The sequence below is a fragment of the Pteropus medius genome, unplaced genomic scaffold (assembly GCF_902729225.1).
Source record: "Pteropus medius unplaced genomic scaffold, Ma_sr-lr_union100, whole genome shotgun sequence".
NCBI classification, from domain to species: domain Eukaryota; kingdom Metazoa; phylum Chordata; class Mammalia; order Chiroptera; family Pteropodidae; genus Pteropus; species Pteropus medius.
This window is the reverse complement of record NW_024354502.1, coordinates 30,930,711-31,050,044: the sequence shown is the minus strand read 5'-3', so window position 1 is coordinate 31,050,044 and position 119,334 is coordinate 30,930,711. Positions and strand designations below refer to the sequence as shown.

The window sequence follows — 119,334 nt, the reverse complement described above, 5'->3', positions numbered from 1 at the left end:
AGCCACCTGAGTGAGACTCTTTCCTCTTGAGTGAATCGGCCTCTTCCTCTAAAAATGCAAATATTCCTGGATAAGGTTAACTCCTGCATCTCTGGCATCTCTCTGGGGCCCAGACGAGCACCCTGGAGACTGCTGCCTGCCCCATGTCTGGGCTCTGATCGCAGTGGCAAAGTCTGCATGGAGTGGAGCACAGGCTGTCAGAAGGTGCGTGAGCTCCAGAGATAATGTTCTTTTACTTCCATTTCTACTTTTCCAGAAGGACTGATCTTTGAGCAAATATATAAATATATTTATTCATTTTCGGTAAGGTAATTTTTAAAATCAGTCCTCCCATCAGAATAAGCTGTAGAATTTTTAAAAATTATTTTTGAAATTTTAAGAGTTTATCTGAGCCAAACTGATGACATATGCCAGGGAGCAAGATATCAAATGCTCCCCTGTAGAATAAAAATTAAAAACTGTTCCATCATGTAGAGATCTATGGCATCAATGAGCTTATTCAATTACAGAGGCAGGAAAAAGGATGCTTTAAGAAGATTAAGCGGCTGTTATTGTTGAGTCCTCAGCATGAGGTTGTCTCGACTTACCTGAGAGAGACCAGGGAGCCCACTGCCTTAAAGTGCTCCTGAGGGAGCAATTCCTGGAGTCCCGGGCAACTGGGCTCAGATTTCAGCAACTTTCTTAACCCAATTAGCTCCAATTTCCTTGCATAGGGATAGTGAGACCATCACATGGCTGTAAGGAATTCTGGGGGACAGTGTAGTGAAAGGGACCACTCCAGGCCTGGCCCAGAATAGTGCTCCATAAACAGGTTTTCTTCCCTTGTGGATGAAGGGTTATTCACCTCACTTTTGATGGATGATTCCCCTTGGGAGGACTGCTTAAAGGAGAGCATTAAATTAGATGATGAAGAAAAACAGAATTTGGTGGGCGAAAAAAAGAGGTGGTTGGTAAGACCCGTAGACCTAAAGTCTCATAAAGAAGAAATATAGCCCTGTTCTTGGATTGTCACCCTCAAATATTTTTGTAGCATATCATCATCCTTTATTACTGAAAAGACAATGAAACAACCCTGAAGCGTATTCTGAGAAAAGGAAAATGTCACCTATACTCCATCATCCCATTATCATCCTTTATGAAACAATGGTCTTTGAAACATCTGGAGCTGGCCAGGCACTGGTGAACTCGGGCACAGAATGAGAAAAAGTTTAGGCTGCCAAATGATGACAGGGCCAGAGTAGGCCCCAGTTCCTGACCTTATCTCAGTCTCTTCCTGTTCAGTAGCTGTCAGACTGTGTCCACAATTGTACAAAGGAGGACTGTGCTGTGGGCCTAGGAGCAGGATTCAGAAAAGGAATATTGATAGGTGATTAAGAACTTGGGAAGGAAGCCTAGGAATAAAGGGTGAGTTTTATTCTGGTTTTATAAAGGAAACATGATAAATCTAATTTTAAAGTAAGGAATTTCAGACTCAACAAGGGTGGTCAAACTGTTTTCTCCGTCTCCACTGGCTGAGAACAAACCCCTAAACAGAACAAAATGGATTGGGGCCAGAGTAGAATGGAGAATTTCCTTGCCTTTCTCCAAAGCTTGACATTTAGAGCTTAAACCAAACACTGAACGTAGAGATTCCAAATTATGAGTAGGTAGGTGCTGGAGAAGGGAATGAGGAGGTCAAAAAGAAGGAGATAGACTGACCTCAAGAGCAGAAGGCAGGGAACCCACAGCCCGGCTATCATCTTCCCTTGGCAGCAACAACAGCGGCACCCAGTGGGGTCAAGTGTAATTGCAATTATGACCATCTTTCCAGAAACTTAAAATTGGAGCAGTGAAATCACCTCACAGAATGTTAATTATATCGTAATTCAGAGAGTTGCTAGAAATGCCAAAGATTATCTGTGCTTCTCTGATGACCACAGTGAACATTTAAGTGGAGGACAGAAGAAAAAAGAGAAATGAGTACTTGCTGAAGCAGAACCTCAATCCATATGCAGAAACCCTCACGACTCTGAAGCCCAACAGCAAACTTCCATTGGGTGCTTATCATGTGCCAAGTGCTGGACTGGCCACTGAAGGTAGGAAGACAAAAAGACAGGCCTCTAGGAATTCATAGGCAAGAGGGAGATGAGTAAACTAAATTGCTATAGTGTGATTGCTGCCACCATAAGGATGTTTACACAAAGTAGGAGGAGCCCTGGAGAGGGAGGGGCGATAAGTGGCTTTCCAGGTTATCAGGGAAGCTTTCACAGAAGGGGAGGAAATTTGGCTGAGACTCCAAGTGCGAAGTGGACAGTAAGAGCATTGGTTTAGGTTGGGAAATGGGGAGTCTTAGATGCCTGCGGCATATCCAGGAAGTCGTCTGACAGACAGTTGGCAGTAAAGATCTGCAGGTCGGGAGAGACTTTTTAGATGGAGGTAAGCTTTGGGAGTAATGAGCTTTAGGAGGTAGCTGCACAGGCAGACAACAGTGGTGGTGTTCAAAGACAGGGCGGAATAGGTATATGAGAATCACCAGGAAGACGTGTAGAAGCACATACTCCCCATACCACAAACTCAGGGTTTGGATATATTTCCTAAGTGGACAAGCCAAATCTCTGGGAAGAGGTAGGTGTTGGCTATGGCTTAAAAGTACACACACTATGAACCTGGACCCCATTCTTAAATGTCTCCATGTGATTAGACCACCTTTAGCATCATATTCTGCCTCTACCCTTTTAGTCCTTCCACCAGAAGACAGGAGTGCATCTGATTGGCACATCTGGGAAGAATGAATTGGGAGTGTTGGAGTCAGTTCCTCCCCTTCCTCTTGGGAGGGAGACTGACCTCAGAGCACAAGAATTCCTCTCTCCTCCACACCACCCAAGCTGGGCAGGAGAGGAGGCCTGCCCTGGCCCAACACTGCCATCACTCTCACCTTGAACAAGAGTGTGGAGACTTCAGTGGTACAGATGAAACTTTTGGCCTCTATCCACTGACACCTCCTGACAATGTGTTTAAAATCTAAGTGAGGTAGAATGGTGCTATTATCAACCACCCTTATTCTAAGAATGCCCGAGGCATATCAGAATCTCTAACGACAGGCAGATGTAATTTGAAAAACCTTCTTACATAAATGTATCGCCAGAGTTAGAGAAGGTTGAGAATAGGACCTGAATGTCAACATTTAACTGGAGGACAAAAAAAGAAAAAATGAAAACAAGCTGAGGAACTAAACAGAGAACATAAAACATGCACAGTCAGAGGCTGTGGTCTTGAAGGATGGTCATGTGCAGAGAACAGGAGTCTTCTTGCATCTGTGTGCTGTGTGGTGGCCCAGAAATGGCTTCAGCTCCTCCTGTCCAAGGTTCTAGAACCTGAGGCTTGGCCAAACTGGCAGCGAGCTTCCAAGGATGGACATTTAGTATCTTAATGAAACTTTGGGACCTTTATTGTCCCCCCAGCCCCTTGAGCAGTAATGACGGATTAGCAATATATCATGACGTCTTCCTGGTCTCTTACATTCATATTTAAAATATAACGCGTGAACTTTAATCTCTTATTACAAAATTTAATAAAAACCTCATACTTCTTAGTTTCTGATCACAAGCGACACCAGTACTTTGATCCATCTATTTGAGTAACTTTTCTAAGGGTGGCTAGTAGAAACCAGTGATGTTTCTTGCCTTGGCCAATGCCTGAGGACTCACTGCTCTCTTGGACTAGTGGGCACGTCATCTGCGGAGCCACAAACACACTCACCACCAATTAGACACGCTGCCTGCTGTGCTGCTACAAGAGGCACACTGCCTTTTTCAAACAGTAATATTAATGTTTTCCCTAATGACAGAAATATTCGCTTTAGGAAACAGAAAAATACGGTAAAGTATAAAATAAAATTATGACTCCACCTTCCTGAGATAATATTATTAACACTTTGGAGCATTTTCTCCAGTATTTGCATGTATTTAAAAAAAAAATAAAATCGAGATTAGTTTTTTGCTTTGCTTTTTCTACATTAACATTGTGAACAATCCTTGGGTTACTGCTCTTCAAAAACATGATTTTTAATGGTCAAATATTTCACTTAATGACTATACATACCATCATTATATTTCCCTATTTTTGCACATTTGGATGGCTATCAGTTTTTCTCTTTTAAGAAACCTGGTACATAAATCTCAGTGCAGCTGATTTCTTTAGGGCAAATCCCCAGGAGTGCAGTCACTGAATCACTGCATTCACTGACATTACACATATACTAAAATGTTAGTTCTCTGCTCCCAGGTTCAAAGCTCGCAGGCCGTAGTGAATGCCATATAGGTTATCTTGAGAGTAAGGCTCAAAGGGCAAGATTGAGGATCCGAGCAGTGTCCTAAATGAATCAATTTTAAAAATTAAATAAAATCAAATGAGTGGCCATAGGTGTTGTAAAACTAAATTGCGAAGAAATGGGAAGGGGAATAGGGAAGGAAAAAGATGGAGTGGGAGGGGAAGAGGTGCTTGCGTGCTTTTTATGGGGGAGAAGGGAGCTATTGAGAATTTCCATTATGAGAAACCACAAGGAACTGCTCCATCCTGGGATACTTTTCATGGCTTTCTTTCCTGGACGGCTAGACAGCAAGATGCTCAGTTATGGTTGTGAGTGTTAGATCATGTAAGATGACCAACAGAGTATCTGGTGCATAAGCTCAAGAAACGTGCTTTCCTTTCTGTTACAACTTAATGACTCCCACAAGGATGAGGGTACTTAGAGGACACAGCCTAGCCAGCCAGGATTCAATAAAACTACTGCATAAAGGCTCAATTCAAACTGCCTATGTTCATATGTGGATTACTGTATCAACACACAAAATTTGGCTCTGCAATAAATAATTTAAAAGGGATAATAGCACAAGACAGGAAAAGACCACAAACCTATAGAAATCTCCTTCCCATTTAATTCAGGCATAAATACAACTAACTTCATCAGATAACCAGCATGTTAATTAGAGGTACATCTCCTCAGAGCTTCCTTATGCTCCCTCCGCCCCCATCATTTTTAGCCCCTAGCCTTAACACCACTAGACTAAAGAGAAACACCTCACAACAACATTCCTCTAACACACAGCAGTTGGGCTTATTCCTCTGCTCCAGATGGTACAGATATCCTAAAGATATCCCCACGTGCAGCACTGGTCAGCCCACTCCAGCATCCCATCCACTCATGCTATATATAAAGTTCTTCAAGTAAAGATACAGAGTTACCTAGATGCAAGTGTCAACAGGACAGAATGAATTTGTTGCTTGCCCTCCTCACTCCTTTTTCCTTTCCTGTTATGTTTTATCTCCTGTAATGGTGGTTCAACCCACAAAAGGCAATGGGAAAATAAAATTATATCATGTGGTTGGTATCCCAGATATTTTCTGACAGAAGTGGTTGGAATTTGGGTTCTAGTAATAATTTTTCATGGTGTTGGGGGACATCCTTGCGGCACTGCAATTTTTCAAAAACTAACCGTGTCTACATGTTTTTAAGATGACTCATTTGAAAACCGAACAAGGAATTTGAACAAGCAAATCAGAGAATTATAAATTATAAGTAAACATAAGAAAATAGCTCCATCTTCCTGGCAATGAGGGAAATTCAAATTTAAACATGATACCATTTTTTTTTTTAACCTCTAAAACTGGTAAATATTTTAAAGTTTGATAACATTTAGTGTTACTGGGAAAGTTGGGGAAATAGGCACTCTTAACCAGCATTGGTAGAAATACAGACTGGTAGAAAATTTCTAAAAGGCAGTTCTGAAAGGCAATTTTGTACTATGTATCAAATGTAGATGCCCTGTGACTCAGCAGTCTCTCCTCTAGAAACCTATCCTGTAGAACTGCACTAATACAACAGCCACTAGCCACATGTGGCTATTTAAATTAATTAAAATGAAATAGAATTAAAAACTGAGTTCTTCATAGACCTAGTTACATTTCAAATGCTCAACAGCCACATGAGGCTAAGTGACTACATGGGACAGCGCAGACAAATCATGTTCATCATCACAAAGTTCTACTAGGCAGTGCTGCTACAGAAATATTCACAGAAGCGGACAAAAATAAATGCACAAAGATATTCAATGCAGCACTGTTTGCAAAGTAAAAAAATGAATATGGCAAAACAGAATAGTTAAATAATGTCACATTTATACTAAAGCATAAAATAAAAAATATGAGGCAGTTCTATATGAACAAACAGAAAAAAGACTCTTAAATTTAAAAGTATACTGCAAAACAAGATACACATTTTAACATTATATATAAAAATATATATTCATGCAATCTCTAAAGACACTGAAAAAAATATCTGCAAAGAATTATATCAAACTGTTAGTAGTAGAAGAAATAAGGTTTGGAGAAAGAAATGTCAATTTTCACTTTTATTTACGTCTAAACTGACTGAATTTGTTGCAACCAGCATATAGTCTATATTTAAAACATTTTTTTCCAAAGAGTTCTACTTTTAGGAAGAAAGGTGATTTCCCAGTAAGTCATGAAGATATCATAGTCTACTCATTTTTTTTTTTTTCTAAACTGGCATTTTCATCCTTTGGTTATTTTTCTAGACTCAGTAATCAAAAACCTTTTCCTGAGGCCTGAGGAGCCACAGATGTGCCATCCTCCAGCTCTGCCCCCTTCCTTCCGAAACCTCTCTTCCCTACAGTATTTCCCCCAATTATACTCTTTCCTTTGCCCGTCTTTTGCCCACTCACACCCTCACTCTTTCTCAGCAGCTTTACAAAAGTACTCTATCACACTGCAACAGGAAGCAGGTACCACGAGAGAGGTGCTTCTGCTCAGCAGAACAAAACTCAGTTTTACTCCTCGGCCCAACTGCAGAGCAGCAATAAGAGTGAGGTAAACTAAAGTGCAAAGGACAGGCAAGAGACAGCATAGATGTTTCAGACATACCACTTTAGGCATATACTCTCACCTATGAGAGTACTTTTCAAAGCAAATCACACCAAATATAAGAAAACCACTACTAGCAAGTAAGATGAGCAATTATGTTCAAATGTGATGGGTTTATTTTATTATACCCTGATGCAAAACCAAAGATTCCACTACAGCACACAGACCAATATATTAAACGGTCATGAAAAAGTGGTGTGGGACATGCAGGACGTGATGTACAAACTGGAGGATCGAGTCATTTCCTTTAACATGACACTACATTGTCGCCGAGGAACACATTTAAAATAATACTGCGGAACTGAAATGTGGCACAAACATAACAACTTCCAGGCATGCCTTTAAGGACCTCCCTTAGGGTGGACTTGCGATCTCTAGACTTCAGCGTGGGGAGGATTACAATTCTTTGGAAGAATAAAAAGTTCACACTTTTGAAATTTCAGAGAAGAATTTTAAGGCCAAAACATAGTGGATTCATTTCTCTTCACCTCCAGGAACAAATTTGATGCTTTATTCAAAACCACATTAAGCTTCTAGTTCGAATCCCAACCCAACCTTGTGACCTCCTGCATTGAAGTTCTTTCCATCGACTAAAGCTGACAGGGTCAGTTTGACTCCTAGAAGAAGAAAATATCACAATCACTTGTGACAAGTGTTACAATCAGACCTGCATTTTCTAGAAACAATGGATGGAATCAATGGCATGGATTACAGATGAGTGTAAGACTTACAAGCATACAACTATTACTAGCTTGACAGAGAGTTAACTATAATCATCCAATCTGTGATGAGTAAAGCATAATCATGGCAAACTTTACTTGGAGTTCAGGATTAAGAATAATGAGTGATCAACCAAATTCACAAGCCAGAGTGACCAAGCTATAGTTAGAAATACATATTTTTAAGCAAAAGTACTTGATGTGTTTTACTTTGTATGAAGAAATGAATGTTACAAAATGGTGTGAAGTAACCTACACTGATTACAGGTTGTTTCGTAGGTTATTTTCATTATTCCTCTATTACCTTCCAGCCCAATCTCTTTCTTATTAATTCCTTTACTTACCTGGTCGAAGGGTCTGAGTATAACCAAGTCCAATCAGGCTGGCATTATTTACTTTGGCCTAAGATTATGAGAGGAAATAGAAACAGTAAGAAAACAATCAATTTCATAATATGTAAGTCCAGTACAAGCACCACTTCATGCATCAGATTTCCAAAGCTAAGGCACCTTAGGGCCAATCTAGAATGACTGAAACTGAAAATTTAATTAATAAAAAGACAAATCTTTTAAGAAGTTAAGAGGACTCATAGGGACAGTAGGGACCTTGAGAATGCATGCTTAAAGGCCACAAGCGAATACTTTTAAAACACTGTGTAGTTGAATACTCATGTGTACTGAATTCTTTAAGATACCAGTTTACAATCTCTTACAGTGGTTAGAGCATGAACTCTGATGCGAGACAGATCTGGGTTCAAATCTTGGCACAGCCACTTTGTGTGACCTTGCGCAAGTTACCTGACCTCTCTAAGCCTCGGTTCCCTCATCTGTAAAACGAGGATGAGGATACTACTCACCACCTATAGTAGTTGTGAGGATTAAATGAGAAAATACACGTAAAGCCCTTAGCACAGTACCTGAAATTTAAGAGCTCAATTAGTGTTACTGTTAATAAGAATTACTAATACCAACAGGAAGAGTAATCAAATCCCATGAATTTATAGGTAAGAAAATTTTGAGGCCAAAGAGAGAAAATGACTTGAGAAGGTCAGACAACAGCCAAATACAGGAGGAATTAGGACTAGAACCCACATTTACTGATTTCAGGTGTAATACTCTTTTCACTACACAATGACTAGCTCATTATAGTTAATGAAGAACATGCAAACTACAACCATACCACAACATTAACAACTTAGATGAAACTCTAAGCGTAGACACAATCTGGCTGCACATTCTTACAGATAAAGAAGTTCTACAATCCAGCTTGTATTTAGCAGCGATGCCGAAACGGGTGTTGTTACTGCCAGCTGTCCAAGCGAGGTTTATTGATGTTTCAATCTTCTCATTAACCTTCTGGTAGATAGACCCTCCAAATTCAGTGCCATCATTCCTGTTTTCACCGTAAAAGAAAAAGTCATAAATATCTAGTTTTTACCACTGTTATGATATGGAAACAAATTCTAAAATTATCTAAATAAGGATCTCATTTTGCAACTACAGATTTCAGCAAACTTCTAGCATAAATTACCAAACAAGGAACTAAATCCAGTTATATAATTTGACCACCTAATTAAAACGTAGTTGAACACTTGATTTATTTACTTGGTTCCTCCACATGATATAAATTTCTTAGACACAAATTATGCACAAAGGCTGACACCTAGATAAATATGACCTACAGGTCTCTTTGAGATGTTCACACAATTTAGAAACTTAAAAGCTGAGTTCAATAAAGATTCCACAAAATGTATAAGTAGGGGAATAAAGCCAATTCTGATTTCATCTAAAACAAGAGTCCTAGACTTAGAAAGCACCCTCCCTACAACACCTAGGGTGCACTGCTCCAGAGGAGTTCCTAAATTATTGCTTTAAAGCATCCCAGAAGTCAGTCCCTGAGTTTTCATGGTTTTTCTAATAGTACTGTTTCCTCCATTTTAATGCCACTGTCTATACCACTGCTTGACTTTTAGTCATCATAAGTGGATTTGAATGTCTGGCAAAGAGTAATCTGCATCACTTCAAAATCACATAGCTCACCCTTTGCTTTCTCTTCCTGGTATAGTAGCAGTACCCAGTAGCCCAAGATATAAAATACAATTTAAAGTTCAAATTCATTTCACCAACAGGGTACAGTCTACAGAACTAAATCCAGAATTGTTTTAAGAATCTGTGAATGCAGTAGGGGTGGCTGGGTTCTTTCTAGGGGTATCTGAAAACCTCCAAAGAATTACTGGGGATGCTCCAGGGTGCTGAGATCAATTAGGTGATTGTCTTTCATGATCTAAACAGACCTGCTTCCAGATACTGCCAAGTTGAGCAGGGCACCAGAGGAAGCAGAAATATCTCCAAAGGATCCCTTATATCAAGAGGTGACGCATGCCCTTGGGCTCTATCCCAGTGCTCCTTGTACAGATTCTAGAGCTTTATCAAGTTTGGGGTACAAACTGAGGCCGGTAACTATCAGTAGCATAGCAGAATGTACCAAGTGCATGGATCTCTGGCAATATTTTGCTGACTATGAAAACAGTACAGCAAGGTATTAAATGCAAGTACCATCACTTCTAATCTTCTCAAAATGCTAATGGCTATCAACTTTTTGGGTGACTGCACTGGCAGTAAAGGAGGAATGAATTATAAACACTCACACGTGAGTGTGCAGCTGGAAATCTGCAGCCTTATAACCCAGGGCGAAATTATTCTGTGACAGTTTAGATTTGGCTGTGTCAAAACTCATCTGATAGCCAGCAAGCCAACCTTCAAGGGCTAACACAGCCCAGCCATAGATGGTTGGTCCAGAAAAATCTATATCAACATTACTGCCAAGACTGAAACAATCCCGTTTATAGGAGGCCTTCAATTTCCCACTCTTCTTCCTGTGAAAAACAAACAAAAACAATACAATGAAAACGACATGAGTTTCTATTACTGTCCAGGAATCTTAGAGTATTATCCTCTCTCTCCCTCAATATAAATATCATTTTGGTAGATGGCATACATGTAGTAAAAATGTTTCCAATGACTTAGCTCTAAAAATATAATTTTGTTAAAATTAAAAAAATATATAGTATGTTTACCTATTCCTCATTACAGATTCAAAAGATAGGGTATTTCATGATTAACTTCTTGAAGGCATGAACAAAAGTGTAAAAAAGAAAGTATTTCAGTACGAAATTAATAATATGAATACTTATGTATAAAGACTTATGAGAAGCCAAAATTCTTTAAATGATTCCAAATGCCCAAATGCTACAAAAAGTAACACACAGAAGTTAATACCAAACACTATGAATTTCTAAATTAACCTATCATGGAGAGAAGTGTACTTTCTTTTTTTCTCCCCTCTTTAATGACCACGCCCCCACCACTTCACCCCTGACCTATGGATGTTACTGTTTCCCCTTAAGAACTGGATCTCCGAAGGCGGGGTGTCTCCTCCCACACGATCACGGCGTGTACCCAGGGCCTGGCGTACCTAAGGGGCCTGTTGCATCCGGGGCCTGGCGAACCCAGAGTATGGTCCGTGGCTTTACCTGGGGCGCAAACCCAGGACCTCTGTGTATAAAGCAGATGTGCTAACCACTATACTATGGAGCCACCCCCATGTACTTTTTTTTTTTTAACGGGTACAGCCCTTGAGTAAGCATATTTATTTTCCTTAGGGTCATTGTTTTCTCCATGGACAATGACAGACGGATGGAAGAGAATGTGCATTTTTTCAGAATAAATTTAAAAGTAGTTCTTAATAATCCCTGTTCTATTCCAACAAGGCCTCTTATGAGAATATGTGTCCTGAAAATTACTAAAGTGCATGGCAAAAAGGCCACACCTATCGTTATAGCTGAGAAGTAGTGCCACTTTGTCTTTACTATCTTTGTCCTTCTGAGAGTCCTGGCTCATGATAGGCAGATAGGAAACAACACAATCCCCATTTTTTAGGTTAAGATATTGAAGCAGAGAAATGGGGAATTTATAAAGGCTAAGAAAGCAAGTCAATAGCATACTACTCATTATTGTTCTATAGTCAGGAAATTATAGTTTTCTTAAGAAATTAACTTCTCAGCAAAATACCACATCCATGAATCTTTAGAATAGCTTAAGAAATACCTAATCACAAACTCTTTTAGTGCCTAAACTTTTTCTACTATGTGTCTCTGTGGACTAGATTTATATTTTTGTTCATCTGTTCAATCTACAAATCGGAATTTTACCCTGCCTCCAGGGAGTCTGTCTTCCTTTCTCTGTGCTCCATATACAAGAGCTCTAGAATTCCTAACAGCAACCTCCTAAGATCTTCCTCCAGCCAAACTTTTCATTCCAACTCCCTACTCTACACCTCTGCCCTTACAGGCTACAAAAACATTTCAGAAAATGGGGTTTGGATAATTACCCTGTGTTCGGTACAAAGATGGTATCAAGAGTCAGTTTCAACCCTTCAGCCAACTGAAATATAAAGATTTAAAATTAGTAATTAGTAACTTTCGATTCTTATTTTGACTCAAGAAACCAATTCTAAACTTTCTTCTGACTTCCTCTCTAAGAAAAGGGCATCATTAAAGAAAGCCAAATATTAAATTATTTAATAAATTATCTCTTAAACCTCCCCAGTCCCTTTCTGACTCCTCTCCCCTCACTCCAGGCTTCATCATGATTATCTCGCCAAAAAAACAGGTTAAAATACAAAGGTCAAATCCTCTTCCAGCCAATAATGCAAATCACAGTACAAAAACAACAAAATCCCAATACAACAAAATAATCTTGATAATCTCTTGAAATTATTATAAGACAACCTGATATTTAACAAGCCAACTTAAGGAATTATTCAGCTATACAGATTACCTACATACAGCAATGTGCATATGGACATACCTCAAAAAATAATGCCCTATACATAGCAGGTGTTGACAACAGATTTTCTCTTTGAAAACATTATAGAATTTTAGAAACATTTTTCTGTGGAGCCAATTTTGAGATGACTACAAAAAATTAGATCTTTACAAATAGTTCAGTCTACCCAAGAGAGGCTCAGCTGTATAATAGAATAAGTAGAACAGTTCAGAACAAAGATGTAAAGTGATAATTATGTACTGACAAACCAAGCTTTACTTTCTAGAAACATAAAACATAACAAAGAAGGCCAAATGCAGAGGAAAATATGGCTACTGGATAGGTTGTAAGACCTCGTTCAGATTGTTTGTTCATGATTTTATCTGCAAGTTAAATTTAATAACCTACAAATAACTTGTACTGCTTTCTCTTACCTTATTCTCCCAAGAGATTTCTGTTCCAAGAGTATTGTCTGTGTTCCATTTTTGGGTGAAGGTAAGTCCATAGTTACAGACCTTATATTTGGTCTCTAGGTTGCCTGACGCTTTCCCTGTATCAGTGTACGCATGACCAGAAGTAGAAAATTCCTGATAAGCAATAAAAGATAATTACTTTAAAAGGAGCTCATCAAACAGAAAACATTCATTTAAGAAAGCAGTGTTCAATGCATCAGACACCAATACAATTAGCTTTTTACCACAGCCCTACTCTACAGAAACGTATTTCTTGCTTTCCTTCTTTCTTTCTAATCTCTAAATAGTCTAATCAGTTTTAGATCTACCCACTATTTCATCTCTTGATATTTCTTGTTCCATACACTCTTATACTAAATGGGAATCTTGAATTCTTTCTTAAAAGAGAAATATCTTAACTGAAAATAAATGCCTTTATTAAAAAAAAACAAAAATATAGAATATTAAACATTTTACTTTCACGGCCTGAAAAGATGATCGGTTCTCTATCATCTTGCAAACTATTAGTTAATTTCAAAGTTCTTAAAAATCTCCAAACAGTGGAAGCACTAGCCTCCCCCTCCCCTTTTAATAGGATCAGAACTTTATTGCATTTAAAAAACTTTTTTTACTTTTATTGTGCTAAAATACACTTAATGTAAAACTATTTTAACCACTTTTAAGTATATAGTTCAGTGGCATTAAATACATTCACGCTGTTAATAAAACTATTACTTTTGTCCACAAAACTGTAAAACTTTCAGTATAAATAATTTTAATATTTGAAAGGGTATATACATTTTTACAACCGAATGGAAGGTTATAATTTATCCCTCATTCTCCCTTCTCCCCATCTTCCTTTTAAAGTGCTTTCTATCAAATAGTTACTATGAGTGCCTTAAAATAGATCCTCCTTCCTGGTTAGGTGTCATTTCAGTCATATGACAACGAGCAATTAGAAACAGATCTCCTTCTGGGGGAAGCAAACAGTCAACACCTGTCACTGACAATCTATGAACTGTCAAGAAAAAAGCATTCTGATTGGCCCTGTTTTTAAAGAACATTTCTGAAATGCTGCCAACCCTGGCCAGTTATGTTTCACTGCTTGTAATATGAATCTTCCCTTTATCAAATACCCTCCTCCCTAACTCTGGTTCTACGGGCTGATGAAACAACTGGGAAAACTGTGATCTGTTTATCAACACCACACAGAAAGTTTTCAAAGAGAATATCATGCTTCACATTTAGGGCAAGGCCTTAGTAAAAAATGATAACATGCTAATCATGTTTAACAGTTCACACAGTTATTTAATTTGACCATCACTTTCTTTTAGTAGATCCAACTACCCAGTTTATTTTTTACATTGACGTTTCAAAAATTTGAAGCATAGCAAATACATACCTTAATTTTGGTGCACAAAATTAAGGTGAAAGAGTAGTCTATTTTTCTTCCTTGTTATCACCATCATTTCTTAGCTTAAACTCTGTCAAAAATCTAAAATATCAGAGCTACAAAACTCAAAGACTAGGATTTTTTTTCTTTTTGAGTTCCAGGCTCATAATCGTTTCAGTGTTTGTCAAATTTCATAATTAGATCAAACAGTGTAAAATAGATTTCTAACATGCATATAACATCTACAGCTCTACATTAAATGCTGGAAAGCAACAAAACAATCTTAAAAACGTTACTGTTAATTTGATGACACATGACAAAAATATCAATATACATCTAAGATTTGGAACAATGAATGTAATTTACCCTAAATCAGTATTAGAGAACAAAAGCAGCCATAAAAACAAGCACACAAATGTCTGTTTTTCTTACCATCTGAATGAATATTCCCACACCACAGCAGCATGAAAGGGAGATAAAATTTTAGTTGATGGTTTCTGCAACACAAACCTAACTGGAGCAAATTCTGAAACCCTACTAAAAATGAGTACAATTTTTCTATTTTAACAGAATTATAACAATATGTGTATCCTAGTAGGGTTGTTGCATATATATTTATTTACTACCAGAAAACCCAGAGAAATAATGACAGTGACAAACCAGAATTATACAGAATATGAGACAAAGTATCAAATCAGTAAGAATTCCACATGCCTGTTGCTCTTCTAATTAAATCATTATATCTCGGAAAAAAATCTTGCACTCCTTTGAATTGGTAAATGCCAAAAAAAGATGCAGCCAATAATGAGAAATCAGGCAATAAGGTAAATGTAAAGTTAATCTAGTTGCGAGACTTACTGAATAAAAGCTCTGGTTAATGATGCTTTGAAAATATGCCCACATATCCTTTACTGGATTCTTAACTTCCAGTAAAAAAGGCTTTATGAACATCAGTAAAAACTGTAAACTAACTTTCTACATGCATTTTATATCTACATTTGCTTCAACTAATCATAAAGGGGCAGAGACCAAAATTTATTTGTAAAAGGGCACTAAAAGTTGCACGAACCCAACGGAAGTAAAGTTTTTAGCGCCCATATACATATTCGTAAAAGTATAATGATATGGCATGGGTCAAAAAAATATAAATGTAATATATTCTCTATCTTCGAATAAGACTTAGAATAGACTTATTCTGACAAAAAGAAAGGGTCCTTCTAAAAATTCAACCTGATTGTCTATGGGCTTAAGTAGAGGATTCTTACTGAAATCTGAGTAGGGAAGAGAGCACAGTACCAAAAATGTGCTGTTTCACACAACTGAACATTGATTTTTAAACAGGTTCCTTTAAGGTAATTATGCTATATCTATTAAAAATATATTAGGTACTTACCACTCCACTACATGACTTGGTTCTCAGATCTATTTTTACCATGCCAAACCCTGAACACAGACACAAAAACACAGTATGTACAAAATGTGACATTCAAGCCTGTTTTTGCAACTTAGAAATTATAAAAATAGTCCACAGTACCTTCCATATGGAAAATAGTATTCTTGTTGAGAGTTCCACAAAAAACAATTATATAATTTTAAGCCCCTCAAAATAATCAAAATATATTTTAAAAATATAAGTTAAAGAACAAATGAAAAAAATATGTACTATTCTAAGGACCAAAATTATTACACAATGTATGTTTAGGATCAAAGAATATATGTTACTCCAAAGAAGTAAAAAGTTGTGATTTCACTCTCATAAAAACAATGCCATTATCTAGAGAAGGAAAAACCATACCCACTATTTTAAATATCCCCAGGGCTAGCCAGAGGCGGCATAATTATTACAGATTTACATTATTTGGTCTTACAAATAATATTAACTATGCATATGTGTGTATATATATGTGTATGTATATGTATACAATTGCTTTTAATGCCAGTGGGACTCTACAGCTAAAGAATGAAGTCCATAACCTGTTAATAGTTATCCCCTTAAATCTTGTGAGGTAGATTAATGTTGACTTAACATTTTACTAGCATAGTATTGAGGGCATTTAACACTAACCCTTCCTTACCCAAACTGGAAATTTATAATAGCATACTTACCATATCCTTTGTTGAAGACATCCTTGGCAGCCTTTCCTAGGTCACAGTAAGTCGGTGTGTTACACATATCTTATAAAGAAAAATGGGGACAATGGAATAAAAATAACCATTTAGTATTTATTCATCCATAGTCCTACTATTTTCTGCTGTGAGAAGAGATATATGGTCTTCCTTCCTTTGCTTCATTAATGCTTATATCCTAATACAAGGGAAGAAGGCATTCTGCTCCTTTAAAAAGAGCTTTCCAGAACACTGGAGAAAAGAGTTTTTTCATGAGATTCACAGAGGTCATCTTTCTGATTGCATTTCAAGGAAAATAAATTTCTCACAAGCTAAAAGAGAAATATGTTAATTTGACATTTTACTTAAAAGAAACTTTCACATTAGAAAAACATTTATTGGACTGTTATAAAGCCAAATAGCTGTATAAGGCTATAAGGTAAATTTGCAAAGGAACAGTAAAAATAGATGCATTAAAAATCTTCGACGTTAATATTTTGACACTCTGAAATTCAGCTCTTAAAAGTTACCATATTACCAAGTGAAATGTATTCATCCTGAATACGCCTATGCTCTCTCTCAAAGCTCTTCTTAACGTGCTATAATCTTACCCATTAAACAGAAATAGGATAAATTCTACCTGCAGTAACCTGCTTACTAAAAATTGGTGTACACTCTAAAGTTAAAGCCTTCAAAATTCCAAGGTGCCTCAACTTTTCATCTTGCCTATTTAGTATTTACCCAGCCTTTCTACTACCAATTTGACCCTCATGTGGAAATTCTCAGGTCTATCAATAATGTTGAACATACCATTCCCTTGCCCTCTTTGTATAACAGAAAATCTTTTCCTGCAGCAGTCTCAAAAACCATGTGTAACCTATTGTAAAACCACTTCAAGCAGCCCCATTAGCCCAATTACTATCCCAGAAAAATCCAGACCACCACCTAGCCCTTGCAATTACTATGCCTGAACTATCTACACATTCAAAATAATATTTATTTAGTGTAGCTCTTAATCTGGCTTTCTGTTAGGTTTCTGTCCATACTATCATACCTGAACATAACAGACATGTTATGATGCACTTAACTGTGAATTCACTTAAAATTTGCTCCTTAAAGCTAAACCTGTCAAATATGACAGACATTATATATTAAGAGAATGAAGTGTAGAATGAAAATAAATATAAAGAGAAAAGGGTATAGCAAACATGAAAGGGTCAGGATAAATGTACTGACTTATACCATAATAAAACTTTGTTCTAAGCCACAGGGTTTTGGAGTTCATTTCCAAAGCAATTAATTTACAATTCACTTCCCTGTATTCAAATGATCGATTCTATACTTTCTACACATTTCGAATTGTAATCTGATATTACCCTTTACGATCACAACTGATGCTGGTATCTGTTGAAATTTTGCCAGAAGTCTAAAACTTGGGGAGGTAAGTACAGAAAAGCAGGCAGTATATATTCAAATATAAATGCTAAGGCTTTACACTCTGGTTTTTCATCTACTGACAAAAGAAAAGGCACACTTAAATGTTTAGAAACATCTATCTAGGAACGCATTACAGTCTTTGAGCATTTTGCTTTCTTTTTCAAAACCACTGCCACTTTGCAAAATTAATGTAGCTGGTTTAGTTTACTAACTGATCTCAATTCTGCCTAGTTTAAGCTTACTTTTTCAGGCCCACGAGTCTTATGGGAAATGCACGGCTGGTATGATCAAGCAAAAATCGAGAAGACACAGAGACTTCATGTTACTCTAAAGATATCATCATATATTTTTATTAGCTCTACAAAATGCACTTGTTATTTGTAAATATTGACAATGTACCAAGGTTGCATGAGATGCAGACAGAAGTGGGAGGTGATACTGCTTTACACAATAACTAATTAGTCAGTAAATAACCCGTTTAGTTTCTCCTTTCTCCTTTTTAAGCTGCACAAACAGCATCCTCCCTTTGGCGGTAAGGAGTGGAAGGGCTTCCCTGATGCTCAACAACAATTCCAAGGAGGAAGCTGGGGGGCGGGGAGTGAGTTTGGGGTTCGAGGATCCAACTTCCCTAGAAACCAACCTCCCTTCTGGCTTGACACCTGGAAACAAAGTCTCGTGGGCACACTAGGCGGAGGGAGGGTCGCGGGTCGGCGCTCGGAGCGCCGCCTGTCCCCGCCGGCGCTGCAGCTCCATCACCTGAAGCGGTCAGGGGAGCAAGGTCCCCTCTGCCCTCCGCGGCCCGGCCCGCGCCCCGTTCGGCTGCTCTCCCTCCCGACTCCTCCGTTAGGCCTGCCTCCCGTGAGGTTCCTTGCTGAGTGGCGGCCCACCGCCCCCTCACCCGGCCTGCCGCCTCGGCTCGCCTCACCTCCACCCAAAGAGAGCCGGTCTCCGCTCCGCCAGGGCAACGCTGAAGGTCTTCTTCAACCAACGCCGTCCGCGCCTGCGCGGCCTCACTCCCCCCGCGGCGCCTGCGCGCCCCTGCCTCCCCCCGCGCCGCGTTTGCGCCGTGGTGTCACACCGGGGTCGCGCGACGCGGGGTTGCGTGCGGAGAGGAACAGCTGGGGCGTACCAACACCACCAACTGTCTGGCTCTGGATGCGCGCGTGCGCAGCTGGGCCCGGAGCGCAGGTGGCCAGGGCAGGGGTTGACGTGAAGCGGGAGAAGCCTGAGGGATGGCCCCTCTGTCCCAGAAGGGCTTCACTCTCGCGAGAACGCCTGGAGCAACTAGCGACTGTTGCCATGGGAGGGGCCGTGGAGAAGGCGGGCGGAAGGGATGTGTGACTCTTCTGCAGATGGAATCTGTGGGCTGGTGCTGTAGACCCGAGCCGTGTCATTCTCTGGCGAATTTCTTGCAGATATTTATGAGAAAGTCTCCGACTGACTAAAATTCAAGAATGTGACCCTCAGGTCATCTCATTTTAAAGATGAGAAAGCATGGGTCCCCAGGGGGTAAGTGATGTCACTTATTCCAGATCACGCAGGTAGCGGTAGATTGTCATTCAAAGGGAAAGAGGAGATGGAGGAGGGAAAAGCTCCTCTTTAGAGAAGAATACCAACTAATAAATGTAGAAGAAATTATAGAAATAGAAAATAACCACTCTGGAACCACCAGTAATTGAGTCAGGCAAAAATCGTCAGTGGATGCAGGACGATTGAGGATATTCATACGGTTTCAAAGTATCACCCCACAGATTATTTACTAAAGAGAAAAAAGAAATTAGACTGACATTACGTGCTCCTTAGTGTGATGCACAGAGGACACAATGATAATTATTCTTGAAGTTCTGCAAACAACTGCTCAGTCTCTCAAAAAATGCATATTTCATGAAAGATTAAGAAAAAGGCTAGTGACCTGTACTAGATTAAAGGAGATGAAAATATGATACTAAAGGTAATGTGATTCCTAATTGAAGCCTGGATCCAAAAAAAACCCCAGCTATTTAGAAACATTGGGACAATTCGGGAAATTTGAATGTAGACTATACTAGTATTGCAGCAATATAAAATTTCCTAAGAGTAATAATTGTATCTTGGTTATGCAGACAGGGCATTGTTTTTAGGAGATACATGCTAAAGTACTTAGGAGTGAAATAGCGTGTGTCTGCAAATAAAATGGTAAAGAAAAAAAGAGATAAACAAATGCACAAAATGTTAATAATTGGCAAATCTGAGTAGAAGATACATGTTTGTTGCATTATTCTTGAAACTTTCCTGTAAGTTTAAAATTTTCAAAATGAAAGGGAGAACCCTCACACACAAAGTCTATGATGTTCAGTCCATAACACCAGGTTAATGCTTGAATCAACAGGCAAATATCACTGTTTGCTTGCTGTGTGTAAGGCATTTCAGGCTAATAAGAGAGAACAGAAGTGCTCCCAAAGGATTCAATGCAGGACTTGGACAAATGCCTGCCAAATGAGGCAGAATATGATGAATGTCCTAAGCAAAGCTGTATAACTTAGTAGGCTAAATAAAATGAGCTTTGGAATTAAAAGAGGTGGGGTTTGTATCTCAGATCTGCCAACTCCGTGGTCTTAGGCAAACAACTTAACCTCTCTATGCCTCAGTTTCTACATCTGTGAAACAACTAAATAAGATTTACTTCAGGGGATTGTAGTGGATATTAAATGAAATAATGTATCCATAGCACATATCTACCTGGCATATGGAAAATGTTCACTACTTAATAACACAGGTGAAAATTAATATGAGTTTAAAAGCTATATAGGCAAAACATATTTATTCATATGTGTATGGATATTAGAGCCACAACTTCAGCTTGTACTTTGGCACAGACCTGACTTTTGTTGGTACAGCAGGCTATTAAAGGCTGTAAAGAGCACTTCACAGTGCTCTACAGAATCTGGCAACATTCCTTCTTTCAGCTTCTGTCATCCAAAGGTCTTTCTTGTGAAAGGACGTGACAACACCAGTCCCAGGGCATGCAGAGAGACTTCCTTTCTCTCTCTACACTTGATTTAGGAAGGTGAAAGAAACTGTTAAGGAAAACAGCTGCTACAGAGAGAATTCTTCCTCTGGTTCAACTTAGCTAGATCCAGGTTAATGCTCAGTGTCCATATCAAGACTCTGGCCTTGGCCACTTATGAACTATAGCCAGTTCTCATTTCCCCACCTACACTGGGATCTAAACTCTGGGAAGTGCAGACAGCACATTCTCAGTCTAAATCCTAATAATATGACATTCTTCTATAAAATCTCTAGAATCAGAATTTTAGAGCAAGGAAGGGACTTTAGACTCCTTCATTTGTGAGACATTTGCTAAGTGCTTATTATGTACAGGGCGCCGTGCTTGGAACCAGTGTATGAGGAAACGCCCCAATGTGTCAGTGCTGTGTGGGTCCAGAGGTCCATGAAGATGGCGTCACCTACTGAGCAAGTTCCCAGTACAGGTCACCTGCTATAGTCAAGATGACTTGCTGATCTGCCAATGTTGCTTTTTTGAGAGAAAAACTTAGATTATTATACTTTTACTCTCAAAAATGAAAAAGCAAGTGAAAACAGAAGGCCCACTGTGAAGAATTGGTAGTTCAGTTACCCTAGGTGTAAGAAGAATTAAGATCCTGAAGCCAGTGGCATTGATTCCTTATTTCTTTAAAAAAAAAAAAAAAGGCAGGGGAACACTTGCTTGTTTTTAAGGACTCCAAAAATTGACAGGTAAGGATCCTCTAGAAACTGAGTGGCTGAAGGCATCTTTTAAGAAGAGGAAGTATAAGCCATGTGCCTGTGCTTCTACAAGAAGGCAGCAGAGCACAGAGACCTAGCAGTAAAAGCACTCAACTGTGCTTGGGGAGAAGACCGAAGGCTTCTCCAAAACGTGATGTCTTGGAATGATTCAGGTGGACAAGAGGGGAATGGCTTCCAATGCAGAGGGACAGAGTGATTAAAGATTTAAGCGTAATACCCTGAAATTCCTTGTCTAAGTATACATCTCAAGGAAATAATCATAGACTTACACAAAGATTTATCTTGAATAACTTGAATGATTTAGAGTAGCAAAAAATTAAAAACAACCAACATGGCTAACATTCAGAGAATTCATTAAATAAACGATAATACACCCTTATTCTGGGTTATGGTATAGCCATGCGTTCTGATAGTATTTGATGATCTGGAGGAAAGGCTCAGTGGAAAAAATAAAAGGAGGAAACATAAGTAGAAGTACAATGTAATCCCGTGTGTGTGTGTGTGTGTGTGTGTATTGTAATTTTACTTAAGAAGAAGCAAAAGAATTATAACTAAACCTCAGTGTATACCTCTGATGGGGCAGCCGACAGGAGGATTGGGGAGAGGAGGTGCACATGGAGAGATGTTGGCAATAGTAATGGCTAGTTCTGGAGCTGGTGATAGTTATATTGTATATTAAACAAATAAATGCTGCATGTATATATATGGGTCTATGTACCTGCATAAAAAAGAATTAGGAAAATTTAACAAAATTTGACAGTTACTACCTCTGCCAAGAAGTGTATATTATTTTTATTTTGTTAACACTTTTCTATATTTTCCAATTTCTAAAAATTTGAGACCTGTATTTCTTTTATAATTAGAAAAACTAAGTTCACTTTCATTAGGTGGGGGAAGTACCTACAATTATGAGAAGGGGAATGCTGTTCCACGGGAAATTTCCACCAGAAATTGGGAAATGACTCTGGAATCCAGTGCCTGGAATTTACGAGCCTTCTGAGCGTTCACTTCACTCCTGACCACAAGGGGGCGCAAAGAAACAAGATAAAAGAAAAGCTAAACCTGCTGGTGGGTACTGGGCTTGTGATTCCGAGTCAGAGCTATGACCCCTGGTCTCACCTTGCTCCCCAGAGCCTCATCCAAGTTCTTCATAAGGTTACGAACACAGTTATGAATCCTGTAGGATTGGATGGTGAGTCTGGGAGCTTTTCTACCAAAGTCACTGTTTAAGTTGAATATCAAAAGGGCAAATATTTACAAGTTGTTTTGATGAGAAAACCAATTTTTGTCAATGTACCTTATGTAGATTAGGGTACAACCTGACTGACACAACCTGCAAATTATTTCACCTTAACCACTTGATAGTGAAGGACTATAATGATATTCACATAAAGGATAGATAATTTAAGAAAAAAGAAGGCGACATACTCCTACAATTGTATGTAATTCAAAAAGAGGCAAGAGGCAGTGTTCCCTGTGATTTTATTTCTTAGTGAATATATAACTATGTTTTAAGCAACTTGATATGTTTGGGAATGGACTTAAGTTAATGAGCTATATAGTATGGTATAGAGGAAAGAATAAACTTCGAAACCAGAAAACTTATGATCAGATCTAGGTTTGCAACTAATTTGCCCATGTGACCTTGGCAAATTACTCAAACTTTCTGAGTCTCAGTGTCTTCGTTTTTAAAATGGAGAGCTTCAGAACTAAACTCCTGGTCAGATGGGGCCCACCCAGAGTGCTCCAGCCACACATAGCTTGCTTTGGCCAAAGTTCTAAGGAAACTTGGACCACACCAAGGATACACCCAGAGTAGGAGCCTGGGACAGAGAAGGCCAGATCACACCCAGTAAGTCAGAAGCAACACCCAGGAAGATAGAGTAACCAGATGAAGAGTCACCCTGAAGGGGGAGTAGATAGGGCTGTGGTAGCTCTAATAGGAAGGGATACTAGAACTACGCGGGCCCTTCTGGAGAATACCCCAGGGAAATTGAAGGCAAGCAGCCATTCCCCTCCAACAGAGGATTCCAGAGCTCATGTATGCAGAGCTCATGGATAGCCATTCCCAGCTTAATTGATAAATAATTGACATATAATGTTTTGTAAGTTTAAGATGTGCAATGTGATGACTTGATATTTTTATGTATTGCAAAATGTTTACCAGGGTAAGGTTAGTTATCACATCCTTTACCTCACATAATTACCATTTTGTTGTTATGGTGAGAACATTAAAGCTCTACTCTCATAGCAACTTTCAAGTACAGAATACAGTATTGTTAACTATATGGTGGCCAATTCATTTTTTAAAATTGGTTTCTTCAGACTTGGGACACCAGGCAAAACTGGAGTCTCCTAATGCAATGGGATATACCCCCTACTCTTGAGGAAAAAGAATCAGACCTAGTTTGGTCTGCATCTTAGGGTCCAGATGGTGGAACTTGTTTTATCCTGGGGAAGAGGCTGAAGGCTAGTAGGATTCCCCTTTGTTTTCTCCATCCCTGAAACAGGCTTCCTGGATCACCCACTCATGTCCACCGAAGTCAGACACAGTGTTGCAGTGGAGTCTTATTTCCTCTCCCTCCACAACCCTTCCAGCCTCCCACTTACCAGATATACCACAGAAAGGCCCAGAAATGGTGTCCAGGAGACATTTCGGATAACAGACCTAGATGGTAGAGGTCACTGTCCAAATTCGATTGCTACCACAGGGTGACAGATGCAGACCATGAGCTTACCATGCCCTCGGGCTCTGAATGCCACCATGCCACCATTAAATTTGACAGGACATTTGGATTAAGGGAAAAGAGAGTAAGTGGAGTCAGTTATGGAGATAGAGAAAGAGAATGAAGAAAAATGAGGCAAAAGAGAAAGACTCAAATGGTGAAAAAGAATATGGGACCTAAAGGCGTAAAAGGAAGACAATGTATTTAATGGAAAAGAAGAATGGAGATTGGGCTCCACTCAATTTTATAGGTTCTTCCTTCCTTCTAATGCCCTCCACCTCCCTGCACTGTATTTACTATTAAATTACAGTCAGTTGAGAGAATAAAACAAACTAAACTCTACGAAAATACCTTTCTTTCCAAGTAGTGGCTTGGAATTTCATAGAACCAAAAGGCTGGGAGGGCCTCAAGGAGTCAGTTGTAAACTCTAGAAATGTAAATATAATTCAGTTTTTTAAAAAACACCAAAATTTTACATACATGATCAATAGAGTACTGCTGGTACACATGATGGAATCAATGAAAGGACATCGCAAAGGGCGACACTGACTCGAGTCCATTCAGACACACAAATGTCTGTTTATCAACTTACTAACTCGTCACCGACCAGTGAAGACATTGCTGTGTTTTCCAACTAATGAGTGTTGAGACATACCTTCCTTTTTATTTTTTCTTGTCTTTTTATAGCAGCATCATCACACTCTCCCAATCCCAGCCCCTGTGTAACATGAATATGTCAGTGATTGCTTGGATCAGAGGAAGAATATAACTATGGTATAAGTGTTTATGTCCTCCCCAAATTAATATGTTGAAACCTCCCCCCTAATGTGATGGTATTAGGGGATGGACCTTAGGTCATAAGGGTGGAGCCCTCAGGAATGGGATTAGTGTCCGTGCGGAAGAGACCCCAGAGAGCTCTGCTGCCCCTTCCACTGAGTCAGGAGACAGTGAGAAGACAGCAGTTATGAACTAGGAAGCAGGTCTTCACCAGACACAGCCTGACCGTGCAGGCACCATGATCTCAGACTTCAAGCTTCCAGGACTATGAGAAATACATTCTGTTGTTTATAAGCCACATGGTCTGGGGTATTTTTGTTACAGCAGCCTAAACATATTCAAAACAAGTATGGAGAGTGCCCAGAAATAGGGTAGGATGGTCAAGGCGTTTGGGATTTATGAAATCACACAAAATCATTTAAATGTTTAAACAAAAAGAAGGTAGAGCATATCCTTGAAGAAGGAAGTTTTAGGGATTGCTGGTGCCGTTCTGAGCTAGATGCCTGGTGCAGTCAGGAGAATCCTGGGGCTATTGCCACTAGCAAAAGGAGGTCCCCACCACCACCATGTGGCACCGCTCCACAGTGGGGGCCAGTCACAGAGACTGCCATCTGAATGGTGCCTCCTGGAGCTGCGCAGCCTGATGCCTGGCGGACCTCATCGTGACCTCCTAGAAAACTGGTCTGTAAGAGGCCTTCGAGATTGTGAGAGACCAACACTGAGAGGTGACGTGACCTAGCGAAGGCCACACAGTCCGTGAAAGAGGCTGGAACCCAGTTTCCCTGGCTCCCGCCCATGCAGCTTCCGGATTCGGCCCCCACGCTTCGTTGCAAGACATCTGGCAAACCCCTCCGCGGCCCTTGCGCACAGCTTGCTTTACCTTCTGACCTCAGGAAACGAAGTGGTAAGGTTTACATCAACTTTGTGATTATATCCTGCAGTCTTTTGTCTCCTCTCATCGACATGCCCCTTCTCATCTTTTATTTTACTGAATATTTCCTGTGAGATTCTGCCAAAGACCTGCTTGTTTCAGTTACTTTGATTTTTCTTTTAAGAAAAGCGCAATTTATGGAAATCAAACTGGTTTCAACACAGGAGCCATAACAAATAAAAATTTCCATTTCTAAGTAAATATAAATCATGGGTTCTGACACTCTGCCTTTAACTTGAACTATAGCAGCTGTCATTCGGGAGGATACAGGTGTCAGCTCTCACATACCAGCCTGCAATTTCTTCCCTGGGTCATGAATCACCCAGAGATGGGCATCAGATCTATAGTGCCGAACCTGGGGCCCTTGGTGGGGAGGATTTTCATTTCCCCTAAGCTCAGTCAAAATTGCTCAATGTTAGTGTTCCTTAGGCCCAGGTACTCACATGGAACTAAGAGGATCAGCTTGAGATTTTCAGTTAACCAAAAATCCCTTGCCAGGGGGCATCAAAATGGCAGCATCTGGGCCAAAACTGCATGTGAGGGCTTCCTTTGTTCTGTGTCTGACAGGGACAGCCACAGCCCACGGGGCTGCTTGAGGGGGCTTGTTGAGTGGGCTCTGAAGTACTTTGCTGCTGCAGTCTGCACTGTGAACTTTGGTACCCCGACCTAAGAGCAGAGATAATGCCTTTTAAGCAGAAACATTTTTAAAGACTTCCTCTCCCCCTTTACTTCCCTGTCATCCTCTTTCCACTTCCCCATCATCCCTAATCCCCAAATAATTGAGGTACAGCGTATGGTGGGCGATTAATGCTGCCACCCGGGGCATCGCATTTCAGTTGTTGGCATCCTAGCTGAGGAACGCTGTGATTACTATCAGGCAAGCAGCCTTGGCAGATTTGAAGATATACCCAAAGTCATTTTCCACATACTTACTTTCCTCAGAATTGCTCTGGCTTTTTAGAAGACACAGAAATAGCCTTATTGGAAAATGAGGCTTCTGATTAGGGAAATTTTTCTTTGACGAATTGGATTGACCAAATATGTACTGTTGAGAACCTGCAATGGAAGGGCCATGCATTATGCTAGGTAGTAAAGTTTACGTGATGATGGAAAGTTCTGGACTGGACAATGAGTGAGACACATTTATCAGAGTTTTATGAGTGCCAGTTTCTGCAGCAGCCCCTATACATGTATTTACACACTAAACCCTTGAAATATAGTTGTTATGGAGGTGGTAGTGTCAGCTTTATAAAAGAGATCATAGCCCAGAAAGGTGGAGTAACTTAACCAAGGTCACAAAGTTGCTATAAATCCATTTATTTGTGCATTTATCCATCGCATGGAAAAATTTATGGAGCTTCTATCATGTGCCAGCCAGTCAAAGCATGAAGATACGAAGATGAGTAAGCTCTGCCTCCACAAAGCTTATCATCTAGCTGTAGAGACAAATACATAGACGACTGCAGTAATTTTCTTTAAGAGAGATTCACAAGGTAGTAGGGGCATCAGAGTATATAGAAGTCAGCCTTGTGATCAAATCAGGTCAGCCTGACTCCAAAGCCCACACACTCTTTCATGCTGAGAGAGACAGAGACAGAGAAGTCTGCCTTTCAGTCTTCTTCAGTGCCCCGTTTGTAACCCTCCAGCTTCTGGCATCTGTATCCTCTCCTTCCCTCTGTCTATAGAAGGCAAAATGGAGAGCATCGCTCCCAGAAGACATGGTGCTTAACCTTCTCTCTGGTTATTAGATATCCAGCAAGGACTTGATGCTCTGGACAGCTTTTCTCATGGCCGATTGTCATCCTGCCTCCCCTTAACAAGCTTTCATCCTGATTTCTCCGTTTCTTTTGCCATCGTCATGCACCCAGCATAAAATTAGACATGTCAGAGTTAGCTCAGCGTCTTACTCACTCCCAACCCCAAACGATAGGGGTTCAGAATTCTGTCCTTTGCTTGGTTCTCGTCACTGTATTACTGACTTATATTCAACCTCCTCATCATCATCAGGGCAATCGCAGTTGAGGGTAAGTGATTCCCCAGCACCCTCTTTGCACACTACAGCCATAGCTCCACACTGCCAACAGCACTGCTTTCTTCAAAAGCAAATTAGGACATTTTCAAGCTGAAATATCTCCAATAATTTTCCATTGCATATAAAATAAAATCCAATTTTCTTTTTGTGGTATATCAGGTTCTTCACTGTCTAGCCTCGTCTCTTTCTCTGCCATCTGCCCCAGCCACGCAGAATCTCCCCCTAGAACCGAAGTGCACCTCCCTGCCCTTGCACATGCTTTGCCCTCTGAGCCTGGGGGAGACCACCCCCTGCTTCTCAACCTGGGATGCTGCTACTCATCCCACAAATCCCAGCTCAGCTATTACCTCCTCTTAGATGCGATTCTTTATTTATCCTTAAGGTCTGTCACACCCTCCTCTGTGATCCGCCAGCCCTGCATTTATACCTTTATCTTAGTGCTTGTCATAATATAATGAAATCATCCCTAACTATATATCTTATGACTGAACACTGGCTTTTCAGGGGCAAGGACTATGTTTTATCTTTCATTCCCAACATCTAACCACAGGTTCTGCTACATGCAAAGTGCGCAATGAATGTTTGTGCTGGGTTACAGGATTTTCCATCAGTCCTTTTGTCTGCATATATTCCCAGAGGCCTTTGGCGCCCTGGTAGTCTCTCTTCAGTTAGGTAACAGGAAGTGGAGAATCCCAGCAGAAAGGGAACCCCAGGGCTCTCTCTTTTATATAATTGTCCAACTTCAAAATAAATTCTGTTAGCATACCTAGTCACCAGGCATGTCGTACTATCAAAGTGTGTTAGACGTTGTCAATTAAGGTAGAAGTAGCCTGCATTGCACCATATGAGTGGCAGACAAGCAGCACCTTCACAAGGAGGAGGGCCAAGTCATGGAAGCCTGGGGTCACCTGCACCAGCTGCTGAATGGCACCAGACATTACTCAAGGCTGAGAATGTTCCCATGGCACAGAATGTCAAGATACATTTCAATAACTGATGTTAGGTTGTTTTGGAGAAAGACCCAGTAATACTAAGACTGCCATTTATGCTGTAGAAAAGATGCATCTTTAGATTTTAAACAGCACCTCTCACCCGAGGTGCGAGGATGAGTCTACACTGAGAACAATGAAAACAATGAAGGGAGGAAAAAAAAGGAATTATTTTTTACCCAAATCTAGATGTTTTACCCTTAAAGTTTTTAGACAGTGATAAGCACATGTCTAAATTACTTGACTTCTCTAACAGTCTGGTTGGGGGAAAAAATCAAAAAGGCTAAAGCAAAAGTTTTAAAAAATTGAAATTAGGAAAATTGAAAATGCATAAAATTCCATCTGAAATCTGCTAGAGACTTGGAGACCTGTTCTGTGTAAGTCAATTTAATATAATGCAATACAAATTAAATGCATTGCTCATAAAATGGATCTAAAGTTTCCTACTGAATTGAATAAATCTGTATAAAATGGACTTTCTGTGTCCCCATCATCAAAAAAAGGAGATTTTAAAAAATAAATCTCATTATTTTCCTAATAACTCTTACTTCAAACAGTTCAATTTTCATTTTAAGGAGAATTATTTCTCCATTGACATTTAGTCAGAACAGGTGCTATTATGTTTCCAGCTTTTAAGCTACCTTTTTTACATCTGGATGCCAGAGCTAATCAGAAGGCATTTTCTCTTTTCTGTCTTCACTATGTGAAGCACAGTTTAAAGCTTCTCAGTATATTTTGTAACTCTAGTTTTTGGCATCCTCTATAGCATATTGGCCAATATGATTCATTCTTTCTTTGAGCACAATTAACTGTGAAAACGGATCTTAGAACAGACTCCCTCCACCCCCAAAGGATTATTGAAGGTAGGAAATGCAGGTGATTATCAGAGTTTGCCTTTGATACAGACATCCTGCTCTCTGCTAGCCCTTTGAACTAACTTTGATATGCAATAATTAAGAGGGATTCAACCCCTGGAGGAGAAGCTGCTGTGGCCCTACCTCTCCTCTCCCTCTATTGAGTCCTTGTTTTGAACTATTGATCAAACAGTTTTGAAGGGATTTGTTGAAGCCTGTGTGGGGTAAGAAAGAAGGAAATGGAGGAAGGAGGAGGAGAGAAATGAGGGGGCATATCTGGTTATAAATAGTTTCAGAAAGAACCGCTGGTCTGACCCTGCTTGTATTTCGCACATCTTACTTATACACAGATTTGCTTCCCTTTTAAAGGAAGCGCTTACAGACGACTTGCTGTTTCCATCGTGGCAAAAGCTCACTTGTGGGTTTAGAGCAGCCCAGCTTCGGAGGAGAGTCCTGAAGAGGCCTAGGAGACTTGGAGATTGAAGGATGGTGGTGGTGGCCTTGCTGGGGCTTAGCTGGTTCTTTGCTCCCCTGGGGGCCCTGGTGCTGGACTTCAACAACATCAAGAGCTCTGCCGACCTGCAAGGGGCTCGGAAGGTAAAAGGCAGCTAGGGAGGAGGGGAAGCTGTGCACTCCCGGCTGGGGGAGCTGCATTTGGGTTTAAGTGAGTTCTTCAGATTTTATGTACGAAATATCTTATCTAGAAGGTCAATTGGATTAATTAAGGAGTTGAGAAGACACCCTGGTAGAATCCAGTGGTCTTAGGCATTAACATATTAAATAAGCAATATTTCAGGACACTTAGCTGTAAACATGCCTATAAATCGGGGAGGAAACTAACATTTAGAAATCTCTACCAAGTGCCAGACCTTTTACACATCTTATTTAACCTTCATCACAACTTGAGATAGGTATTTACAGATGATGAAAATGAGACTTAGAGATGATGAAAAATTTAACCAAGGCCACATAGCCGGGAAATATAGGCATAAGAATTTTCACACTGAGTGCCAAGGTGCATTGTTTTGTCACCGTCTCACTTCACAGAATTGTTTTAGGGGTTCTTTCATATATGTATATATGAAAAAACATCAACTGTGGATGAGGAAATTTGGTCTTTGGTATCTGTTTCTCTGTGTGAACAGCATCCTAAAAATGAGAGGACAGTTCACTTGGGTAAGGCTCACGGAGGTGCTGCTTGGCAAATGGATGCACTGATAGATGTGATTCACTAGAGTAAAAAATTGAATAGGAATGCCACAAACACCAACATTATATTTAGACTGTAGCATAGCTTGTGGAGTTAATAGATACATATCAAAAATCTCATAATCATCTGAAAACATTTTCTTCCTCATGGGAAAACATTATCTTTCATTTTCACAAAGAGCATAAGAAAATTAAATTTTGAGTTTTAAAAGTAGGACAATTTTTCAAACACATGTAATCTTTGCCGCACATTGGTGATTTGATCTCCCCTTTGTGGGAGAAAACCAATTACACTGAAAAGTTAAGATGCTGCCTAAGGTTTGTCACAGCATTCCAAGTGCCACTATGATTTGGCTTCTTCTACCTCCCGCCTTGAATAAAAAGTCATCTCACAGCTCGCTTCAGTCCTCTAGCCCTGTGACAACACTTTCTCTTCACAGGGTTCACAGTGCTTGTCTGACAATGACTGCAATACCAGAAAATTCTGTCTCAAGCCCCAAGATGAGAAGCCATTCTGTGCTACATGTCGTGGGGTACGGAGGAGGTGCCAACGTAATGCCATGTGCTGTCCAGGAACGCGCTGCATGAATGGTAAACTAACATAAACTCTTGCAGGACTACTTTGCCCCAATGAACAGTGATTTTTAAACTGGAGACAGTATCTGAATTTTATAGACCAGAATATTCCAAGATAGGTACTCTCTAAAGGTTTCTTGGATTCATGCTTGAAGTAAATTCATGCAGCTGCCTTTTCTTGATGAAATAAAACAGTTTTATTTCCTGGCAATAACTCTTGCCAGCAATTTGGAGATGATTTTAAAGGGAGAGTTCAAATTGGAATCTTTCAAATTCTTCTGTTTTCACTTGGATTCCATTAATTACTTAACTACCTTCTTTGCCATATGTGAACATGAAAATATTTACTGCACATGTCTCAGAAATCTAGAAAGTTATATATAAACTGAAGGCAGCGGTACTGCCAAACTATATAATACTATGACAATTAGCATGTCTGTTGTTCTAATCCTTGAAGTTAATAACTCTAACTACACCTGGTTGTCTCTCAGATGTTTGTACTACAATGGAAGATGCAACCCCAATATTGGAAAGGCAGATTGATGTCCATGATGACATAGATATAAAAGGAACAACAAAGCCTCCAATTCAGGAAAACAAACCCAAAAGGAAGCCAAATATTAAGAAGTCACAAGGCAGTAAGGGTAAGAGCAGCATTCTGAGGACTTTTTTTTTTTAAAGAAAAACATCTTCTTCTCCAAGGATAGGCTGAAACTGACTCTACTTCTCTCCACCGCAGAAACACATAGGGAGCATGTCCTCTTTCTAATCTCTTTCCATAAGCAGCTACAGAGATCAGGTAAGGGAGTAGCATAAGGTAGTCAGCAGGCCAGGAGGGCCTTGAATAGCCCTAATTATGGACTGGTTAGCAAGAAAACATTTCATTGTTTAATTAAATGTTATATACACTTCTTTTTACAGTCTATAATTTAATAAATGGCAGTTTCCCTTTTTAGATCCTCATGATACGAAACAGAGATGAATGTAGGTGCATTACCCTTCCATTCTCGGACAAAATACGAACTTCACTGAATGCTTTTTAACAAATTGTGGTCTCAAATTTCAATCTTTGACATAAAAGAGCTAGAAAGTTTGAAGGTGGTAAACTGGCCATTCTTGTTTGTGTTTTCAGATTAACTGGTCCCATTATTATAAATAATGGTCTTTCTTTGTGATAGGATAAATCCCATTTAAGAAAACGCTGATGAGTGATAATTTCTCAAGATTGAAAATCTTCTTTCTTTGATAAATATTTTAACTTTATAAAAAAGTTAATTGTTAGGTAGGGCTCAAATTTCCATTTCATTATTGCTTTTGGCATAAGACTGAGCCCCAGGAGATGTGCATGCAGTTTCTATTCTTTGTGGCCTTCTGTCCTCCATCCCACGCCTTTATCCCAGTAGCAGTACCCCCATGTGCCACTCTCCCCATTCACTGCTAAGGCCCATGTTCATCTTGTTACAGGACAAGAGGGAGAAAGCTGTCTTAGAACTTTTGACTGTGGACCTGGACTTTGTTGTGCTCGTCATTTCTGGACTAAAATTTGTAAACCAGTCCTATTGGAGGGACAGGTCTGCTCTAGGAGAGGGCATAAAGAAACTGCTCAAGCTCCAGAAATCTTCCAACGCTGTGACTGTGGTCCTGGACTCTTATGTCGAAGTCAAGTGACTGGCAATCGACAACACGCACGGTTAAGAGTGTGCCAAAAAATCTAAAAAACTGTAAATATTTTGAAATAAAGATGACTCATTATTGCATTCAAGCAGACATCACAGACATTAATTTTTAAATCTTTCCATATAAACATATCTTAAAATCAAAGCTTGTAGTAATTGAAATAGACTGGACCGGAGAAGTGTGAGATGCTGCCTTGTGATAGAAACTAGCTGACTTTTGTCTATTTCTGCAGAAAAGTGATTTGATTCTAAACAAAAATGATTAATTTTGACCTAGTGATTCAGTTAGTTCAAATAATTTTTAAGTAATTTCTGGTGAAGTTCTGGCAACTGACAGTAGCTTGGGGAAAAAAAAGTGATAGCCATCTGCAGTTCAATGAATTCTTATATTTTACCAGTAAAAATGATCACAGCAAATATTATTTTTCCTTAAAAATCCTATTGTTTGTTTTCTTTCATTTCTTGGAAGGAAAATAGTATTTCACTACAAAATAATTTTATGAATAAAAAAATAAGATTCAAAAGGTAATATTATCTTATGTTTGTATAGTACTTTGCAAGTTACAAAGCATTTTCACATATTTTGTTTGCAATAGCTTTACTTACCATTTGATGACTTTTTATATATTTATATAATTTTTATATTTCAAAGCTAGGGCTTCAATGAGTGTTTTTAGTTATATATTTTTACCATTTGAACTTAAAAGTTATCTTAGAGGAGAACTAGGGCAAAAAAGTACAATTTTTGTTTGTTTGAAGTTTAAGAAGCAATACTTTGTACATATGGGTATAATTAAAAGTGGTTTTGCTTAGGGAAGCCCTGATGGATTATAACCAGTTGCTTCAGATTTCAAGAGGTAAACCACACACTTGTTCTTCTATTTAAGTATATATTACAAAATTGAATATGGGCCAACCGAAAAAATATAAATTTATGAAGTTTACTAGTTTCTAAAAAAATATCAAACATTTTTCCAGAGGCTAGCCTCAGGGTGTACCTTAATTGACTAATTTGTAATCAGTAAATAGGAAGAAAGGTAGTAGGGTGATGTGGTTTATAGTATAAGGGTAGTAAATGAGAAAATAAAAATTCCCATTAAAGATTTGCTATCGTCTTACCTCTTAATTCTACTAAATCCCCACTAAAGTGTCATCATGAACATAAATATAAACACATTTGCTAATAAAATAAGAACAAGACCATCTGATAATCGTCCAAGAAGTTTTATTGACTACAGTGCAAGCTAAAGCATAAAGAAGAAACAATCATTTAAAAACACCAAAGACCCTTACATAGCAAAGGTTAAGAAATAAATTAAGACTCCTGTTGGGCTGTGCCTGGGAGGAAGGATAGGCATCATTCACTTCGATCCTTGGGTTCTCGGTATTTCCACTGGATATAGTCAAAGATGTCTTTCTCACTATCCACTGGCAGGGGTTCTCCGGCAACTCCTGCAAATAAATGGAGAAAAGAAACATATGAACCAGTTTTAAAATTCGGTTACAGATGGTTCAGGACTGAGAGTTGTACTGGACTCACTTGCAGAAGAAAAAGAAAATGGTAACCAAGCCACTGATAAAAAGATATTGGCTGCCCCCATCCTCCTACACGGGCTGGTGTTTGTCACATATATATGTGCCAGTGTTACAAAAGGAACCTGAAGTGGCCACTGAAGTGATCGTAATTCATTTTTCTTACTGCTGGATCTCCACTGTAGCTACCATGTATTATATGAAATATACTCTAGTTAGTTCCAAATAAAAATGTGGTCCTTGGACTAGCAGTACTGGTATCACCTGGCAACTCACTAGAAATGCAGAAATCTTGGGCCCTATTCCAAAGCCCACTGAATTAGAATCTGCATTTAATGAGGTCTCCACATGGTTTGTATGCACTCTGACATGTGTAAAGCACTGCTCTAGTCTACAAAGGATGAAAACCCCTATACTACGCTTATAGGACAAAAAGACAAACTTTTCATTTTCCTAGTAGAGAATAGTAAACCACAGAATATATTGTGTAATGTTAAGAAGATCCCTAAAGCAGAGATTAAGCAATTCTTGCTCTTTAAACTTGAAAAGCATGGGGCTGAAGCTACCAGGTTTGGCCTGGCACTAAAAGCAACGATACCTGGGTTCTTCATAAGTCTTAGAGATACGTTTAAAAAAACAAAAACACTTTAGGTCAGTAAGATTTTTTTTCACTGACCATCATAGGTAGAAAGAATTTAATCCATTCTGATAGGCCTACTAGAAATAGTTCTTGTCATCACAGGCCTTTAGCTGAGGGCCTGGGAGCATGTATGGACTGAAACCCCTTTGGTTGCCTGAGTGACTACAAAGAAATTACACTTAACTGCCATAGTTCAAAGCTTTTTAGAGAAATTAAAGTTGCTAGACCAAAGTATCTTTGAAAATAACTTCCTCTTCAGATGACTGGGATTATCTCTAATGGACACAAATACTCACCAGTGACTCCCAAGGGACGGATTGTGTATTCATTGATTGTGAAGCCCTTTTCTAGGGCATGCGCTCTCATATTCTTATTGAAAATATCACTGCCCGTGAAATAGAGAACACCACAATAATATTGATCCTTGGGTATCAATCTAAAAAAAAAAAAGATAAATCTTTTACATTTCAAATTTAGCAAAAATAGGACTTTTAAAATTGATAAGACACAAAAGACCTAAAATAAGTCTATGTGGCCTAATAACCTGAAGAGGAGACTATCATTAGGTAGACCATTCATATTATCCCAACCTTGCAGTTTAGGTTTTAGTAAACTCAGCTCTGCAAGAGGTATGGAGAAAAAGCAGTATTGCTCATTACAACTAACTTTCCTCACACAGGAAACTACTTTGAGCTGTGGAAAGCACTGTGATGAGATGCAAATCTGGAGAAAATAAATTAGATTCTGTAAACAGTCATTATTTATAGTTTCAGGCTAAACGCTGTCTGTAGCAGGAACATAGGACACTTCAGAATGAAAAGACATTCTAGACATTTATGTGAATTCCAAGGTATACGGAGGAAGCGGGAAAAGGAGAAAAAAAGGAGAAAAAATAGTTAACAGGTTAGCAACAAGTTTTGGGTAATACCTGATATCGATTCTCCTGTGTGGATACTCCTTTTCATCATTTTTATTGGGAAGCTGGCATACACCCTAAAATGGATATTTAAAAGAATGCTTAAAGATGTTCTTAAACTTAAGGCTTAATTTTAATCAAATGTTAATGTGAGGTTATTTTTGCATTAATGGAGGCAGTTTTTGAATTGGGAGCACTTTAATTTAGTGGATTTTCTAGGTACTATATATTATCACTACCTTCCTATATACTTTATGATTATTAAAGAACTACATAAAATAGCAGGCAGAGATTATAGTTATGAGGATTTGGTATTTGTGTGATTCTAAACAATAAGCTATTCAAGGAAAGTATCAAACATGAAAGACAGAGACCAAAACAAGCAGAAAAAAGTAATCTGAAGAAACAATTATTCAGGAAGAAAACAAACAAAAAAGCTATCAGTAATATTCTCAGATAAGATATTCCATCCATGAAATAAGAGCAGAATATTATGAAAGGTTTAAATCAAAATAAAAAATATGACAGCAAAAGTAGAAGAGTTTGAAATTGAGGAAATCTCCCAGAAATTAGAAGACAGATGAAAACTAAGAAAATTTTAAAAGACAAGAAAATTATGGGATCAGTTTCTTCCTTCTCTACAGGTGAGTTTTCATTATACTTCTATAGTTTTCAAACAGATATTATCAAAGTCTATTTTGTTACCTTTTCCTTTTCCAGAAAAATGGGCAATAATTCTGGACTAGTCAGCTACCCATTAATATATAAAAAGAGCTACAAATATTGCCAAATTTCAAAATAAAAGTTTCAAGTGCTATATTCTAAGAAAAATACACAGTGACAGGCTTCTGGTCCTAAAAAGTAGACTAGTTGATACACATGTCACTAAAAGTCACTGTTTTTTACTCAGCAACCTAGAAAAATTAAAATCTATAATCTAAAGTGGGTATTTTCTTTAGCTGTTCTTATGGCTGAAAGATTAATGATCCCTGTTTATCTTCAAAATATGAAAACTACCTTCTAAGGCATTAACATGTTCCAACACAACCTTCAGATGGATCAGAATTTACTTCTATCTGGAATTACCAAGAGGTATTACCTTGCGGATATGGCTGTTTGCATGCCACAGGCAATGATCTTGCTGTTTGTCACATCAGTAATAGGATTTCATCTAATGGCTTTGTTCTTTTCCTCAAGGCTCATTTTATTTCCTGCACTTTTTCTGAAGTGCTAATGTTAAAGAATTTCTCTGTATTATTGTAAATTCTTTATTAGACTGAGTGGATTAGTTTTGTTTGGCATTTCAGTTAGGTAGCTTCATGCTGTGTGTCTGAAATAAAGCCTCTCATTTCCTCAGGGTAGTCAAAGTATCTTCTATTGTCCCTTGAATCCTTACTATAGATAGTTCACAGAAAATCATCCAAGGCCAAACTTGCACAAAATGCTAAAATTTGAATGGTACTTCATCATATATAAAGCAAACTGTCATCTAAATGTAGAGAAAAATGTGTTTTTCTTCGAAATACTATTATATTCGCAGGAAAAATAGCTCAATTACCTAAAGACCATGATTTTATAAGAAGATTTGGATAACCCTGGCTTTCCTAAGGTTTGATTACTATTAAGGGAATTCATGTTTTGAAGATAACTTTAAAAACACACAAATGGTCATATCTTTTAAACTATTTAGTCAGTGGTTACAGCAACAAGAGGTTTTGAAATCAAGTAGATATGGAATGAGAATGGTTTATTCCACCTTATAAATTGAATTTATTTTGCAGCCAATTTCCTTTTAGGAACCTAGAGATCTTAATTTCTTTGGCTATCTCTGCTAATGTGCATGGACTTAGGGCCATTGCTCTGACTCTTGCCTATCTCTTCCCCTAGGTATCTGCTTGGCTGAATCCTTTACCTCAAGTCTCTCCCCAAGTCTCATCTCAATGAGGCTGCCTCTGACCATCTTATTTAATACTTTCTCTTGCATGCCCATCTCCCCATACCCTGTTCTCCATTTCTTTTTTAAAACCAGTACTTATTATATTAACCTAACATACCATATACTTTACCTATTTATTACATTCATAACTACCAGTCCCTTCCCATACTCCTTAAATATAAGTTCTACTTAAATTAACCAATATAGCCCAACTTCCTAGAACAGTGCCTAGAATGCTTAATACATATCTGAAATGACTGAGTACACCTTCTCGTCCTACTGACACCTATTCTCACTGTTTTGTTCTTTCATATCACATACAACAAGGTCTGGACCGACCTAGTCTGGAGCAGTCACTGGGATTTGGCTGCTTGTGCACTTCCTAGGCAAAGGTCTTCTCATTTTTGATTAAGCAGCTCCTAGGATAACCTAGTTTCACCACTGTCAGCAACTCCATGTTCACACATACTTGGCTACCCATCTTTCCTTTTCGGGTTACTCTGGGCCCAACAGCTTATTAATTTTTCCTTGTATTCTTGCTAGCTGGATTACTACAGCCTCTGTTGGCTTTTCCTCTGGATCTTCTTTGAGTACCAGCAAAATACTGTTCATAATGTAAAAAAACACCTTTGCTATTGTACTGTGTAAACACCTTCCTGGTTGCTAATTTTGAAAACAGTCGATGCACTTCCCCAGTATGGAATCCCAGTGCCTTTCACAAAGACAACTACTGGAGGAGAGTAAGGCCAGAAGGGGTACCCAGAATATGCTCAGGCATACAAGGACACTCTCCTCTTATGAAACAAACAAACAAACAAACAACTTGTCTAGCTCATATTATTTTTAGGATTTTATCTGATTGAATGTTTTTTAAATGTAAGATTTATACATACTCATTTTGAGAGAATTAAAAATCAATATAAATTTAAAAAGGGTGTCATGGGATATATAAACCCTATTTTAAATAAGATCTCATATGTGTATATACTTTTGGACATAGAATAAGAGCTCCAAATATGCCAGATTCAGGAGAATAGATCACAGATTTAATCCAAAGACTGACTAGAATTTTTATTTTTACATTTCCCAAAGTTCTTTTGAAAACACTGATGTTTGGCCAACTAAGGCTATACACTTCCATAGCCCATTATAATCACCAGGCTAAATTTAATGACATGATTTTTTTTTTTTGTATGATTAAATATACATAAAATTTACCATTTTAACCATTTTAAAATGTGCAGTTCTGAGGCACTAAGTATAGTCATACTGTTGTGCAACTATTACTAGTATCCATCTCCAGAAATTCTTCATCTTCCCCAAATGAAATCCTGTATCCAGTAAACACTAACTCCCCGCAAGCTCTGGCAACCACCATTCTACTCTCTGAATGACATGATATTTCAATTATTTCAACCACCTTCTTCTACTTTTGGTTAAAATTACTCTCAAATTTATGCATTGAGACTTGCTAATTCTAGCATGTCCACTCTTTAAAAACACATTTTAATCATATATCTTGGGAAAAGAGGGGGCACAGAGAAAAGGGGATCCAAATGATATATGTAGGTGAGCAGTAGAATAAAGGAAAGCAAAGCCTTTATTACCTTAGTTCTAGATTTCTATTTGCCTTCCTGTCGGTTTTTATACAGGGCCATTTATTAATATGTTCTTAATCCATTTGCCATTTGTCTTGAATCTTCAAATCTTAATTCCTAGGAAGACTACAGGATTTTGACAGTTCATCATGATGGGTTTCACTTTGAAAATCTCTGCAAGTGTCCCCCTCTATTAACTTCTCTACTTATCATTCCACATAATGTGTTTCTTCCCCCGTGCTTTCTATCACATACTTTGATTCCTTTTTTTCCTTTAGTGTTATAATATATTAATACACTTCAAACAATTCTAATCTCTTTTAAGAATTCAGAGTCACAGAATATAAAAACATTTGCTTTTTTTATGGAAAAGCTTATATGTCAAAGTCATTACGGATATTTTTAAAATAGCAGATTATGCCTAGTGATCTATTCTGTTGGCACAGATTATTTATAAGTGGGAAATTTAAAACGAAATTCTTTATTTTGAGATTAGCATCCTGCTAATTCTTCTCTAAGTTCTAAATGGATATTTATTGACTGTAATATTAAGCTACAGTGAGTCACACACTCAGAACGGTTACTAAATAGTCAGATGTGTAAACTCAAAGGAGTACTTACCATGAACTTTGTTTCACCTTTTGATAGAGTATCTGTAATAAAATGAACCTTTTGTAACTGCTCCACAACACGATGCAACAGCTTTGGCTGTAGAAACATAATTAGGGAAATAAAAAAAGAGCAATTACTTTGTTACAGCAAGAAAACATTTTTTATATGTTTTTTGATTATCTACGGAGAAATTGCCAAGTTTTCTTATGTTCTGAGTAAGTACTTTTTTCTTCTAATGGAAAATTCATCTTATCAAATGAAACTTATTTTTAGATACCACCGTCCTTCATCAATATAATGATACCCCCAAAAAACATCATTTGTGTTTATCTGTTTCCTTACATCAAAAAGTTAACTGCTTCATCTTTAAAAGGTATATATTCCAAAATCAAAAATATTTTGCTTTCGTGAGTTTTCTAATAGACTTAAAGTTTCTTAATATAATATTTTAATAGAAAAATTTATCTGTGATAGACAATAATTCTGGAAATATTTTACTAAATTTCATCTCTTTCAAACGTTAGACTATCCTTCCAATTCCTTGCAGAAAAACAACGTGCATCCCCTTTCACAACTTACTTTGCCTTTCACAGAATTCAATCAGCATGAAACACTTCAACTGACTTTCCAGACAGATTAAAACAAAAACTTATTCTGAAAATACTCAACTATCACTTAGAAAATGATATTCACTGCTAGGTACAACTGATCACATTGATTACAAATTCTGAGGAACCTGTTTAGTTGATTCAGAGGTAAAGCTTGGATGGGTCAGAAGAACATCCATGTCACCACTGGACTCTGCACCTATGACAACATAGAAAATGTATGGAATTCGTCATGTAAATTTATCTATTAGGCAAACATAGAACCAAGGTAATGATACACATAGAAGAGCCTTACTTATAGCCTAATTTTCTATTTCACTGTGCTTCATATTCACAATTAGTTAAAAGATTTCGATTTTCTGCCCAACTATTCAGGAAATTGAAGATGTCATCAGAATCTGGTATAAGAACAGTAATTGGCATTAGATATTGCACACGCTTGGTTAATTTAATGTATTAAAAATGTACGTAAGTATTCAACAGAGTAAAAACATTTAAAAATAGCTTTAAAATATATCTATAAATACTATATATCTAAAAATCTCAAATTAAACAGTATGTTCTAACTATATAAAGTTTAATCAGAAAACTCAATTCAATTCTTATGACTGAACTTATTTAATGAATATTGGTAAAAATTACTATCATGGTATCATGGATAACAGCGTAGCACATTATAATGGCTTAGGCTTTCATTTGATCTCCACTCTAAAACCACATAACTTCAGGCAGATTATATATACTTGTTTAAACCTTTCACTATAATACCATGAAATTTTGTCTCCATTTAGATGGATTTTTTTCCACTTCAAATGTCTTTTTTTTTTCAGCATTGCAAATAAGACTATATTCCACTAGACTTCAGTTTCCTTGTCTACAAACTACTAAATATTACTTTGTAGGCCATTGTGCAACTAAATAAGAACATATGTAAAAGCATCTAGAATAGTACCTGGCACACAGCTGGCATAAAATAATTGTTGCCTCTCTTTTCATTTTTATAGGTATAATATATGTAAAACATACCGTTAGTCATTGAAAACTCTGCAGTGTCTCTGGATCATCACCCTATACATCAATAATCTTTAACCAGATATTTAAACATAAAGAAGACTAGATCGAATGTATGCTGATCCCAGGACATTAATAGAAGTTATTTTAACAAAAAAATTTATTGTCTTTTCTTCTCATTTTTTCTCCTAAAAGTTTGAGTGTCTTCCACCATGTACCTACCACCAAAAATGTACTACTCTATCGATTTAAAAACAAATTACTTGAGCAAAAAATCAGGAAACAACATGAAAGTCCATTAATAGAGGACTAAACTATGGAACATTCACGTGATCAAATGTTATGTGACTATAAAAAAGAATAAGGAGCTTTCTATATACTGATGTGGAAAGATCTCCAGGATGTACTTTTAAGTTAAAAAGTAAGGTACAGTACTGTGTATATATTATATTACCTTTGTGAAAGAGAGAGAAAGGAGGAAGCCAAGGATATTTATTCACATTTAGTTATATTTACATGCAGATACATTGGAAGAATACACAAGAAAGTGGTAATTGATGGGACAGTGGTGGGAGAGAGGGAGGGAAGAGAGTAAATAGGGTCAGGGTAGAAGAGAGACTTCTTAGTGTATTTTTTTTTTTTTTTTTATTAAGCACATAACCATATAATCTATTCAATAATAAAAGTAAAAAAAAATATGTGTGTGTGTCTGTATCCAGAAAGGTTGTCATAATCAACTGCATGTGGCTTGCTGTGAATCAAAGTTCATGTTTTGAAAATATAGATTCCAAAGCCCCATCAAAGAAGATTCTCATTTAGTAAGTTTGTAGCAGGGTACAGCAATGTGTATATTTTTTAAAAACTTACAAGGTATTTCCCAGACTTAAACAATTGGTTAACTTTAATCCTCTCATTTTGCAAATATAGAATATAGGATGTGAAGAGACAGACCTACTTAAAATCATATAGTGATAGGTTTGGCTTGAGGTCAAAAAGACCCCAGGTCTTTTGGCCTCAATCCAATGTTCTTTCTACTTATCGGCAATTATGGATTTAGTCCTTTTCTCTCCCCAACTAGATTCTTATAGCAGCTATCCAGCGAATTTCTGACAGCCTATCATGTATTTCCTGAGCAAAACTCCAAAGGTGGCCAGAGGTTCAGTCGGATATCTATTCTAAAAATTTTAAATGACATTTTTCTATGTCAATTTTTAAAACTAATATTTTAAAACTTATAGCACCCTTCCGAAATTTTGAGCCAATAACAGACCATGATTGTGTGGTTCCCACTTTGCTCGTATTTACATAGTAAATGGAGATCTGCAGAATATGGTTGTCGTGAGAATTGGTTTTGAACTGGTGCTTCTGAGACATTACTCTTAGATCCATTATGGAAAACTTAGAAAATACAAAAAATAAAACAAACAAACGAAAAAACCTACCCACAGCTTCACAACCATCTAGCCAAACAACCACTATTAGGATTTTAACATACCTAAAATTATTTTGTAAATTTTCATTAAAATTAGTCATTAAAATATTATTCTATAATAAATTCAATACGAATTTCCTCTAATTTTTCACACATATTTACTTCCATCTATAAACAAATAAACTACAGGATCTTAGTAAGTCTACGAAGTAACACAAGTTATATCTTTTTAATCCATGTTTCTCATACAATTTTAACATCAAGGCATGAATGACCAAAGTTAGGAAGGAAGCATGTTACCTCGTCTGAAACTGCCACAGACTGTAGCAATGTATTCAGAATCCACTTTTTTAACTTCATTTAGTACAATATCCTAATAGAAGAAAAATTAAGTCAGTATTCTAAAAACAGCTTTCACCAAGTGACATTCTCAATTCTAATCAAATACAATTTAGCACACTCTTACTTGCATTTGTAACATCTCTTCACGAGGAATTCTTTTCTCAAAGTCTTCAAAATATCTATAAAGACAGAATAGGGAAAAGATTTTTGTGACATTTAAATTTTAAAAATTAAATTCCTGCCATATCAAGTGTCCTTTATACCATCAGTTCAAAAATCAAGATTAAAATTCATTAGGTGTCATCCTTTGTGATATTTCATATACTCCATCTAAACTTATTTATAAATAAACTTCTCATTCATATACCAAGAGTAAATAAATACATTTAAGTTAGTATATTTCCAAATTAGACTGCTTCCTATTGTCAAGTCAAGGGGATACAGTTTATTCTTAAATCTTGCAAAATTATTTTCTTTTAAAATGTTATCCTAGTACGGTCCTACAACATGGATGAACACTGACAACATTGTGCTAAGTGAAAGAAGCCATTCATAAAAGACCACCTATTGTATGATTTCATTTACATGAAATATCCAGAATAAGCCAATCTACAGGTTTTCCAGAGCTGGGGGATGGGGAAAAATGAGGAGTGACTGCCAATGGGTATGAGCTCTTTTGGGGGTAACAAAAATGCTCTAAAATTGATTGCAGTTATGGTTGTACAACTGAAGCCATTGAATTGTTGTACAATTGCAGTTATGGTTGCAGTTATGGTTGTACAACTGAAGCCACTGAAGCCACTGAATTGTTTACTGTAAACAGGTCAATTTTATGGTATATGACTCATACTTCAATAAGGTTGTTATAAAAATATTACCTCAGTATGAAATAACATCTAAGAATAAAGCACCTGTTCAAAACCAACTCTCACAACAACCAAGTTCTTTAGAAGATTCCTATTTACCATGTAAATACAAAGAAAGTGAGAACTATTACCGTCCTGGTCTCTTATTGGCTCAAAGTTTTGGATGGGAAGTATAAGTTTAAAAATATTATGGTAAGGCATCAGGTTCAGAATGTTATTAGGACTGAATTGCCAACAAAACTCTGTTGGAGATACATGCTTATGCATGTATATAGCTTATGCACATTTTTCTTCTTTATTTAAATTTAGTGTTTCGTGTTCATGACCTATCTTCTCAGATAGGCTCTAAACTTAAGAGCTACACTGTGCCTGTTTATATCCTTACCTCAGACCTAATGCAGTGCTTTGTACAATGTAAGCATGAAATAAATACCTGTTGACTGACATACTTAGTTCTATGTATTTTCAGAGGATATTTCCCTCCTAAAGTCAAGAGAATGAGGGAAACACTCAAAACAGGCAAACAAACTAGAAAGCAATAATAAAACATATGAATATAGGCATATTCTCTATAGGAGTCTGCCATAAATCTTAGCACATCTGAATAGAAAAATGATTGTGTTTAGCTAGTTTGAAGAACTATTATGATGTATGGAAGAATGGCTACACATTTTTACTTTTACATCTTAAGTGTCAAAAGAGAACTTGCTATCTTACTTCAGCCCAATTCTCTGATGATGGTTCAATTTATCTTCATTTTTTCTGAGATCTGTATAGAAGATTAAAAAAGTTGAAGTACCAATTTAAACATTTTTGGAAAAAAATGCTAAATTCAGTGATCCTTTTTACAAAGAACTACCTGGAAAATACATTGAAATGACTTTGAAAAAACAATGAAAAAATATGTTCAGCTATTCAAATTAATTCATGATTTTTACTTACTGAATCAAAATTTTAATTACAGTTACATGAAATAGTAGATAAAACATACCAAGATCACATCAAATTTCACTAACTATAGCAAAGAGCAGCTCTATAAGAACCTATATTGCTTAATTTATGGTTAATAGCAGCAGTAGTAACCATAACTTCTGAAGGTATTATGAGTAACTAAACTCATTCATATTGTTTGCTTGTTTATTCACTCCTTCGTTCAGTTAGTATTTGTTGAGTACCGATTTGTATAGAGACTGTGCTAAAAATCCTGTTGAAAGGAGAGGTATCATCACTTTTTTTAATTAAAAAACTGTCGTATCATAACATCATATGTTAAATCTAAAAGTGATTTAGTCCATTTGGATGTTCTTTTACTAGGCATGAGTACAGAAGTAAGCCTTGTTAAAGAAACAGCAAGGTAAGTATACTTCAGAAGTAATTCTTATAGTCACATCTCTCTGGAAATGTAAAATGGAGAAAAATAAGTATCTTTATGATATATGGAGCACTTAGTATTTCTCATAGTTGTGTGTACACAGAAAACACTAAAGTATACGAGTGAAAATGAAACAGGAATATTGAGTTTGTTATAAACAGATGTATCAACAGTTATTATATTACATATCTCCGAACTGTGAAATAATATAAAAACCATTACAGTAGATCCTTGACATTCCCAAGGGATGTAACTGAATACTTCTGAGAAACAAATTTTTGAACGCTTTATTCAATATTTCACTCAGATAAACTATATATGCCACAAGCAGAAAAGCACAAACCCTCTCTGAGATGCAGATGTAGCAGAGTTCATTCTCTAGCCATATGGCTCACATAAATTCTAATTAATCATGCCTCTTAAGAGTCAGTTACTATCTTTAAGTATTTACTAGATACTAACAACTCTGTTTAGTGCTTTACATACATTATTTCATTAAATCATGAGGCAGAAATGATTATGCCATTTTGTAGATAAAAACCAAGGCACCACAGTCATTCATTCTAATAAACGTGGTGGAGAATGGATTCAAACCCAGGTCAGTTTCTAAAACCTGTCCACGAACCATTCTGGGTTGCTTGCAAGTAGTTGAAACCACAAATATTAAATCCCAAATGCCACAGATGTACTTTAATGAGTCCATATGTATACCTTGAAATGTATGAAGAAATAAATTATATTTAAAGGATTGCTATATTAAGTTTAAGAGAAGGGTTTCATAATTACTTAGGCTCTATTTTTATCACTTCTTTGAAAGCAAAAATTCATTCAACAAGCATTGCAAGCCTCTTACAGAATCCTTCTCAATAAATATAATAGCTTTGCAGCTGAATGTGTAGGACTTTATTATTGTCTAAAATTTTGTTAAAGAAACAAAGGGAATTTAAATCATCTAAAAATCTGCAAGTGAAATCACTGCCTTAAAATCAAAAAAGAATTTCTTGTTCTTCTTGATTTTATTCTGAGTTACAAACCTAAATATGTTTAAGATGAAAATATAAACTACTCTTTATATCTACTCTCTACTGTAGAGTTAAAAAGAAACCTTACTGTTTGTATCTACTAATTGAGAAAGAGTTTTTCAAGTTCCAATTTGTTAGAGCATTAACAGTCCTTCAGAACCATATTTAATCTAAAATTAGTGACCTATTTTACATACTCACCTTCTAATGTTTTAATTCCTTCATCTACGAACTTCCTTGCAGCAGATGGACTAGAAAGAAAGCAAAGCATTATTTCAATATTAAGTGAAAGTCAGGATCCTTGTAACAAATAACCAGTAATGCCTTTTCTTGTCAAAAACATATAGAGTTACTATTGAGCTGAATAACACCTGCTAAAATTGCATGGTTATTTTGGTAATGTTCAGTTTTATTCGAAGAGAAGAATTCTTGAAATTTATCAAGGCATCCATGAACTTGGACATGAAAGAGATGTCTAAATAGCTAGGTGTTATAGTGCATAGTACTTTATTCATAAAACAGACATACAGGCATTTGAAAACTGTTCATTCATTTCATGAGATTTACTGAGGGCCTATTATGTGCCAGATACTCTTCTAGGTACTCAAAATACAACAGAAATAAGACAAATAAGGACCCTGGCCTTAACTATTTACAATCTACTAGGTAGAGAGAGAGAATAAATAGATACATGAACAAACAAGAAAAATATCAGGTAAATGAATTAAAACAGGGTAATATGACAAAGTAGTTGGGTCCTACTTTAGACTAGATGGTGAGGGATGACCCCTGAGATTACATTTAACAAAGAGATTTTGTACAGAAACAGTGTGGTACAGAAACTGATATTCATGTCAAGAAGGTAATACCGCATAGAAAAAATAGAACTGAAATGGGAGTCAGGAGATATGGCTCTGCCATAGTTATCACTTTCTGTATTGTTTTCTTGCCTGGAAAAAGAAGATAATATAACAGATGCTCTTTAAAACACCTTCTAACTAACTAACTAACATTGGGTCTCCAAGGAGTCAAGTTCATTTTCAGTATACTAGATTTAGGAATTTAATCTATTTTTGGAGTAACTTTCATCAAAATATTGCCATTTAAAGGATCATCATATACCTAAAAAAATTTCTCATTCCATGAAGATGAGTTAAGAAAAGCATTACAGCCTTAGTAGTTCAAGGCTCATCTTTACTTTGCCCAGTGCCAAAGTAGCCCCCTTTCATACTAGTTCAAATTTTAAGATAAAGATTCCTTCATTAAAAAATGCTTGAATGCTTGTTTCTAATTCATAAGGTACTATGCTTGGTGTTATGGAAAAAAGTTTAAATGCTTAAGATAAATATTACGCTCAGAGAAGCAAAAGAGGCGTAATCTGAAGGGAGTGACAAGATATACAGAGAGCAAGAGTTAGTGGAGTTTAGAGGAAGGAGAGATTATTTCTGGCTGGGGAATCAAACTGGTTTCATGAAGGAGGTAACATTTTCCTTGGATGGGCTTTCACAGTAGAAGCAGCATCTGGAGAACCAGTAAACTGCATGGGCAAAGACACAGAAGTAGAAAGGTATTGGTTTTGAAGGGAAATAGCATGCACTTTAGTTTGGCTGACATAAAAAAATTAAACCAACTCTACTATTGCATCTGTTTAAAAATAGTTCTTACCCAATGCCAGTAACTCGAGTCAGGAAATTGATGGATGAACTTGTATCATCCTGCCGAATCTTTAAGGGGAAAAAAAGGAGCATAACAATGATTTAGGAATGCTTTAAGGACTCAAATGATCTTATTGGAAATGTACCAGTCTGTAAAGGGACCAGAAGAGCCATTTACATTTGCTTGGATAACCCATACAGAAGTATTTATACATAATCTAGGCAGTTCTAGGTAAATAACAGAGCATCTGAAGATGTCTCATTTCTAATTTATCTAATACTTTTAAAAGACTTAGTCGTAAAAGACTAGAAGTGATATAATCGTGATCATCAAGGGTGAAATAGAACCTTACAAATGCTTGGGAGAGTTTAAACAGAATTTTAAAAGATAAAATCTTTTAGTCAAAGTTTATAATCTCCCTTCTGAACGGTACTGAAAACAGGAGGTAATTCTATCATATATGCTAACAGCCTCTTAAATGCCACATAAAACAAGTGAACATTTTATAGAAATAAATTCAAATTTTTAAAACAGAACACTTAAAGGCTGTAAACTCCCTTCTTCTCTTTTCCTTCTGAGTCTCACTAGAGTGACATCAATCACCTTACAATGGTGCTCCATGATAGTTGCCATAAAGGCAGACATTATAATGAAATAAGCAAACAAAGAAGTTACAATTTTACCTTTTCCAGTTTACGCAATTTTCCAGTTGCTAAAAACTCATCAATCTTTTCAGCAATTTTTGTTCCTACTCCAGGCTATATAGAAAATTTAAAATACAAAAGTCATATAAATATAATGTTTACTAAATGAATCACTAAAAAGTACAAAATGACAAATGAAAAACAAATGATCATCACATAACCAGTACTGAAACAAAGGACAGAAAATCAAGCCCCAGTAACAACATAGTCTCCCAAAGATAAAATATTTAAATGATCGACAAAAGCCTTATAAAGCCTTACAACAATTCTAAGTGACTCCTGCATTTTAAAATTAACTTTGGTTGTAGAAAAATTAGAAAATATAAGTTGCATAAAGAAAAATATTAAAATTCACTTGTTAATTTCATCACTCTGAAAATTAAACTATAACCTATTTAACATCTGCTATATATTGACTTATTTTCTGCTTACCTATAAAAGCAGAGTTACTACATATGTATATACATACTTTTTTTCTTTCAAAAGCAGAATCATACATCTTTGTAAAGCACTTTTTTTCAACTTAAAAATACATCCTGAAAAAAATTTCCACATCAATAAATAAATGCAACTATATTATCTTTAATGGCTGCATAGCATATCAGTGTATAAATGTAATTAAATACCCTACAGGTGAACATTTAGATGGTTTCCACTTTTTGATATTATAACAATGCTATCATGAATTTCATCTGGAACAGAGGTTCTCAAGCTTTTGCATACATCAGCATCACCTGGGGGATATGTTAAAACACAGAATGTCAAGTCTCACCTTAGAATTTCTGATTCAATAGATTGCATTTCTAACAAGTTCCCAGGTGATGCTGATGTGCTGGTCTAGGTATCACACTTGAAGCACCACTGTCCTAGAACTGCACAGTCCAACTGCACAGCAGTCAACCAGCTGTGACAATTTAAGTTTACATTAAAATTAAAAATTCATTTCCTCAGTCACATTAGCCACATTTCAAGAGCTCACTAGCCAAATGTGACTCATGGTTACTGAATTAGCACTGCTCTAGAAAATAAGCCCTAAGAGAGCAGAGGTTCTGTCTTTTTGCTGCTTTATTCCTAGCACCTGGGTGAATATCTGGTATATAAGTGCTCAAAAATTATGACCTAATGAATTCTTGTATACATATAGCTCTACTGGTTTCTTTAGGATAAGTTCCTCAAAGTGGAATTGCTGGGACAAAGGATATATACATTTTGCCAATGTTCTGCCACAAGATCCTTCAGAAAGGTTGTAAACAACTAACTCTTTGGATCAGCAGTAAATGAGTGTCTTTTTTTCCACATCTTTATCCATACAGCATATCATACTTGACAGTTTAACAAGCACTATGTAGCACCTTGCTTTAATTTGCAGCTCTGATTATTAGTGAAGTTGAACTTTTTTTTCATGCTTACAGTTAAATGTTCAACATGCATAACATGTGTGCCAGTTACTTCCTACTGTCTCCTAGCCTTAAGTTCATCTTTCTATATTCTTTTTGTTTGTTTTGGTCTTTTCTTTTTGTTTTTTTCTTTTTTTACCCTTTTATAGTCTTGTTTTATTTTATATTTAATGTGTCCCAAGAGTACTGAAAACATATTCAAGTTTTGAAAATAGCAAACACCAGATAGTAATAAATAAGATTTAGTAAGTAGACTAGGTTTGAAAAGGGAAACTGCTCAGGTTTCTCATATCCTATGGCAGAAGAGACATATTGATCTAAAGCAATTTAGGCCGAGGCTATTTTTCGTACCTAACATTAAGGAATAAAAGACAAAATACTTATTCTGGAAATTTCTAGAATTATTGAGAAGCACTCATATGCACTAGAAAGTAGGTCTGTTTTAAAAACAATAGTTAAAAAAAAAAGATGACATTTTCATATTAAGTCCAGTCTTACGCTAAAGGAATTCTGGGTACTTTTGTATTCTTTCTGGGATATATCTTAAACTCAGATTGGAGATGAAGTGTATCAGAGCTTGACAGAAGTTTGCCTCTGTTTGATAATAGCAATGAACAGGCTATTTGTGATTAACATATAAAAGGAAATTCAATGGTGATAAAAGGGGAAGAGAATGGAAGTATTTGTGGCTCCTGAGGTTAATACTGGGTAAGTTCACCAATACAGAAATTCGGAATTAAAGTCTAATGTATTTATAACTTGCTTGGCTAATCTGTTTGGGGAAGATATACTGATGTTGAGAACAATTTATGGCACAAAGGATTAAAACCTATACACCAGAGCATGATTTGTATTAATAAATTTAAGATAAAGATGTAGTACATGGCTAATGTGGATAATTTGTCATGTAATCGTAAGTAGTATAAGATTTATGGTAATGTTAAGACTCTGAAAGATGAAAATATAAAGACAGTTATAATTTATATTCTGAAGGCTCTCATGAGAAAATTAAGGACAATCAAATATTACTACCTAAATTCTAGAGGACTTTTGTGAAACACAAGTGGGTAAAGAACAACAGAAGATAATAACTATTGGGACCTGGACTAATCAAAGCCATGTCAGTTTGATATCTTTGAAGGAAAAAAAATATATATATGGTCGTTAGTTTTGAAGAACTTAGAATCTTTTAGTGGGATCTCAATGAGAGAATAATCTGATTATCAATAGGTAAACTTTCCCAGGATATTTTTAGCAATATTATTACAAATTACCAAGAGAGGAGACCCTTTAGAAATTGTGACACTACTAGCATACAGGACTTTATGGAATTTGCAGAGGATAGGGCTAAATGCCATAATACACAAATGGGTTTAATCATGTGCTTATTAGTGGGTAAGATCTCTTTGGGAACACTAACTCACATAAGGTTCTATACCTGGGGATCAGGAAAAAGTAGCAGGGGACCAGATATGCTAGTACCACTCTGTCACCATACTCTCCTTCAGTTCTACACTCAAGCTGAAAATGAGTGTGAGTACATTTATATATAAAGAAAGAAAATTGTAATTACATCTATTTAATTTTTAAAAATCTACCTGATCCTCCACTCAAAATATTCTGAGCTTGAAAAATTGTGCTTGAAACAGCATAAATATTATTCCAAGAAATCAGGAGCAGTGAAATCTGCTTGTGTTGGTGGTCAAGGCAACTTTAGAGAGGCAAATTTAGTTCTGTAGGAGTCCACCAAATTTGTACATGTGTGAATTCTTCGATCAACTTTCTCACTAAACTTACCAATTTCTTAGCTTCCGCTCCACTCTTTATTTTGTGTGGGTACTTTGCTATCACAGATGCTGCTTTTCTATAAGAGAAAAACAAAGGAAAACCAATTATAAATCCAGTAAGGTCTTAATTTTTCTTAAATTGGAAGGCACATACAAGCAAATATGCAACTTAAACTTTCACCAAGATAATTAATTTTCCATATTCGAATAAAACTTATAAAAAACTCACATGAGCTGGCAGACCACCTATGTCTTTAATTTTTAAAAGTATCTCTTGCAACATCCTCACATTTGAGGATAACTGTGTATTTAAAACCAGGGAGATAAAGGAAACAACTTGCCTTCCCTTTTTAGAATTAAGTGGGAAATATCATTGGGTCTTTTTTTTTTTTTAATAGCTAGTTTTTTGAAATTATTCATAACTCTCAGAAAAATGTGCCACCTAGTAGTATTCAGACCACTAGATACCCAATTGGCTCATGGAAAGCTATTTTTAAATTAATGGTTTAAACTGCTTTCTCCTATGCCCTTAATAACAGCTTTATTCCCCCCTCCCCCATTGCTCTCATTTCAGTTCCACATAAGGTAGTGATGTGTGATGCTTGCCCACCTCCACACATATCCAGCTCAGGAATCTGGTGACAGATTCAGTACACCCTGGAAGCTCACTGATGGTATCCTGTCTATAATTTCAATACTAAATGTGGTTTAGCATTGATGCTGATAAAAAGCCAGTAATACATCTAAGTCTAAAATATAAATATTGGATAATCTTTAGAATTCTTGTTTTTCATTCTATTCTAACACATATAAACATTTAGTCTTGGATTTCAACTTCATTAGCATAATACTGATGATCAGTCTGGAAAAGTAGGTTGAGGGCAGTTTGTGGAAGGAATTGTTTCAGTAAAGGCAAGTAGTTCCAGATAATTGGCACTATAGCTATGACAAAGCCTGAAAGGGAAGAATTAGATCATGAAAGGCCTTTTGTATGTTACAATATGTTTGAACTTTATAAAAGTTAAGAGGAAATATTTAATTATTTGATATGGAAGAATGGCAGGATCACATAGCTATTTTCAAAAGAATACTTTGGCCACAATCAAAAGAAATGTAGATGGGGGAAAGGAGGAACATGCAGGGTGCTACTGCTTTTCCAGACTCATTTCCAACTCAGACCATATCCCTTACGCAAACTGAATGAATGACTTCTCAGAAAATGTTATATCCCTTCATGTCTCAATGCCTTGGCATGTTTTGATTCCTTCTCTAGATTGTTCTTCCCCTCACTTATCCCCTGATGGGCTCCTTCAAGACTAAACTCCTCTCTGAAACCTACTGTGACTCAAATTATAGGGATGAATATCTCTCTGATTTCTAGATCATCAAATGTGCGGCTAATAATACAATTAGTTTACAAAGGAAGTCACAAGAGGTAGAGAGGAGGGAGTGTAATCATCTTCGAATTATGCTGACTGGGAAGGGAAGGAGGAAGTTTAGTTTCATTTTGAAAGGTAGAGATAAAGGGAATATAGGCCTATAAATCTGGAGAAAAGCCCAGTGAGATATAGACTTGGAGTCATGAACATAACCAGTATCCAAAGCTGCCAAGGATGGTAAGGTTGCCAGAAAAAGTATGAAAGTGAGAAAAGATGGCTAAGGGCAGACCTCTAGAAACTATCAACATGAAAAGGTCAGCTAGAAGAGGTGAAAGAACAGAGGATTGTGCCATCCCAGAAGTCAGGGGTAAGACTTGAATGGAATGAGCTAGTAGTGAATGTTACTGAGAGTCCAATATGATGAGTCCAATAACATTTTCAGAGGAATAGTAAAACATAAAGTATACTGCAATGAGATAAAGCATGACTAGAGATGTAGGAGTCCGGACAAGGAACACAGAGTATACAAGAAAGTTCACAGTAAAGTGGAGGAAAGACATATGGTAATTGCTAGCTAGTTGTTTTGTGCTTTTCATTGGGACATGTTTATAGGCTAAGGATCAGAAGCAAGTGGGTGTGAGAATAATGTATAGGATAAGGCCCTGGTTAGATGAACAAGGATGGGATCCAAAAAGGTGACAGGATCTGTCACAGACCAACCAGATGGAAAGAGCTGATTCCTTGAACTACATCTATTTCACAGCAGAGACCTCATCCACTGCCTTTCATTATGGCTTAAAATCAAACTGTATTTTCAGTAATTCGTGTGTGATGATGGGAAAAATATGTATCAGCCTATTTTCAGTCAAGAGTTGGGAGTCAGAATTGATCCTACAGAACTCTGCCCAAGTTCTCTCACAAATATTGCAGTAAAGTACCACCACGGAGTCAAACACTCTCAGTTCTTGCTTTTTTTCCCCCCTTGCAGATGTTCCAAATATCCACTGGACCCTCAGCCCTTTTAAATGCCACACATCCCAGAATGCTTGCTACCAGAGAATGCTGCACCGTCCCACCTGTAAGCATTGTACTTGTGGATAGCCTGGTTCACGTTCTTCTCAAAGTTTGCGAGTTCTGAAAAGGCAACAAAAGGCTCTGGTGAACAAGAACCACGAGTAAACAAATGAGAACTGAGTTTCCCGGAAGGGGACTTAACAGCCTTTTAAAAAACAATGACTTCCCACTTCTACAAGCTTTGACACAAGAGTTCCCAGCAGTACTGACAATCAGCCACCGCCCACCGGCGCGGAAGGACGATCGGCACAGAAAGACCGACTACCCGCTGCGAGGGGACGATCCCATTCACTGGGCTGCGGGGACGCGAGAGAAGGTGGGGAAGGCAATGGGGTGGGAGGAAAGGAGAAGCCAGCGGCCCCCGGCGCGCTGCTAACCTGTGAGCATATCGGTGATTCCCCCGTTGAGAGTCTCCTGTGGCGCCTTCCGTTTGCTCATGGTGGCCCGCACCCAAGAACCCCTGAGTGCTCAGAGCCGGGGACTGGCCCCCACTCCCAGCTTTAAGGAGGGGCAGGGACTTGGAGAGGCGGGTAGGACCAGCCCAGCCCCGGCACAGACAGCGTGAGCCGCTGAACAATGGCTGCCTCTGACAGGAGGCGCGGCGCGCGGCGCGCGTGGTGACGTCAGGGCTAGGGCCGGTGCCGGCGTCTGGGCTTGAGCGGCGGTGCGTCGGCGTGTGATAAAAGGGAACCAAGAGGGTAGAGGGGACCTGAAACTTGAATTTGGCAGTTGGAAAGTGGATACCTCCGAATTACATCCCAATGGGGTTCCTATGGGAAGACCTGGATTGCTAACCTAAGACATTGTGTGTTTTCCCAGTACGCTTCTCTGAAATCCTCTTCCTAGTAGAGGAGTCCAGTTTTGACTCGTCACAACCTCGGATGGTGCGTTATATAAGGTGGTGGGTGGAGTGAGAGAATACTGACAACTGCTCAATGCACGAATTATATGTGCACAATAATAGTTGCCGAATGCATGGCGTATTTTATGTGATATGAGGCAACACCTGCGTCATACTGTCAAAACTTTCTGTAAAAATACAGCGCAGTCCAAACTACAATGGCATTCTCCTCTACTAGGTGCAGCAGGAGCCTGGAATGAAATATGCCAATAAGAGGAAAGCCTCCCATACAAAACTTTTAAGCGCATATGCCAACCAATGTCAAAATATATTTTTTTATCCTCCTGCCTTTTCCGGTATGGACTAAAGTGAAAAAAACATTAGGGAGGGAGAAGTGCTTCACCTAATGAGCAATGAAACTATCATTACAGCATGATGACCTATATCTGAGAAATTTACAGTTCTGCTTGAGAAATGAAAGTGACATCAGCAGTATTTTCTTTCACAAGTGTAACTCCTGGAGTTTACACTAAGCTTCCAATTCCAGGCAATTGCTTTATGTGCAAATAAAATTATTACAAAATGATACCTAGTTGCTGTAGAAAAATCTGTAAAATGTATAAAAGGAGAAAATCGAAATCAATGATCGTCGAACCATCCAGTTTAACCAATGTTAATATTTTGGGACATATAGTTCCAGTCTTCTAATCCAGTCCTCTTTAAATTCCCATTATTTTTCAATAATGGAATAATGCTTTAGCTATAATTAGTTTAATTACGTTGTACCTGGTTGTATTTTTTTTTACAATATCAGTATACATTTTAAGTTATGGACATTTGTATTTCTGTGTGTGAATTTCCTATTTATATCCTTTGTTCATTTTCTAGTGTAGTCATTTGTTAGATTTTTAATATATTACTACTAATCCTTTTTACACAATTTGTATATTTTAAAAAATATTTGTATGTTCTCTTATCCCTTGCCTTTTAACTTTATTCCGCAGCTTAACACCTTGATTCCTACCTTCATTTAGATATGAGTCTTCTGACTTTTTTTGTTCTTTTTTTCCCATCCAATCTCTATTCCAGGCAAAATAAAATTTCATATTATTTTGTTCTGAAAAATAATCATCTCATTAAATAAAAAAGTTATTACTTCTGAATAATGAAAGTTACTCTAGGGAATTGTGAGATCACTTTTATATAGTATTACACCAATAAAAAAAAAAATTAGTGCCAGAAAATCCAAGGAAAATAATCAATTCTGTCATCTTCGATCGATCAATAACATGATTCACTTAACACTCTCTTCATGAAATAATGTTTTCAATTGGCTTCTAAGATAGAACATGCTCTGTTTCCCTTCTTCCTTACTAGCCACTCAAGTTTGTTGTTTTGTGAGTGGGCCAGTTCCCAGCTCTTCTACTCTCCAACCTCTATGGGAAAATGCCTCAGGCCTTGATCTTCTAACCAGCTTTTCCACTTTGTCCAGTTTCACCTTTTTAAATGTCATATCTAGTTTGAAGACTCCTAAATTTATATTTCTAGTCCTTATCTCCCTTGAGTTCTAGCCCCATATATCAAACTGCCCACTGGCTCATCTCTAGTTGTCCTTAATAGGCACCTCAAAGATAAAATATCCAATAGAACTCTTGCCCCACTAGCTTCTTAACTTTCCCCATTTTAGTTAATGATGCTTTAATCCACCCTGCCACCAGGCCAAAACCCTAGGAGTCATACTTAATTGCTCTTTTCACACTAGACATCCAATCTGTTTGCAAGTCTTGTCTAATCTGTCTCCAGAATATATATTTGAGCTGGATTACTTCTCACTACCTCTACCGCCACTACCTTGAATTTGTTTTGCATTCCTCCTTTATTTTATATAAAGGTGAAGTTTTGGGAAATGTCAAAAAAGCAGTGCTCGTGCTGTAGCAATGTTTGATCCAGGGACACTATTCTAGTTTATAAAATTTTCTATGAAGTTGGATTGTGGGACCTAGTATATGTATTTGATTCATGTTACGAGATACAGAAACTTTTAAATAAATCAATTTAATAATACTGCTAGATGATATGAGATGCAGGGACTCCCCATCCCATCGCAGCTACACACAGATGTGTCTGAGCAAGGACAGGGGGTGTGGGCACTGTGGTTGACAGATAACCTTTTCTTCTTCTCCATGACAACTCACTCTCAGGTAATCTTTGGAATCCAAAGGAATGGAGTTGCTCTTCCATGCTGGCTCTACTGAGTCACTCTGTGGCTCAAAGGACTACAGACAGGGGGAGCTTAGCATTTATCTACAACACTGCCCAAGGGAGGACAACTACCAAAGTGTAGGTAAAGGAAAATGTTAGCAGCAGTGAAACGAAAACAGGAAGAGAGGATGGGGCCAGATCAAGTCCATGATTTAAAAGTCTGTTTAAGAAAAGCTGAATCCAATAAAATTCTAGCTGTGAGGACAGGTGGATCAAGGCCTTTGGAGATCAGCGGGGGTCAGGAGAAGACAGGCTGGCACCAAGTGTGGATCCTACTTTGTCCTGAAAGATTCAGATTAGACATCTGTCCAATGGTCTGTGGGGCAACTGTATTTGAAGCACTTTTTTTCAGAGCAGAGAAAGTAGCTGCTGTGGCTTGGTCTCCCTAAAAGCTTGTGCCTGACATCCGCGCTTGCTGGGCCTCTGTGGTGGAGGATTTCCAGTGTGCAGACAAGTTGTTGGCGGTGCCCACGAGGGCCCTTGGTCCACAGTGAATATCTGGGTGCCAAAGACTGCTGGGATGTCATTATAGCAGTGGCCACTGTGGGAGAGCACCAGGCCAGGCAGCCCCATCAGGTGGTCCAGGCCACCCACTGTAGTCAGGAGGCCTGCTCCAGGCTATTCTGCTCCTCTTCTTCCATCTGTAACCAGCTCCAGTCTAGAGACTGAAAGTCAACAAGCAGGTTAAAAATACAATGGCCACCAATATACTTCGAGTTGTTTTTCATTTTCAGGAGGCAACCAGCACAATTTGGAAGGAAATTTAAATCCTCTCATTAATAATAGTTTTGTTATTGCAGGGTACCCTTGAGCTGAAGTAACATATTCAAAACCATACAGGATCTTTTCTTTGGACTAGCCTGGAGTCCCTAAGATTCTGTGACTATGGAAACTGGAAAGGCAATTTTAATATTACTTGTGCTCATGGCACTTATTTATGCTCACTGTGGGTAGGTGGTACCAAGAGTAAATCTCAGCTATTGATTTCCAGATGAAATAGCCTGATTAGACTTCCTTTTCCTCTGGCAGAAATGCAAATTAGCAATGAAAAGATAAAATATACAATGCCAGGAAGAGGAAGAGCAGCAATGAAACATATGCAAAGCCCCAAGTATTGGAGAAGACACTTGAATAAATAGGTGATTATAATTAGCAGTATCCCCTCTGAGTCTTCTGAAAACTGAGAAGCCCCACTAGCTTCTTAACTTTCCCCATCTTAGTTAATGACGCTTTAATCCACCCTTCTGCCATCAGGCCAAAACCCTAGGAGTCATACTTAATTGCTAGCAGGTGATTGTATCGGCAGAAAAAGGCCATTTAAAGAGCTGAGGGAATGACTTAAGATCCTCACACAATGTTAGCTTTGTGTTAACATACATGTAGTGTGATTAGTTTTTCTTCATGTTAGCTTCCCTATAACTAGTACTACCTACTGCTAAGGTCTGAGTCCCTGGGAAGCAGGGCCAAGACAGGTTCTTGTTTTATCTCTGAAGCCCAGCACAGCAACACCCCCCACTGACACACACACACATACAGATGCTCAGCAATGGTACAAAAGTTGCAGGGGCTGGGGGAAGGCAGAAGCCCTTAGAATAATGTTACCTTCTTCATAAGGATCGAGTGTATTAAGGATAAAATGAGATAGTACACATAAAGTACTTGTATCCATCCAATAATTGTTAGCATTATGATGGTGATGATGATGATGATGATGAATAAATATGTACAGTTGACCCTTGAATGACACGTTTTGAACTGCGCAGGTCCACTTACACGGGAATTTTTTTCCATAAATACAGTGAATGTATTTTCTCTTATGACTTTCTTAATAACATTTTTTTTCTTTAGCTTACTTTATTATAAGAATAACTGTATGTAGTATATATAACGTACAAAATTGACTGTTTATGTTATTGGTAAGGAAGGCTTCCTGTCAACAGTAGGTTATAAGCAGTTAAGTTTTGGGGGAGCCAAAAATTATATGTGGATTTTTGACTGTGTGGGGTGTCGGTGCCCCTAACCCTTGTCTTTTTCAAGGGTCAGCTGTACTAGAAAATCCTAAGTGTATGCTGAGGTCAAGGAAATGCTGGATTGCCTTTCCATTTTCTTTTTCTAGTCTGCTGTAGAAAGGATGGGACAGCTGAGATTCACAGAGGCCATTCATTACCCGTAAACTCTGGTCCTGTTCTTTCATGGTGTCTTGCATTGCATTTTCTAGCTGGGTGCAGAGAGTATGTGCTTCAGCCATCAACTCTTCACTAAAGAAAATGATCGAATTATTAGAAAGTGGTCAGTATTACTTTTTCAGAGATAAACCTACTGTTTAGCATATTTTTAAATAGCTTTGGCAAGATTCTAAGAATTAAATAATAATTATTTTGGTTCTGAGTGTCTTAAAACGCCACGTCATTGATTATTGACTTCATGCATCTAATTAAGCATTTTCAGAAGCCCAAATCCAGCCATGATTATTACTGGTCACAATGTGAAAAAGCAAACAGATCCCTGCTTAATAAAAAATTAAGAGTTCTTTCAGACTTAACTAGACAGCTGAATTTATTAATTCTCTCCAAACTACCAAAATCTAAAGAAATCTCTCAAATCACCTGTTTTTCAATTTTTGAAATGGAAAAAATATATACAAACCAAGCAATTTCCACAGTTCCTTGAGGTCTACAGAAAAGCAAGTTCTGGAAACTGATTTCATTAACCTGTGTTCTCTCTTTTCTATAATAAGAAATGCACGTGTCCTATCAAGAATAGGCCATGGTGAAATAGGGGAGAATATAATAAGTTATTCGTCCTTTTTTAACCTCAGTTCTATGATATGGAAAGACAACTGGCAACCTGTGCTCCCAGGATGACTTTTCTAAGGCTTTGAGGATATCATTAGAGGGAATGTGACAAATCCAGGAAGACAGTGTCTTGAAACTCCTCTCACCTTGCAAAGTGTGACACTCTGATGGTAGGCACAGAAGGCATCTTTTTCCTTAGCCTCTTCTATGGGGCTGCTAACCAGGTTAAAGGCTCAATGCCAGCTCCAGAGGGCAACGTAAGAGGAATAGGACCTGGTTACTATCCTTAAAGAACTCACAGTAGGTTGGAGAGAGAATTAAGAACCTAAGGCCATATATGATTAAATACCAAAACAGTATAGGCTATGAACTCCTCAAATACAGGAACAGGACTTTTTTAAAACAGCTTTATTGAGATAAATTTATATAACATAAAGTTCACCCATTTAAAGTATACAATTTGATAGTTTCAGTATATTTACAGAGTTATACAACCACCATGATAATCTAGTTTTAGAACATTTTCATCACCCAAAAAGAAATCTTGCACCCATATTAGCTACTTCCCATCCCCCTTCCCCACCTGCCATAGGCAATCATTAATCTATTTTCTATGTCTATAGATTTGCCTACAGAAACTGATTTTTTTTTTTTAGGCGCGGCAACCCTTGGTTGACCTCACAGATTTCAAGGACCTTGTCAGCTTACAATCCCTTATTATTATTATTTTTTAATGCCTACAGCACGTGGTCTTCCTAGGTGTTCTCCCATCCAAGTACTAACCAGGCCCTACCCTGCTTAGCTTCCGAGATCAGACGGGATTGGGCTTGTTCAGGGTGGCATGGCCGTAGACAGGAACTGATTTTAACTACCTTCACTGCCTAGGGCCTGGCACATAGAAGGTGTTGAATAAACAGGTATGGGACTGAATTAGAAACAAACGATCCCCACAGGTGATCCAAGAAGAGAGCAATCCCTGTGTGCATGTGCGCTCAGGGCTTCAGAGGAGACAGGAAGCAGATGTGCCCTCCAGATGGCAGGACTGCTCCAGGGAAGGGCATCTGCCAGAGAGTGGCTCTCAAACTTGAGTGTGCATCAGAATCTGCCAGGGCTAGTGAAACACGGGCTGCTGTGCCCCACCCCTGAGCTTCTGATTCAGAATCTACATTTCTAACAAGGTGCTGTTGATGCTGCTGGTCTGGACCAGACTTAAAGGTAAACTGAGCTAGAGCAAGAACTTGTGTGGGAACAGTGGGATCCTCTTGCACAGCCGCTGTGAGGTGCCCGTGAATGCCTTGAAAAGGCTCAGGCTGGATCTTCTAGGGAATGGGAAGCCATTGCTAGTTACTGACCAAGGAATAACTTCAAATGGTGTTTTGTAAAGACTAATTTGACCAAAGAGGGCTTGGAGGAAGTAAAGATATGAAGCAGGGAGGCAAAAAGGCTTGCCAGAAAGGGCTGAAGTGTTCTGTTCACCACCTCTGTATCAGTGTACAGGTGACAGGAGGGGAAGGAAGGGATGAATGAGAGGTGATGGGAGGCCGTGGGAGGAAAATGGGAAGTTGGTAATCCAAAGGGATGGAGGGTGAAAGGGAGGAAGAGAGAACTCAGGGGGGATGAATAGGGCCCTCCCTGCAGGGAAGCTGGTTTTGAAGAACAGGTAATGATTGATGGACTATATTACAGCATGTGACTGACTAGCACTTTCAATATTCTTATTGAGCAATTAGTAACCCAACCCTAAGACAAGGAAACTTTAGTTAGCAAGTTACAAGGGACTATGAGACATTTGTCCCCACAGTGCCTAGCATATGTAACAAACACAAAGGAAAAACACGCACAAGATCATCGGACAGACAAAATGGTCTATTGGTGCATTTCTATCCCATGACCTCCTAATATTCAAGTTCTCTTGAATATTACACTTGGCACTGTAACTGATGACAATGACGTACCTTTTGTTGACTGTCTCGGGCAAGCTGTAGGGGGCGTTGGGAGGCTGAGACATCAGCTGACCAGAGTGACTAAGGCGAGAAGCATTCATGCTATCTGGGCTTCCACTGACAGGACCACGGACCTTGCTCTAAAAGACAAAACCAAAAAGAAAGTCGACAAAATTTTGGAGCAAAGGGCTGATTCAAATTTTGCATTCACACTATGGTATTTTCTCACAAGACAACTGGCCATAAGACACATGCTATTCCTAGAGAATATTGGTCAACATTTCTATCTGTGACAATAGCTAATAGTTTGCATTTAAGTTTAGTAAATGTTTCTCTATTTACAGGTGTACTTTTTGATAAAAGATTCTAAATACAGAGATTTGAGTGCCTGTATTTGTAGGCTTTATTTCATTAGTTTGGTTGCTTAGTGAACACTTATAAGGAAACTGAAAGAGAGAGGTTTTTATTCTTTTCCAAGCAGAAGACTGAAACACACAAAAAAGTTATCAGTGACTGAATCACCCATCTGTGGGGCAGCTGAGAAGAAAACCAAGATATTCTGACTCCCAGGATGCTGTAACCACTCCACCTCAAAGCCAAGATGCTAAACTAATGGCTCCTGCTCTAGCTACTTGTACTTCCTTACGCCTGCAGCTCACAGACATGACCTATGGTCAACCTTCTCAGCACATCAAGCCATCTCTCCTCTTCGAGTCCCCAACACACTCTCATCTGCTGGCCTCATCTACTGCTCACTGACCCCTTTCCTTGCCCTCACTGTAGCCTGCAGTTCTTCAACCCTTTCAGCCTCTCAAGCTATGGGACACATCCTGGCTCCACACCCTCTTTTCCACCTGAATGTCAAGGTCTAATCTCAATCAGCTATTCCAGCACCCAATTTTGACTTCATCATCACCTAACCACCTACCTCCTACTCATTCTTCAGGTGAAACAGCACCTCCTTGGGAACGTTTCCCATGGTTCCCTCACCTCTAAAACAAGCTGGCACACCTCCTCTGCATTCGTGCTATAGCTCCTGCTTCCTACAGCTGCTATAGAGCACTTTCCATTCGAAATTGTTCCATTCATTTCCCTGTCTGTGCCCCTCACAAGAGTATGAGCTCCTCGGGTCAGGCACCATGCTTTTTTCTCCCTCCTTTATCTCCAGTTTTCATCACACTGCTGGGCATAGTCAACACTCAATAAATGTCAAATGGATAGACAAGGCAGGTCAGGCCATCACCTGTGAATAGCTCGACTTCTCTCTCCATCTTAAACTTTCCCTGTCTTGTCATCTCTCCTCGTTTCTTTCCCTCCTTACTTGTAGGAGGAAATGTCACTCACCCCTTCCCAAGGACAAGACTTCAACTCATGCTCATGATGTTGACCTCTCCACTGGTCTCAGGACTAGAAACTCACTGTCTTCTATCTCTTTGATACTATGAACCCCTCAGTACACTGTCTCCTTCTGCTTGGCCTACAAATATGCTTATCTCCATGACCTGAAAAAACACCATCCGTGTGTCCTGCTTCCACCTTAAGCAACTATCTTCCTTCCCATTCTCTTCTTTGCTCTTAAAGGCTATTGATAACTACATAGCTCTCCTTTCAACCTTTTTCACCTTTTTGCGGTCTTCAGAGTGGGGGTTACTCTCCCATTGGCTCTGGTTTCCATGGCTTTTGCCTGGCTCTTTTCCTTTCACTGTCCTGGGCTCTCTTTTTTTGTGTTATGTTTTCTTTCTGAGCAACATTCAGTGGAATTGCAGCTACACTGAGATGGTAGGCACAGAATGTATGAGTTACAATACGAAGCAGCAGACATAGATGAGGGTCAACCACACTGTGCTGACATGCAGACCCTCAAAAGGTCTGTCTATATTTAACTCTAGGAACCTGGGAATGTGACCTTATTGGAAAAAACGGTTTTTACAGATACAGTTAAGGATCCCAAGATGACATCATCCTGGACTATTCAGATGTGACCGAAATCCAATGACAAGTGTTCTTATAAGAGATACCCAGAAGAGAGACACAGAAAAGGCCATGTGAAGATAGGCAAAGAATGGAGTGATGCTGTCACAAGCCAAGGAATGCCTGGGTATTCCTTGAGCCACCAGAAGCTAGAGGGGCAGAAAGGGATTCTCCCCTAGAGCCTACAGAAGCAGCCCAGCCCTGCCAACACCTTGATTTCAGACTTCTGTCCCCAAGAACTGTGACAGAATACTTTGTGGTAATTTATTACAGTAGCCACAGGAAATGAATACATGCATAAATAAAAACAACAGGCCCAGGCCCTAACTCTGCCCCTCCTGCTCATTGTGACTCATGGAGAAGAGAAAATTGAGCAGCAGCAGCTGAGTGGTTTATCTGTGGCTTTGCGGTCTCCCTCGTGGGGTGGTGACAGCTGCACAGAGGTGGAAAGGCACAGAACAGTGGCAGACTGAGGGCTGTGGGCCGGGCTTCAGGGGCTCACTCACACAAGCGATCTTCAGGAGATTCCAGAGTTCCTTCTGTCGCTTCTCCTGAAGCCGAACAACAGTCTTCTCATCCTCATTCATTAAACTCACCACCTCTTCCACCTTGGGCAACAATTCCAGAGCCTTCTGCTTGCAAACCACGGTTTTACTGTAAAGAATAAACAAGGCAAATTCCAGTGGCATTTGGGTTGGAGAAAGCAGAAGAACATAATTTCTGTCAATTATGAATCCAATCAGCAGCTCCAAATAAATTTTCTCCAGGTGGTTTAAGCACATCAGAGGGGAGTGAGGAAATGGCCTCACACAGTCTCGCTGCTTCTCCACATTCCACCTCAAGTAGGAAAGTCGGGGCTTATACCTGAGCTGGGTATAAATCACTCGCACTTTCTTTTCAAAGCCTTGGATTGCCTGAAGTAGCAGCCGCACCATTTCCTGACTGTCACCCTCAGTTCGTTGGTCTGGAAAGAGGAGAGAAGTTGCACAGTTCCTCCAGGTGGCTGGCAGAGAGTACCAATGCCTCATACTTGAGATAACAAGGCACCCGAGCCAGACATAAAAGCCCACTTACCTCTCGGTTTTTCCCTTAGTCTCCTGTAAAGCTCCCTTGCTTGCTCTTCTCTGAAATATACAAAAAAGCAGCTCTGTCTAGATCTGAGGCCAAATAAGCACATCTGAAGCACTGATGAGCTAATTCCTGCCAGCAGAATTACTGATTTCTAGAAGCAAGACTGGCAATATGTCTTGACTGAAGAAAATGATTATTTCTGGTGATATTACAGGTGATATCTATAATAAGAGAGTGAGAGCCTTCGTTATCAAAAATCAAACATCTCCAAGGTTTAATGAGAGAGAATCTTAAGGAAAGGAGTTTCCATTCTGTCCCTCAGATTTCTGGAATTCCCATCCACTTGGCTTCCGCAATAGTGATTCCAGGTGCCAGCACTGGACCTGAGGCTGGACTGGAGAACATGGCTTCCCCTCAGGCCCAGGGTGGACACAAACTCCTATCCCTTTCCCTCCTTAACACAGTGAGACTGGCTGACATTTTCAGAAGTGACTTTCATCTGAAAACTGCAGGAGAATAAATGATTTGAGAAAATGTAGAATACAAATAAATCAGATTTCTGATATTCGGACTCCTGTTCCTGAGAATCATGGTAAAAGCATCAGAGGATACTGCTGAGCCCAAATAGGACAGCTCCTGAGAGGATGATGTGCTTGCTGGCATCTCTTCCGTCTTCACTGCAGGGGCTGCATACACCTATGTGATTTCCTACAAGTAGGACTGCTTTGCCTGGGCCCCTTGTCCCCTCCCAGAGCCAAGGCCAAACTCCTGATAAAGATTCAAATGAACAGTTTCCAGGTCCAAACTTCTAGGAGTTGCCAGGTTTCTCTGCTTGACTTTCTGCTCTTCGATCCACACTTGGGTAGGGGGGCTGGCTGAACAGTGACATCTAATACATGGTAAAGGCTCCTTGCATTACATAAAGCCTTGATTGATTATGAACCACTTCTCTATGCATTATCTGAACTGATCCTACAATTCTGGGAAGTCAGACAGTTTTTCTGGCCACTAAATAGAGATGAAAACTCAGGCTCAGAGTGATGGTAACTTGCCCTCGCTCATCTCTGGAACATTCCAAAATGATTCATTGGGGAATGCGCTCTAGAGGAGAGTGGTCTCACAGAGCTTCCATAATAACCACACGTGATCTCAACATAATACATATGGAAACTCTGGTTAGGGCTTCTGCATGTGCTAGGGACAGCGTGTGGTCCCCTGCTCAGTTGGTACTCACAGATCGTCCAGAGTCCCCCCCTGCTTCCGACCCATTGGGCTCCTCTGCAAGTCCACGATATCAGTCTGCAGTGCCATCATCCGTTCCACCAGATGTTTCACTTCATTCTCCTAATGAAAAAAGCTGTGCTAATGTCAACTGACATAATAAGAGCATTCTGAGATGCCAGATTTTCAGGGCAAACCCTCCAAATTCACTCAAGACTCATGATTGACTGGCTAGAAGGAATATGGACTTTGGAGTCAGAGTGACCTGGGTTTGGATCTTGGGTCTACTACTTTCTAGATGTGTGACCCTTGGGAAAATTTTTAACCCTCGATCTGTAGTTTCTTCTACTACAAAATAGGCTTCTAATAGGGCCATTTTAGGAGTTAGGTAAGATAAAGTTATAAGTATCTGGCATGGTACTTGGCATATAGAAGATGCCCTATGTATATTCCTTCTCTTGTCCTAAGTCCATCCAATGTCATCCTATGTGGGAAGGCCTGGACTCTTATTTCATAGATTACGAATATGAGTGCCAAGATGGCATGGAGCACTCACTGTCTCCACAGTTAAATCAGGTTTTGTCTCTACAATAGCCACCTTAAAGCACACGTTCAGTACTGATGGATAGAAACAGGCATTAAAACATGGAGGTGAAGGTCCTTGCCCAAGTTCACAGGGGAAAAATGGTGAAAAAGTCCACAAAAGTGCCTTGGAGCCCAAGGTCTTCAATTTGTATGAGGTTCACTAAATCATGCTTTCCTTGCCTTTGTAATTAGCATTTTTCAATGGCATCTGAATTTACACTGTCCTTGCACTCTGCCTAGACTGTTTCTTCCCTATGGATTTAGTGTCCCAACAAAATTAGGCAAAAACCTTTGACTAGATGAAATGTGGCTCATTCGTCCAAGGCCCTTTCTAATAGGAAGAGGTCTAGGCTTGACCCAAGGACACTTCACATTTTGCTCCTTATTCAAATCTGGACCAGTTCTGTCCATCTGTGTAGTTCTTGGGTCTCCACAGTGGGGCGCCCTTTACTGGCTACTCTCTCAGCCTCTTTCCAGAAAATCCTAGTTAAAGTCAAAAGGCACAGTGAGGAAAACTTGAATTCTGACACAGAAGATGGACCTAGTGTTTGAAGAGAAAGTGCAAAATGGTAGAAAAAAGCCTCATTCTCCACGCTCCCCACTCCTTCCCCATAAAGATATAAACCTAAAATGAGTCTCCTACCCGCCCACAGAGCTCCACAGCCTGTTCCATTTCCCTCCAGGCCAGCAGCAGTTTATCTGATGCTGGAAAAAAAAAAAGTAGGAAAAAAAATGAAAAACAAAATGAAACCACCACAAAACCAAAACAGAAATAAGCAAGTCAATTATATAAAAAGGAAAGAAAGAAACCTCAGAAAGAGAAAACAAGAATGAAATGGTCTCTCCAAACTAATTACAAAGAGTACACTCACTGATCCCAAACTCAGTTTGCTCACTGTACTTCTCCAGGTCAATCTGGATGCTGGTCTTAAAGAAATCCAACTTGGCCTTGAGTTGCTGAGACATGGAAGCCATGGAATTCTTCATCTTGGAGAGGCAGCTGTTATTCCGGAGGAGGTTCATCCTGCAGGGACCACAAGAAACAGAGCCTTGGGGCATCTTTGGGATCCAAATACCATTTCCTGTACAATAACAAAACCACCTCAAATGCCAAGGCAGGTCCCTGCTATAATTATTATAGGAGCAGCCACTTATAACCATAAAGACAATTTCCAAGCCCTCAGCAATGTATGATGTTCTGTACCAAATTTGGAACTAGACAGAGTACTACACAAAGGGCCAATAACCCAAACTGGTCATACCATGGGGAAAGAGTCAGCCAGTCCCTGGCATGACAATCAGGGGAATGTTGCTGACCCAAATTGCAGTGAGCACCTCCACGTTCCAAATTCTGCCTCCAGTTCAGCCAGCCAAACCCTCCATTTATACTCCTGCTCCATGTGCTGACCTTACATACACTGTCAGGTCTAAAAAGGCTCCCTCCATCCAGCTCAGCTGACCACTTCCTGCCCATCCAAACCAGTGTCTCCCTCTTGTCTCTCCTAACAGTTGCTTCTGGGTCCCTGCCTCCACCACCTCTCTGTGGCAAAAGCCACCAAGTAATTTTAAATAAGTTAAGCCCCAAACCGCCTGGCACAATACATGGCAGCCCGCTGTCCCAGCTGCAGCCGGTTACAGTCCTCCTTCAGGGTTTGGATGCTGTGCCAGACCTGGCCCCACACTTTTCTCAGCTGGAAGAAGGACAGGTTCCTCTTGGGCTCTTGAACTGGAACAAAGACATACACAATTGTCAGAGAACAACTCCCCTACGATTAACCACGTCCTGCCTTGCGACATCGCTGGCACTTTTACGTTTTTAAAAGTTATATAACTACTATGCTATTACATAACTTTTTTGGGTGCTACACCTGGTTACTGTTTCATACATTTTTTTATACTCCATTATAGCACAAGCTTGTATCAGTCAATAAATACCTACTAATTTAAAGTAACGCTGTGTGAACCATGTGGAGACAGTCACACATACACAGGCTCATATGTTTTCAATAGAAACTCTTATGTTTACAATATTTAAGGTCATACGAAGTTTTCTAAAACTGTAGCTTCAACCAGCAGTACTGGAAGATGATTAAATAAGCAGTAAGCCTGGAGATCACTAAGCCTTTGGACCCTTGATCTGTTTATTCTGTGTGCATGTGTGGAAATAGGAGTGGGAGATGCATAAAAATGTCCATCTAACATAGGCACCAACGGGGGAAAAAAAATCTCCAAAATATACTGTTAAATGAAATGAAAAAGGCAGGTAAGAACAGTACGTATTATGTGCTACCATTTGGGGAAAAAATTTTATACACACACACACACACAAATGCATACATACATACATATATACATAATTTATAAATACACAGTATACCCTGGGAAAGTATAGCTAAGAATTTGATAGCAGCGGTTTCTCTGGAAGATGCTGGGGAACTGGGTAGAGAGGATGGCTTATTTTTCACTGTATATCCTTTTGTACCTTTTGATTTTTTGGTATCATGTGCATACATTAATTATTAAAATATAAATAAAACTTCGAAAATAAATAAAACGGTCATCTGATTCAAGGTCAGTAGCTTGCAGGCAGTATTTTCTGTCCTCTGTTTAAAGTTCTACCTATGAGGTTGAACTGAAGACTTCCTTCACTCCTTCTGGGCTGGGCCACCCCTCCCACATCCCTATGAAGAAGGCTGCCCCGAGGACTGATCTCTTTGGTGAGGACCCCTCCCCTGGTCCACGTCTCTCTTTCTGGCCTTATTCCGCGCTTTATAAGTGATTTTTTTTTTTTTTTAAAGCAATGATGTTCTTACGGATACAGCTGACACTTTCAGGCTGGGGCCGTGGGGTGATCTGAGTCTCATAGGCGATTTTACTGTTGTCAAAGAGAAAAACAAGATCCATGTCCAACGTGCGGCCCTCATTTAGCTACAAAGGGACAAGAACAAAATGAGATCTTGTGGATCCAACCCCTCCTCTTTCCAATTAATAAAAAAGAGACTTCAGAGTGTTTCTCACTGTTCGCCAACAGTATCTTCAGCTAGTGAGTAATGAGCGACCATGACCCTTCCTCAATGACTCTGGCCTGTTCCTGTTCCACTTATTAGCTGTTCCTGTTCCACTTATGAGCTGAATGTACACCTGATTTACAACTTATTACATTCTATTTTATCCTGATTGTCTTTACTGTACAATTGAGATGTTTGCCATTTCCTTTCCTCTCCAGTGATTGTTTCCCGTATGTTAACCTTATCAGCTTTTGGGGACAGGAACCATGACTAGCATTGCTTGGGTTGTCAGCACAGTTCGGTATACAAAAGGTACATCATAAACAGTTTTGGTTGACTCAGAAGAATGAAGCATTACTTTGGCAACGAAGCCAAAAAAAGGGCACTCTAAGTGGTCTAGAACTAACAAATCAAGTGATTCATGTGTCCCACTAGGCCACACAAAGGATCTTATATTCTGACTTAAAAAAACAGGCAAGTATCTGTAGTTTTTGATGAATAGAACTGATAAAATAAAGCTGAAATCTGAATGCATAATTAGTTTCCTTGCAGGCAAAGTCAGGGAAAAACAGGGCATTCTGTAAGAAGCCAGGGGCTCGCTCACCTTGCCGTCTGAAATACACTGAGTGGCAGGCTTGTCGGGGATCAATGCCAGACCCGCTTCTTGCAGCAGCTCCTGGTCCTCCTCGGGGATTCCTGTGTCGTGACAGATTCTGGCCTTTAAGCTCTGCAGACTCTCGTCCTCTGAAACTGGGTAGGTGTGAATGGTGCCTGTGACCATGTTCAATATATGAACTAGCTGCAACACAACCCAGGTGTTATTGGAAAAAAACCCATCTTTAAAGAGATGTCTATCTCTTTGTCTCGATCCTCTGCCACTCCCAACATCTCCCAGCCACACAAAGCAAGGGCCTCACTTGAGGAAGGGAGTCTGAGTGCTGTGGTTTATATACTTTAGTCTTAAATATTCCTGTTTGTCCATAGCTACAACTGTATAACCAATGTCAATCAGCATAGGGGTCTTATGCCCTTACTTAGGTAGAAGGACATTCTCGCAGCAACCTAAATTTCCCCAGTCAGGTGGTCCATGATCTGCTTTTTAATGAGCATTTCTTTCTCATAAGAACCGCCATGTCCCACAGAGACCAGACCTGCTGCCTCAAGGCTCCATGCTCACCTTTAAGTTTAAGATGTCATCCAGGGCCTTGAAGCAGCCATTGGGTCCGTACGCAGGATCAGTGCCCCTTTGTCGGGGGTGCCACATTAGCATCAGCTGCAGCCACTTCTCCAGCCGCTGTGCCAGGACACTGAGAAGAGGAACACAGTGTAGGAGGAGACACTTCCAACGTCAATCTCAGGCTGCCTTAATGTGCAAACTGAAAAGCGCACATCCCACATGCATTTCACCAATATATGCACAGGTGGCAGCCAATAAATGATTATTGAAAATGAATTAATCTGAGAGAAAAAGTGAACATTTCCAACCAAATTAATTATTCAGGTGCTTATCACCTCTCTTGATCAGCTAAAAAAACCACTCCTTCAGATCAGGGATTTCTCAACAGATGGGTCAGCAGACTGATCTCCAACTGGCTGCTGTGAAGCTTTTTAACTGTACTTTATAGGTGTACCAGACCTCTAGGTGATACTCACACACAATCTAGACCACATGCTGCTGGACTTATTTTGTTAATCACCTCCCTCAAAGGCATTGGGTAGGTTCACATGACAAAAGTCACACTCCTTCCCTTGGTACTGCAGACCCTCCACAGCCTGCTTCCTATAAGTACTCTCAGCTGACCTCTCAATATCCCTCTATAAAATATTCACGGTAATTATTATCCATGCTACTCAACTGTGTGACTCCCTTGCAACTTCCTTGTGTACTATTACCCAATTCTGATATTATTATTTAACGGTTCATATTCTGGCTCTAGGATTAGATTGCAATGCCATTCAAAAGGTTTATTTGTTGCCTATGACAGTATTAGGCTACATAAGGAGTGCAAAGAGAAGTATAATTCCCTACTCTAAAAATGCTTACATTTGAGTAGGAGATAAACTCTATGCAAAACCAAATGTAACACAAGGTAGAAGCTACTAAGGGTAATAAGAGGTGCAGATAAATTGTTATGTAAATTTAGAAGAGGTGATTTCTAGATGAGGGTGAGTGATGGGAATCCATTCTAGGATTGAGATGGGTTATGTCAAGTTCCTAGTCATAGGATGATAACCTGATAACCTATTTAAAAGCCTATGGATAGCACAAAGGAAAGGCCATGTGAGGACAGTGAGAAGGTGGCCAAGGCAGGAGAATTCAATAGAAACCAAACCTGCTGATATCTTGATATTGGACTTTTAACCTCCAGAAATATGAGAAATAAATTTTTTTTTATTAAAAAAAGTCTCTGGATGTCACCTCAGACATGTTTCTGAAAAAAGAAAAATATGTAGAAGAGAAATGTCACTGTGCCTTACCTGTTAAGATTATTGGGATAGGGTAAAGAGCTTGAAAACTTTACTGCTCCATTCAAGTCTTCAAAAACAACAATGTCCATCTCACTCTTGTGCCGGACTTTGGAATGCCTGCAGACATGTATTCTTGTTAATTACAGTCCTTAAAATGGAAACATATCACTTATACAACATACTCCCAGTTACTATTTACTTTTTCGAGATAACAGTCAGTGAGTGCATTTGAATCCTGCTAGGATAGGTTCTTTGAGAGTCTAAGAATGAACAGTACTGCCTCAATGAGAGTCAGAATTGCTTGCTGACTCCTTATCTCAATCTTGTCCTTATCTTTTATTCTACCTTTTGTTTTATCTAATATAAAACTCTTATATTTAGATGAAGGATAAAATCAGGACTTCCAAACCATGATTGTAGCATTCATATCACATTTACAGGAAATATGCACAACACATGCACAAACACATGCACTTTCCTCTTAATGTATATGGTTAAATATTATTTCTAGGGGTAAATAAATTTTTGTATTTCCCAATTTAAAGAACTGATGCATCTGAAATAGTAAAGGGAAAAAATTTTAAAGCCAACTGGTTTCAAATCTTCTTAGTGACAAGGATAATAATTTGAATAATGCTTCATAGATAACCAAGTACTTTGACACTGAACATGCACTTCTTTGCCATGATAACTCCATATGTGGTTGACACTGTTTTTAGTCCCCCAATCAGTGGTAAGAAAATGAAGATCAGGTGATTTTCCCAAGGTTACACAACTAGAGAGTGGCAGAACCAGGGACTCAAATCCAAAGTCTGGTGAGTTCTTTCTACTCTGCCTGAATGTCCAAATCCTTCCGTTACAAGAACACCTAGGAAATTCAAATAAAAAGTGTTCACCTGCACAATTCTCATTGGTAACGGGTGAACTGATATCTAGAGCACATGGCAAACCCAGAAGAGCTGGTGGATGGCAGAGGCCAGTGGGTTACAGCTCTGGCTAAAACTGATAGCTTTAAGGTAGGTGCACCAATACTTTGGCATTACATACAAGTGGGCTGGTCCTCTAATAGAAAACTTAGTCTGTCAATGGGAAATTATAAAAATAAAAGGACATAGTAAATAAAATGCTTATTGCTTAGATCTTATATTTCAAAATAGCTTTATAATAGAATTATAAACAGATGAGACAGGCACTTCTTTCACACTAGTCCACTAAACAGCTCCTTATCGGGCATCAGAGAAATCCACTTGAAAGTGGTCATGTGGCCTTCCAGCACCGATGAGGGGAGTTCTAGGAAGCTGATTGTGCAGATAACAGACTTATTATGAAGATGTCGAGCCATTAGGAATATATTTTCTAATAGTATGTGTTCTTCTAGGTCTAATGGATTTTAACTCTTGTTATGAATAACGTAAAAACCTAACATTTGAACTGAGAAATGTTGTAATTCCCTGGTTAGTTAAAAACGCTACAGATTACAGATATTTAAAGTTATTTTTACGATGCTTACATTATAAGGTATGAGTATAAATTAATGAGCTAATTCTTCAATATCCAGAATCTATGTAAGCCAACAAGCATTACTTGTTTTAAAATAAGTCACCATACTTTGGCATTTCACCAGACTTCAAGAGCAGGGGCCTTGTTTGCCTCATTTACCTTTGCTTTTCCAACACGTGGTGTATAAATGTTGACTAAACTAGACAGCCATCACATAAAACCACTCTTCTGGAACAGATTTCAAAGGCTACATCTTATTCTTAGAAATAAATATTCTCATGATGCTAATAGCTGTTTTTGAAAAAAGTTAATTGTTCTCGCTACTTCCAGAAAAGTATTTAGAAAAATGATAACAGCCAGTGTTGGCAATGGTGTGGTGAAAGGGACAGCTTTGTATGTTCCTGGTGGAAACATTATTTATACAACCTTTCTGTTGAGCATTTGTTAATATACATCTAAAAACCTTTAAAATGTACATAATCTTTGATCTATTAATTCCATTTCTAGGAATTTATCCCTGGGAAAAATGTATGAGATATATAAGAATTTCCCTACAAGGATGTTATTCTTGGTGTTAAGAAGTAAAAATTATAAACCACCCACGTTGCCAACAATGGGCGTAAGTTACTCGGTGGAATACCAAACAATATGGTAAAAAATAAGTATTTTCAATAGTCAATATGAAAAGCAGATTATATGAGAATATGTAATTTGTCTTTTTAAGTATAACACACATGCTGAAAAGCCTGGAGATACACAAAAACAGTTATGATTGTTTCCAGGGTATGTGAAAGAAATTCTCACAGTGTAAAAATGCTTTAAGAGCACATACAAGACAGAATTCATATGATGCTAGCATTAATGTAAAGAAGGAGAGAGACACACAAATTAAATAACAAACCAATACATGCCAATGTGCTTGGATACGTATGAAACATCTTTAGAAGCACACCAAAAAACCAGTGCTATCGGGTTTCTGTGGGAAAGAAGACCAGGTGGCTGGGAGCCAGTATGAGATGACTTGTCACTGTATATACTCTTTTATACTTTTTGAAGTTTGAACCATGTGAACCATTACCGCTCAAAAAAAAAACAAAACTGAAAATAAAAAAACTTTGAACAACAGTAGGATTATTTAAATTAGCGTGTGGCCTTCTCAAGAAACAATTCTGAATGAAACCTAACTGATTTAGGAGAATGTAAATTTTAAATTATACATTCCAGTAATGATTAACTTTTATATATATAAGGAATAACATGTTATTTTATATTTAAAAAGTTAAAGAATATGAAGTAATTTTTAAAAATTATATCTGGTTTTTTTAATTAGAAAATCTTTTTTTGTAACTTACTTGGTTCACATTTTAAGCCACTTTCTTATGTTTTTAAAACAAAAATTTATATTTTGGTATAGTAAAATTTGTCAACAATAAATTTTTATGTAAATATTTCCCATTTGTCATATGCACATATCTTTTATTTACTAAAACACAAGCATTTTCAGTGTAAGTGCATGAATGTACACCATAGTCTGTGAATGTACTGACTTGATGCTATTGAACACCAAGAAAATGTCATTTATATAGTATTACATTTAAAGATGTTAATACTTAACAACTGCTCTACTTTTCTAGGCTTTGGAGCTTGGACTGTCCACATGCTACATTCCAACAGGACTTTTTCTCTCTGGAAGACAGATCACGGCCCAGCCTGAGAGTGCCCAGTGAGGTGGGAACAGGTGAAGCGACATAGCAAAGACAGAGGAACACACTCCTTCCTTCAGGAGACTGCCCGGCCCCGGTCCCAGGGCCGTGGTCTCTCACTCACCACTGCACAGGCTGCCAGTTGGGGAGGAAAGGCCGGAAGCCCGTGATGCACTCGAAAGCCAAGGTGCCGAAGCTCCAGTAGTCGACAGTCACTGTGTACTTCTGCTGCTCCAGCAGTTCCGGGGCCTGAAACAACGCATGGTGTAGACACGCCTGAGTTGCTCCCTCTTCTAAGGAGCCACCACAGCAAGGGGCAACCAGCCCTTCTAATCATGCCCCACACTTTGCTGGCTCCAACCATGGGGCACTGGCACATCCACTCAAGGCTGAGGAGGTGACCACATTTAGGTGGTGGTATCTAGGATTCTTCTGTACCTCATTCATTCCTAATGCTGATACAAGGGCCCTTAGGGGATTTTTAGGTAGACCAGAGTACATCGTATACCCTTCTCTTAGGCTCTGTGAGGAGATGGGAAGATAGGCTGCATAAAACAAAGGAAAATGATCCCATATGCTAACCAACTCTCCTAACCGATGTGGTATATGACATGGTTATACAATGGGATGGAATATATACAATCAGGCAGAGAAAAAGCCAGATGCATGACTGTTGCCCAAGTAGAAAGAGCTGGAGTGACCAAGGAAATCATCGAAGCACAGGTGGGACCGGAACCAGGCTCAGAAGAAGGCTCCTCACATGAGTGTCTGAGAGGAAACATTCCAGAAATGACCATCACAAGCAAAGGTACAGAGACAGGACTGTGCACAGTCTGGCTGGAAGTGTGACAGTTATGAAAGAGCCAAGGAGTCTAAAACAAGAGGAAAAATTAGGGGATGGTCAGATCAATCTGTGTCTGGTTATGGACAGAAGTTTTAGCTCCTGTGAGTGAAAGATTTGACTTGAGCATCCTGGTCAGAGCTTGGGGTCCCTCTCACTTAACTACGGCTGAGTTAATGAGGATTCCAGGGGACACACAGCAGGACCAACGTGATTACGTTATACGGGCACAGGCCCCTGCATCATAGCCATCCATGAGTTGCCACTCTGAAACCTATATTCCTCAGAGTAGGTGATAAACTGGTGGAGCCCATGACCATGGTTGATGGGATAAGTAGGAAGTACAAATGCACTCAGAATGGTTTTTTTTTTTTGAGAACTGATATTTCCACGAAATGAATGTCTTTCAACCTTTTTTTTGTATTTGTTTTTTAAACTGTACACTCCTTCATTCAATCAACATTTTACTGGCTGTTATCATCCCACAAGCAATCTATTACCAAGTTTTGCTGAGTCTCTTGCTAAGCATTCCATGAATCATTCTCTACGTCCTTACTGCTGCCACCAGCTCTGGACTATCACAACAACCTCCTTACTACCTGACCAGATTTATTTTTGTTCAGTGAAATTTATTCTCCCCACTGTACCAAAAGTGGTCTTTTTAAAAGGTAAACCTGATCCCCCTCTAACTTAAAATCCTTCAATGTCTCTCCAGAGGTTTTAGGATAAAGTCTAAAATCTTTAACCCAGCCCCAAGTGCCCTGTATTATCTCTCCCCTGATCCTCTCTCCAGCTTCAACTCAAGATACTCTCTTCTTTCTTCTCTAGGTTCCAGCCACACTTTCTGGTCTCCTAATATATTATCTGTATGCCTGGAATTTCCTCTCAGTCCACCCACCTCCAGCCCCTTTTCACTTATCCATCGCTTCAGGTCTTACACTAGGCTAGGTCCTCCTAATATATATTCTTATCACACTTATCACAACTGTATTTTCTCAGTCATTTGTGTGTCAGTGTAATACCTGCTTCCTTGCTAAACTCTAAGCTCCCAAAGCCAGGGAAAGGCTTGTCTTCTTTCTCACTGCATCATCAGCTTCTAGCACAATACTTGGCATACAGACCACACTCGATCAATATTTCTTGAATGAATGGATAACTCAAATAGAACCCCAATATTCAGACGAAATAACATAAAGGGTGGGAGCTCAGAGCTCAGCTCCTCCTCAATGGCCCGAGATGCCTCATGGAAACTGTGGCCTCTACAGACCAGCATGAATCTAGTTTAAACTCTTCATTTTCAGATAAAATACTGAATCTCAGAGGTTATGAGATTTGTGCGACAGCACACTAGCAGAGCTCTTCTGACACCAAAGAAGAGGATCGCATCCTTCTATAGGGCCTCTGTTGGCAAAAAGTGCTGACTTGAACAGATTCTGCCTCTGACCTCATACAACAATTCTTATGCATCTAAGAAACATCCAAAGAGCTGGCAAGACTTAGATGCTAGAAGGCAAGGATAGAGAGGAGCCCCAGAGATATGGCCACGAGACAGAAACTGATCAGCAAACATGTAAATCCCATGTCTTACCAGGTACTGCAGGGTCCCCACAAAGGAAGTACAGAGACTTCCCTGATCCAGCTCCTTGGCATATCCTAGGTCAATAATTTTGTGTATTAACTGGAAAAAAAAAGGGAAGGAAGAAAAATCTGAGGGTTATGAGAATACACTGTCCTCCTATAAAAATTCTGATTGTTGTTGACAGAGCAGAGGATATTTCTGAAATCCCAGGTGGTATTAGATAATAAGTTCCTCAGAACTACCAAATTCACAGAAGAATGCCTCCAACATGGTAGATTTAGGGCAAAAGAAAACACACACTGTGAAAATGCTGAAAAAAGGCATATGTTCTCCTTTGCGCTGTGACCAGTCACCAGAGGAAGGCCATCATTAACAGACCATGCACTAGACCTCAAGACTGCTAAACCTGGACTTCATGATGTGAGAGACCAGGCCAATCCCTTCTCAGTGGAAACCTTTAGTTCTCAATTCTTAGAACCAATGGTAAGAATGAGTGAACTGAAACAAAGGTGAGTGCTGTGATAATCATGGGTCAGCCCAGAATGCTGACAGAAGGTGCATCAGAGAGATTAAGTGACCCATGAGTTGAGTTACTACAGTCCACTCAGCTGAGCCCCTGTTCATCATCCCCAGCTAAAAAAATAAGTCTGTGGAAGAGCACAGTGCTAAGCCCCATGGGAATGTTACCACCACACCTAGGAAGGAGGGCCACTGAAGAGGGCTGCTAAGAGCTCTGGGGAAACTGCAGGCTGGACCAGGCTCCACGGGCAGGTGCCAGCTCCAAATGCCTCTTCTCAGCCACACCCAGAACCACCTTCGTGCTGGTTTCCATGTTAGCATCAAGAGCGGACGCTCTCAAACAAATGGAAAACAAAAAGTCTATTTCCAAGAAGTGCTAGTCCCAAAGGTTGGGGGTGAAGGTGGGAAGACAAACATTATTTTCCTTATCAGATTCCTGCAACTTGGGCAATTAACAATGTGATCCATTCAAACTTGCCTCAATCTGCAAGCAAGAATTTTTTTGCTGAATTTTGATCCAAATCAAAAAGCATTCCCAGAGAATCAAAGCGAATATAAACAAACATGTAAAGTTTGTTCCTTCTCTACCAGAGCAACTTCCCTGAGGCAGTCTCCAGGACTTTCCAAGTCCCGGGGTAGTCACTCACTCTTTGCTCTCCTTGCTGCAGGACGATGTTTTCTGGCTTTAGATCCCGATGGATGATTCTGTTTTCATGAAGGTATCTAAGTGCAGAGGCTGAGAAGGTGGAAAGGGGAGTGGATTTCCATTAAGCCTAAAAAATGCTTTTCATTTCAAAATCACCTATGCTGTGAAAGATGAACATTGTGTGCCCCTGACACATACTCTGACTTCCAGTGCACAGACTTGTGGTAGAGGGACAAGGTCTGAGCAGATGCCCTCGGGTGAACTAAAGAGGACCTGGCTGTGTGAGCAGAACTTGGACCACCACAAGAATCTGGCTTTTTCATGCAAGGAACCCATAGCCTCGCATCCGCGAGGTCACCAACTACAGTCTAGAGCAGTGGTTCTCAAATTGCATTGCCAGAACCTGAAGCATCCAAAGTTGTCAGAAATGCAGTGTTCTCAGGTCCCACACCCCACACCTACTAAATCAGAAACTTTGAGGGTGACTCTGCAATCTATGTTTTAACAAGCTCTCCAAGTGATGTTGATGCTGATCAAGTTTGAGAAGAGGAACCTGTCTGGTGTAGAGACTGAAAAATCTGAATTCTACAGGGTGGGTAAGGAAGAAGGGCCCTTTGGGCAAAGAGCACTTTGGACATCTGATCTAGAGTCCTATAAGGTCAGAGCTGGCTTCAAGGAAGAAGTGAGGAACACTAAAGAGGTTAGGAGCACATTCAACACATCTGACACTTCGATGTGTGTTTTTTATATGTCCAGTTCTCTGCTAGGTTCTGTGAGGGACATAAAATAAGGGACATGATCCCTAACTTTAAAGAGCTCAGAAGCTAGTTGGGAAGGAAGGAGCCTGCACGATACTACTGGCTTTGAAGTCATTTGATACCAACAACTTCTGCTGTGAAGAGGAAACATGACAATGTTATACAGGAAGTCATGGCACAGAGCAACAGATGTGATTTTTACTCATCAGAGGTTTAATAACTTTAACAGAAGTCCTAGTTAATCGTACTACAAAAGAAAAAAATGAAATAGGGGATAAAAGTATCTCTACTTGGAGATGATATGACCATATGGCTAGAAAACTCAATAGACTAAAACCTGGAAAGAATTTAGTAAGTTATTTGGAAACAAAACAAGTATGTACAAATCAATAATTTTTCTCCATGTCACCTATATCCAGTTGGAAAAAAAAAAAATCCCATTCACATTAGCAACAAAAACTCTTAAGTACCAAGGGACAAATTTAGCAAAAAAAATGAAGTATTTCATTTTTAGGTAGGTAGGTAAAGAAAAATATATAGCATAAAGACAAGCAATATGAATAATATAAAAAGGTTTTTAAAGTTTATGGCAAAAGGTACCATTCATAAGGTCAAAAGACAAAAAGAGCTGGGGAAAAAATATCTGCAACACATATGTCAAAGAGTAAATATACCTTATAGACAAAAAAGTTCTTATAAATCAATAAGAAAGCAGCCCAGTAGAAAAAGGGTGATTTACCGAAGAAGAAATGCAAATGGCAAACAATTCCACAGAAAGCTGCTCAAGGTAACAAGTAGTCCAAAAAGTGCATATTAAAAAGCACAATGAAATGCTTTTTTTCACCTCTTCAACCAGAAAGAATTTTAGATGCAAAATAAAAAGCCCTTCCCTACATGAGTGGAAGGAGTAAAAATCGCTATGCCTTTTTGGGAAAGAAATATGGCAATATCTATTTAATTTTGAAGCATACACATTGTTTGATCCATTATTTCCAAATCTTTAGTAGTCTAGTTTGTACAATCAAAAGCATCATAAGATACAAATAAGGATGCTTATTGCATAGCTTTGAGTGAAATAGCCAGAAACAAACTGAAAGTCATCAATCAGGAAAGGCTGAACAAATTATGGTAGATCCACATTATATTAGGCAATTGTTTTAAAATCATTTAGCTTTACAGATAATAGAACTCAGGTATAGATAATATGACTCAGAGGGATGTCAATGATGCACTGCCAAGTTAATGGTATGATCTGGTTTTTGTTTAAGAAAAAAGGTCAAAAAGCAAATACAATAACACTAAGAGAAGTTTAATATTGGTTAACAAACTCATCAAGCCAGACTGAGAATGTGGGCAAACCAGGGAGGTGGGTAGCCCCACGGCCCGGGCAGCCATTCCTGTCTGCTCTGCAGAGCAGGAGAAAGGCCTTCCACAGCAACCAAGGGATCAGACACGATGCATAAAGACTTTTATGCTGAATGTTTTCTGAAAGCACCTTCGAAAGTCAAACTGAGACAGCTAAACAATTGACTGACATCTGATTAGGGCAGTTCCATCTCAGAATATTACATTATATTAGAAAACTTCTAATTACATCTCCCCTTTTAAACTCAGTCTTTGACCATATAGTTCCAACATCTCATACTTGCTTCTTATTTTTCTTTTCTTTCATAAGTGAATACAGTATATTGGCATAGGTCCATTGACTGTCCAAATGAAGTGAAAGACTTGTTGCTTTCAATGCCTAAAAAATTCCACTCCATCTCATTCTCCATTGTATTAACTTTTAAGAACCAATGCTTCTCACAGCACTTTCATTTTTGTATTACCTTTATTAAAGAATCAAAGCAAAGTATAATAGAGCACTATAATAATTGCACAAACACAACCTTGCACAGAGATGGTATTACTATTGAACCTGAACTAGTGGCTGGCACGGAGCACAACTGTACAAAAACTCAAAATGTGTATTGACTGATTCACAAAAGACCTGTTTGGGTATATGACAACAGTGTCAGAGTATAATACATAAAAGTGGGGTCAGTTTATTCAAAAGGAGAGTGTATGAAAGTTGAGACTCAATGTATTTTGAACAAGCACATATGCCCAGATTAAGACAAGGCCTCTGAAGCTGGATGTGAACATCTCAGCACAAATAACGTGGAACACGAGCAGGTGAGATGTCCCAAGTAGCCCCCCAGTGAGGATTAAGAGCGTTCAGATTATACTGAAAGCACTATTCTCTACACCATGCTGATTCAAAGTTGTCATCAGATCTTTAGTGAGATGGAATGGCAAACTGGTAACTAATCCACTGACTACTATTAATAGCTGTCTATGTTTATGCTTATGCAACTGTACATAAAAAACTTTACTACTCATTTTGGGGCAGTCATTTATTCTCAAATATTTTTGTCAACTTAATAAAGTCTAAAATTAAAGAATCCTACAGGTGTTGTTATATATAGTTTCTTGGACTGAGTGCAAGAGTAAAAATTCTAATAGGCAAGACCTCTTAAATAGCTCTCCTCATTGAAACAGTCTTCCAAAAGCTAAGTAGGCCAGACTGTGCTGTATTTTACAAAATAGTACCTGAAGAGCATCATGAAATGAATCAAAATTATCTCAAGCCAAGAGAACCTAATTTGATTTAAATGGGATAGAAAATGAGAATTTGAGATTAAGAAAAACACTTTCGCATCTGAACATTTATAAAAAAAATCTAAACCCCTAGTAAGTGATATACAAAAATGTATAAAAATTAAAAACCATACATACCGCAAAGCATTACAGCCTAAAAAGTTAATTTCTCACATTCCAATTATAAAAAAGAATTATAAGAAGCACCTACTCTGTGCGAACTTTTAAACTCTGCAGTGGCATTTCATAGGGCAGATACTACACAGAGAAGTCCAAGCAAAAGACCTATCACAGGAAAACGATAGCCTCCTCCTATTATCCTTGTCAAGAGCAGCATTTAGATATTGGCCCCGGCTTTCCCCTAGCTTGTGAGGTAGACATGAATATATAACTAAAGAATGCAGCACTCCTGGAGTTCTTATTGATGAGCCAGAATCCCAAATCACAGTTCTTTTTCATATTACAAACCACAAATTAGGGAACAGATAGGACGAGCTAGACTTCCTTGTAGAAAAGCAGTTTTATAAGGGTTGTGTCCATGAATCCCTACTTACTACACTTCAAATTCAAAGGGACCACTAAGCTCTCTTTAAGAACATTTTTATTCGAGACACATTCCATAGAGAAGAAATGGAAAGATAAATAGACCAAAAAGTTGACACAGAGATTTGAAGAAAAAGAAAAGACAGTCACCACTTGGTGATTTAAGTCACCAATGAGTAAGAAGGGCAACAGGCTGTTCGTTCACTATTGAGTGACCGTGTACCTACTATGTGCCAGTCATTTCAGTGTCACTGGACTTTCCAAACAAAAAAGATTGGAAGGCCAAGCGTGGACATGTGGAGAAAGATTTAGTCCAGCTAAAGGTTTCTCGGCTAAAATAGCCTTATGACTAATCAGCAAGGTAGCAAGGCAGTCACACTAAGTGCTAAGAGCAAAGTGCAAAATCATTCTCTCATTCATTCAATTAGTAGTACTTATAAAGTGGTGTCTTCTATTTGTTAGGTTTGTGGAAAATGTGCCAGGGAATTGAAGCATTTTCTTTACTTACTGCACAAAGTCTAGTCAACGGGCTCCAAACCAAGAAGTCAGTTCTTATTGTCAAGGCAGAGAACTACTACAGTCAGAGAACACATACTACACAGTCAGAGAACACAGAACTACTACAGCAGAGACACCAGGTGAGTGGAGGAGGCAACAAGAGAAAAAGACTCCCGTGAGAGGGAGAACCACTGTGAGTGATGAGTCAGGGCAGTCCCCCTGAAGGGGGCAAGTCTAAAGCGGTGCCAAAAAATAAGAAGGCTTAGGATCGTTGGGGAGGTACAAGAGCAGCATTCTAAAAGGAGGAACATGTGCAAAGGCTAGCACAAGAACTGAAAAATGGGTTTTGAGGACCATGTACATGCAAAGTTGGCTATAGTGGACTGGAATAAATGCAAGGTGAAAGGATACTTTCATCATTATTCATTATTCATGAATAATGATGAAAGTATCTTTTCAAATGAAAGATGGATTAGTAAAATGGGAATAAAGAGGTGAGATAAGAGGTTATTACAATAATTTGCTATGATGCTGAATTAGTGGAGGCGGTGGGAACAGAAAGGGAAAATGAGATATACAACACAAAGGAAGGTCGAAAGGATTTGAAGACTTTTCAAATGGGAGGGTGTGGAGCAGGAAGAGGGGCAGATTCTAAGAAATGAAATCCAAAAGTGGCGCTCTTTCTGGGTAACTGGTAGAAAGATGGAGCTAGTGGCACAAGAAAGAGGATTCAGGAAGGGATCTGGTTTAGAGAAGAAGTCTAGGATTTCAATTTGGAACTGACTTTGGGAGAATATTATACAGATGTCAATATGGCATTGAGGATGGAAATCATAGTTAAATACACAGATTTTGGAGCTATGGTTGATGAAGATGTCACAAGAATGAGCTGGCAGACAAAACAGTGGAAAGCAGTGGGTAGTCAGTCCAGGTGCAGAGAGGGATGAATAGGATGGAGCAGGAATAAAAAGAAAGCATCGAGCAAAGCTCTGGGCAAAAAATGATGCATTAAAGGAGAGATGAGAAAAACTTGAGAGAAGCAAGTTTGTCAGGAAGGGATAGCGGAGTGGACTTCACAGACATTCTGGAGCAACTATTCTGCAGATAATGAATGTGGAATATTTAAAGTTAGAAGGGACCTTCCCTAAGGTCGCCTCGCCCAAACCCTCATTTTAAAGTTGAGGACATGTAGGCCCCAAAAGCTACCATAGTTGTCAGAGAAGACAGAGAAAGATAAATGCACCAAAAAGGTCCTTGCCCAAGGTGACAGAGCTGGGGAAGCAGAAAAGCCAGGACTGAAAGCCAGTTATCTTCTCTTTTATTATTATATTCATTAATCTGGTTACTTATATTTCCCAATATACTTTATATACAAATTATCTGAATTTCTGAGATCCAGTATTCCTTTCATGTTATAAATTCACAATCAGAGAAACACTAAATAGCCCAATTTTCTGATTCTTAGATTGGAGCTCTCTTCCATAAAGCCTTGTGTTCTCTTTGAAACCTCTCAGCTCTTTAACATTCAAGTACTGGATGCCTGCTAGTAGCAACTCTAGTAGGGGCAGAGATGGTGACTCAGAAAGTGAAGCAGACAAAAATGGGGAGTGGGATTCCTAAAGGCTCAGAGGATAGGACGGTCAGTCACCACAGTAAACTGGCCACCTGGAGAATCAAGGCAGATCAATTCAGATCTAAGATCCGATATGGCAAATGCACAATTGGCCCACCTAGCTGGCCTGAGCATGGGCAGGTCCCCACCCCCCAGCAGAGACATTGGACTCCTGAGTATGGCAATCTGTACCTCAGTCTTGAATGCCCAGGAGTCTGCTCCTCTGCTGGCAGAAGGAAACACATCCAAATGTTTTCCAAAGAATAATGAGCAAGACTATTTCAAGAGTCTACTTAGATATAACTTCCTTGAGCTATTTTTAAATCACATTAGGTAGAAGACAAATAATTTCCAGCTGCCTCTGCACCTATTTCTGGATCTCTTTCCAGCATATGAGCAATGGTCTAACTGGCCTGTCCTGACATAGGAAACAGGGCTCTCCCAAGTGCTCAGCAGACATCTGCTCATTTTCTCATAGGTACACTGCAGTATCTTCTTAGGCAATTTAAAGTTCACTGGAAAAATTCTACCTGTGTCTATTATCTTGGTGCTGCTCTGAGTGGGCATCTCTGGGAGGTTAGCGGTGCAGAGAGGTTAGGAGTAAACAGGTTTAACACAGAAGAAAAGGCAATGAATCTAGATCTAGCGGTCAAGGGTGTGGCTCTGGTGCTTATCTGAAGTCAATCTGGCAGAGAACAGAGGTGGCAACTCCAACAAAGGGAACATGGGGCCAGCACTTGGAACAAACTGGAACAAAATATGCTCAGGAAATGTTTCAAAATACAAAAGAATTATGTGAGATGAGCTCCAAGAAAAGCTTTTGAAATTTGGCTCAGTGATGAAATCCTAGCAAAAGAAATAAATGTGATAAATCTTGTACACAAGTCAGAAATGGGAATGAAATAAAATACAAGCTTATCAGCCACCTCCACTGTAAGTACAAAGTCAGAGGATATGAGTGAATCTAAAAGTGGCTGAGATAGGAATTGGTCTGAGGAAGGTTAACCATTTCCAGGAAGGGAAGTCTCATAAGACAACTACCTGCCTACTCACTGGATCCCAACCTCAGGTCAACACCCAAATAAGGGTGATGGAGCTTTTTCAAAAGGCATGCTATAAATTCAAATCCAGAGAGGGAAGAACACGAGAAAGGAACTAACATTTGCTGACTGCACATTCTGCCAGGAGCAAAGCACTGTGCCAGGAGCTTTATGTACATCATCTCATTTTATCCTTATAACAATTCTAATAAGGTGACTAATGGTCCCATTTTACAGCTAACAAAACTGATATTCTTAAAAATTAAGTAACATGCCTAAGGCCACACTGCCAATAAGTGGAAGACCTTGTATTTGACCTGAGAATGTTAAATATATGTGGACATCTGTCTTTTTAAAAAAAAAAAAAAATCCTACTTATTTTAATTTCCTTTGAGATTTATTCATTTGACAAATATTTATAGAGAATCTGCTATATAAAGCTACTGTTCCAGATGTTGAAGATATAGAGACAACTATATCTTCACCTTTAAGAATTTAATTCTAGTCTTCACCTTTAAGAATTTAATTCTAGTGTACTAGTATTTCGAGGCCTCATTATTTCCAATTTGGGGTCACAGAGAAGAAATATGGGGAATCAGTGACCTAAAGAATTTTAATATTCATCCACCTCTAGGAAAACTAAATAACATAAGCCCTTAGTTATTCTGATTTACATATAATTTAAACACACGCATACAACCTGAATAGGTAATAGATAATGGATAATACAAAAGCTATCATACGAGTTAATGGTAACTAGATATACAACACGCCCAGACCAAAGAATATGCAACCAGCAGAGGTTCTATTAATATCACTAGAGAATCAATGAGGAAGTAAAAAGTTATTTGAAGAAGTAGACAGTTTTATGTACTTTAGCCAACACTTTAAAGACTTTCTTAACTATTTGATGAATAAACAAATAATGAGTAAAAGAAAAATATTTGAGAGATAACATTTAAAAAATGACTTGAAGCTCCAACCATGGAGAAAAAAAATAAAAGTTGCCATGAAGAGCAAAAGAATATTTCCCAACCTACTAACCTGCCGTCAGCTCAACTCAATAGAGAATAAATTAATGATGCGGCCACTGAGAAAAAGACACAATCAAGTGAATATCTAAGCAAAATGTGGACAGGTGAGCCATGTGGCAAGGTGTCAAGAAAACAAGTGAGATTCTTGACCTATGGATTAGACCCTTTAGATAGACAGACAGGTCCCTTCCAGGAGACCCATATGAGCCAATGCATGAAGAAATCATTCTAGCCAGTGGTGGATGCCCACTCAAGTCAGATAAAATTGGTGCAATGTCAACTTGCCCTCACTGTGAAGTCCACCCAAAGGACAAAGACAAAGGGTATAGAGGGAGACAGAATTTTCTATGTCAGACTGTTTGGATCCTATGCTTAAATGTCACTGATTGACTTCCCACCCTTCATTTCCTTCTTCCCTACCTCCCATGAAAGGTGGCAGAGTAAGGAAGAGGCAGACCTACACTAGGAAGGCAAAGTGTTTTAGAGACTGGAAGCCCACTTATCTTTCCAGGACAAGTGTTAGAGAACAAAACTTTACAAATGTGACAAACTGGTGAATTTAGGTGAAGGGTATGTGCGTTTCACTGCACTACTCTTTCAACTTTTCTATATGTTTGATGCTTTTCTAAAAATTAAAAAAGTTTGAGCAAACAAAAAGAAAAAACAAACAGCTTCAAAAAGGTTGCAGTGAGAGAGGGATGAAAATGGTATCATTCCCCAAATCTGAGGGCAACACTCAGTGATAAACTCTGGATAACTCTAAATTTTAGATCTCAAACTGTCAACTTGTACCTACAACCTTGGAGAGTAAAACAAGAAAAAACTAAAAAGGAAGTCTTAGCAGTCGCTCTCTCACTCTTGATGTCTGTTTCCCTAGCCTGGAGCCACGTGCTGACTTGCGGAGATCCTCCTCCAAATTCCCTCCAACCCCGGGGCTGCAGACTGGTACCGGTACTAGTCCACGGCCTGTTAGGAACCGGGCCACACAACAGGAAGTGAACAGCTGGTGAGCAAGCAAAGCTTCATCTGTATTTGCAGCCGCTCCCCAGTGCTAACATCACTGCCTCAGCTCCACCTCAGATTGTGAAGCATTAGATTCTCATAGGAGCACCGGTCCCTGGTGCCAAAAAGGTTGGGGACCACTGGTCTAGGGGATTGCTTCTGACCTCTACAGTCTGGGGTTACTCTTCTTCTCCCTAATGCCAGCCTGGCCTCAGAGTGTGCCATAGATACCCTCATCTGAGGACACCAATAGTACCAAAGAATTAAACAAATGAAGTTTTTCCTATGCCTGTGGTTGGCAAAAGAACTGCCAATGTGGAAGTGGAAAAATCTGCTGCCAAGGGATGAAATTCATTCAAATGACAACCTACTCCATCGCTGGCCATTCCAGGAAAGTAGGGAGTGGAGCTTTTTAATGGGAAAGGAACTCTGTTATTCTATATACATAATTCACTTCGTGACTTAGTCCGGAAGGAAAGGTAATCTATTTGAGTTCAGCGCCTGCCTGACTAGTCCCTTGTTGACCTACTCATTCCGTCTGTCCCCCCTCAACCCCACCCTCTGTAAAAACCAGAGGACTGAAATATCTCCACTCTGCGCTCCACGGGACTCACGGGGCACCACATACTCTCTCTGCAGGGCTGGACCTGACACCCAGAGCTGGGATTTACCAATGTCGCTTAGCAAGGTGAGGATGGCTCCTTCCCGCAGGCCGCAGCAGTTCTCGAACTGATTCAGGTACTGTTAAGAAGATAAAAAGAAGCATCAGAGTGACTGGTCACCAACCACCAACAAGTCCACAAGTGTTTTTTACCAGCTGAAGTCATCTGAGTGCTGACCCTGACCCTGGGCTTGGGGACCTGGGCTGACAGGCAGCCTGGGCAGCAGGACTGGCAGGAACTGGCCTGTGGAGGAAGCAGAACTGAGAACTCTGGGAAGCACTCACATACGTATAGCTGAGGTGTCTGAGTCGTTCTAAGATGAGAGATTTTTGTTCTCACCTGTGCTGCAGTTCTGAGGGAGACAGGCCAGCGTATAAGCTCAGCCACAACTGGTCCACTGCCCCTAAGAATCCCACAGAGGGCACTCACTGAAAACCACCTTCTGACCAGTTCCCGACACTGCTTTGCCAGTGGGGTGATGATGACAGGTGGGAATATTTAATGAGCACTTACTACGTGCCTGGCACTGGGCTAATCTCTGCTCAGGTTAGGTCAATAAAGCTTTACCTGCATTGTGTCATTTCACCCTCCCCACTGCCATTGAGGTAAGCAGTGTTGCAATTTCCTTCGTACATAAGAAATCTGAGACTGGAGGAGGTCAGCAACGTGCCTGCTCACATAGCCATTCTAGGGCCAAGATGGAGTACGAAGCTATGTGTATCTGAGGCTCGAGCCCAAACACTTAAGCCCTTTGCCCTCCTGGCCCTCTTAACTTATCAAGAGGCTCAATATGGCCTTGAACAAAGACACTAGAGAAAAAAACTTCCCAACTGAGGCTACAATCATGAACTAACATATATATCTGAAAATGTCCAAGAGTCTATTTCCTGAGCCAAGTGTATGAACTTCAATTTTTCAATCAGTTCTGGCTTTTATGTTTGCTCATGTGCTGGCCAGTCTTGTCTCTCCATGCTCAGGGTGTATATTTTGAACTTTGTAGAGGAGAGAAGGACAGGCCACCTAATTTGGAGAACAAAGAGGACCCGACAACTCTGGCAATAAGTACTGTCCTCCTAGCTCTCCCCTGCCCTAGTGACAGCATGGACAGAGGCCTCTTAAGGTGCAACTGCTTCCTGCCTCCCCAGATCACTCTGTGCCCATACCAAGTCAATCACACTGAAGTATGTATCTTCTCCCTTGGCTGACTGGCTCTTTGCTGCCTACAAGATCCAGTCGAAAGTCCTCTGCCCGGCTTTAGAGTCCTCTGCAATCTGTTCACAGCCCACCTACCTCTTATACTGCCCCCTAAGAACCATCTGCTCTACTACTACACTGCTTTCTCTCCTTAAATAACTGTAGTTGGTAATTAGATGATTGTCAGAGGTTAGGAAAACAGAGAGGAATATCAAAGCCTTGTCAAGTTCCCCATTTCTCATCGTTATCAGTGTCCTGACTGTGGTCATGCCAGTGACTGTGTTCACATCCTGCTGTGACACTCCCAGGATGTGCCCACCTCCCACAGTGGGAGAAAGCCACTGGGGCAGATCAATCCTCATGAAAAGTTTCTTTGTGAAAAAGAAGAGGCGGAAGGGGCCAGAAGAATAACGAGAACAGCACATGATGCTGGGTCCAGGAAATTGCAGGGTATCCCCTCTCCCTAATATTCTAGAGTGAAGAATTGAGGGAGATGCGAACTAACAGAACAGCTTTTTTCAATACAAAAATAAATCTTTCGTCCAGAGTTCTTAGTTTTCCTCACGCTATGTGGCATTATTCAATTTCACAGATAGAGAGGTGGCCTGCAGTTGGGTTCATGTGGGCTGTGGCCCAAGCTCTGCCACTGCAGCTGTGTAACTGCTCTGGGCCATGACAGCCACCCTTCACACCTTTTACCAATGTTGCAGGGTTGTTGAAAATCAAACACAGTAATGTGTAAAAGTAGGTTGTACAGTGCTGTTTTAGAGAACATAAGGGAGGTGGACACACACCACTATCCCTGAAACTAGCAAGGACTGTCATCACCCACCTTGAAGTGTACATTCTAATAAAGAGAAGTTAATGTGGTGAGAAGGAAGAAAGCAGAGTCCGAAAGATGAGTCAGTGGTGATTCTGGAACCCCAGCCCAGTTCCCTGATTACTAAGCCAGCCACCTTCCTGCTTCACTCTGTGACCTTGAAGGCATTGCCACATCTGTAAGAGAAAAAATCCCTCCTAATAAGGACAGAGGTGATGCTGACATGAAAGACTGAAGTGGCCCTGACATGCTGAGGGAGGAAAAGTTTGTTTTGGAACGTATCCAGTCCTTCCCTGTACTAGACACCTAGTAATTGTTTCCTCGTCATTTTAGTAATCTCTGTACAGTACAGTGAGCCCTCCCTGGCTTTCTCATAAGAGCTTCTGATTAAGTCTCTTGATTCACACCCCACACATCACTCCACACTGGGCATGGATTTGAGAGGGAAAAGCAACCCTGCTGAAGTCACTGTGGCTCTCTGAACTTCGTGATGTGGAAAGCAATGAAAGGTCTCCCCGCTGCTCCCACGCAGACAGGCTGTGCCCCACTTCCCCGGAAGCCTCACCTTTCGGAGATCTCCTCCTTGGCAGTACTCCATGGCCAGCAGGGGCAAGTCATTGGGAGCCAGGTTCTGCATCCCCTCGGGGACATCCCGGGCAGCCACCACATTGGGGTGGTTCAGCCTATGAAGGATGAGAAAAAATGAGGAAGGAACCCAAGCTTTGGCTCAAACCCATTTCCCCCTGTGTCCGTGTCTCAGCAACACTCGTCTTACAACAACGGCCTGGAATAGCCAAGGGGCCTCAGGAGTAAGTAGAAAGGTGGACGTCAGGAACTAGAGACTCACCTCAGTGCCTGGTCAGTTAGCATCCACCCAGTCTACTTTCAGCACCATCAACTCATGACTCTGTGAGTGCATCATGTGTAACCGAATTTTCTTTAGAGTGCCCCATATCAAGTCCTCATTGTACTTCAAAACTACTTCTAAAAGCAGAGAAAGTAGAGGGACTTCCAATCTTATGCCATTCAAGTAGGGGTGGGGTGTGTGTGTGTGTGTGTGTGTGTGTGTGCTGGCAGCGTATGCAGACAAGGTGACACCTCCCCTCTTCAAGAGGGTTACAGAGGAATCACCTGTTTGAGGTCTTCCAAGTTGACCAGGTTGCTAGTTTACTTAAATGCCTTACTAGCTGGGAAGACAGCATCCATCTAGGGACTGTCAGACCCTGTCTCCACATTGGAAGAATAAATATCAGCAATAGGTTCATAGCAATGGAGAGTCACATACTACTTTAGAATTGAAAATATAGGGGAAAAAAAGGATTTCTGCTGACAAAGGATATTTCACTGGGATGGCTATATTAAATTCTTTAATATAACAAATAAAATTGACCAAAAGCCCGTGACAAGGTCCAGTGTCAACACTAACTGCCTTTCCTCTAGATGTCATCTACCTGGACAGTCTGGCTGGTATCCTGATTGAAGGACTGAGATACACAGCAGATGGGGCTGTTGCTCCAGATCCCAGAGTTCAGCTGGTTCCCTCTAGATCTCATTTCAATGTCCCATGGCCCCTCAGCTCCTGCAGTCCCCTTTATCCTCCCCTCCAGTGGCAGCTCTGTCACATTAGCTTGGTGCACTGGGCCCTCACTTTCTCATGATCTGAATCTCCAGACACCATCGTTCTCGATTCCGGGGGCTGAGCTCCTGCCGGCACTGCTTGATAGCAATCTGCTCACCTGTCTCCTGCAAAGAGAGCATGTACAGGCAGGATCAGTAGAACCAACAACCAAAAACACAGAGAATATACAGGCCAAATCTGAAATTGTCTCCCTAGGGCCCAAAACATGCCATCTTAATCACCTCTGGGCTCCCGAGGCCGCATATGTATCCACTGATATCCTCAAGTCACCCGCCAGCTCATCAGGCTGGTCTCCACCATCCCCACCTCTCACCCTGCCTTTCTCTCTCCTCATTTCTATCTATCCAGAGTCTGTATCAAGGCCTTGCTCAGGTCCCACCTCCTTCTCGAAACCAGTGCTAGCCATTCCTCCCAGAGATTTCTCATTCCCCTAAACCCTGATTGCTGTCATACTAGGTTGAACCATATGACGTTGCTGATCTTGACCATTCGGACCTACACAAATGGAACTTCCATATGGTTCGACCTAACAGTTAATGCCACCCTGTCTTCATGTTTCATGTTCTCTTCTTCACGTTTCTCTCTCTGAAGTCAGTTTTGTCTCTCCAGAGAGAATATAAGCCTTAACAGTAGATGGAACACAGGCTGATTCAAATTCCAACTTAGCCATTTACTAGCTGTGTGACCTTGGGCAGACCACTTGGTCTGACTCAGTTTCTTCATCTGTAATATGGGAATCCGGGTGCCCACTTTTCAGGACTGTTATGAAGCTGAGCCCTTAGCAGTATCCAGACTCAGGCAGGTGTTCAATAACACTACTGGGGGAAGACCCATGTCACGCAGGTACTATTGGCATTTAAAGTCCTCCGAAGCTTGGCTCCAACCTGTCTGTCCAGCCATTCTCTCACAACACCGCTCCAGGAATCTGACACTGCAGGTAGGTTAGATCACCTGTCTCAGTCCTATGCTTTTCTAGTCTATGCTCTTGTAGGTGCACAGGCACTGCAGTCTTCCCACTGCAAGGGATGCTTACCTGTCTCTCTAAACAGGTAACTCCTGCACATCCCTACCAAAGACTTATTCTCTGTAGGGTCATAGGGTTACTTTGTTAAATTATAGGCTTGTCGATCCTCGTGAACTTTAACCTCTACTCTAGTAACTAGCATAATGCACTCAATTGAGGTTTTGCGAATGGAAAAGAAGGCAACCAATAAAATTTTTGTGAATAATTAACTGACTGGGTCCTGAGGATTATTAACTTCCATTTTCCTTGGTGCTGGAGGAAGCACCAAGGAGCCACAGGAGATGGACTAAAAGAGGAAGGCCCTGAGGCTACAGCGTTGGCAGCCCAGGGGCAGTGGCTCTGGCCTTGGACACTCCGGCTGCCACAAAGAGAGTCACCACTATGCAGCTGCCACCTCCTCAGGCCTGTGGGGGCCTCCAGGACAGCTGAGGGACAGCAGCTGCCCTTGGTTGTGGCTTTGGTGGTGCCAGCCTGGGAACTGGTTGTGCCATCAGTGAACAAGCTGACCTACACCAGTACCCTCTGTGTTTTGTGCACCAACAGCCAGAACCTCCCCAACAGCCCCATACTCGACATATACTTGGGAAAGAGCCACAGCCTGCAGGATGGTACAGTAATCCAACAATAAGAAAAGATTTCAAAACAGTACCAAAATCCTATTGTTGCCCAATTAAAGGACATCCAGAGGCCCTGTCAGGCCATTTCCTCATTTTATGAAAATGCATACTGAAAAGAATCATAAACCTCCTAAGTGCAGAAATTCATATGGTGAATGGGACTTAAAAAGGACATGTCAGGGATTGTGACAAGGCCCCCCAGTGTGCATGTGGCTGCCCTTATGGCCGCAGAACTGCATCACGGCCACACATTTACCAAACTAGCCAGGATCCCTGCAGGAACAAGGACCTACCCAATAAAAAAGAGGAAAGATGGAAGTCTTCAAACATAAGCAGAAGATATCTAATAAGACCACTGAATCACTGCTCAATAAACCAATCCCTAAAACTGACATTCAAGAACTACGAGCTTCAGAAATTAGGTGGAAGCATCTTCTGACAGCTTCCTTATAGTTCCAATGCCAGAAAACAGATACTTACAACACTTCTAAGATACCCTCAGAAGTTACTTCTATCAAATCCCAGTACTACTGTGGGTAAGCACTCCGTCATGCAGTTATTTCACATGCCTATGTTTTTTTTCTAACAGTTCTATTGAGAGATCATTCATATACCATACAATTCATCGATTTAAAGTATACAATTTAATGATCTGGGCTATATGCAGAGTAGTACAACCAAAACACAATCAATTTTAGAACATGTCCATCCTCCCCAAAGAAACTCCATACCCATTAGCAGTCACTCCCCATTTTCCCTCCAATTCCCCCAAACCTAGGCAACCACCAATCTACTTTCTGACTCTACAGATCTGCCTGTTCCAGATATTTTGTAGAGATGAAATCATATAGTATGTGGTTTCTGTGTTGGCATCTTTCACTTAGCATGTTTCCAAGGCTTGCTCATGCTGTAGCCACATGCCGACTTTTGCGACAACAGACTCCTTAGTGTAGCCCATGGCAATAGGTGTTGATAACCAGGTTCTGCCATAAGTATCATCTACATAAGTTCACTTACTTTGCTATTAGAATCCTGATCTTTGGCCTAGATTCCAAGGCTCTCCCTGAAAATGTTTTAAAAAATCGCGAAACCTGTTGCTATTGAACCAATTAGTACAAGTGAACTTGGGTAAAAATCCATCTAATACTTTTCAAAAGTTAGGGAATATGTCAAAAGAATGTCATTTCTTCAATCAATGTACAGACTGTTACATTTCACAAAATGTTACACCCTCTACATCATGAACTTACTGATTTCTTTGTCTGTTCTCTAACTAATTTGATTTTGGTTACAAGTTTCACTTCCCATTAGTAGTCAGATTCAAACACTGCCCAGTTCTCTGGTAGCTTCATTAATAGTGGCTCTGACATGCTGTTACAGATGCTTATCTCCAGTAAAGTGGGATCTCCACAGAAACTCAGACTGTGGGATGCAGAGTTCTACAAATGAGAGAAGACTGATGGGCCAAGCTGTAAAATGAGGTAACAGTGTGGAGAGTGTCCACTTGGCAGGTGATATTTTGATAGACGGTCTTATAAGCAAAAGTTTAGCAAAAGTACTCGTAGTTTATTATCTCAGAATGACTCTGAGAGTTTAAACCAAGATATTTTAAAATCTGCACCTATTTTAACTTCAATACACAATAGTGTATTTGTTTTCTATTGCTGCTATAACAAACTGCCACAAACTTAGTGGCTTAAAACAATACAAACTGTTTCCTTATAGTTCTGGAGGTCAGAAATCTAGCACGGGTCTCACTGGGCTAAAATCAAGGTGTCGGCAGGGCCATGTTCCTTTCTGGAGGCTCTAGAGGAGAATGCATTTCCTTGGCCTTTCCAACTTCTAGAGGCTGCCTGCTTTGCTTGGCTCAGGGCCTCTCCTTCCATCCTCAAAGCCAGCAATAACCAGTTGAGTTTTGTCACATTGCATCACTGACACTGACTTTCCTGCCTCGCTCTTTCACTTTTAAGGACCCTGTGATTACATGAGGCCCACCCAGATAATCCAAGATAATCTTCCCATCTAAAGTTAACTAATTAGCAACTTTAATTTCATCTACAACCTTAATTCCCCTTTGCTATGAAACTTCGTATATTCACAGGTTCAGGGAATTAGGATGTAGACATCTTTGGGAAGGACCATTATTCTGCCTACCACAAACAGTACGCTTCCTGAAAAATGACAGATAAGTCAGACCCAAAAGGTAGATTTATTAAGTGACTTAAAAATATTTTAGGTACTCTGCCTATCTATACATTGGATAACTGTAGATAATTGTAGTCTTTTGCTCAATGCAAACATTGGACCTAACACACAACTATCACCTGGCCCAACTTAGAATCGGGGAACAGATGTTGACACTGAAAACTGATGTTAAATATTGAAGATTTTATATTGTCCTCAATATCTAAATTCAAACTAAAGAGTGAATTTAGCAATATGAACACTGAAATAACTGGGCATGGAAACCAAAACTGACTTTCTACTTGTGGACAGCTCAGCTTAGTCCTACGGTTACAGGGGAAACCCTAACTTCCTAGGCCTGGGGATGTCCCATGTAGGTATAGACACACACTATTCTTACACAGAGGTCTTCTAGGAAATATTATAAGACATTCATTTTTACCAAAAGTAGTGTGTGATTAGAAACACAAACCCAACCAGTATTTTCTATTGCTAAAGCCATGTCTGCTCTAGAAAGCAAAATTCAGTACAGAAACAGACTATGAATACTGGTTTTGAAACTCTGGGGAGTTTGTTCCTCACCAGCAGTGAAACTCAGTCAACAGTGGATGACTTTCTGTATTTGGCCCAGAACACCCTAGAGACTCAGCTAAGCTCTCTAGAAACCTAGATTTGATACAAACTATCTCAGTATCCAACTTCCAGTAAGTGGACTCATGTGGAACAAAATTTCAAATTGGTTTGTATTTTGAGAAAATGGAGAAAGGAGCCAACAGTGTTATCTATCTATATTGAATGTAGTTAATTATGAAGGTTGTTAGAGTCTCTGTTTTTGTTTTTTGTACATGAAAACATAAAGCATATATAAATGGGAGTATATTATAAAGCGTAGAAGGCAAGAGGGTGGGACTGTGAGTAAGACACATCCTCAGACTTCCGAGAGCTACCAAAAGGTGCTATTGCACAAGTGAGCTGGAAGGCCAGTCTATACAGGAGCTGGCACAGCTTCCCAAAGTTAGCCTTCTTTTAATGACTACGGAAACACAGGAAACCAAAAGGTACATTCAAACCCTTACCACATAAAGCCCAGTCTCTTGTTACCAGGGCAACCGTCCAACAGGCTATTGTGATATAAGGAGCAATTAGTCATAACCTCCTCATTCCTTCTTAGGATCTGCTCTCCAAGATGAATGTTTCAGAAAGAAGGTGCAAAGCTGGACCCAAAGAGATCCTAGGGACAGAACCTAGGCCTGATAGTCAAAAGGTCCAGGGTCTGGCTGCAGCTTCATCCCTAATTCAAAAGCACTAACCGATCTACACTGAAAGAGCCCTCCCTGACTTCAACCCACTCCTTTCAGTGTAAACATCCAATAGACACAGTGGCTTCCAAATTCACCTACAGGGCTCAGAGGTGAAGTAGGTGAGGTGTAACTCCCTTATCCTTCACCTGGTAAATGTGACATTGAGTCTATTAAGCTTCTGGGTCTTTATCCATAAGATGGAGATGACTCTACCCTTTCCGGTGTTGTCAGTTAAGATGAGATCGGGTGTCTGATACATATGAGCCTTGAGTAAATTACAGTAGTATCATTTCCTTTCTCTAGCTCTATGTTAATGTTGCTCTACCCTCTGAAGTGCCTTCTCTTCCCCCATCAGACTATCTACATCTATCTCCTTTCAAGATCCTGCTTAAGTTCAGTTTCCTTAAGAAGCTTTCCCTCTCCTCTGAGCATTCAAGAAATAATATGGATAAAGCACCTGACCAGCTAGTACATGACATTCTTGGTAAATAGTAGCAATTATTATTTGGTGTGTACATTTAGATTTTCTTGATATAATCTTAAGTATTCATTTTATCTCCCCCATTAGAGCATAAGTACATTAAAGACAAGGTCATCTCTTTTTTTTCCCTGATGGATCCCTGATGGAGCCTGGGTCGGTGCTCAATATATTCTTAGTAAACTGACTGACTAGAATCTTTAAGACTTCAAAACACGCAGATTAGCTAAAGTGAGCTTAGTCTTCTCCAGTGAGAGGACCAGTAAAAGTTAATATTACTTCATAGAAGGGATGATTGACAATACTTCACCTTTTATACCTTTATAACAGCCAGTGCATTATCTCATTTTATCCTCCCAAGTATCCTTTGGGACCCAAGGTAGCACTTTCTAGACTCTTTTAATTCAAAGTGCACAGAGAATATTTACAAGGCACCCAGGATGTTTCCAGAGCCTTCCAGAAAGCAGCTGCCCCATGTCGGGCCCAGACATGCTGAGAGCCGAGGGATTCAGTATCTTAGCATCCTCAAAATCCATGGGGGGAGTTGTGGCCCAAAGTCACGAAGCTAGCAATAACAGAGCCAGGATTTGAACCCAGGGCTGTGTGATTGCAAGTCATGTATTTTTTTCCTTTTTCCAAAAGGCGTGGTAAGCTGAGGTCACTCGGGTCATCTCATTTTCTTCTTCCTTTGTATTTAACAAAGATCTTATCGAAAATATCAGCCTATCCAGACTGTAATGACCTTGGGGTAAAGATTTAAGGGTGGACTGATGCAGCCAGGATTGTGAAGGCCCTTAGCAACAGAATCAAAAAACCCAGGAAAACAAGCGTGTGGTAATTGTTACACTGCCCCTCCTCACTAAGAAATATTTATTTTAGAGTTCTCTGTTAAACAAGAAAGACATATATTTTGTCCTTTAAAGGGGGTTTTTCCTTAGTGCTTTGAAATGGTTTAGACTGATTATGGCAAACTGAGAATGTTCTTGGGGCATCCCCTACCTTGGCCTCTCTCACCATGGAGAAGCTACAAACCACAGTGGAGAAAACATGAGGCTGGGATTCAAACAGATGTAAGTTCAGATTCTAGTGCCTTCAGTTACTAAGTCTCTTTGGATAAATGACGGCTTCTCACTTCAGTTTCCACAGCTGGAATATGGATTAAAGACTCCTAGGATTATTGTGCAGATTGGAGATAAAGCGTCTAAAATACCTACCCCAATGCCAGCATGTAGTAGGTTCTCAATAAACAATGGGTCTGTTATTAGGCATCATTTAGCTGACTGAGGATGTCAATGTTTAGGCTCTTTCATGCAATTTCTCTTGTAATAAAGTAAAAATAGTCTCTTTTATAGATAAGATAAACATGGAGTATTAGGGAACCATACATGGTTATGTTAAGTATAATCATTACACCTGACTGGAGTTAAGTAATCGACACCACTTTACCCTGGCTGCTTTTGTCACGAGGCTCCGAACAGAGGGGTCTCCACCAGAGAACACACTGCTCATGTTCTGATCCTGAACATCAATTAAAGAACCTCCCCTAAGCATCCAAAGCAGCCCTACAGATTTCTCCAACTGAGATCCCAGGAGGATGGTGGAGAGCTTCCTGCATTGAGCCAGGCTCATTAGCAAACATTCACTAAGTATTTGTGAATACTCGACTCCCCTCGCTCCCTCAGCCCCTCCACTCTCTATTCCATCACTAAGTCCTGTCAATTTTACCACTAAATTAGCTCTTAAATCTGCCCGCTCCTCTCTATCTACACCACCATCAGCTCAGTTGAATCTCACACCTGGAATACTCCAAAAGCCTCATAACTGATGTTCTCACATGACAGGGCAATGCCAGTGGTGTCCTGTACCACCTCCTCAGATCTGATTGTTAAATAAATATTCGAGAATTCAGTGAGAACTGGTTGTTAAACTGTCAGTGGCTTGAAATAAGCCATGGTGGGAATAGTTATGCTGTGGATATTGGTAACTGTTATCAATCAGGGCATCTTTTCAGAGAGCTGATTTGCCAGTACACCACTGCTTGGGTCTCTTCCAATCTGTCCCTGTGGACAGAGTGGACTCCCTTCAACAGCTTCCTGTCGCTCTTAATATCAAAACAAACTCCTTGGCAGGGCCTGATTCTCACCTTCTATACTTCAGCCTCCCTGGCACTGGCTCCCCTTCATCCTCCCTTCCTGTCACACTCATCTTTCAGTCTCACCTACTGGCCATGACTTATTCTTCCACAGGGCCTCTGAACAGGCTGCTCCCTCTGCCCAGAAATATCTTCCTACCTTCTCTGCTTGGCTAACTTCTATCAATCTCTCAGGTCTCTCTGCTGGAGTGCCACTTCCTTGAGAAAGCCCTCGCTGATTCCCTGCTATAAGGTCTCGTTGCACTGGGCCCCTCTCCCATGTTGTACTTATGTTAGTTGGGAGTTTATATTTATAATTTTTGATTAATGGCTTTCTTTTTTCCAAAAAGATTTTATCAAAAGCCAAAAGGGTTTTAATCACCACTGTATCCATAATAAATAGTATTTAAGAGTGAATGATTTTGTGCACCTAATACATGTATAATATAAAAACAGTTGCTATGTAGGAATTGAAAGAAATCCAAAGCCAGACAGAGCCCGGGATGACCAGGAACTTAGAGCCTTAACAAGACACACTCCTACACTTAGACAAAAAGGCATTACATGAAGCATGCCGATTGAGTGGAGCTGAAGGAATTCAATAGGAGAACTAATTTCCATGGAATGAAGGAGTCCGTGATGGGTTTAAGGAGAACATGGTCTACAGCATCCTGGAGAAATGGGTAGAATTTATATAAAGCTATCTATGAGAAAGAGGCTTGTCCAAGAGAGGGCTCAGCCAACAAATCTATTGGGAGCCAACAAGGGGTGTGAGGGTAATGTTAGAAAGACAGGGGGAGGCCAGATCGCAGGGAAGCCTCAAAAGATAGGATGAAGAGTTTGGCTTTTGGCTTTTTCAAAATAAAAAATAAGGTTTTTGAATAAGGGAAGGAACTTGAAAGCAGTAATTCTAGAAACAAATCCATACACACACACACCTATACACACACACACTTAGGCCCATAATTATGAAGCCAGAAATGAATTTAATCTGACAATAGCTTTCCAAACCCAGAGAGCAGGTGGGGGTCATTTTGAGCTACGGAAACCAAGATGTCCCTAGCTCAGCTGCAGCAAGAGGTTTGCCATAGTCAAGATTCTAAAAGCCCTGTCTAGAAGCAGCCCTGCCCAGGTATATGTGGGGCTGTAGAATGATCTGACTCTTCTGTTGTAATGCTAGGCCCCTGGGTATACCCTGACAAGAATGAATTTGAGCCAATTTAGTTTCTAAGGTCCCCTTAAGGTAGGTATAGAGTTCACAGGAATCCTAGTTTACCAGTTGTGTGTGACAATGTCACTGGAGGGCAGAGTGCAGTACTGGCTGGCCAGTAGCCTTGATGACCCTCCCTGCTTGCTGTAGTCTGGCTCCTGGGAAGTGGGGTGCAATTTGCCATCCCTTCAGTCCAAAACGGTGCTCAGGAGCCCCTGAGTAAAAAGCCAGTGCCTTTCTTCAAAGACTTCAGTGGGTCTGAATTTTGGATCAGGAAGCTAATTTTAGCTATTTGGTGAGTGAGGGTTTCCTAGAGCAATGGTCTCCAAATTCGATAAATGCACTCTAGAGGTTACCTAAGACTGGAATCCAAAAATATAAAAAAAGAAATTAAGTTCTTCTGCTATTAACTGTATGACATTCTCCTCAGACCATGTGTCAGGTCACTTGCCATTCTAGTACTGGAGATGTCCTGAGGAAAATGAGCATTTGACAGGCAAGAGTGGACAGGGGCCTATGTTGCAGGTTATGTGTACTTCGCTTAGGTAGAATTATGCATTGTATTATCCAATATTGATAAGATAACTCTCGTAAAATGGACAAATGGCTTAAAGAGATTCCGACTGAGAATGTCAGCATATGTAACACCTACACAAGCAAACAGAAAGATGGAAGAATTAACACTTCTAATGTGAGAAACTCATGTCAAACACATAAGGAGTAAAAACAATAAGGCTGTAATCAGATCTAAAGGAAAAACTGTCCAAATAATTCATAATTATAAAAATTATTTGAAATACGGATTTTTATCCAGTATTCTTAATGGTAATTCTCACTTTCACATGGATCTGTGTATTTTGTGCTGTGAAGTATTGCAAACAATGCTGGGAAGACATCGTAATTGGTAAATATTTATTTTTTATTTTAAAACATTTAAAAATATTTAATTATTCTCGTCCTTTAAAATTTTTCTATTTTTGTATGTTTTATAACATGTGATATATCTGTACACAATGTATGAGTACATGATATTCTTATGTTAGCATAGATATATAATTTTAAAAATATATAATTGAGGCCGAAAGCTTAAAATTTTTTTTTTTTACTATTTATTTAGGTGGCATAGTCAATAAAGCTTAGAGACAGCTCTCCAGCCCTGAAGCCCCTTCTCAGTCCCCTTTCTCATTCTCTGCCAAGAAGCCCATGAACAAAAGTGAGTCCCATTCACCCATCCAGCACATTTTGAGGTAGAAGCAGTGACAGGGAGGCCTGTCTTCCCCAGCCCCCATCCCAGCCACCCATAGTTCTTCCCAGTAGCACACAGGCCCTACCTGATTGTGCCATCGAATGACGTTTCCAAATCCCCCTGTCCCAAGTCGTTCTTTCATTTCCCAGGCCCCACATGTCTGGGTTGGCAGGGAAGGTGACCAGCTCATACTGATGCTGTGATAACTCTGTAAGCAATTTGGGGTGGGGGACAAAAGTTTATGGTTAAGAAAAAATAGAACTCAAGGAGATGAGGAAGGCAAGAGATACCATAGCCCTTCAAAGAAAGAGAAGAAAAAACTGAGCTGGTTTTCATTATGTAAATAAACCAGTTTGGTTTGTTTTTGGTTTTAGTGGCAAATTTTTGTCTTTCTCACCTTCCCCGCCCCCACCTCAACCATTGTGTAAGCAAGCAGGGAGGAAAGTCACTCCAAGGAGATGATGCCACACACCCCATGGCCTTGAAAAGGGATCCCCAGCCTGTAAGCCAGCACTACTCTCCCTGCCCAAGGTAGCAGGGAGAGAATCTGAGTTTCTCCACGGTCACGTGTGTCTTCACACGGTCCAAATGAATCACAGCTCTCTCCCAAAGCCACCCACCTCGAAGCAGCCACCTGGAACTACCCCGGTGGTTGGGCCTCCAAACTCCAACCACACAAGAGAAACGCTTCCACGCCCGAAACGCCCCACCCCGTCCCACCCCGACACCAACTCCCGCCAAAGTTTCTTCGGGAGCCTCGAGTGAGGCTGAAGGTGCGAGCCTGCCTGGGCAAAGGAAGGGTCGGCAGGTGGCACCGGACCCCGGCGCCCTGCAGCCCGCCCGGAGACTCACCTGTCGGCGGGGACACGGGGTGGGGGATGCGGGGACTGGGGCGGCAAAACTGGGGGCTCTGGTACCACCCTGAAGACATTAAAATGCGGGAATCTTAAACCTGCCAGCCGAGCGCCACTTCCTCAAACACTTCCTGCCCCGACGTCACGAATCACGTCGGCCGCGGCCCGCCCTTAAAGGGGCCCCAGCGGGGCTCTGGCCCAGGATACGCCGGGTGTCGTTGGACACGGCGGCACCAGCCAGCGGGTACCCCTGGGAACCAGTGTTCCGGTGATTCCGGGATGGATAGATGTGGCTTCTAGGCAATTCTAATTGAAATTAGACAGGCTGCGCTCTCGGAGATAAAAGAACAGCCCTAAAACAAGCCCTAACACGCCAGAGTTCTCTTAAGACAAATGATTTCCACCTGAAAAGGTTTCTAGGACAGGGGTGTTGGGAATTTCCACACCCCAGCCCTTCTGAGGTGAACTTGACCTCGCTTCCTAAACTTTTGACTGGGTGGAATTTCCCGCACCACCCCCGCCTCCACCCCCGCCCCCTCCCCGCACTAGGATTGATTCAGGGACTGTTTACAAGAATTAGCATTGGCCTCTTGTCCTCATGCTGTACTCCCCTGGTCTGGAGGTTCTTTGGCTCCACATCAAGAATGATAAATCACAGCTGTACTCCTTAGAAGTGACAGTCCCCACTCCCCCCTTAAGAAAACAAAGGAAAGGGGAAAAAATCTGGTACTATAACAGTAAACTGCAGTGTCAGCCCCTTCAACGTAGAGAAATTGAGAGAGGCTCTCAGCCCTGAGGTTTATCATTCATCTCCTACCTACTTGGCATTAGAGTAAGGTCTTTTACAATAGTTTTTCAGGTCTGCGGCACTATATTAGCAGACAAAGGAATGGTATGTGGTTTGGTTTATTTACTCAAGCAGGAAAAAAATATTAAAGGAAACTCGAAATAATAATAGCTACATTTATGGAGTCCTTACTAAGTGTCAGGCACTATCTGAACTCTGTACTTGGATTTCCTCATTCGGTCCTCAAGACAACCCTACCAGTTGGACAATATTGCATTATTATTATCATCCCCAATATACAGATGAGAAAATTGAAACACAGAAAGGAAAAGTCTTTATCCCAAAGTCACAGGGCTAGTACATGGATGACCTGATATTCAAACCCAAGCAGCTGGTTCTTAGGCCCACACTCTTTAATATTTGGTTAGTAGTAGCATACTGAGAAGTTCAGAAGGAGGCCAACTAAATTTTGAAGCCAGATACAGCTATTGACTACCTCAGAGAATCTAGGGCCAGTTTCTTAACCATTCCAAACCTTCATTTCTCTTCTTTAAAATATAGGCAATATTAGATTGAGTTGCATGAAACTGTCATTTTGTTATAAGTCAAAAACAGTCAAAACAAGAGCACCAAAGATCAGCAGTTTCATCTGGTTCAGCCTAAAAACAGCAGGAGGTGCCAGCAGGGTTGTGAAGGACAGATGAAGTAATGGTAGAGCCGTGTCTGACACAGAGGACACTCCTGCCTGAACAGAGCCCAGAGGCTGAAGTTAATTAAGTTAATTGGGAACTGTGTCAACCTAAACAGATGGGCAGTAGTGCCCAAGGTCACTCTAGGCACTCAGGGCTATCCAGTATTTCTCGATTTACTCTATGGTCTCTGCTAAATGGCATACTCGGTCTCAAAGCAGGAAGAGAAAGGAACACGAGTAAATAGTTGTAAAACACTTAGAATAGTGCCTGACATATTCTAAGTGTAGTATAAGTGTTTGTTTAATAAATAATTTTTTAAAATAAAACATTTATTGGGCTCCTATATGTGCTGGGCCCTACGTAGAGTCTATTTTCTATATGATATCATAAAAGTTTTCTTTTTAATCCTATCACCTCTGAAAATCACTCTCCATGAGAAACTTGGCAAGACATGCACTGAAAGGTCAAAGGTTTACTTTGTACTGCTATAATTTAAGAGTTCTCATTTGCTCAGCTCAAAGTTACTTGGTTTTCAACTGAACATAAATCTCTCTGATAAGTCATATATTACTAGATTTTTAAAAAATTAATGATGGCTCAAGAAAGAGCCTCTGGGTTTTATCATGTCCCAAGATGTTTATCACCTTAAGCCCTGTTTTCTCTCCAGATAAGACATGTCTACTGTCTACATCTGGTCTATATCCTGCTCTAGACTTTAAAAAGTCTGTGAGCAGACTTTTTAAAACAATTTTTTTCAGATGGAATAGAAAAATTTTTCTTTTTTTCCTGTTTTGAGGCTGAGTGTATTATTTAGCAGTGACTATAGGGTAATCAAGAAATACTGAGTGGCCAGAGTGCCTTGCACAGCCCTGGGCACCACTGACCCAGGGTATCCTAGCAATGTGACTCTCATCAGAGGCACCAGGAATCTTATTGGAGACATAAGGCTCACAAACAGCCATCAAATAATGAGAGATAAGGATCAGGCAATAAAAAACCAGTGCTAATTAGTTCAGCTGTAAAGGCAGTAGTATTGGTGGTAAGGATAAAGTTTCTAAGCAGTTCATTTTAAAATAAAATATTCTTCCCAGGTTAAGTTAAAGATAACTATCCTCTTACTCAGTCTTTTTGTGTCATCATTTGAGAAAACTCTACTCTCTCATCTAAGAGCAGCCAGTCAAAGCAGCACTGAGCTCCTCTGAGTGAGGAAAGGATTGTTTTATGAACAGTCTGGAAGTTGAGTCATAGTAAGAGAAGCCACCTTAAAAGATAGGAAGGCAATAAAAGAGACCACTCAGGCTAAGGAGGATTTCTCCAGCACCCCAATCCCCAATCAGCTCTGGTTCAGTGACTTCAGCAACTCTTTTATTCTTCTTCCAAGTTTATTTTATCCCAGCCATGCAGAGAGACGACTTTGCAAGTCAGGACTTGCCCTTCAACAAACAAAAATTCTTCTGCCAGAGAAGTTGGAAAACTCATTTAGTTGGAAGACATGAAGAAATCGCCTTTCTTCTAGGAAAATTGGTAGGAGATAAAAGTGGACTGGTGGGGACTGATGGTGAGATTGAACTTGGGCCTAGACCCTTCAGAGCTCAGTGCGGAGCTGGCTGCAGAAGAGGAAGGGAAGAAAATGCAGCTAACTTCTATCTCTGTGAATGAGACCTGGGCCAATGGTGAAACTTTAGAGAAACAGGGCCAACCAGGCCATCATGCTTCAAACCTTGGGTGAAACACTGAAAGCTGAGGATTTAAGGCCCTGAATCACCCTCCCTGGAGGAATGATACCTTGGAGGAGGAGTGATAGCTTGCACGTTCTCTTCATGTTTATACACACATATGTTTATTTCAGTAAATTCAAATTAAAGCGGAAGAAGTCACCAAAGGGCAGCTGCCCACCCCTTGGTGATGATGGCAAGGAGACCATGTATATGTGTTTATACCACCTAGAAGGTATGTTCTTTAGCTCACCTTTGTTCTGAGCTGCTACTTTGTTCCCTGGGAGCAGAGATTTTGTTCAGTGCTACATTCCTAGTACCTGGTACCTCATGGGTGTTCAATAAAAACTTCCTGAGTGAGGAAATACAGTCAATAAAATTGTAACAACTATGTATGATGTCAGGGGAGTACTGGACTTATGGGCTGAGCACTTTGTAAGGTATATAAATATCTAATCACAATGTTGCACACCTGAAACTAATATAATATTGTATGTTAACTCTAATTGGAAAATAAATTAACCAAAAAAAAAAAAAAATGAAAAAAATATCCTGAATGAATGAATTGCAAAGACTGGTGATAACTGCACTCTTTAGCTTTTGGTTACACGTGGTCTCTAGAGTATGAGAGACATGGGTTATAATTCTAGTTCTGAGTTCTTTTGGCTTTGTAAGCTCAGGTGGCTTAATGAACCTCATTGAGCCTCGGTTTTCTCATCTGTAAAATGAGAGCTAATTAAACCTACTCTTCATGGTTATAGGGTTTAAGTGAAATTATGTATATGAAATGCCTAGTGCAGAGCCTGGTACTTATTAAGCCCTCTTCGAATAGTAGTTATTAACGTGGGTTTTTTTTTAATGCAATAATCCAGAAGTCAGCTGACATCCCTGTCCTTTGTGATTCCAGTGAAATGAGCCCATACCCTCCCCACCTTACAGTGAAAGGCCCCGTGCCCTTTCCACCTTCACATCTCCCCAGGAATTTGATGTAACACATGGTAGTAGATGATGGTGGGTCAAGTGGGTGGTATGATTTTTAGTTACTTCTAATTCTGAGCTCCTACTTTGGCTAATTCTTAACTGATCTTTCGAAATAGGTCCTCCTCACCACCGCAACTGACTATTTTGTCACTTCACTCTATTCTAGTCCTTCAGAGCACTTATCGCTAATTTTTTTGAGCTCAGCTTTTTATTGAACATGTTCAAAAGAAGTTTAGTCAAAAAGACCAAAGACCATATCATCATCAGACCCCTCAGATTCTTCTTTCTTTGTTTCTACTCTCTTCTCCTCCACTGGGGGGGTCACAGTGCTGGAAGAAGCAAGACCTCCTGCTGGGCAGGGCCACCAGCCCCTAGGTTGTAGGTGAGATTCCCAATACTGAGGTTGGCCAGGAACATTGCAAACAAGCCTGGCCAGAAGTGTTCAGCATTTACACTGGGTGCTGTAATGAGGGCGTTGGTCTTATTATCTTCTGTGACTTTCACTTCGTTGTATAGGATGAGGATGGGAGATGCAGGCAAATTTACAGATTAAGGCCCTAGTGCAAATGAGTGCTGGGCTAGTGGCTGCCAGACCTGGTGCTAGTTGCCGGATGAAGATTAGGCCTTACCCCAATGTAGCCATAACTCCTTGGAAGAATCCAGCACCTTAATGCCAGCTGTGGAAAGGGGACCCTCACTAATTTTAATACAATATTAATCTATTGTTTATTGGCTGCCTCCCCCACTACTGTCGGCTTCCAGCCTGCCTATTCTGTATCTTGTTGTCCGTGTATTATCTACTTGTATGCAGGCCACACATAATAATAATAATAATAGCAAACATTTATGGCCGCATAGTAGGTGCTCTATATATAATTATTTCTGTATTGGAGGAATTTGATCAGTTTATGAGTCATTTTGCCATCCCAGGCTTATGGATTCGGTACTTTGCCCAGGTACAGAAGTCAACCCTTTTCCTTGAATTTATCCAAATGATTATTTCACAGAATTCACCAAAGGTTTGGAGAGATGGAAGGATTCACATTGCAGTGCCGCAACAAAATTAAAATTAAACGTCAGACAACTTCTCTTCAGAAGTTTCTGTTTCTACCACCTGGGCCCTAGTGCCCACCCAACTCTCCCCTCAGGCTTTCTGCTCTTGAAAAAAGAACTAGCTCCCTTCCAATTTTTCCTGCTGAACAGTCAACTCTACTCAGCCTCAAGCCCTCAATCTCAGGTCTCAGTTGGAGCTTGCCGCCAGGGACTCTGAGATAGCCAGCACAGTGGTCTAATTTCAATTCTGATTCCAAATATCTTAGGCTGAGTCACAAAGCCTGTCCCGTTTTCCTGCTGATGGCCCCAACCACTGGCTCAAAAGCTGCTGCTGACACAACTTTCTCTAGGCCCTGTGTGACCCCTTTTAGGCTTCCTCTTTGCACAAGCAAGCTTTGAGCTAAATGGGCCATCTATGCTGTCTAATTTCTTTGTCTCAGCCCAGTCATCACCCTCTGTAAGAAGAAGGGACCTCTAGTGATTAAATATGAATTATGCCTCCCCTTGATAGAAAAACAGACAGTTTTTTTTTGTTTTTTTTTTTTTGTTCCTAAATGACATTGTTTTTGCTCTCAGCAATAGTTGTTACTACCACTTACTGCCATTCTGAATCAGTCGACACTGGTTGAGTGGGTGGGTCTGAAAAGTGGGCAAAAATGCTGGAGGATGGGGATTCTTAGGGGGAAAAAAGACTATAGACCCCTACTCATTTTATCACCAGAGAATGCCAAATAATTTAAATACATAGATAATGTCTCTACTTCATATAGGTCATTTAAAAAGATCAAGCTTATAGAAGTATAACTCGCATATAATAAAATTTACCAATTTTAAATGTACAATTTAAAGAGTTACTTTACAATTGCATATATCCTAGTAGCTATCATTAGAGTCACCAGGAGATTTCTATCACCCCAGAAGTTTCCCTCATGCCTCCTTACCATCAAGACCCTCCCCAACCTCCCGATTCCCAAACCCTGGCAACCACTGATCTACAGTCATTACAGTTTTGTACTTTAGGCCATTTTAATTAAATTTTTTAGCCATCATTTTTAGAAAACTGTTAAGGTGTGGTCAGACAACTGGGCTGGGCTGGATTTCTCATGCTGAGGAGTCAGAGGCCAGAGATGACCAAACAACTGTCAGGATTGGGAAGGCCCGGGTCAATGGCTTTAAATTAATGGCAGCTGAGCTAGCTGAGGTGGGAAGGACTGCTAATCAAGAGCCTTCACAGTCGGTGCCAAGAATGAGGAACAGAGAGAAAAGAGAAAAGCCATGCACAGTCTGGAGGGAGGAGGGGGAGCAGGGGAAGCCACACAGCCAGCAGAGATGGGAACTTAAAGGCCCCGAGCTGTATCGCAATTCAACTGTCAGACTCAAATCCATACCAAGCCCAGGCTGCTCTCAGCACTTCCCCTTGTCAGAGATGTCTGTCCCACCTACCTGCCAGTCCCAACTTCCCCTTTTTGCAGGAAGCTGCAGACAACTCTCAGGGCTGCCAGATCACCAAAAGGGGGCTTTGGTCTTTGAGCCACCTCTCTATATGCCTCAGGGGCTGTGGGCTCTATCTGGGAACATCACACCCCATTCCTTTCTCCCCCCACCTCCCCTGGCCTCTGTGTCTAAGTTCCTGCTCCTATCTATGTGTGGGACCCCTTGCAGAGGCATTTGAATTTTAATTGGAAGAAGGAAATGAAGAAAGTAAATTAACATGTATTGAACATCTACCAAATAAAAGAGGAAATTCAAACAGATAAGACAGACAAAATGAAAAGTAAAATTGTCTCTCTCCAGGTCTTGATTCCTCATTTGTCTCCCAAGAGCCAACATTGTCAAACATTTCCTGTATGTCCTTTGTAGTGGGAAAACGGGAATATTGTTTTATTCCATAATACACGCATGGCTCTGAAACTTTTATTATTGCATAATCTATGGAACTCTTTCAATGCCAGCATATATTAATTTTGATCTAATTTCAAACCTACAGAAAACATGCAAGAATAATAAAAGAAACTCCTGTATACCTATGACCCAGATTCACCAATTATTTACATTTTACCCCCTTTTGCGTCATTTTCTCAGTATCTATCTCTCCATCTACATGTTATTTTTTCTGAATCTTTTCAGAGTACATTAGAGACATCGTACCCCTTACCTCTAATTATCTCAGTGTGCATTTGCTAAGAATTGCACTTTCTTTTACATAATCACAGTTCAACTATTAAAATCAGGAGATTTAACTTTAATTCAAAGCTATTACCTGATTCATAGTTCATACTTAAATTCCATCAGTTGTTCCAGCAACATACTTTTTAGCTATTTTCCCCCAGTCCAGGATCTAATCCAGGATCACATATTGCATTTAATTGTCCTATCGCTTTAGTCTCCTTTAATCTGAAAAAATTCCTCAGCCTTTCTTTTCTTTGACCTTTAACATTTTTAAAGAGCACAGACTACCACCTGTTACATCAAGTTCTTGGGAGGATGTGAAAGGTGAAAGAGCACAGGGCCTTTCACTGTAAGGTGGGGAGAGTATGGGCCCATTTCACTGGAATCACAAAGGACAGGGATCTCAACCATTTATTTATGTTTGTTATATTAGTATGAACTCTTAGATTCTTATTTCGTTTAGTGAGTTAGAATTCAATGCTATTATTTTTGTTTATTTTGATGTTCCAATTGTCTCAGATGGCCAGCAAAAGCCATTTTAGGCTGGCGCCTATGTCCTTTTGCTTTGTCCCCATGATTCTTTGAGTACTTCCTTACATTCTGGTGCCAGGATCATTTTACACTTTCTATTTGACAGCCCTAGAATCAGCCTTTTCTCCAAGAAGTCCTAGTTCGTTTTAGTGGAGAATGATATTTGGAAACCAAGATCGGGGGTTAGCAGCACATACATTTTCACTTAATTGTTTTATCAGCTGAGTATTATTCTATTGTATGTATGTAACATGACTTATATAACCACTTGTTAATAGACATTTGGACTATTATCGGTTTTTTGCTATTACAAAAGTATGATGCTGTGCATATTATTGTACGTGTATCTCGGCTTACATTTGAGGCTGTATCTATAGGGCAAATTTCTTGCAGCGAAATGCTAGATCTGGTTATGCATTTAAAAATGTGATAGATGTTTTCAATTACCCTTTGAAAAGAATAGAAAATTGTACTAATCCACATATACTCCCATCAGGGATGTACAGGAGTGTCTTTTAACCCAAATCTTGCTAACTCTAAACACTATCAAAATTTTTCAATTTTCTCAATTTGATTATGATTTTGAAGTCATTCCTTGTGCTATGAGTGATATTGAATATCTTTCATTAATTTAATGGCTTTTTGTATTTTATACCACCTGGTCAAATTTTTTTCTTAGAAATATACGTTCTCTTTATTGTCATTGATACATATATCCTTTGTAAATTAAAAAATTTGGACAAAATTTTTCTCAATTTATTTTGACACTGCTTAATGTGATTTTTTTTGCCATGAAAAAGGTTTTAAACATTTAATGATAGCCAATTTTTAAATATTTTGTGGCTTCTAGGCTTTGTATTCTGATTAGACAAGCCTTCTCTACTATAAGATTAAAAATAAATTTCACTCAAATTTTCTGCTTGTAATTTTGTATTTTCTTTTTTTAGGTTTAATGTTCCATTTAGAATTGCTTTTTGTATGAGGAATGAGATAGGAATTCAGCACTATTTTCCCTTCAAGGGACTAGCTTATTGTTCTAGTCATTTATTTAAAACTCCATCTTATTTCTCACTGCATTGAAATGCCGCCTTTATCAGAAACTTTATTCTCATTTGTTTTGAATCTACTTCTGCACTTTATTTTATTCTCTGAGAAAAAAATTATTTAAATTATTGTAGTTTCATAATGTTTTACCATCTGGAAGATGATAGATGATCTTATTTAAACTTCAAAATAATTCAGGAAGAATATTTCTCTATCATTACTAATAAGGAAATGGAAAAGAGCTAAGCAACTTGTCCCAGGCCAAAGAGAAGTTAGGAGAATGCTGGGACCAGCACCAACCTCTCCATCTCTCTCCAGGGCTTTTTTGAATGCATGGCCTTAGAGCAGGGCTTTGTAGGTTCTGATGTCTTACTAGGACTCGGAAGAGTTATCAGATTTTTCTTGGGACAATCAAAGTCTTGCTGTTTATTGGTCTTGTTCATCTTACACAATCCCAATTAATAGAAATATTCCTTGCTCTATGTGATAGATGTTTCCGAAGAGTTGAATTAACCAATTTTTAGAATTGAATCTTTTTTTTCAAATGAACCAGAGAGGATCTCTGTTGAAAGGAACTCTTTAGAGATCTAGTAAAGCAGAGTCCCTTTGCGGTTATAAAATCTGCTCCTTCCCTTGTCTGTTTTGTGATTGATATTTGGAGAGCATACACAGGTCTCTTAACAAAAGGCATTCCCATGCTACTGGAGTCTTATCACATTATGGCAAGTGTGTGTGAAGACCAGAGATATGTGTGAAAGGAGCAATATGGTTAGAGGTAAAAATCAGTACTTCCTAGAGGACATCCTTCTTCTTATTTCACCGGCAACTGATATTCACTGAACAATTGTCTGGCAAAAATGACCAGCAAGACAAATGATGATATCTGTAGTCTAACAAATCAGTTCATCTTCCTTAAACAGGAAACTTGAAATTGCTGTGCTAGGACAGTCAAAGGACAGAAAAACTGCTGAAGAAACTGTTTTCCACTGGCTTCCCTCACTGAAGTGCTGTGGTTTTCTGCGATAAGATCGAAAAGGTATCTATTGCACCTAGATGTTTACTGATATTGCAGAGCTAAGATTTAGCAAGCACCACTCCACACCTGGCCTGGGCTTTCCAGATGTCCACTGACTGGATACTGCCTTCCAATTCCTGGCCCAATTACCAAGGAGCAGCCCAGTGTGACTGGATAATCCATCGAAGGCTGACAATTTAGCATGTAAAATTAATTAGAAATTATTTTTTCCAATCATTGTTAATCCAACACAGAGAAGATTAAAAGAAGCAAAAGGAACTTGGCACACTTAAATCAGGCCTATTTACTCAAAACATAATCTGTCGCATTATGTGTGTTACAGGTACTGCCTTTCCAGTCCTATGTCTAAGGGCCACAGTGCTGGGACTGCCAAGGATGCATTCTCCCTTATTTTCTGAACAGGAAACAGAATGGACTCTGTTTTACTATCCTCTTCTCCCAGTCAGGATAATTAACCACCTTGTGCCAATTAGGGTCAGATTAGAAGCCTGTGAAGCTTTAAGTAATTAATCCATTCGAATAAAATTATCTCACTGATGTGACAAATGTGTGGGCCTGGATTTCCACATTTTGATTGAATGACTTCAAAGCATCAAAACTCCCAAATTAAATAAATACATTTTATGAAAAATGTCCATATATCACCCATGCAATTAAAACCTGACTACCAGAAATAGCCTCAAAGTAATAGGAAACCTATTTTAGAGTTTATATAGACAGTAGAATGCATGGCCTTGAAGTCAGATTAGAACACCATAATGGGGTAAACTGCTAATAAAACCAGATATGCTCAAGGATTAAAGTTGATATCATCTGAATTAAGCCCAGTTTCTATCTACATTTTAATTTTTCAGGATGAACAAAATCCTGTATTACATGCATTTCTAAAAGCTCAAATATTGTGTCCAACTACAGATGCTTTTTAAATTATTAACCAAAGAACTAGAACTATTTATTCATATTTTAATACTCTAAACACCAGTGCATCACTATACTCATTTGTAGTTACAAACTTCAGGTTCCTGTAGGCACTGTCTGTCTCACTTAAACTCAGTCCTGTGATCTGATCGAACTAAAGTAGCCTTATGCAGTGCATAAGCAGTAGCACAAATAATTTCATATGAAGTTATGCTAGTAGTCATTCTGTTGTTTATATGTTAATTAGAAATTAGTATTATTATTAATCCTAACCACAACTCAGGGGCATGGTAGAGATGTTTCGGGGCTCTGAGAACAGAGAAGATCTGTGCCTACATCCTGAATGACCAGCTCGTTGTCAGCAGCCCATGGCAGTCACGTGGGAATGATGACGGGGAGTTTCCGGTCCCCAGTGTCCCTCAGCTCTCCTGGAGAGCATCAGAAGTGACTGTCAGAGGCTCCAAGATCCAGGAGGAGCCTCTCAGCAGGGGTGAGGGGACACCATCAGCAGAGGTGGTGCTGGCTTTATGAGCCAGAGGCCATAGAAGGACTGTGGGCAGCAGCAGGAAATTCTTCAGGGAGAGAGGACAATCACCAACCACCAGGCAGAACGGTTTGACATCTTTCTAGAGGGTGGCAGAGAAAAGCATAAACCAGAGTGCTCCCCCATCTCCTACAGAACTTAGCCACAATTAATTTACCAACCACATATGTAGAGAGTTTTCATATACCTTTATTATTTCTTATAGGGGCTTTAGTTCCTTTACATATCCACTTGGCAACATCTACCTTAATATCTCTAGTTTTTCTATTATTTTCAATGCACAATGTTGCCATAAGATGAGGCCTGCCAATATTAACATCTAACACTTGCAATATTGGTTCTATTCAAAATTTTAACTGCTTTTCAATGCTAGAATCTTTATCCCAACCACAGGGATGATGCTCTAAACTGTTCTTACTTTAAAATGATGCTCTTTGTTTTATCATATTAATGCCTCCCTACTTTGATATAAATAAATCAGCTATCTGATCTACGCTCAAATTCCACACTGACCAGTCCCAACCATCCTCTTTCTCTTCTCTTACCAGTGTTAACAGCATAGCTTTTACTACTACTACTTATAATCGGAGGAGCTTATTTTTCCATATTAACTCTATTCTACTACAAACGACTGAGATTTCCTCTTTTTTACCATTTGCTTCAAGTGTGTTCATAATCACTCACTGAAGTATTTTTATAACTGCTTTAAAATCTTGGTCAGATAATTCTAACATCTCTGTCATCTTGCTCAGTTTGAGATCTTCCTGGTTCTTGGTATAATTAATAATTTTTTTACTGAAACCTGGACATTTTGGGTGTTATATTGTGAGGCTTTAGATCTTTTTTAAGCTTTGTGTTTTAGCTTGCTGGCTCTGACACCATTTGTGGAGGTAGGGGTAAAGATGCTATTTCATTACAGTCAAGATGGGGGTAGAAGTACAGATTCCTCTCTCAGCCTTTTCTTTTTTTTTTTTTGTAAAACAAAAGTGTTTTATGGTAATTTTCAAATATACACAAAAGCAGAGAAAACAATACAATGTGTACACATGTTCTTATCACACAACTTCTACACTATCAATACCTGGCCATTTTTCTTTCATCTACTCCCTACCCATCTCTCTCTTTTTTAAGCTGTATTATTTTAAAGAAAGTATAAAATTTGGACATAATATAATTTCATATCATTTTACCCATAAATACATCAGAATGTATCCCTACAGATAAAGCCGTAAAAAAACATAATTGCAATACTATTATAACACATGTAACAAAATTAACAATAATTTCTTAATATTCTCTAAAACCAATCTGTATTCAATATTGCCCAATTATGTCTGAAATTATTTTCTACAGTTGATTTGTTTGAAATACGATTCAAACAAGCTTAACATATTGCATCTGGTTGATAGGTCTCTTAAGTCTTTAAAATTGATAATGTTTTCCTATTTCCATCTTTTTCCCCAGGCCATGTATTTATTGAATAAAATAGATCATTTGATTATAGATCTTCCTAGTTCATGGGTTTGACTGATTGACTCGAGTCATTTAGCATATTCCTCTACTTTCTGCATTTTTAAAAATTGAGGCATAATTGGCATATAACAGTGTATTAGTTTAAGGCATACATAATGATTCGATATATGCATATACTGTGAAATGGTCATCATGATAAGTGTACTTAGCACCTCATTCCAGTCAGGGGAGGGGGCGAGTGGTAGTCTAGGCTCCCCCACTGGCCTTTGCTGGTGTAGGTGGGTGTGCGGCCACAGTTTTTCTGTGATGTTTGCCTAGGGTACAGGTATAGTCCAGCTTTTTGTCTCTCTAGGCTGCCCTTTCCTCGTCTTTTAGCTAGAGAGAGTTGGCCTTTTTTTAGGGTTTTTTCCTTTTTCTTTCTGCGCCCATTGACATTTTCAGGTGGCTCACTTCAACTCAAAGTCTAAGACACATGAGGCAAAAAAAAGACCAAGGAACTCACCACCATGTAGCTCCTTGGGTCTCATCATGGTCCCTGGCCAGTCTGTCTTCTTAATTTTGTTTTATATATAATGTCCAGGATTTCTAGTTGTACTTCGTGCAGTAGGAATAGGGAAAAACACATTTACTCCATCTTCCCAGAAGCAGAATTTATCCATTTTTACTACTGCCTGTAAGGGATATTTTAATAACAAGATTAAGAAAACATTACAAATGGCTTCTTCATCAGCAATAGCAGCAGTAGCTCTAATCAAGCTTATGAATGTTTATAGGGGCAAAAGCTATTCTAATCTTTCTTGGTTTACTTCTGTATTATTTATTTGGCAATGCAAGTTATAAGGAAATTCCTAATAGTACTATCCATGTGAAGATTATGAACATTACTACCAGCTAACTTAACAAACCTAGCTTTTTTCTTCTGGTTTATCTAACTGGAGCAAACTTATAACTAATGCTGGTTTCTTTTAATCAAGCATTACTGTTTTACTAATAGGTCCAAATTTAGTACTTACATATCATTCTAATTATACAGAGTCATAACAGAATGTAGCATATGTATAGACCATTTTAATTGCACAAAGCCATCTTTTATATATGAACATACTTGTATATATAATCTCTCTTACATGTAATCTCTCTTCTATTCTTATAACTTAACCCTTACAATTATTCTTGGCCTCAAGTACTATAAATACAATTTAAATTAAATTTAAATTAAGTTGGATGCCATTCTACTAAGAGAAGCTCATGATTTCTTATTTACTAAGAAAGATTTTTAAGAACTTCTAATTCCTGTTACTTTATGCTTTTTTTTTTAGAGTTTAGATAATGGTAGTTATTTTTTATTTTTCAGGAGCCAAGAACTTGGTGATACTACAAATTAAAAACCATTAATATATTTAATACTTTGATAGTAATAAATCTGATCACTTTTCCTACATTATTTACATATTCACATAAGTCATATCAATATTGAAGTGATCTTAAAATATTATTGCACATAACTGTCTTACCAGTCCTGTCCATGGTCTTACATTTACTAATGCAGATCAGATGACAACCATTTCAAACCTGCATTGGGCAATAATCAATATAATAATAAAATTTAGGCTAATCAAAAATGTTAAATTTGATTATATTTTAGTGATCTTTATTTCTACTGCCCTTTTAATAAC

The 119,334-nt window shown here is 39.4% G+C and overlaps 4 protein-coding genes, 1 long non-coding RNA gene and 1 pseudogene across 12 annotated transcripts; 2 read left to right on the top strand and 4 right to left on the bottom strand.

The window, feature by feature from the left end:
- Positions 1-7,014: 7,014 nt before the first annotated feature.
- VDAC3 (voltage dependent anion channel 3) lies at positions 7,015-18,921 on the bottom strand. 2 transcript variants are annotated; one of them, XM_039853630.1, is made up of 9 exons: positions 18,780-18,921; positions 16,418-16,486; positions 15,705-15,754; positions 12,901-13,053; positions 12,030-12,082; positions 10,288-10,515; positions 8,882-9,032; positions 7,985-8,042; positions 7,015-7,538 (listed from the first exon to the last, which is right to left on the bottom strand). In XM_039853630.1, the coding sequence occupies exons 2-9, from the start codon at positions 16,482-16,484 to the stop codon at positions 7,447-7,449; spliced, it is 852 nt and encodes a 283-aa protein (XP_039709564.1). In that variant the 5' UTR covers positions 16,485-16,486; positions 18,780-18,921; the 3' UTR covers positions 7,015-7,446. The 2 variants fall into 2 exon arrangements, with proteins under 2 accessions (XP_039709564.1, XP_039709565.1); XM_039853631.1 differs by lacking the exon at positions 15,705-15,754.
- A 284-nt stretch (positions 18,922-19,205) lies between these two features.
- DKK4 (dickkopf Wnt signaling pathway inhibitor 4) lies at positions 19,206-33,480 on the top strand. Of its 6 annotated transcripts, none has more exons than XM_039853636.1 (6): positions 19,206-19,363; positions 25,033-26,026; positions 30,298-30,525; positions 31,578-31,728; positions 32,205-32,357; positions 33,178-33,428. In XM_039853636.1, the coding sequence occupies exons 3-6, from the start codon at positions 30,415-30,417 to the stop codon at positions 33,426-33,428; spliced, it is 666 nt and encodes a 221-aa protein (XP_039709570.1). In that variant the 5' UTR covers positions 19,206-19,363; positions 25,033-26,026; positions 30,298-30,414. The 6 variants fall into 6 exon arrangements, with proteins under 6 accessions (XP_039709570.1, XP_039709572.1, XP_039709571.1 ...); XM_039853637.1 differs by lacking the exon at positions 19,206-19,363 and adding an exon at positions 21,538-22,687; XM_039853635.1 differs by lacking the exon at positions 19,206-19,363 and adding an exon at positions 21,538-22,811.
- A 1,117-nt stretch (positions 33,481-34,597) lies between these two features.
- On the bottom strand, positions 34,598-55,888 carry POLB (DNA polymerase beta). The gene is made up of 14 exons (XM_039853938.1): positions 55,652-55,888; positions 55,277-55,334; positions 52,832-52,898; positions 49,617-49,691; positions 48,943-49,001; positions 47,479-47,528; positions 45,601-45,652; positions 44,142-44,196; positions 43,976-44,048; positions 41,361-41,431; positions 40,634-40,720; positions 36,491-36,555; positions 35,859-35,998; positions 34,598-34,841 (listed from the first exon to the last, which is right to left on the bottom strand). The coding sequence occupies exons 1-14, from the start codon at positions 55,710-55,712 to the stop codon at positions 34,747-34,749; spliced, it is 1,008 nt and encodes a 335-aa protein (XP_039709872.1). The 5' UTR covers positions 55,713-55,888; the 3' UTR covers positions 34,598-34,746.
- Positions 55,449-68,235, top strand: LOC120595667 (uncharacterized). Its single transcript, XR_005650932.1, has 2 exons — positions 55,449-55,590; positions 65,048-68,235. It is a non-coding gene; the product is annotated as an uncharacterized LOC120595667 (long non-coding RNA).
- IKBKB (inhibitor of nuclear factor kappa B kinase subunit beta) lies at positions 58,152-105,014 on the bottom strand. 2 transcript variants are annotated; one of them, XM_039853936.1, is made up of 22 exons: positions 104,714-105,014; positions 103,947-104,069; positions 93,768-93,774; positions 92,597-92,714; positions 90,027-90,096; positions 80,230-80,318; positions 79,073-79,162; positions 76,768-76,892; positions 73,450-73,557; positions 72,149-72,278; positions 71,576-71,770; positions 70,777-70,891; positions 69,566-69,689; positions 68,836-68,987; positions 68,607-68,668; positions 67,392-67,501; positions 66,161-66,210; positions 65,951-66,050; positions 65,593-65,740; positions 63,128-63,255; positions 60,545-60,635; positions 58,152-59,042 (listed from the first exon to the last, which is right to left on the bottom strand). In XM_039853936.1, exons 1-22 carry the CDS (start codon positions 104,790-104,792, stop codon positions 58,977-58,979), a joined length of 2,280 nt encoding a protein of 759 aa, XP_039709870.1. In that variant the 5' UTR covers positions 104,793-105,014; the 3' UTR covers positions 58,152-58,976. The 2 variants fall into 2 exon arrangements, with proteins under 2 accessions (XP_039709870.1, XP_039709871.1); XM_039853937.1 differs by lacking the exon at positions 104,714-105,014 and having other exon boundaries at positions 58,184-59,042; positions 93,680-93,774; positions 103,947-104,051.
- LOC120595715 (uncharacterized) lies at positions 61,907-62,025 on the bottom strand (annotated as a pseudogene).
- Positions 105,015-119,334: the final 14,320 nt, after the last annotated feature.

What these genes read in the sequence shown, in the direction of transcription:
- VDAC3 (XM_039853630.1), bottom strand. Translation starts at nt 16,484, where the DNA reads ATGTGTAACACACCGACTTACTGTGACCTAGGAAAGGCTGCCAAGGAT. An exon ending in TGTCTTCAACAAAGGATATG is followed by an intron (nt 15,755 to 16,417) that starts GTAAGTATGCTA and finishes GTCTGTGTTCAG; the next exon opens with GGTTTGGCATGGTAAAAATA. An exon ending in ATTGTAGAACTTCTTTATCT is followed by an intron (nt 8,043 to 8,881) that starts GTAAGAATGTGC and finishes TCATAATCTTAG; the next exon opens with GCCAAAGTAAATAATGCCAG.
- POLB (XM_039853938.1), bottom strand. Translation starts at nt 55,712, where the DNA reads ATGAGCAAACGGAAGGCGCCACAGGAGACTCTCAACGGGGGAATCACC. An exon ending in CATCAGAGAATTGGGCTGAA is followed by an intron (nt 44,197 to 45,600) that starts GTAAGATAGCAA and finishes CTGTCTTTATAG; the next exon opens with ATATTTTGAAGACTTTGAGA. An exon ending in CCGTCCCTTGGGAGTCACTG is followed by an intron (nt 34,842 to 35,858) that starts GTGAGTATTTGT and finishes ATTTATTTGCAG; the next exon opens with GAGTTGCCGGAGAACCCCTG.
- IKBKB (XM_039853936.1), bottom strand. Translation starts at nt 104,792, where the DNA reads ATGTCTTCAGGGTGGTACCAGAGCCCCCAGTTTTGCCGCCCCAGTCCC. An exon ending in CTGTGGAGCTCTGTGGGCGG is followed by an intron (nt 67,502 to 68,606) that starts GTAGGAGACTCA and finishes TTTTTTCATTAG; the next exon opens with GAGAATGAAGTGAAACATCT. An exon ending in ATCTCCTGAAGATCGCTTGT is followed by an intron (nt 63,256 to 65,592) that starts GTGAGTGAGCCC and finishes TTTGTCTTTTAG; the next exon opens with AGCAAGGTCCGTGGTCCTGT.
- DKK4 (XM_039853634.1), top strand. Translation starts at nt 30,415, where the DNA reads ATGGTGGTGGTGGCCTTGCTGGGGCTTAGCTGGTTCTTTGCTCCCCTG. An exon ending in AGGAACGCGCTGCATGAATG is followed by an intron (nt 31,729 to 32,204) that starts GTAAACTAACAT and finishes GTTGTCTCTCAG; the next exon opens with ATGTTTGTACTACAATGGAA. An exon ending in GAAGTCACAAGGCAGTAAGG is followed by an intron (nt 32,358 to 33,177) that starts GTAAGAGCAGCA and finishes ATCTTGTTACAG; the next exon opens with GACAAGAGGGAGAAAGCTGT.